Source organism: Clarias gariepinus, chromosome 15 (genome assembly GCF_024256425.1).
Source record: "Clarias gariepinus isolate MV-2021 ecotype Netherlands chromosome 15, CGAR_prim_01v2, whole genome shotgun sequence".
NCBI lineage: Eukaryota > Metazoa > Chordata > Actinopteri > Siluriformes > Clariidae > Clarias > Clarias gariepinus.
In genome coordinates this window covers 20,762,744-20,884,639 of record NC_071114.1, presented here as the reverse complement: position 1 = coordinate 20,884,639, position 121,896 = coordinate 20,762,744, and the positions used below count along the sequence as shown (strand labels likewise).

The 121,896-nt window shown below is 37.0% G+C and overlaps 3 protein-coding genes across 4 annotated transcripts; 1 reads left to right on the top strand and 2 right to left on the bottom strand.

Annotated features, from left to right (window-relative positions):
• Nucleotides 1-7,738: 7,738 nt before the first annotated feature.
• On the top strand, nt 7,739-39,839 carry il16 (interleukin 16). Of its 2 annotated transcripts, none has more exons than XM_053513338.1 (22): nt 7,739-7,801; nt 16,125-16,507; nt 18,666-18,796; nt 18,971-19,097; nt 20,720-20,821; nt 21,748-21,841; nt 21,942-22,090; nt 25,009-25,119; nt 25,417-25,531; nt 25,732-25,805; nt 26,841-27,054; nt 27,161-27,278; nt 27,427-27,559; nt 28,876-28,963; nt 29,218-29,714; nt 30,921-31,020; nt 31,338-32,673; nt 33,122-33,296; nt 34,619-34,717; nt 35,209-35,449; nt 35,601-35,726; nt 37,037-39,839. In XM_053513338.1, exons 1-22 carry the CDS (start codon nt 7,771-7,773, stop codon nt 37,201-37,203), a joined length of 4,611 nt encoding a protein of 1,536 aa, XP_053369313.1. In that variant the 5' UTR covers nt 7,739-7,770; the 3' UTR covers nt 37,204-39,839. The 2 variants fall into 2 exon arrangements, with proteins under 2 accessions (XP_053369313.1, XP_053369312.1); XM_053513337.1 differs by having other exon boundaries at nt 7,743-7,801; nt 35,598-35,726.
• Nucleotides 39,840-49,506: 9,667 nt separating this feature from the next.
• On the bottom strand, nt 49,507-54,099 carry stard5 (StAR-related lipid transfer (START) domain containing 5). The gene is made up of 6 exons (XM_053513729.1): nt 53,768-54,099; nt 53,600-53,649; nt 51,921-52,053; nt 51,512-51,629; nt 50,797-50,890; nt 49,507-49,699 (listed from the first exon to the last, which is right to left on the bottom strand). The coding sequence occupies exons 1-6, from the start codon at nt 53,855-53,857 to the stop codon at nt 49,555-49,557; spliced, it is 630 nt and encodes a 209-aa protein (XP_053369704.1). The 5' UTR covers nt 53,858-54,099; the 3' UTR covers nt 49,507-49,554.
• A 2,377-nt stretch (nt 54,100-56,476) lies between these two features.
• LOC128543151 (transmembrane channel-like protein 3) lies at nt 56,477-82,215 on the bottom strand. Its single transcript, XM_053513498.1, has 23 exons — nt 82,100-82,215; nt 81,508-81,654; nt 79,037-79,112; nt 77,069-77,150; nt 76,713-76,819; nt 76,154-76,252; nt 75,889-76,031; nt 75,218-75,365; nt 74,046-74,089; nt 72,005-72,152; nt 70,260-70,369; nt 70,088-70,166; nt 69,350-69,625; nt 68,308-68,436; nt 68,088-68,155; nt 67,666-67,794; nt 62,440-62,550; nt 60,231-60,356; nt 60,010-60,088; nt 59,838-59,880; nt 58,407-58,632; nt 58,238-58,309; nt 56,477-57,404 (listed from the first exon to the last, which is right to left on the bottom strand). The coding sequence occupies exons 1-23, from the start codon at nt 82,213-82,215 to the stop codon at nt 56,564-56,566; spliced, it is 3,399 nt and encodes a 1,132-aa protein (XP_053369473.1). The 3' UTR covers nt 56,477-56,563.
• Between the last annotated feature and the right edge of the window lie 39,681 nt (nt 82,216-121,896).

The following is a 121,896-nucleotide window of genomic DNA, read 5'->3' as shown; positions in this document are numbered from 1 at the left end:
ATTTGGCACAGGTTCTTGCCAAACATAATCTAAATACCTAATAAAGTGTAATATTATCTGTAGCCAGCAGGCGGAGCCATGTGATAGTGTTTTTGCCAGCAACATCACCCTCACTAAATGGATTAGCTTCTGTGGGCACTTATTTAAAGGGGCAGTTCGGCCAAAAGATGAAAAGACCATGTACATAAATAGTGTCAAATGACAGAATTATTTTGATTTCAAAAATATGAATCTAGTAGGATTTAAATACAATCTAAGCACCTAGCTAGGGGCTGATCAAACCTATGTTGCTAACATACTGCAAGGCGTGTGTACATGGTTCAGTCCTGCCTGTGTACTGCGTTTGTTTAGGCATTCCTGTCCACCATGTGATTCATGTGAGCTGTTCACACTGGCTGCATTCAGGGCAGCAGTGTGTATGCGTGTGTGTGTGTGTGTGTGTGTGTGTCTGGGGGCAATCAGAGGAGAAATTCCCTTTCAAACCATTTAAAAATCCAGAGTTGGGTCCAGCATGCGCTCACTTTAATACAAACACTCACACACCGCATCACTACAGAGTCAGTGAACAGAGGGCCCTTTATGCACACTCCCACAGTGAAATGCTCAAACATTAGCAGAAGGCACTAGGTCAACTAGGAAAAACCCAGTAAGAATAAAAATTACATTTGACAAGTTCAGATTTTATGGATTGTGAAACTACTTTAATGTACTAGAGAAGGTGACAGATGTCTTGCAGACTTTAATTTAAGCTTAGAGTTTAAAGGTTGAGGTTTACAAGATTCCAACAGAGCGTTTCTAGCACTCCTGAGATTTAGGCTCACAACACAACTCTTTCTGTGCTATAACTGTAAGAAAAAAAAATAAAAAAAATAAATATATATATATATATATATCTTATTTGTTAGCTACATGAATCTTTTAGCTCCAGTACAAATCCAAAGAAGCAAACATCAACTGAACACATTAATGATGGACAACAATTACAAACTATAATAGTGAGTGCTGTTATAGGAAAAAAAAACGCACACACACACACACACACACACACACACACACGCACGCACACACACACACACACACACTGAAGTTACTCTTATGAATCCTGGAGCTAAATATTTTCCACCTTTTTTTAATAATTATTTTTTTTATAACTATTTAATAACACATTTTTTTAAACTATGAGCTATAGATTTAATGTTATGGAATGTCTAAAAACTAATTATTTCTTATTATGACTTATTTATTATTTATATAGCATAATCATCATGCTGTCAAAGTTCACAGCTTGTCATGATTAGAGAAACCAGAAAGTGCAAACTCCTCTCAAATTCAAATTTTGTCACATACACAGTCATACACAGTACGAAATGTAGTGAAATGCTTATACGACCGCCAGTGAACTCTAATAAGAGAATTAAAGCTTATAATAAGAAATAAATATGAATAAAAGAAATACGATAGGAAAATTAAATTAAAAATATAAAAATAAAATTGAACTAGGAAAAATAGAACTAAAAATAGAAATATGCTGTACGAAAATAGAAATATACTGTACGAATAAAAATATACTGTACTGTACAAGAACATTTAAAAAATTGTGAAATTTTGATATTTTTGGGAGAAAGATGGTGTGTAAATATGCATAGAAAAAAAGTGTCTTTGTGCAATGGTTATTAAAGTGTCTTTGTGCAATGGTCCAGAATGTTAACGTAAACATGTAGTGTAGATGTGAAGGTAGATGTGCGTGGAATTGTCCATAGTGTCCATGGATGTAAAAAGATTGATTGATTGATTGTGAAAAGATCTGAAAAGGTCACGAACTAACCGGGATGATCGGAAGACTTTAGCACTTAGCAGTTATCCCTTTGTAGCGTGGATGGTAAACCCAAACGCACGAGTAAGCGAGTAGGCAGGATAACCACGCGATTTTATCTAAGGACTCTCACACAAGGGGAGCAAGGGAAAAACACAAATTTAACCCGCGTCCTATAAACACACACTCGAATCAGAAGGCAAACCCAAGAAAATGAGTACTCATGATTTGGCAGATGGACAATCTGGACCAACATGGGCGAAACTCAATGACTGAGCGAGTGTGAAGCGCCATCTTGTCTCCTATTATGCTTCCTATTTCGCGACCGTACTACTAGGTCGCGAATCAAGGATCTGGCGCACGTTGTAAGCAGGGTCACTGTCAATGATTCGGGGAGGAGGAGCAGGGGGGAGGGTGGAATCATAGGTGAAGTGGTGAAGGGTCTCAGTTGTGAGGTGTGAAAAACTGGATGGATTCGAAGCGCCGCAGGCAGCTGGAGCCGGTAGGTGACAGGATTAATCCGGAGGGTGATTGTTCGGGGTGAATCGGGGTGAAAGTTTCCGTGCATCTGTATGGAGATGAAGATTTCTTGTCGATAACCATACCTTGTCACCTACATTGTACAATCGTCCCGGAGGGTGTCGACGGCGATGTTGAATGGTGTAGCGAGCGTTGGCCTGTTGGATGGCGTGGTTGGCTTGGCGCCACAGCCGTCGACACCGGCGGACCAACTGTTGGGCCGACGGTACATCAACCTCCAGTTCCTGGTGTTCAAACATGGAAGGTTGGAAACCGTGGCATACCTCAAATGGACTTAGGTTAGTAGCTGACGAGATATGGAGGTTGCGCGACAGCTCTGCCCAAATAAGATAGTGGGCGCAGGAGCGCTGGCGATCGGCTACGAAGCATCTCAGGTAGCGCTCCAGTTGTTGGTTGGTCCGCTCCGTCTGACCGTTAGTCTGAGGGTGGTATCCAGAAGATAGACTGCAGGTTGAATCGGTCAGACGGCAGAAGGCCTTCCAGAACCGGGCAGTGAACTGGGGCCCCCTGTCCCAGACAATGTCCTTCGGGAACCCATGCAGACGGACTACATGTTCTAGTATCAGCTCGGCTGTTTTTTTGGCTGATGGGAGGCCGGCGAGAGCCACCAGGTGCACAGCCTTGGAGAATCGATCCACGATTGTCATGACGGTGTCCTTCCCCTCAGAGACCGGCAGGCCCGTGATGAAATCGACGGCTATGCGATGTGGGACAGGTAGTTCCCCGCCTTTTTTCTTCTTTGTGAAGAAAAGGCGAGCAGCAGGCAGCAGGCGAGGAGGAGGGTCGCCTGTGTCTCTGTGGAAGATAGGGAGTAAAGATGGCCTCGGGGGGGAACGGCACCCGGCTGAAGGTCTATGGCGAGGTCGTAGGAGCAATGAGGAGGTAGGTGTGTGGCGCGCTTCTTACAGAACACTTCAGCCAGCTCCTGGTAGGCGGTGGGGATGGCGTTGGTGTCGACGTCGGGGGCCTCGGGCTCCCTAGAGCATGTCCCAGCCGGTGCCTGTAGGCAGAGTTCGGTGCAGGTCGGCTCCCATTGTAAGATCCGGTTCTGTGTCCAGGAGATGAGGGGGTCGTGCTGTAGTAACCAAGGGTGCCCGAGAATGAGGGGAGGTAATGAGATGGAGGTGAGGTGAAAATGGACTTGCTCTTGGTGCCGGTTGATGATTAGGGTGATGGGTTGAGTTTGAGTGGTGATGGGACTGGATGAGAAGGGGCGACCGTCTACAGAGGTAACCCGAATGGGCTGGGATAATGCCTCGGTCTTTACCCCCATTTCTTTGGCATAGGTAGAGTCAATGAAGTTATCTGCGGCACCAGAATCGATGAATGCGGTACTTCTGACCCGTTTGTGTCCAAATTAGAGGGTTACCTGAACCGTAAGACGAGGGATGGTGTCGGTGGTTGTAGAGGAGAGTTGGAGGGAGCCTGGTGAGTCTTTCTCCCTCCTCACCAGGCCTGAGCGTTTCCCGGACGAAGGGGGCAGATTGCTCGGTGGTGCGCCGCAGACCCACAATAGGCGCACAGCCCCTCCCGGAAATGGCGTTCATGCTCGGCCACGGTTAGGAAGGCGTGGCCGTCGCGACGGGAGGTCGGTTAGCCGCGCTAGCAATCACCTCGGGATGGGCCGCGTTCTCCTGCCGAAGCTCCGCCACCTCGCGGCGCAAAGCCGCCGTCTTGGACGCTTCAGCGCAGAGTAGCGAGCTCTCTGTCGCCTCTGTAATCTCCATAGAATGTACTGTAACAGAAACAATGTTGTATTGTTGTTCTGTTAGAAATAATGCATTAATACATTATTTGGACAAAAGTATTTAGCCAAACCTGACAATTATTAAATTCAGGTGTTTCAATTAGGCTCTGAAGTCCCAGTGAGGATCAGTCTTAATGCTTCAGCATATCAAGACATCTTGGACAATGCTATGCTTTCAACATTGTGGCAACAGTTTGGGAAAGGCCCTTTTATTTTTCAACATGACTGTGCCCCAGTGCCTGGTTTGACGAGTTTGGTGGGGAAGAACTTGACTAACCTGCACAGAGTCCTTCTCGTCCAACTGACCTCATAAATGCTCTACAGAATGGATAGGCATGAATTCCCACAGAAACACCCCAAGAAAAGTGGAAGCTGTTATAGCTGCAAAAGTAGGACCAACTCCATATTGAAGTCTATGTATTTGAATACAATGTCATTGCAGGTTTGGCCAAATACTTTCGTCCATATATGGTATGTACCTGCAATTTGAATTATAGCTGGCATCATTGGAAAATCAGCTTTTAGTAAAAATCTATCAAAACCATCTGACCAATAAGATTTAAGAAGAATTGTGGTGGAAATAATAATTGCTAATCAGATGTATCATCTGCCAGATGCCACTGGAGATGCAACTTTAGTATCTGTGGCAGTTACTTACAGGTCCAGGTTGCCAGCTTGACAACTGAATGTATCTGAGTACTTAGGGGTGAATAGACCTTGCTTAACGGTCCAACAGAGAGAGTCCAACACCTTAACCAATGGGCTACCCTGCCCCCATGGCTCACTTTACATATTAAAAACTATAATTTTATATAATTCAGACATATACTCATGTTACTCTTGCCACTGTTTTTAAAATAGCTAATGGTTTATCAGTTATAGCATTAAAATGTGAAAACAAATTACATTTATTATCTCATTACAGTACTGCCTGTTAAGAGAGTGGATATATTAGGCAGCAACAACTTTGACAAGGGGCCAAATTGTGGCTAGACTGGTGAACCCCTGATGGAGTCTTGGGCACCCTCCCTTTTCCAGTCCCACAAATAAGCTACTATACCCCAAATTGCTAAATAAATGTATTGCTGGCTATGAGACTCCTTATTTGACATGGTCGCTGGAGCTGATCGCTGTCACTCTACTCAATGCTTGTGATTCTAGGTTCTTCCAGCTAAAAATGTATAAATGTATATGCTTTTACTGAAATTTGCTTCTGAAAGCAATTCAGCATACCAATCATGATGCACTTTCCTCCTGATTATTCATACTACAGTAGGTAAAAAGTCAAGTCAAGCTGCTCCACTTCTGAACTGCTCCCCATGGAGTTAAGAAGCCGGCCAGAGGATGAAACAAATATGAGACACAGACGCGACATTATAGATCTGCTCCTGGTCGAAATTCAGGGTCAGACGGGTCAGATCCTTATGACAACCTCTGTCCACCAATAAAAGTACATACTGTATAATGGATACTGTATGTGAGGTTCAGAACTGGACCATATACCACAGGGAGATAGTGGAATACTCTAAATTATGTTATCTTTACCATCATGATTGACGATCAGGTTGCATGCATGTCAATAATCTGGAGAATAGGCGGTATCAGGATACACTATGGAAACAAGTTAAGTTAGCTGAGGCAGTGTGATGCTCTGGGAAACTTTCAATATTCTGTTGGCGAGGATCTGCTTCCCACCTTTAGAGTTCTTTTGTCCATGCCTTGACAGGTCAAAGCTGTTTTGGCAGCTTTAGGAGGCAGGAGATTTTAATGTCATGAATATCAGGTGTACTGTAGCAAGTAAGTTATAAATACATAAATTTTTAAAATAATCTCCTTGCTTTGCTTCGTCTATCTGTCAACAAACTTTTGTATTCGCTCATTGAAAAATGTTTTAGTATGAGCTCCAAGCCACAAATGCACTGCTGTCTTAACTTCATCAGAAGTGAATCTTCATCATCATAGGGCTGCTTTCAGGGGACCAAACAGGTGAAACCCTGATCAGGACTCTGGGGAGGATGCTTTGTTGACAGTATGGGAAGAAGTGTGTAGAGCATTACAACACCCTTGAATAGTAGTCCTGTGCATTTAATCCAAACTTTAGGCTTCAGCTCTTCAATAAGCATCTCAATATAACTCGCTGTTATCAAACCTTTTTTCTAATACTGGCTCTTGGGAATCCCAGAAAACTCTAAGCTTCAATTTTACAGCTGATGGTTGACTTTTGAACTTTTTCTCGGTCAACGATTGAGGATGTTTCCGTTCCATACCCTGCCATACTCAGGCTTGTAGTGAGGAATCCATGTCTCGTCATAAGGTATAGATTCTCTTAAAAAAAACTTTATCTTTCTTAGAATATCTGCCTAAATAATGTTTGCAGATATCCAAATACTTCTGTTTATGTTCCTTCGTCAGTTGTTTTGGGACCAGATGCACCATTAGTCCATGCTGCTCTTTTTCCATGTAAATCACAAGCGAGTAATTAGTTTTTGCTGAAACCGCAGTTACAAATTGACTCATGTAACACGTTCACACCTGCACAGCAGTGACAAGAGAGACTGTTTGATTGAACGGAAACTGCTGATAAGATCAGCAGCCGAGATGAAGTTTTAATATAACTGGATAGTTATATTAAATAACAATTTAATATAAAAGCAATAATTTATCCCTAGGTTTTGAGGCCGGTTTTGTCTGTGAAACGGAATGGGACACTGGTTTCTGGTTCAACATCTGGGGATACTATGCAAACACTAGTGGCAAATTAGCATAGCCAATGGGCATAACAGAATGGTATGGGAAGATGTAAGGAAACTAGTAAACCCGAAAGAAACTTACAAAAACATGAGGACATGGGGAACTTGGTCTGGACAGTAACCAGTATTGAACCAGGGATTCTGGAGCTGTGATCTACCGACACTACATGCTACGTGTAAACACATGGCATAGTTAAGTTAAGCTTAATGCACTAACACAAGTCAATATTTTTTGTTACATTGTATTAAAATATGCAGTTACTATATGGGAAAAATCTTGACTGCACCCCTAACAAAGCATAGTGATCATACATATCATGCATTTCAGTGGGTGTGGTTGGGTAGCTCAGCTGTTCAGATGTTTGATGCTGCAGTAGTTAAAACTAGCCTTTTGCTTATAACCTTGTTTTAACCTCTGATCTATAAAGTTGCTGTTCTGTGAAGCCACACAGATGTGGAGTGGAGAAAGTTCATATAATTGCTGTCAGAGACTGCTCTGTGTGTGTGTGTGTGTGTGTGTGTGTGTGTGTGTGTGTTCGTGTGTTCAGGAGGAAAGACTGAAGCAGTGTGCAGCAGAGTAGGTGTGAGGTCAGCGTCCATGAAGGAAACTCTCTCTCTCTCTCTCCCCCTCTCTCTCTCTCTCTCTCTCACTTTGTATGTGCGTTTTGATGGCCACGCTGCTTCTTGAGAGGACTCTTGTTTTCAGCTGGCTGCTTCATTGGGTGGGAGGGTTGATGGGTGTGTAGCTGTGCCCAGTTCCATTTGAGGTAGGGAGTCGAGAGAGAGGAAAGGGAAAACTTATTTCACAGTGCACCTTTTTATCACCCAGCACGAAGAAATGCACACTGTCTTCTTGACTTTTCTGGATGGATGAACTCTATGAGTGCCTTTTAATGAGCAGATGATTCTCCTCCACCTGGATGTTCGCATATGAGCAGATGATCAGTGTCGGTGAGTATTTCTTTAGCTCTTTCCTTCGTTCTTTTTTATAACAAAATATAAAACCGAAAGAAAAAGAAAATGTTAATTAAATGCTACCTCAAAGCAGATGGTACTCTGGGAACAGGCTGAGGTTGGACTGAAACTAGATTACTACTGGTGATACTGGTATTCTTGTGATGGTTCATATGCTAGTTAAGGTTTTTTTTTCTTTTTAAAGGGACAGATCTCACAGTGGAATGTAATTTAGTTAAACCAGTCATTTATACATCTTTTATTCTTTATGTTGGGTTAAAATAGAAATCTGTGATGATGACCTTGTAATAAACTGTGATTTCATAGTTATTCATTGGATGTCTGAAGTACATGCATCTGTAATACTACACAGTAATTCTGTCTACATTGAAATCATTCATATCTAGTAATCATAGTTACTATAGATAGAACTAACAAACAGACCATTTATATAACAAATTTGATCAGTTTGTAATTTGGGATTTTCTCTTCTGCCTATCTAACCTCTCTGTTAAAACTGTGTACACTTGGGAGCTGTCTTTTAAAGAAATGGGCGGAGCCAATTTAAGGGTCGTAAATGTATCAGCCAGTGAGGTCCACTAAGCTGTTTTTTAAATTATGAAATCATGACAGATCTCTAAGCACTTTAAAACATTACCAGCAGCACATTTACTGTAATTAATAACTATCCACTAAAACCATTGAGCATTTAATATACTGTAAATTAAGTCTATCTCCATTTGTATAAATGGGCATTGTTGTGCAACAATGGTAGGGAAACGGGGTCTGGTAGGGAAACGAGTGAAATGAGTACACAGAGGAAATAAAACACTATGAACTATAATATATAGTTACATTTTATATTTTTTAAATATACTTGCACTTGACATGCTGTTCCACTTCAAAAGCTAATCATAAAAAATTATCTACCAGCATTCCTCTTGGTTTTCTGTTTCCTCAAGGAAAAAAAGGTGGTCATGACACCTGCCCCTTCACATCATGGTTGCACTGGTTTGTGTTTAAAGTCCTGCCTCCACCCCATTTTATCCTAGCCTCCCAGTGTGCCCATTAGTTTCTTTCTACCCATAGTTCGAGTATTTAAACCATTTTTGTGTCTTTTTCAAGTGGCACAGTGGTACAGCGAGACAACCAACAGCTACAACCAACAGTGGTATAGCTCTGGAACCAACTGTGCATAGTTTACATGGATAATTTCCCCATGCTTCTTCAAGTTTTTCAGTTTCTCTTCAATCTCACAAGAACACGCTGAAATTCAGTCAGTGAGTTTATCTCTTTAGTCTTATACTCAAAGGCAACTATAGAGTGTGCTGCAGGGGGTCTCTCCAACCAGTCTTAATCTCTATTATTTTATGAATAATAAATAAGTTTATCTGCCCTCAGGGGCCCCCCACTGAACTGGGATCCCTAGCAGTTGTTGACAAGCAGCATCTCTGCACATCCTGATAGTTTTATTTTCCCCAACAGCATGTATACATACTTGGATAATTTATCTCACACTTTATGGCAGTAACTAGCTAGCTAATGAAAGCAATAATAGAACTCAACTCATCATGGATGAATGTTGCTTACTGGTGATTTCTATTAGTATCTATCTAATCTTAGGTAGCTGTCCATGCTCATGAAAAAAAAAAGTTTACAGTTAGCTATTTAAATTGAATGTAACCTCCAACCATCTTGACAAAGAAATGCTGTTCAATGTTCCAAAACAGGATGTAAATGTAGCAACACATCTGAGTGTGTTTATGTTTGTGAAGCAGGTTATACTCCAGATCCTGTTTTTATCTAACTAGGATGAAGTGAAGACAGATTTTTGCTCTGCCGGGTAAAAGTAAACACTCCCCCTGCTCCATTAACAAATACATTAGTCTTTCAAAACCACAAAGACAATACTATATTTAGAAAATAGATGTGACGAAAAACCATGCCTTGTAATGGATGTTATTTATGCAAAAAGTACTATATACTGTACATTTCACACATAAAGGCTTTTTTCTCTGAGTGAGATGACAATAAATTTGGGTTTCTATACAGAACTTTTCAATGCATTGAAAACTGTCCCATTAAGTGTGAAGAGCATTGCAGATAACGGTAATTACACATTGGAAATACTAACTGTAAAGTAACATATATATACACAAATTCACTTATTTGACTGTCAACTAAAATAATTATTTCTGGAAAACCATTCGCATAAACTGAGGTATTTACCCATCTGGCTAACTGTCTGTGGAAAATGAGAAGTAAAAATGTCTTTTCTAATAACTAGCAGATGGTTTGGAATGCCATTAAAACATATTGTCTTACATAATTTTAACATTTCAAAATGAAAACAAAAGAAATCTTATTTTATGGGCTTTGCATAATGCAATAAATATTCATAGAATTATATTGACACATATAATATGCAAACCAAAAGCATAACCTTCCATATGCCATTATTTCATGAGCTCTTTCTAAAGATCTGGTTACAAATCAGGGTTTAATAATGAAATACCATGTTAAGTACTCTATACCTGTTGTAAAATAGCTTTCTTGTAACTCAAACTGTGTCAATAAACATGCATGTTGGTTGAGTCATGTTTAATAATTTAACTATTTATAAGTCACAGGCACTGGGAAAATATATGGAAAAAATCATTTTCCAGTTGAGTCTGGTAAATCACATCGGATAGAAAAGAAACATTAATGCCATTATGCATATATAGCTTAGCTCACAAAATGCTGGGTCAGCTTTACATTTACACATTTGGCAGATGCTTTTAGGAAAAGAGTATTTCAAGTGAGGAGGCTGTAAGTGAGTAGGCAAATTGATTTGTTATTAGCCTGTCTAAGTGAAGCCACTGTATGTAATATAGTATGCTTGGTTATAAAAGTTGCACACTCTAAAATTTCATTTAGTCACCTTTAGCTTTGATTGGTGGCCAGTTCATGTACAATTTGAGTTCTGGATTATGCCTGAAATCTGACCATTTGGTGAATTGAGGTCATCAGCTGACTTTATTGTCTAGACCTGACCAAGCAAATTCAGTTCATAACACTGCCTTTTAGAGGCGTGTACAGTTTCCACTGGGTGAATAAGATCAATCTGAACATCTGAACTCATCAGAACATGGGCTTTATCTATTGCTCTAAGGTCCAATCCTTTTGCTTCAGACCAATGAAAGCCTTTTTTTCTAATTATTCTCAAGTGGTTGTCTTATGGCCACACAGCTGTTTAGTCCCAAACCTTGTGAGTTCTCAACAAATTGTGTACATATGGAAACACTCTAACTTAAACTAATAAACATATTTTTAATATAGACTTTTTTTAAAAAGCTTCACCAAGTGATCTGCATTTATAATTTTATTCTTCCACAAAGTTGACAGTTCAGCATTATCTTTCCGGGTTTTGATAATGCACTGATGGGTTCTTAAACCAATTTCAATAATTTAATCTCCTGTTGTTTTCATTTATTTGAAATACGTTTTTTTCTTTCATTTTTTTTCATTTCATTTTCAAGTTTTTAAGCTTTCACTTTCCATCCAGTCCTTAAGCCATGCACTGTATAACTATTTAATACTAAATTTACTTTGCTATAATATTGTATGATTATACATAATATAAAGTGTGTATACTGTAAATTCTTTTTGGCTTACTCCATGTGTGTGTGTGTGTGTGTGTGTGTGTGTGTGTGTTTCTTTCTACATTTGTTACTGTATGTCTAGACCTCTGTCTTACTCTTAGTCATCTCTCTCTTCATCTATTTCTTCTCTCTCTTTCTTTTTCTCTCTCTCCATCCCTTTGTCTCACAATGTTTTACTGTCTGACTCAGCTTGTATTACAGCTATGTGCCATTACATCAACATTATAGAGAATTTCAAAAGAATCAGAGTCAACCTGGTACTGCAATAAAGAAAGGCAAGGAAAAGCAAATAAATAAAGACAAAATAGATAATATACAGGCTCAAATTGTATTATGGAATTATATTATATGAAGCTGCTAATGCAGAAATTACATGTGTGTACTTATGTGTGTATGGCTTATATATGTACTGGTAGGTACTTGCTTTTTACTTGCTAGCTACATTAGTCTATTAGTCTTGCAACTTCGGGAGCAAAACAAACAAACGAACAACAACAACAACAACAACAACAAAAAAGCTCATTTCAGACACCAAAATTCAGCCTGAAAGTCAAATTACTAGCTGAATTTTTCCTAAAAGATCACTCAATTACTGTCACCCAATTACACACAGATTACCACACAGCTTTTGAAGGGGAACTTAAGGGGGGGTGTACAGTATTTGTTGAGTTTAAATATCAGTATCACTGACTCCTCTTTCAAATATAACTTTTACTGTAATGTGATGTAGACCAACACACTATTCAGAAAAATATATAAATTAATTAAAAAACTAAAAAAAAAATGATATGCATAAAAAGAGCATTGAAATATTTATCATTCTGAAAATAATTAAAACCACAGTGAGAGCCATTTGTAACCATTTGTTAAATGTTAAATCTTCTCAGAAGTGAAAGCACGACCAAAATAACTCATACTGGAAGTCGTGAAAGAACCCTAATGAAGATCTAAGAAACTGCAGGTCATGCTCTTTTCAGATAATGCCAGCATTTACGATTAGAAACAGACTGGGCAAAATAGTTTTTTACGGTACAGCTGCAAGCCAAAAACTTCTGCCAACTGAAAGAACATAAAGATTTGTCATGCACTCCTTGATACCCCCTAAGCCATAGGGTAACATTCTGCAGACTGATGAGCCAACAGTGCAAAATATATGGTTCTTGTTACATCTGGTGTAATGTTACTAACTGAAGCTTTCCACAGTAAGAACATCATACTAAGGATATTTACTGATGGTGTAGGGACGATAATGCTTTTGGCAGCAGTTGTTGCTGTTTAAGGTGGAAATCTTAGGCACAAATAGATTTTAACGAAGGACAGGTGTTGCATAACCTTATTCCCTCAATAATGTGTGCTTACTGTTAAGGGGGGGGGGGATTGTATGTGGAAATAATTATTGATATCACTCAATATTTGACCATGAATAAGCTGAATGGTAAAGGATGTAATAATCGATAAGGTTCAATGATGCACATCTTAACTTATGGCCTTATCTCAGGGCAATTGTGATATATACGTAGCAGACAGTAGAATACATTTAGGGGTTATATGATAATTTTTCTAGTCAAACAGTAATTCAAAATATGATTTACCTAGCTAATAATTGGTCTTAACTAGGTGCTATTTTTAAGCTATTTTTAACCACATTTCAATTATGAATGAGTTTTGAATTCATTCCATTGCCTTTGCTTCATCGATTTCTTTCCCAGTATTGTAAATACTTTAAAGCTTTAAACTTTCAATCTTTCCAGCACATTTCTTAGTGGTCAAAAGTGATATTCAACTTTTACTCTGGTTGCTCAGTTCTAACGTAAGTAAAGTGTTGCTTCCATACAGGCCTCATATACAGTGTTCACCACCATCAATGTATTAGTCTCATATACTGAAGAACGCCAAATGCACATACAGAATCATTTATAATGCATGACCCAGAGAAGGCTTTGATCAGGAGGCAGTGAAATAAAAATTAAAGGTATATTGTTATTGGGTTTTTTATACATACTCTATAGTACATTCATTCAAGTGATGTTTGGTTGGAATTATAGTCATTTAAGAATGACTCAGAGCTCTCCATCTCCTCGGATATTACTATTGCAGAATAGACAAAGCAACAATCTATACCCTAAACACTATGTCTGCTAGGAGCTCACCTTTTACTTGTTTGCTTTAAGACTAATTTATGGAAAGAAATTTCAGGAAAAAAGGTTTAAGTTAGCTCTGTTAGCCAAAGATATCGTGAAAAAAAACAACTTTTTTTTCTAAGAGTGTATGAAATTTTAAAAATTCTGATAAGCCCAAATAAATAGAAATATATGATTTATTTCTAATTATGTTCATGTATGACAATTGCTCAGTAAAATTATAAATAACTTGTGACATTATAACCTTTTCCTGTACATAGACTAGACTCTCTTTGTGTGTGAATGTAATATTGGTCAAAGCTTGCATACATGTTTCCTTCACCAAACACAAGGCAGATGTTGTGGAGGGGAAACAGGCCATAATATTCTGTAACTAGACACTTTTTTAAGCTCTCGCATATTGACAGTTAAAAATCAGAGGCAGTTTAAAAAAAGAAAACAATTTTTGGTCTATATTTTGGAATTACAGTAGTATTAGAAATAATTTTCTTTCTTCAATGTTTTTAATATAAGAATATAGAATCAATTATTGAATATAGAGCACAATAGTGATGGTATTTCTTACTCTTTTCAGTCAGACTTTTCCCCCTTAGACTAGGCAAACTTTGCCAGGTTTTGACCACTGGTCTATTTTGGTTGACACAAAATAACATTACTTTGAACTCAATAAAAAAAGACTTTAAGCAGTTGTCTTCCCTAATGCACTTTACTATTATACAGTGCCTTGCAGAAGTATTCATACCTCTTGATCTTTTCCACATTTTGTCATGTAACAACCACAAACGTAAATATATTTTACTGGGATTTTTTCTAAGTTTTTTTACATATAAGAATCTGAAAAGTGTCGTATGTATTTGTATTCAGAACATTTATTCTGATGTATGAATACTTTTGAAAGGCACTGTACACCTGTACAGATAAAGAAGAGGAATGCATAGGATTCTTAATGTCATGCTGCTTTATACACAAGGATAGAGTCTTTATCAGTCATACTTACAAACATTTGATTAAACGGAACTGCACGAGTTTGCGAGCATTGCCTCCGTCTCCAAAAATAAAAAAATAAAAGAGGAGCAAACCTCAAGTGAGTCACTTCTCATTGTTTACATAAAGGATACTATTCATGAAGCCAATTTTTCTGAAAATGAACAAAGCTCAGTACATGAGCTTACAAGAAAAAAAGGTGTCCCTAAACCAAATAAAACCATAAACATCACCACTGCCTGATGCTTTATTTGCCACTGTTTTTTTTTTAGCAAGGTACAGTAACAGCTGGAAGTTGACTTCAGTTGAATGTCAATCAAGAATCCTTATTAAAATACTAGATTATAATTAGACATTCAGACATTGCTGGCAACACTTATTCTTAAATAAACTTTTATTAATTGCTTCATCCAGGTCTGATTGCAGTGGATCTGGTGACAGTGATTAAAACACTGGGTTTAGAGCAGGAACAAACTCTTGATGGGACACCAGGGTGGTATCAATAAAAAAATAAAAATAAAATAAAATACTGGAAAAAAGTGATACTAAATGTTATGTTTTATGTGCAATTTTGGATGATGCTTCAGTCTTTGGATAATCTTTTATTATGTTTTGTAGTATGATATCATATACTGCAAAACTTCCAAATAGTAGTTGCATGTTTAGCAAAAACAAATTTTTGAATAACCACATGACACACGGGTATAAAAACTAAACATTTCCTAAATTGGTTCATGTCTTGTGTTCCTATCATTTAGGAACTGAGAGTATTAAAAGGAAAGGAAAGAAAAAAGTGGTTATGCAATGGCAAAAGTAAGGAAAGGGGCCCTATACTGGTTTCTGTTGTGGACAAACACTTTAAGTTTAAGTTTTCATTCTTTTTCTGTGATATGCACAGTAATTCGACTCAAGATATACAGTATATCATGATACAGTTTTAATCACTAAAACACAACTTGTGGTTATTTTTTTTTTTTATTCTTAAAGAATAGTATAAAACATGGGGTGATGTATATTTATATTTATTAAAATATACAGTAAGCTCTGGTTTAGCCTTTTGAGTCTCCATTCTCTAAACAATGTTATGTCCTAGCTTCTAGTGCACAGTAAATGTAAGTTCAAGTCACAGTCATGAGATAACACACACTTTCACACTTTTCCTTTTTTATTTCCCTGAACATGGTGGAGAAAAGGAAAGTGCTTTCATCTTGGCCTGTAGCCTTCTTGCTTTCAGAGAACACTCTGGCTAGAGGAGGACAGGGCTTCTAACTCATTCTCACTTACTCACTTATCTTCTATACTGCTTTATCCTGTATTCATGTTCGCGGGGACCAGGAGCCTATCCCAGGAGGCTTAGGGCATGAGACAGGGTACACCTTGGACAGGATGCCAATCCATCGCAGGGCACACACACATACACACACTTACACACTCATTCACACACTACGGGCAATTTGGGGGGCTCCTAACTGAATTTTCTAATTGCTTTCTCTCTCCTGCTCACTACCTCTCTCTCTCTCTTTTCCTCTCTCTCTCTCTCTCTCTTTGTAGAGCAGCCCCCTCCATTAGCAGCTGTTTGGAGTGCGAGAGAGCCTCCCTTAGCGGCCATCATGTCTCTGAGAGCCACTCAGACGCAGCAGCAGCTAAATGGGAGAAGAACCAGGAGGATGGAAAGAGCCGACACTGGACAGCGCTCTAAAAAGCTTGCCATCATTTCCCGATCTCTCCTTATCTGTAGCTCCAGGAGCACAGATGACGCCTCTAACCCTGAAGAGAGGTACAAATATGAGAACTGGAAAGAACGGTACCAAGGAGACCCTTTGGAGGCGAAGGCTGGACATCTAGAAATGAATTTCTGCAGAAGTGTTAGCCTACAGGGATCAAAATGGAACGACGAACCCAAGAGGAACTTAAGGAGATCATTTTCCATCAAGGTAGGACCATGGATTAATTGTGCTACAGCACTTAAAGTTCAGCTCATAAAATGAGCCAAGCTTTTTTTTATTATTAATTTTACTGGTTTACTGAAAAATTACTTTCAAACACATCAACACTCACAGCTTGCATGAACGATTACAGGGATGTTGTGCCAGTTCATTGCCAGAACTAAACATACAGTAGTAGAGCTTTAAAAATGCTTGTAACTCATTACACACCAGAAAGTCAATTTAAAACTCAATCAAGCTCTAAACAATTCTAATCAAATGGAAATCTGATTAATTTCATTAAGGCCAAATGGATATAATAAAATATCTCTTAATTCTAACAATTAGTCTCTAGTAACTTGGACTGTGTGGAAGAATTGTTTTGCTAACTTCACATACTGTAACTTCTAGAAACAGGAACCTCACACTCACACATTAACTAATACACTTTATACAAAATGAACAGACATGTGCAGGCCTCATAAGATATTAAGGTGATGTCATTAAGGAAAAAAGGCAAAGTCCCATCGTGCTGGCTGGTTGACATACATTTAAAACACCTACCTAACCTTTGGCTGAGCCTAAATCAACATTAAAGTCAAAATTCTAAGGCACATATAGAAGGTGATATCAAAAGTTTTGAGTCAAATTTTGGCAGCACAAGACTACAGACGCACGCACAGTCACAGGGGGCACTGACCTTCATAAGTCAGTGTGCCAAAAAACATTGTCTTGTGTACATCAGGAGAGGTGCAACTGGTGCTAATCTGGCCACATGTGTTAATATTTCTGCAATTTTCATCATATACAGCAAGTTAAAACAAAGAGCGAATATGAAATTCTGTGTGAAACTGGGCAAAACGGCAACAGAGATGTTTTACAGGATTCTGCAAGTTTTACGGCAATGCTCAACCCCAAAATGTCGAAACCATTTATCGATATGAGCATGATGATGTTTGGAGACCAATTGATGACATTGCTGCCATTGTCGGAGTGTCACACGGAACAGTGCAGGCAATACTCACGTGTGATTTAAACATGCACAGTGTTGCCGGCAAGTTTGTCCCTAGGTTGCTGACCCAGGAGCAGAAGGAACATCATGTCAAAGTCTGCTAAGAACTTCGTCGGGATGACCCGTCCATCATGGTTGAGGATCATTACCGGTGATGAAGCAACAGTCTTCACAGTGGAAGAGCCCATCATCTCCATGGCCGTAAAAGTTGACCAAGTTCATGTAGTTTGACCAAGTGCATTCTCATCGTCTTTTTCAACATTTGCAGCATTGTGCATTGAGATTTCGCTCTTAGGGGCTGGACCATCAATAATGATTTCTAATGACGGGTTTTAAGGAAGGACATACCAGATATAAGAGAGGGAGGACATTCAAGCTAATTTCAATTTTTTTTTATCGACTTTGTTTTCCAAAAACAAGAACTTTTCCAAAATAAATTAATTTTTTACTTGTCAAACCATTTCATTTAGCAAGTCCATATTGGGTACAAAAAAAAAAAACAATAAACAAAGGTTTTTGGTTAGTGTTAAAATATAAAGTATTTAACTGCTAAACAATGCATTTTTATATACAGTATAAACAAGGATATATAGTATGTAAAAATAATACAAATGATTATTAATATTTCACAGTTACTTTAAAGGCACAGTCATCCTAAGCCAAAATAATGAACAAGCATTCTTTAAAATACTTTCTAAAATACATTTGGTACTGGACCAGTGGCTTATGAAAAAAAAGTGTTTTTTTTATGGTAATGAAAAGTCCAGTATGTTGTACAATGGCCAGTTCAAAAGCTATATGACTTATTTAACAAGAAGAATCCCACCTACGTTTGGCCTAAATGCATAGAAAGCGGTTTTACTGTGGGCTTTTTATGGGACCCGAATGAAGGAGTCAACAATTGTAGTCAATTTTATGCAACCACAGCAATAATGTGACCCTCCATTCAGCTTTCCTCTGTGCAAAGTTCATTATCATGTGGCCTCATTGTAAGTACTCTAATAAATGCTAAGACTTGTGGTTCATGGTGTAATAAAGCAAATCTATTACAGCTGCATTTCATACATGTCAAAGTGTTAGGGGGGAGAACATGGTCTCTGTTTGACAGAACATAGTAGCACCCTTGTTTGAGTTTTCAGGTTTGTATTGCGGCAGGAAAGCAGTTTCTGGAGAATGTGCATTGCCACCGGGGAGGAGTGCGGGCCGCTTGGACCTCAAGTGGCTGATAACGACCTTCAGGGTGGTGACAATATAGTCTCTGTGCGAAACGGAGGCCAATTACACAGGTAATAAAAAAACCTAATATAATCTGACCATCAACCTAACATTCTTTTCTATTATGTATATTTGTGGATTGCTGTTTAATGGTTTGTGTAAATACACACTCACATACACACACAAATGCTCACATAAATACAAGAGGACTAATGGATATTATGCACGCATTTCTCATTCTCTAGGGACACTTACATCCACTATGGCGAGAGGCTGGCCCCATTTAATGGGCAGGTTTTAAATGGCCATACAAAACTCGAGTCAGAGAAACAGTCAGCCATGAGAAATGATCCCAGAATGGCTAGTGCTGAGGTAAGCCACTGGAGTCAACACTTTTTTCATGTTAGCACAACAACTATATCAATCTATGCCCCTTTTTCAAGAGTATAGATTAAAAAAAAGCTAGGCCCTTATCAGTATGACAGAACTAAAGGCATTACTCCCACAGAAAATGTATAACTTTGCTACAGAGAATTTTGCTTTATTGCTAAGCTAATGGCTAATGTCCAAGCGATTCTTTTACTAACAAAACTGTTTGTTGTCATTATACTGTATATTTAAAAAAAATTACTGACCTGCTTATTCGACTACAAAAAGGAGTCAGATGGGTTAGATAAAAACTTTGCAGACAAGCATCAGCATTTACTTTACTTGAATAAAAGCAGTGTGTGAAGGGAATTTGTTAGCTGGCTAACAAACACATCTTTGTTGAAACTGGGCTAGCTAAACAGGCGGAACTTTGACCTCAAATCCTGACGTTATAATAAATAAATTTAAATATAAATAACAGTTAGAGTAGTCCAGCTCTATTGAGATGAAGTCTTGGCTTAAACATTTTTTTTTTTTGTGATACAATTCCTGATCTGGTGGCTTCGTGGTTAGCGTTGTGACCTCATGCCTCCAGGGTTGGGGTTCGATTCCTGCCTCAGAGCTGTGTGCCTGGAGTTGGCATGTTTTCCCCAACTTAGTGGGTTTCTTTTGGATACTCTGGTGTCCTCCCATAGTACAGGCCCCCCACAACCCTGTACAGGATAAGCTATATGGAAAATGAAAGAATGAAAAAATTTTCCTGTACATTTTTACAAAGTGTAAAATTGTTTTATGAGATTGTGTGAATTTTTCTGTGCCTCTATCTTTTACAAGTCTCTTTGTCCTTTGACATACTGTATGAATATAAAACAACCACTCGCTGCACTTCCTCATTTTTTATATGGTAATACTTCCTATGGTTCACCAGAACATGTTTGTTTTTCTCCAGAACATGTGAATGTGTACTGTATGTCCTGTATGTGACACAGGGTTTCTGGCCAATAGCTTAAATATGCTCTTTTTGCTGTTAGTAAACTTAGATCATGAGAAACTGTCAGCATGCATGCTGTATGGTATCTCTTCCGGATGGTAATGTAAGAATACCGAGGCATGGTGGACACTTACTCACTCACTCATCTTCTATACCGCTTTATCCTGTTTACAGGGTCGTGGGGGGCCTGGAGCCTATCCCAGGAGACTTATGGTATGAGGTGGGGTACACCATGGACAGGATGCCAATCCATTGCAGGGCACACACATACACACATGCTCATTTACATACTACGGGCAATTTGGGAACGCCAAATAGGCTAATCTGCATAACTTTGGACTGTGGGAGGAAACCGGAGTACCCAGAGAAAAGTCACAAGAAAGGGAAACATGCAAATTCCATGCGTACAGACCCCGAAATCGAACCCACAACCTGGAGGTGTGGGCAACAGTGCCACAAACCACAAAGCCAGAACGACGGACACAACCAACAATAATAAAAAAAATTTCAGTATCAAAATTTATAAAACCAGTATGTTTATGGAATCACTAGAGATGTACTTGTGTCTAGGTCTGCCCAATATATATGATATATTTATATATGTATTCATTATACTCATTGCTTTTCCCTAAAGGTTTTCAGTTCATGTGAAAACAGCAGGCCACTGCTTAATAGTAATTCGGCTGACTCTGTGATCTACAGGAAAGATGTAGTTGGAAACAATAGTAATTTTAAAGTAAGTAACACCTTCTCTCTTCCACAATATATACTATTGACTCACAGTATATGTTTTATGTAATAAATATTGTATACACGGTTGTACGTACAGTCACTCAATTTATACATTAATAAAGGTTGCTCTGTTATGCTGTATGTATGTTTATGGAATCAAATTCTTCCCTTATAGTGAAGTATCTCTGCAAACCAATAGAAAGTTTGACTGATCAAAATTACCCCCCATCACTGATCTAAATGATGTGCTCTGACATCAACTCAAATAAACATCTTTGGAAGATATTAAAATGCCAGCTCTATTTATCACAATCATCAAAAACCTATTCAGTAAATTTAAATAGGAATAACAGTATTATTTGTTTCTGGGTCAAGGCTTATAAACCTACACTGATGTCTTTGTCATCATTTCCCTTTGTCATACATTTATTTGCTCATTTACAGTACTGTTGTTATTACAGCTCCTTTTCTTCTGGGAAGGGGTTCTACTTGGCTAACAAGCATGGTTGAGGGAATTTTCTCATTAGGCCACAAGAGCAGAGGGGGATTGAGATTGGGCTTGAGCCACTTGACTGGTTCCACACCAATCTTGGCAAATCATATCTTTGGTCCTTGATTAGTGCACAGGGCCATTGCCATGCAGGGACAGAATCGGATACTTATGTTCTGCTGAAGGAAAATCACAAAGCTGCAGCATTCAAAGACATTCTATATACAGTACTTATGTGCTTTTAACTTGGAGACAACAGTTTGGGGAAGGACCGCATATGGGTTAATAGTGTATTGTTGGCATATTTAATAAGAATCTTTTTATAAATGTGTTTTAATTGTAGCTGGTGTAAAAAAAATATGATAAAACTATCTCTCTCTCTGTGTGTGTGTGTGTGTGTGTGTGTGTGTGTGTGTGTGTGTGTGTGTGTGTGACTTTAGAAGCCCATTATAGAAGTAACGGAGGAAGATAAAAGCTGTGAGACTGAAGATCCCGAAGATTTAGTATGCAAGAGAAATCGTTCAAACTCTACAAGTAATAATTTCACACACGCACGCACACACACACACACATTTGTAGCATTACCTCTGTATTTCTTCTCCATCAAGTAATTGCTCTCTTATTCATCTGTCAGGTGTTCATCCATACTGGATCGGAGATTTGGATGACATTATTATGAAAACACCGGATCTGTTTCCCTGTCATGTTCCCACTGCTACTGGCATTTACGGAAACAGGAAGTCTCTTTCTCAACAACTCGAGTTTCCTGCCAGTGTTCCACAGGTGTGACAGTGAGGTTATACACACATTAATGTCAAACCCCCTATATATTAAAATTTAAGGAACTTTATTAATCCCAGAGGGAAATTGCTTCAGCTGTCATTCAGGTAGAAATGATCCGTGAAGGAGTACTACAGTAATTTCTATCAATATGGGGAGAATATGCAAACCTCAACACAGACAGTGTTGCCAAGTAAAACAGACTCTGGAGTTGTGAGGAAGTTATGCTACCCACGCTGGTCTTTATGTGAGTCCGAGGAGTGTTTCCTTGCAACTATTGTCTCTTGCGCATTAGTCAAAAACATCACACACTCCAAGATTTCATTCAATTATCTTTAGTTTTGTTTACGGTATATCACACAATGTGGGTGACAATTTATGTGTGAAAATGATTCCTTATGCTCCCAGAACCACTTCCACCATTTGAGTCCTTTAATATACCTGTGCCAACAGGGTAAAAAAAAACTCGAGTGATTTAGTACATTTAGGTCATCAGCTGACTTCATTTTATGGCCATATAATGTTGTTGAGTATTGACCTAAGCAACTGAAGCAACCTAAGATCATAACTCTGCCTCCAGAGGGGTGTATAGTGACCACTATGCATGATGGGTGCATCAGTTTATGGTCTTCCCTTCTTACCCTGATGCACCATTCTCTCTGGATCAATTTAAACTCCAGGTCAGTCTGAACTCATCAGATCACATGACATTTTGTCATTGCTCCAAAGTTCAATCATTATGCTCCTTAGTAATTATAAGCCTTTTTTTCTGGTGAACCGGACTAACAAGTAGTTTTCTTACGGCCACACAACTGTTTAGTCTCAATCCTGTGAATTCTTGTCACATTGTGCACATATGGAAATGCTCTTACTTTCACTATTAATCAAATATATGATTTTTGCTCAGATTTTTACCATGCAACAAAGTGTTTAAGTCATCTCCATTAATGGTTGTTTTCCCACCTCATTTCTTCCACAAAGTTGATGGTTCAGCAATATCTGACCAGATTTGTTCAAGGGTTCCAGTAATTTCAAAAGTCATTAGTTGCTTTATTTGCTTAATGCAGCTCAATAATTTGACCAATCTAAAATGGTGACTTAATTTGATCAGTGTACATCCAGATTTGTTTTCTGTAAAGCTGCTTTGTGATAATGTTCACTGTTAACAAGGCTTTACAAATAAAACTGAATGTCACTATCTGATCCAGATAATTCCTCTCAAATTTATCAGCAGTACCATGGAAAATCAATACTGCAAAATTGTGTTTACAGTAAAATATCTGATGCAGATATGACTTGTAGTCCAACAGACAGCTTGGCGAAATGTGATTCTAATACAGGAAATCCAACCATTTCAGCAGCTAGCAGGCTGGACCCTGATTTTCTGGTAAAAAAAAAGGACTATTTAGTTCACACATTTGCTTTTCGAAGAGCGACGAACATAACATGCCAAACGACACATCTAACTACAATAAGAATTTTGCACCCTTTAGCTATAGCTAGCTTGTAACTCAATATTACATTATTTAATTATATGAATAATTATCTTTATACAATTGTTGGAATATGATGTTTTAAACAATACCATCTTAATTTTGGTAATGCACAGGCAGCTGCAATTTTTGAGTTCTGCAGGCCAACTTTTTTCTTTTTCTTTTTTGTTGCATGAACAAGATCCGACTACACTGTTTACAAAACTGTATTTTGCAATGTTGTGCTCCGCTTGTGTTTTGAATTACGCCAGAATGAATTGTTTACTGAAGATCTTTCAGAGCCTTTCAGATACCCCTGGCACACAGTTGATAACAAAGTTCTTCTACTAGTTCTGTTTTCCTACTTTATGTGTTTATCGGTTCCTGTTGTTTTCTAACTGCAAGCCATTGTCATATTTTTGCATTCCAACAAGAAAACAACCACCTCTGATCACTGTGGGAGGTCTGCAATAATGTCTACCATTTGTGATGGGTGTTCACATCGAACCGGGACTTGTCATGTAGTTTCTCCTGAATGAAGATGTAAAACGTTTAAATTTAAGCATGATACAATGATGACACTCTTAGCCAAAGTAAAACATTTGTATGGTAAAACATTTGAAAGGAAGGCAGTAGGTCCTTGAATGATGATCCTGATGAGGTGGTTTGGAGCCCACTGCAGACATTCCTGTAAACATCTAGAAAATGAAAGGCCTGATCATTAAAAATCGACAAATACCTTCTTGCCAACTTGCATAAGAGACCCATCTGCCTGTAGGAGTTGTACACGGAATTGTTCACAACCACTTGTACATTACAGTAACTTGGCTGGCAGTTATTGCCACATCCCCGTAAAATCCTGTCCTTGCTCCACGTTATTTTGCACATGCTTAAAATGGTCCCTGGGAGGCAAGTATTTCAATTGTAAAGCATGCTGTCTGATCATGGCTCTGGCCTAATGAAAAAAACTTTCTACTTTGATGGTATCGAAGCCCTAGTGAAACTCTGGGATAAGTGCATTAATGTAACAGGGAATTAACTAGAGAAATAAACATAGTTTTTACTCTCACAACTGTGTTCTTTTATTTTGTACAATAAAATGTCCCGGTTTGATTTGATCACCCCACTTATTTACTATTGCATATTTTGTGTTCACACCAGCAACACTGAGTTGTTATATTATGGTATATACTGTAGATGACTCACACAGTAAGTGATAAGTAAAATAGGAAAATATTTCATGTTTGTATAATAGGTTTTGTCCTCCAGTCTATGAGACATTTACAGTAACATCTGGATAAACAAATATACAATTCCAGTCATTAGTCACCGAATTTACACGTGTGTCAGATATATAACATGTTTCACTTTTTTATTGTGGAAAGTTAATGCATTGTTGTCATGCTTGTTTAGTTGGATTTTGAACTATTTATTTATGATTTTTTACAGGCTGTGCCAAGACCTTCTCGCTCACTCAGTTCAGCACATCTGGTCCATTCCAGCAGCAGTGTCCAGGCTTTCATTATCTGTAATATAGTCTTAATGAAGGCACCTGGCAAGGTAATCTTTGTTGCATATACACAATATAAAGAAAAAAGGTCTAATGCACATGGTTATTTGCAAGCATACTAAGTAATATGTACAATTTTGTCAGTGTAGCTTTTGATACCTAAAGATTCTCTTACTTTCTATAGATATGGATGTTTGTTCATAATAATTGCCTCCTATAATAACTATTAATCCATTCTTTTATATTGTTTTGTGATCGAATAATTATTGTGTTGTGAATTTATTTTCCAGAATATGATCAAAAACAGAACCCAAATGTTTGCTTGAAAAATGCACTGTTTCTTAAAGGGTCTAGGTTTCAGTATAGTGGGAGGAAGGGACAGCATGTATGGCCCAATGGGAATCTATGTAAAGACGATTTTTCCCAGTGGAGCAGCTGCAGCAGATGGACGTCTACAGGAAGGTACAGATCAACTAAAACACTCAAAAGCTTCATTTGCCAGTGCTTTAGCTATATTTGATTTGATTAAGCATACATCTAATATGTCCATAAATCTTATCAATAGATGAACACTGTTGGGAGGAATTATAGACTGCTACTGAAGGAATGATGTAAGCCATGTAATTGCTAGATGTTTTTTTTTTTTTTTTTTTTTTTTGCAGGAGATGAGATTCTGGAGCTAAATGGAGAGTCCCTTCATGGTCTTACTCATGAGGATGCTTTGCAAAAGTTTAAAGTGAGCTTTTTTTCAGGCCATATTCCTGTGTTATATAATAGTAAATATATTCTTGAATTCTGTTTGGAATAGTTTGATATTACTAAGATTTATCACTCTTCTTGATGAAGAATTTTGGAACTTTGGTATTTACACTAATCCATCCATCCATCCATTCATCCATCCATCCATCCATCCATCCTGCCCTTTTGGAAATTCCAACACTGCTAGAATCCTCATGAAATAAGAAATCATTTGTTATTTTTTCATCCATCCATCCATCCGTCCATCCATCCATACATACATACATACATCCATCCATACATACATACATACATTCATTTCTCCATCCACTTACATACTCATTCATGTACTCATGTCCATCCATCCATTTATATTCAAAAATCAGTAGGAATTAAATTCATCAATCCATTCATCTATCCAGATATATGACATAACTCCAAGTTTGCCTCATAAAATTGCTCCAAGGGCAGCACATGACATATTGGATAGCATTCCAGTTTTGTATGGAATTTCATATACCTGTGTCTGTGTGGATTAACTCATGATTTTCTGTTGCTCTTCCACCTTCCAAAAACCTGCCTGTGTGTAAATATGAGTTAACTGCTAATCTCATCCTTCCCTGCATTTTTTTATTCAAGCCAATCAGCAACCATACCTGAGTCCATTAGTAAATTGATTTCAATCATTGGACCTCCTATTTGGCTGAATTGAATACATACTGCCACATTTGCCCTTTAAGGATATAATGGAAGACCCAGCATATATTAGGATAATGCATAAAATATCATAATTCACATCTATCTGTAGTTCTATCCATCCACTGTACCTAAGCATGCGTCAATCTATCTTCATATCATTTATTGGTTAATCAATCTATGCTTTTTACCAGGATACTCTACATTTTCCTTACCAAGCATGTTGCAACACCATCAATCAGACCACATTTCACATGGATCCATCTATCCATTTGCCCATGTTTCCATCATTGTTCAAATCCATTTTCCTTCCTTTTTCCTTCTGTGGTTTTTGAAGCAAGTGAAGAAAGGTCTGCTGACACTGGTGGTAAGGACCAGGTTGGGAGCTGTAGTTGGCAGTCAGACTCAGGTGGCCCAATTGTGCCGCTCCAAGTCTCTGAGTTCCACTGCAGGTATCAGCAGAACCAATGATGAGCTGGCTGATTTCCCCAACTTGGGTACGCATGCAAAGCCCAGAGACCGCATCATGATGGAAATCACATTGCAGAAGGGTCAGTATGGATGTGTTAGAGCAGCATACATTAACAAACATTAATGAAAATAGTAACGATGACAACAGGATGACTCTGTGTGTGTGTGTTTTTGTGTGTGGTATAGAGGTTGGTGTGGGCCTTGGTATTGGATTGTGCTGTGTTCCATCTGCTGAAGGTGGTCCTGGAATTTACATTCACACGCTGTCACCAGGTTCGATGGCACACATGGATGGTCGCTTAAGGTACAGAGACTAATTTATACTGTCTGGGCTAAACAGATACTACATTTATAGTTAATAAGTGCAAAATAATATACATCTAATAAGACACCTGCAACTTTCTTTATTTTTTCATTGTCAGTCTTCTGGTCTCATATAATGTGTTTTTCAGATGTGGGGATGAGATTGTGGAGATTAATGACACTGTGGTTTGCAACATGACACTCAATGATGTGTACACGGTTCTGAGTCAGTGCAGCCCAGGGCCGATTCAGCTTATCATCAGTCGACATCCTGACCCTAAAGTAGGTTTTGGCAGCAGATTAGTAACCTATACCTGTAAAGCTTTTTTTCACTCTAAGTTATAAATGGTATGTGCTTTATGTACAGTACTTATCTACTTTAATGATCTGTATGAAAGAATTTAATTATAATTATAATTTTATGCTTACTGTTTGTGAATCCAGCACCTATTGATAGAGCCAGTGCTGTATCATCAATACTTAGTCTAACTTGAATTAGCCAATGATTATACCTATAGTACTCTGTGCATCCAAAAACAAAAAAATAAATTATTTTTGAAGGGTCAAATTATAGACCTGCATTAAGCACAGACATCAACAAAATGGATCTGAAAATTGTGGAATTGTCCACTATTTCGTTAAAATTTAAGAGTTAACATAAAAAAAAATTGGTTAAAACAAGACAAACACCAAAGACTTGTTGTTAAGGCAAATCAGGAAAAACTACTGAGAGCATAAAGATTGGACATGTGGTCTAATGAGTTCAGACTGACCCTAGTCCAGAAAAAAATGGGTGAGAAAAGAAATTACGTGATGCATGCATCATGCATAGTGTAGGCTGTAAAATCATCTGAAGGCAGTGTATGATCCAGTATGAGGTTGAGTCAGTGGGTCAGGTCTAGACTAGCAACGTTATGTGGGAATAACATGAAGTCAGCTGTCTACCTGAATATACTGATTGACCAGGTTTTCCCATCAATGGATTTTTCCTCCCCTGATGGCACGGCCATATTCCAGGACTCAAGCTGTGAAAGCGTGGTTCTGAGAGTATGACGATTTTTTTTTCACACATACACTGACCACTAGATTGAGCACTATAATTAAAACTAAAAATGATCAAAATGTACGTGACATTTTATGACCAGACAGTATATATTAATAAGCTTTATCAACCTACATATCTAAACAGTTGCAGTGTGAACTTGCATATCTTTACCCTTACCATACATTATTTACAATGATATGACTGGACTCTCATTGGATCTTTAACTTTATTTTTTGCATTATGTTATTTTATTGTTGTGATTGTCTTTTATAGATGGAAATTATGACGTCTGGACTGCTGTTATTCAATCACTTAGTTTTATGTTCTGTATTCCCGTAAATGATTACATGCTTTGCGAGTTGCTCTGCTGTATTTAATTGTATTTAAACCTGCTCAGGGACTACATATGGGATCATTAGTGGAACTCTGGATCATCTATTGTAATGTTGATTGATGTCAACATTCCTGCTGATGCACTGATTGATTTTTCCATGTCAAATAAAATACAGCAAATTTAATTTTAAAGTCATTTTGTATGTTTGTCGGTGACCAGGTTTCTGAACAGCAGCTGAATGAGGCCATTGCCCAGGCAGTAGAGAACAGCAAACTAAAAAGAGACAAGAGTCATTGGAGTATGGAGGGTACGTGTGATTTAGCACTGTGATTATAAGCAGTTTTAGATAAAAATGCATCATTGTAAAAAAAAATCTCACTAATGAAATACATAAGAAACACCATAAATCAATGTGGATGCATAATTTGTTCAGCAGCACTTAAAAGTGACTTAATGCAGCCTGAACACAAACATACAGTACATATAACCTCAGGTCTAACTGTCTAGTTAAACTAGTGGGTCATGATGCATTTTGAAATCTAATCTTAATCCTTACCTCAGGTTTAAGAAGGATGGAGCCATGTTCACACAACAAGACAAAGTGTGAAAACTGTATGGATCAAAGCCATTGCCAGATGAGCTGCACACGAGGCCATCAACCCATGATCCGTTCCTGTAGTGAGGGTGCATATAACCAGCGCAACACCTTGACCAGTGTCAACATGCTGGCCATCCCCAAACACCAGAACGTCAACCGTGTTCATAGCATGGATGCCGCCATAACAGGCAGCTCTGAGGTTCAGGCTAGAAGCAGGCCGTCCCAAACCTCAAATGTCAACGATGACTACAACGTGCCCTACAACTCTGAGAGGAACATTGTCACTTATGATGCAGGTTTTGGAAGGACAAGAGGTTTTAAGGGTAGGCCTCGTTCTCTACCACGAAGGTACTGTAGACGGCAGGGTATCACCAATGAAGAGCCACTTTCCGACTCTAGTGGGTCTAGTGGAAGTTCACCAGTGAAAGAAGAAGATACACTGCCTTCACAAAGCTGCCAAGTAAGACTTTTAATTGGTATCTCTTGTATTGCATACATGGAAGGGTCAAACTATTTATTCTTTGATCATTAACCTGTCATTCTTTGAACTTTAACATTTTTTAACCTATTACTCTTTGAACTTCTGCTTGCACACAATCTCATTATGCTGTTCTTATTGGGGGAAAAGACAGAAAGTTTTAATTTCTAAAAAAATATTTAGCTTTTCCAGCAATTCCAACACCATCCAATTCTTAGTTTAATGCTTTCACAGACTGTTAACTGCATCTGTTTTGTAGTGCAGTTCTGCTTTAGGCCTAACGCCACCAATGAGGAAGATGTGGCAAACTGGGACAAGTGAATTGTCCATAAATGGTAGTTGAGTGAGAGTAGGTGTGATCAAAATGACTTGCAAGTGTCTTTCAGAGTGTAAAAGCGTAAAAGCACTGCAAAGTTTAACAAATGAATTTTTAGCTTGAAATGTAATGCATAAAAAGTCAGTAAGTTACCATTATTTATTTACATTTGTGTGACCTACTGCATATTGTTTTCTTATATCAAACAAACCACCAAAAAAAAAAAAAAAAAACAGGCAAAAAAAAAAAAAAATCAAACAAAATGTATCAATACATACAGTATTTGATGTGGCCAAAAGTGATTGTCTAGATTCGCTAATTTACATTTTAGCGTTTCAGTCTATATATGATTCACACTTAAACAACACACTTCCTGGTGCATGAAAACCACAACTAGCAGTGAATCTCCAGAGAGGTCTGGTTTGCATGATGGGATTAACAAGTTGCGTTTCGGGTATCATTCGCAAACTAGTGACTTAATTCATCTTTAAACCAACTAGTGATTGTTCTGTTTTCCCTCTCTCCACATGCTGCTAGTTGTTCTGCAGTATATACAAGGCTTTGAGAAAGGTCTCAAGGCTTTTGTTTAAGAAAGTATGTGGCATTTTACTACTTCCGCTTTCTGCTCTGGTGAATACGGTGCACGAGGATGACACTAAATTGCAAAGAGTATTATTTTGTAAAAAATTGCTCTGTTGTCCCTTGTCTCACTGCTTGCTACTGTATTAGGCATGCTTTTGCAGTGTGTTTGGGTTGTCCATGTCTGCATCAGTAGTGCATGTTGAAATAACTACCGGATGTGTTTCTACACCTTTTTAGAGGATATGAAAAAAGTGTCAAGATAACCCAACCATTTCCTGTTTGTGTGACAGGAAGCGGATGAGTGTTCAGAAGAAGCTAAAGCAGCACACTCTGAACCTGTCGCTGCTCACACAGCTGAAAGCGTATACGGGGACGGCAGACGACATCGAGGTATGCTGTCAGTTTGATTAAATCACCTTTTTAAAGACTTGATCTACATAGATAACAAATATATAGATGTGCCTACTGCCAGTAAGACTTTGAAGATAAAATTCATTATTGCACACATCTGTTAGTAAACTTGTTTAGTGTTCCTGTTAGTTTTTATTTTGAATCATTCATCAAAGGGAAACGCCATTTTTTTATGTGTCGTTTCACACACTCAAACTTTGTGCAGTTAAGCTTTGTGCTAACTGTACAGTATGTTTTTTTATACACAGTTATTTTGTTGATAAAAACTAATAATATTTTTGCTGTATACATTTTAGGTTCTCTGACACCCAACCACCTGTGTAGTCCAACTAGGAGAACTTGCTTGAGACATCAGGACTGTGTGGAATTGAACCCTGTTCTGCCAGTTGACCCTTGGGTGAGGCTAACAGACAGTCTTGAGAAGCGCTTGAATCATCGAAAAATCATGAGTGATTATAATGGGAATAATGAGATAAATGGCACAGAAACCACAGACGCTAAAAAGGCGCCTCCAGTGGCTCCAAAACCTGCTTGGGTACGGCAAAGTCTTAGAAGCATTAAGTCTGGGAGGTCTCCAGCAGAGGCCTTTAAAAAAACTGAGATTCGAAGTCAAGATACTGGAAGGACCTTTGGAGTTAGTTCAAGATCCACTTCATCCACATCAAATCTATCTTTCAAACAAAAGCTCAGCTCATTTGAAACCTTTTCCAATGCTGATGGAGCAGACAGGACAAGCAGAAGAACGGCTCCATCCTCATCACTTTCTCAGATGGAAAAAAGTCCTGCCAGGTTTGAGAAAGCGCAGCCTGTAGAAACCAGCAACACATGGAAAAGTAGGACCACTCAAATTGACAAACACGACAGTGACAAACCTTCTTCAGTGGGAAATTTAGATTCTAAAACCAAACCATTTTCTGAAGAAGAGGAAGCTGCATCTAAATTAACAGATTTCCAAAATGAGAGCCCAAAGGCAGAAGATACAACTGTTGCCACAAAGCCAAGTGCTAGCCCACCAGGAGAGATTTCTTTATTGGAGGAAGTGAAGGAAACAAGTCTCTCTCAAAAAGATGAGGAAGAAATGACTCTTGCTCAGAAAGATGAGGAGGAAATAAGCCCTGCTCAGAAAGATGAGGAGGAAACAAGTCTTGCTAAAAAAGATGAGGAGGAAACAAGTCTTGCTCAGAAAGATGATGAGGAAGCAAGTCTTGCTCAAAAAGATGAGGAGGAAACAAGTCTTGCTCCGGAAGGCTCACCCCCTCTTGATCACTGCCCTAGGAGGTCCAGCAGTTCAAAAGATCCTTCTACCCAAACGATATCTTCATTGGAGGGCCATAGCAGTCACACTGCAAGTTTAAGAACCAGGAGTCTACCCCTAAACACCTCTGATGCTCACGGCCAATGTGGTCTGGAAGGGGAAGCCCTTGAGATTATCCTGTCGTTTAGCAACCAGGTGTCCAACGCCTTAATGCGTTCCATGCAATCCCTTCCCAACTCTCCATGCTTAAAACTTGGTAATCCATGGAGTGTGTCATCTGAATCCAGTGAGCATAACCCCACAGAGGAGGACATTACTTTATCTGACACATCACGCTCAGCAGCACCAGACAGCACTGAGAAAGGCTTCTCTGTGAGGTATGGTTTGCTTTCAAGTTTTTCCAAACATAGTCAAGTGTAGTTGTTGTCTGTTTAAGCCAAGCTATCTTTGATTGCACATTTGGCTTTGAAAATTTCTTCCATCCTGTGCACAAGAGGCATGATTAAGGAACTGTCTGATGTAAACCTAGAAAAGGAAATGATTCTTGGCCACCTTAGGCTGCAGTGCTGTGGTCAGTTTTATCTAAAGTTCTAGTTCTACGAAACGATAACGACATGCAAGCACTTACCAATTGCTCCAATAAAGAAATACAGCTTTATCTTAAAGCAGACAATTGAAATCTGTAGAAGAATGCTTAGAAGTATACAACTCAAACGTAAAATTAGTTGAAAGTCCTGACAAAAGCAGGCAAGTCATCAAAAGAAAGTATCAGATAAGCAGCTCAGGGCAACTTCTTACTAAATCTGTTTTTGATTTGGCTCGCAGCCTGGCTGAGCTGAGAGAGCGCACTATCGAGAGAGGAGAAGAGAGTGAGAAGACTGAGCGACCTCTTACCACACCCTCTGCAGTATGTGCCCAGTCTGTGATCTCAGCACTTCCACCTCAGGAGATACAAAGGATGATCCAGGAGGTCAAGGATCTTGATGAAGATACCCTAAAGGTGAATTTTTTAATGATGAGGATGATGGAATACAGTATTGCTTACACAAGCTGCAAGCTGTTGTGTGATCTAGATTTCATCCAACTCTGTAAGCCTCATGCATATGCATCATAACCTTAGTTTTACATGCTGTTTTATAGTGGTGGACAAATATATTTTAAAAACTCACACCATAACAGGCTTTTCCATTGAGTACAGTTCAAATGTTTGAGCCTATTTGTGTACCAACTGATTTACTTGCTAAATGTATTTAAGTTGTTTTGCTGGAATGGTAAACAAACACTGTAGGGTGTATTGTGAAATGCGTATAATACTAAATAGAACTTCCAACTGCAAGGGTTACTGTGTATTAATGTGCTTGTTCTAATACATTATGGCTTCTAAATATTTTATAGCCAGTACTGGCTTATATGCCGACACTTTATATTTTTATTTATTTTTTTATTTCCACTCATATCACCCATCTTTAATCTCGTTCAGAAATATTCTATAAGATAAGAAGTATTGCTGAAGTGAATTGCAGGAAGTGGATTAGCACTGGCATTAATACTTGGGAGCGCATCCAGTTCCAATATAATTATCAGCACACTGAGATCTATAGCAAAGTCAGCCCTTATCTGTAAAAAGCCTGCCTTAGTGCAGGAGGCTGCAGAGACAGAAACACATTAGCAGCTGAAGAAAGAAATGGTGGATGGTTAATTGCTATCGCAAAGCACATAAAATACTCGTCATTATATAAAGATCCCTTAGTAGCAGAGGAGACATTCTCCTCAAGCTTTCAAGCTTCTCTTAGGGTATTATTTCTCCACCTTCCCTTTGGTAAAGTACAGCTTCTACAATTTGACAGTGATCCATGTTTTCCCAGCGGAGTTCTTGGCTATGCTGAATGTCTGCAGGCATTTCCGTTTGTTGAGGCTATAAATCTGTACTCTTTTTTAGAGGAGCTACCTGTGTATCGCTATGGTGATTGATACCGTACTGAATTTAATGTGCCACAAGGAAATGTTTTGGATGAAAATCATTAAGCAAGCTCTTGATATACAGTAGCAATGGTATGTTAGAGGAGAGAAAGGTGATCTTAAGCCTTGCAACCTTTTAAGAAAGTTAAGAAACCTAATAATCTTTTTTATGAAGTATCTCTAAATCTTCATGGACACAGCTGTTATTGATACGTCGATAAAAGTTGCATCATTTCCTAAATGCTAATCATTCTCTAACACACCAAATACAACCACAGTATCCATGTTGTAGCACAGCACCACATTTAGTCATTGTGAACCTCATGTTTGAGTAAAGACAGATTTTCCTTTACTCTCATGCAGCAACTGGAAGACATCCATGTGGTGATTCTGCACAAGGAGGAGGGAACTGGCTTGGGTTTCAGTATTGCTGGTGGTATCGATCAGAACAAATCAACTACAGTGAGTAAGACCTTTACACCCGTGTTAGCATCCACTACAGCACTGCCAATCATGCACACCCATCCACATGGTTCACTGTAATTAACGTTAACTGACAGCTAATTGGAGTCCTATAAAAACAAACTACTTAGCATTGACTTACTGAACACCAGTTTTTTAGGAAAAAAAAAAAAAAGAAAAAGCCATGTCTGGATTCTGGATTGGATTGGATTTCCAGATCTATCTTGCAGGCTACATCAGGCCTGTAATCCAATCTCAGAACATCTAATCAGATAAGTTTTGGGGAACTGACCCACCCAGTTCACTTTTAGCTCCATTAATCCCTGGAAGATAAGTACATTTAAAAAGTAGCACATATTTGTCATCAGCACTGCTTGAAATATATAGCTTAATGCTTTATTATTCAATAATTTGTTATTCTACAGTGGTTAATAATTCATTCCAATAGTTTGTGACAGCTCTGTTGCTGAAATGTTTCATTTATTTTACAGGTTCACAAAATCTTTCCCCAAGGCTTAGCTGCTCTGGAGGGCACCATTGAGAAAGGAGACGAGGTGCTGTCCATCAATGGACAGACGCTGAAGAACGTGAAGCACAGCGATGCTACAGCAGCACTCAGGCAGGCGCGTGAACTGAAGCAGGCAGTGGTGGTGGTGTGCAAGAATAAAGATGCCGAGAGCAGCATAACTGCTGAGGCCAGCTGCAGTACTGGCACAGAGCAAAGCATCACAGGTACCACACATATACACATCATTAACTGCAATGTATGGTGGCAGTTTTTCAGATAATTATACTATGTCAATGACTCTATATTATATTTAGTATAATTGCTAATAAACTGTATGACATTAAGTCCAGGTCATATAATTTTTTCCTTCAGAAGATGAAAGTGGAGACGTCCTCACTCTGGAGTTGGATAAAAATGCAGGTGGAGTGGGTTTTGGATTGGAGGGAGGAAAAGGATCTATTCATGGAGACAAACCTTTGGTTATCAATAGAATCTACACAGGTACAGCCATGCATTAATGAAAATTTAACTTTAACACGTAAATAATCTGTCAGCATATTAAACATATTTAAACATATTATTTATAGAATGTGATTTTTTTCCCGGAAAAAGAGCAGCCAACAGTGCATTCAAGTAAATAATATCTATTAAGTGACAACATTAACAACACAGAAGAAGGTTTTTTTTAATATATATATATATATACAGTACCACCTCTTACTTCTTTACATTTTGCTTCCATTGAGCCAGACATTCTTGTATTTTTTATGTAGTCTTGTAGAATAGTTTTCCAGGTTTCCTGAAGGACTTTTTGGCTCTCATTCTTGGCAAGTTTTTGGCTCTCCTTTTCAGTTCAGTTTCTGTATCTGACTAGATCCAGAAGAATGATTTTTGTTTGTTAAGCTAAACAGTGACCTGAGAAACAGAAACAGATAAGGAGCAGATAAGGAGAGATGATCAGATCAGTGATTAGTATACTAGAGATGCTGAAGGCTTAGTGGTTGGAAAAGACAAAAGGGGAAATGAGGTTGCTGCTGTGGTTGTTAACCACTTTTGAGGCACTTTGCAGTCTGTCACAGTAAAACACATGTTCTAATTCAAACTTTAATTTAAAATGAAGAACAGAGCGGGACACAGAGACGTTTGCACTGAACTGTCCAATGATTTCCATAGATAAAAAAAACATATAAAATAAATTCACACAGGTTTAGATCACACATCAACCTTTTGTTTTTGTCACTGAAACACACTAAAAGACACATGACCGGAAATGTTTGCAAATTGTTTTCAGTTTCAACACAGCAGGCGCAGAAGATAGGTGTTGATTTAGCAGTGTGCGTGCAAAATGCTATGCTGTAGAGCTGGTGTGAATTCTCATTATTACTAGTGTAGAATAAAAATTCTGAGCAGAACATTTTAGTATTATATAAAATATAGCATAAAAAAATATGTTTTGCAAGTTTGCATGTGTTGGATGAAACTATAGGTAGTGTGTCACTTTTGGCTGGTGAGCCTGGAACCCTAGTCAAGCTACCAACCCCAGTCAGTGAGCAATTTAATATCAATCCTATATTATCTTTGATAAATCATTACATACTCATATTGTAAATTTCACTGTGCCAAACATTTTGTTATAAGCTTTCCCTTCTTGCTGGCCATATCAACCTTACTGCTAAGGAAGCAAACTTTGGATTCCAAATATGAACAAGGGAAAAAATTCTTAGAAGTAATTTTTTTTATTGGCAAAAACTATCCTTGAACACTAACACTATCTGTCCTGTAACTTTTTGCATGTTTATGTGTGTTGGTAGGTAGTACAGCAGAGCAAAAGGGCCTACAGGTTGGTGATGAGCTGCTGCAAGTCCAGGATTCCACAATGCAAGGTCTTTCACGCCTGGAGGCTTTGACCACCCTCAAAAGCCTTCCTGATGGATCATTCACAGTCATTGTAAGAAGAAAGAAGGCTGAAGAAAGCTAAATTTTGAAACAATACCCAGATAGTGTGAAAAGTGTGATAAGACTTAACTTTAGAAAATGGAAATATATATATATATATATATAATCCTGATATCAAATTTTGATATCAGGATTATATTTAGGGAAATAGAGATTAATATTGAAAATTTCTTAAATATAGTAAATTATTTAATATTTTCTTAAGATTACAGCAACCCCATTATACCCCAGAGGGCTTCTGCATCTGGGGCACTTCTAGCAAATATCTTGCTCTGTTGGCCCATTTGTGGCATGGTAAATAATAATAATAATAATAATAATAATAATGATAAAAATATTTATAATAATAGCATTTTAAAGAACATGGTTTCTAGACAGGTTTAAAAAAAGACTTGTTCTTAGATGTTCTTTTTCCCACAAATGTTCAGAGGCCTAGGTAATAAAATGTTTGATATACGTGCGAAATACAGTGTTGTTTAAAAGTTGTACACTCTAAGACAATGCAATAATTGTTCAGGTATGCCTTTTACAACTGGGAGTGGGCCAAATGCCCAATATGGGCCATATTTCCATATGGTCTGTGGGCCAGATCATTGTGGTAGAGGTAGGCCAGGACTGGGCTTTCATAATTTTACTATATGGAAAGAATACTAAACTGATCCCTAGAAATATAGGATTTAAAGCTAGTGATCTTTTAATAACGATAATTTAGCTAACTTGAAGCACTTATTGTTAAAGATGCACAATTATTTTCCAATACAGTATACTGTAAGAACGATTATAGCTTAAAATGAGTAAAATGTCTACAGATAGGTCTCATGATCTCATATTCGTCTTACCGTAATCTTATAAAAGGAAATACTGATTAATTTCTCTATATTCAAGATATTTTCATCTGCTAAGATGCCTTTAAGCAAATAGCATGCAGAGTTGTGATTTTGATGCGGCAACCATGCCTTGCATGAAACAACAGAAACTACAAACGGTACAGGAAATTGGTGGTCATGAGTAATGAGATAATTTTCATATTCAGTTTGTCCCACTGTTCTATTTCCAGAGAAGCATTTGACTATACGTGTGAAAGCACACGATTCATGAAAATCTTATCAGTATTCTATTAGTATGCTTTTTCCAAACATGGCCTATTTTACTTAGTATACATATAACAATGATAGATATTCATTTTGATTGACTGTGATTAGATCATTTTTTAAGGTTGCTAAATCTGTACCCTTAAATTTGCACAGACTCTGAGTAAGTATAAGTTTGATCAAAAAAATAATTAGAATTTAATTAAAATTGGTAAATAAGTTTTACAATCACATTTTGACGGAACACAATGTAGATGCATTGTAGATTGTGTTTTCTAATATATATATATATATTGTATGTTTCTGCCAGGTTTGTTGTGTTAGGCTACACTTACTGTTTTTCCATCAGCCACTCAGATCTAGACACTGAGAACAATGCCAAAACTGGGCTGATGGACAATGGCTACTCTGGCATAATCAGTTAGACAATAACAGACAGTCTTTTATCAATTTTAGACATGCCTACAATAAACCAGCAAAGCCAATCAATGCTTTATTGATAAAAAATATATTCATGTGAACAAATAATATAGAACTATGCTCACTGAACTACAATGAAATCTACATAGAAAATGTTCTATCATTAATTGGCCTAATCCTAGACAATCCTAGCAAATGGTCAATAGAGAAATGGCACTTCCACATGAATTAGTCTAAAAATGACATTACTATGTGTCTTAACATGGCCAGTTTTGTTATTTAGACATCATCTGCTTTCTCTATTCAAATGATTCACAAGATTAGACTGGTTATTTAAAAAAAAATTAAATGTAAGTTAAGATTCAGAAGTTTATCCACATAAAAGATTTGTTTGCTGATGCATAGAAATATTGCCTTTGTACAATTGTACTAACTTTGTCAGGGATTCTAGGGAACTTGACTTTATTCAAGTTTGCCTGTTTTGTTACATTTGCACAAACACTGTAGAGTACGATATTTACAAAAATACTTCAGTGCAAACCAAAAAAAAAGTATTTGACCAGATTCATAATGGAATAGATTTTGAGTTTACAATAATGTAATGTTTTCAAATATGCGTGCGAGAACCAAAGATACAATCTTTTTTTTTTTATGGCCTGCCTTTGCATTTAATATTTTTGGAACAAACAGGATTTGTGCCTGATTACAATAATTATCATTATTTTATTTATTTTAGTTTTTAAAAGAAACAGAACATCCAATTTGAATATGATTGAAAATAAGTTCACATTAAATATCAGTGGATGTTGATTTACATGTACATAATAAGCTACTAATATATCAGAAAGACCTGTTTACTTTGTTTAAAAGGTTGATGTATTACCCCCTCCAAATAATTATAATAAAAAAAATAATACAATCATTAACACTGGCTTGGTCATTTAAAATTGTTTAAATTATTACTGGGTGATGTGTATTGTGACGTGATTATGTCTTTAATTTTTGTTTTGTGAAGAAAAGTTGATCTATTACAATGCTAAAAATGTCTTTGTTTACAGTTTATAATGTATAGCCTACTTATACACATTCAGGTACTGTAATTAAAAACAAAGTCATAAAGTGCAAATAAAGGTGTCACAAAAATGCATTGAATGCCTACATATCAAACTTTCACTTTTAAACTCAAAAATGTATTTGGCCTTTAAATACTTCAGTCTACAGAGACTTTTTAGCTTTTTAAGAACATCTCTGTTACCATTCTACTAAACTACATGTCTGATTATTTTAACTTGTAAAATATATTAACTTGTTGAGTTTGTTTCATAAGCATTATTAATGCAAACATATATTGTGAGAAAGACTTGCACAAAAAGTGAGCTGCATTTAATATGTCTAAAAAGAGCTAAGATTATTTTCTACTTACATTTAGTCATTTGGCAGACGCTCTTATCCAGAGCGACTTACATTTTTATCTCATTACACATCTGAGCAGTTGAGGGTTAAGGGCCTTGCTCAAGGGCCCAACAGTGGCAACTTGATGGCTGTGGGGTTTGAACCTGAGATCTTCCGAACCGTAGTCCAATGCCTTAACCACTAAGCTACCCCTGGCCCATACTTAGCAGTCTTATTCAATTTGCAATGTACAATTGTTATTCATAGTATACACCTGACAGCCATAACATTACAATGCAAAACATTATGCCAATTCCCCTTGTGCTGCCAGGACAGTTCTCGCCCCCTGGGGCATGACTCCACAAGACCTCTGGGGGTGTGCTTGGGTGCTGTGGATTGCAGTACCTGTGGATCAGACATGTTTGTCAAATATAATCCAAGGATGCTTGATAGGATGGAAATCTGGGGAGTTTGGAGGGCAATCAACAACCTTAACCCTTTGCCTGCCAGGCCTGGTGCGCGGCATGCTGTAGTGCACTGGGTGCCTTTCTATCATAGCCAGCATTGACCTTTTGCATTAGTTGGTGCATTGGCTTCTCTTTGGGATTGGACCAGGCAGGTTAGCTTTTGCTCCCCACAGGCCTAGATGAATCTTGGCTGCACTTGATCCTGTCACCAGTTTACTGGTATATAGTTGGTGATCACATCTGTTGTTTTGTTTTAACCAAACCTGCTGCTAGATTAATTTAATTTAATACACTAAAACATCTATGGCAGAAGTCTAAGATGCCTTGATGTGCCATAGTGGGTGTAATAAATATGCATGACATCAAATTAAATAAATTTAGCATTTTTTTTTTCAAAATACCTTCAAAGGAAACACTAGAGATTCATATAATTAATACACATTGTGCATTTCGCTGTTTGTTTTATTTTTTATATATTTTTATTATTTGGTTTTGAGACTGAGAATGGTTTCCACACATCACTTGTCTTAATGTTGTCATGAACGCAGGTACAATTTTACTTTTACTATCTTGGTCATGACCTACAATCAGATGTAGTGCCAAAAATTAATTTTGCTGGTGCCATGGGGCACTTTTTTGGCAATGGTGCTGTCTCAATATTCCCATATCAATATGCCCATTGTCTTAGTTTGCAACACTGACACATGTACACATGAGTATAGACACACAGGTTGATATACACTGTACTCACTCCGAAACAATTAATGTGCCATCCTAGAATCATAAGGCAGTCTACATGAACACACGTGAATATAAAATGTCATAAATCTATCCCAAGGCCAGGGCTTACGCACAAGCAGAAGTCAGTATAAATGAAGTCACTATAGCAAAAAGGCTACAACATTTTGTATAAACATTAAAATAATTGAACACAGACCAGACTGATCCTGTGTAGATGCTCACCTTTGGCAGATGCTAATGAATATTAATAAGTACGGAAATGCAAAATGTCAAAACAAACATAATGACGGAAACCCGAACAAGCGAAGATTCTTCTTGGCAGAAGCTTGCCCTTTTTTTCCCTGCAAATTGGCTCTGAGTCCGGCTTGATGGCTGTTTTGAATAAAATTATAATAAGGTCTCAGGTCATGTGATCTCAGAGCAACAGAAGGGAGGTTGGGCCTAATTAGCATGCTAGAAGTACAGGCTGCACAAATCAGTTTCCATTTTTTTTTCTTTTATCTGTGCAAGGCCAAGTCAATAATGACATTATTCATCATTTTATGAATATTCTTCTTAATTATTGTGTAATTATGTGTTGTACAGTATAGTCAACCTTTAAAGGGATTTATTATGCAACCTTCACTTTTAGTCATTTAAGATATTTTATATATCCAATGTGCTAATACAAGCAAAAAGAAGAAAGAAAAAACTTTTCCTGCTTTTTCTCTCTCTTCTATTTCTATATTGGCCTTAGCTTAAACAAGTCAATTGCATTTCCCCCCATAATGTGACCTTTGCTTTGATGATGAGGTCTGCTGCTCTCTGACAGGATGTGGTGCGTTAGTATATCATTTACATAGGCACTGAATGAGTGTGAAAAAGTGAAAGTCTGAGGTATAAAAAGCATTATCTAAAGTTGTTTCAGCCGGAGCATTTACAGACACCTCTGAAGGTACTCTGAGACCTATGTTAATTTGTTAAATAAAATTAAAAAAAAAAAAAACTAATAATTGGCCTCAGCTAAAAGTAATCTTAAACCCAACACTACAAATTACACCAAGGAACAAACACAGAGTGGTGATAGCAAAAAGTGAAGTTTTTCTATTTACCATATTTACTAAAAAGTAAATGGTATTATTAATGGTATATAGACTGCAAGTTTTTCACTCTGTTAGTAATATGAAAGCACAAATGGTGTCGCCTTTCTGGTTTTCAGTGTATTGCTATAATAAATATTATCATTCATGCATTCTGCCAGATTATTAAAAGTAATAGTGCACACATTTGGGAGAATCTGGAGTGTCTCATGAATTGGCTCCTTCATGACACTTTTAAGAAGTGCTTTTTGACCTTTGTCTTTACTGTACAAATCCTTTAAGGTTCCTTGTCATAATCATCATTTTAAAATGGACCACACCGACCTTTCTTGCTGACAAAGAAGTAAACAGATGCCAAACGTCTAGAAGGTCATCATTTATTTATTGGAAGCTGGTGGAATACATTGTGTACGATTATATAAAGGGCTCTCTTTTGTATTTTAGGCAAACAGTACAGTAAGGGCATTCTGTCTCATACCAACATATATTCAACAATGACTGTAGCAAATACTGAAAAAAAGAATAAATCTGAAATAATAATAATAAAAACCCAGTTAATAATAGTAAATTTCCAGTGCAATCCAAAGGATAATTTGAATGTAAAGTTGTATAGGAATGATAGCTTTACAGTGCATTTTAGACAGTCCAGGGATTAGAATTACAGTTTTAATGGGGCAGTTAAGTGAAGAATTAAATGTGCAAAAAAAATCCTTCAACCCAAATTACAATGATTTTATACATTTTATAAAAGCAAAAAAGTACTCAAATCATCCGAAGCGAATGAGTATAAGGGTGTGGGAATTTATTGTATAAAGATAAAGCTGATGAATAGCATTTAGAGTGGAAAAAAGTTCAAATGCCTTTATTAGCTGCATAGTTACAGGTAATGAAGTTAGTCATCATACATAACAAATATTAGACATAAGACATGTTTGGCTTTTCATGCACATTTGGGAAAAGAGAAAAATTGGGCAAACCTGATTTTTCACTGAGCTATTCTTTTACTTGCTGAGCTACATACGAAATAATCATCATCATCATCATCATCATGAGACACTGATTGCAGGAGTAGTTAAATTGTAAATTGTAGTTAAATGTTAAAAGTTGGAACAGGTGAACTAAATGTAATTATATTCATTTATATAATAAAAAAAATCCACATGTGTTAAGTTAAAAAACAAAACCAAACATATTTTAAGCAAATGACAAATGTTTATTTAATTCTAAATAATGAAGAAAATGCCTCATTAAAATGAACACAAAAAGCATTTCTAGCCATTGCACATGCATTCAGGATAATTCACCTCATTGAGTAACACATAGTCATGCTATTAAAACAGTAAATACACAAGACAGGAAAACAGACACGCCATTTGCAGCAGATTACACATACACAGCATTTTGGCCTTGCACAGACTGCATGCAAATACAATTTGTTTCACAAATCTGCTCTTTAGCACTGACTCTTTGCACTGTTATTTGCAAATCATCAGAGCAGATTTGGCTCTGTTCAGACTGCCAGCCCAAATCTGACACATTTTCGACCTATCTGCATTGGTTGCTGTGGTAATGATGCTGGATATCATCCTCTAGTTTTGCCTCTACTGATGCATCCTCTCAAAGTGCTATCAGAGATTTCACTTGGTTCTCTGTCCAGGGTCTATTGTTCTTTTTTTCCTAAATGTGGTTAAGCTCTTCCTAAAAACATATTTAATTTAGCTACACCGACAATTGAAGGGCACAGCTTTTACATACTTAGAAGTAACAAAATCTTCAATAAATAATTTGTTTATTTCCATCTCCCATACCACTTGATCATGTGGACTTGTACTTCAGAATTTCAGAGGTGGCAAGTGATGTAATGGACAGTTTAAAATTCGATTTGAGTAGGTAGAGCATTCAGACTGAGACACATCTTTGGGAATTCAATCTGAGTCTGATTTTAAACTCTAGAACTGGTTCAGATAAGATTTGCAAAAATTAAATTAAATGGGTTTTTACTGTTCAGATTACATGAAAGCAATTTGATTCCAAACTGGTTTCAATCTGGATATGCCAAAAATCTGATTTGTGCTGGCAGTCTGAACAAAGCCCCTTTTTCTTTGTGCAACTTTGAACAAATCAAGTTATCAATTAGTATGTAAACATCACAGTGAAAATCTTAACTATGTCAAATCTTTCTTTAAATCTTTACAGTTTAATGTTTGGGAATCGTGCTAGCACACCCTTCAAACTATCTCAGTATAAACTTTTCAATTCTTATTTTGAAAAGTGTGATCAACATGTTTTTATTTTTCTTGGAGCTACTGTAAAATACCCAGCACCTAGCAGTAAAGAAAGAAAAATAAAGCCAGTAATACCTACATATATAATTTGATCTTCCAATATGACTTGGCATGCAGACATGAAAAAAGACAGCAGGCACATATACGGGTACAACAAGCATTAAAGCCAGGGAACAGGAATGTGACACTGATTGAAAACTGAGGTAATCATTTTAGAAGTAATATAAAAGTAACATAAAAGCTTAATTTTACTAGTACTAAAGTCAATTGTGAGCTTCTAAAGTACAGTGTATAGAGTTCCTATGTTTGTCTGTGTGACTGTACGCTCAAAGTCAAGTACAGTTTGGTGTTCTCTACCTTTTCAGACATATGGAATAAATGTGTGTTACTGTAAACCAAACTATGCTGGACTTCAGACATTGGGTGGATTCAAATTTTATGCCATCAGCCATTATAGATTTGTCTGAACATTATAGGAACACAGGAGATTTCCAATAAAAATAACCTATGTTCCTTTAGAAATAATATGTACATAAAGTTGAGTGCAAATCAAATTTTCATTTTCACAAGAAATATTTAAACTTTCTAATGAATAAATAATTAAAAATGTATTCAGTATAAATGTAATCTCTGGATTCTTTATTATTTATACCTAAAGTTAAAAAAGAGGGGGAAAATCCGGATTTCTGGTCTTGTACATACATACTAAAATATTTGAACATGTTTTCCTGTAAGTTTTGGGTATTTGTCCACAAGAAAACTCTTGTAAAAATACCCTTTTACCGTGTTTTAACTGTGTAGATATGCAACAGCCGCAAAAGTCAAGTGCCTGCCTTAAACAAAGGAGATTTGAAATGACTGAATCCGGGTTAAGAGCCCTCTAACACGGTGTTAAAACGTGGAAGAATCGTGCTGAACCATGAACTTCATGGAAAAATGTGGTCAGAAAAATATTATGAATGGAAATCTTACATGCTTGGCAAACACTGCATTGTAAATTGTCAGTAAAAATCACAGTTATGATTAATACTGAATATAAGAGTATTTCTGCACTCATAATGCAGTAAGAACTTGCAGGATTGGGACTAAACAGCTGTGTGGCCATAAGAAAACCACTTTTTAGTGATGCTAATCCAAAAAAAGCTTTATTTTTTAGGAGGCATAAAGATGTGAAGCAATAAAAAAATGTCACATGTTCTGACGAGGTCCAGATTGACCCTATTCTAGAGCGATGGGTACATCAAAGTAATACGGGAAGTGCATAAAACAATGCATCCATCACGCACAGTGTCCATAGTTCAAGCCTCAGGAGGCAGTGTTATAATCTCGGGTTGCATTAGTTGGTCAGGTCTAGACTCAACAATATTATGTGGCAATTAAATGAACTCAGCTGATGACCTGAACGTATTGAATGACCAGGTTATCACATCAATAGAGTTTTTTCCCCTGATGGCACAGGAATATTCCAGAACTCAAACTATGAAAAAGTGTTTCTAGGAACATAAGTAAACATTTTCACACATGCAGTAAATTGACCACCACATTGAGCACCATAAATGTAAAGGTTGTCCGATAAAAATATTAGTGAGTGCGACTTTTTTGACCAAGCAAAGAATTTTATTTTTTTACAATACTGATAACATATTGGTAACAATAAAGCCTAATATATGACATAATTATTTAATATATTTTTTTGAGCATTATCTAAAATGTTTCTTTGGAATATTAGATAATTTGTCCATATTTAATTTAAATTAGTTAATTAAAATTACAGTTACGCTCCCAAGTGATTTGAGGTTATTACCACTTGACACATTTTCAAAATAAAGTCCTAAATGACTGTCCATCAGTGTTGAACCAGAGAGTTCATCTGTGAAATTACTCAGATAATTCCTTTGTTATCAAGTAACAAATTGTGTTAAAATAGTTTACAAAAAAAATAATAATTTTAAATGGCAATAAAATAATTTTTACTACCTATAACTCACTCATTTAGTCACTCACTCTCTGTACCACTTATCCTATTCAATGTCATGGGAGGCCTGGAGCCTATCTGATAATCTCATAATACTTGAATCCACCCTACAGAACACACTTGGAGTTTAGTAGTTGCATAAAAATTGTCATATTGCACTAAAGTATAAAATGTTTTTTCATTTTTGTTTTCTGTTTTTTTTTTTTTAATAGGGATTCACACATCCCATTTTTTAAACACAATGTCATTATCAGAGATGTTTATACACAGTACTGCTCTGATATTGACTATGTACATAGTAAAAGGTGTACCTATGCAGACACCCTGTTAGCTTCAAGTTCCCCCAGCTAACGTTGACAAAAATTGTCATATTCACAGTACTCAAACTGACTCTGTAAGCTTCTGTTGGTAAGCGATGCAAAATATCATAGGCACGTTCTTGTGCAAGATTTGACATTATATCAGCAAGGTCACACATTTACAGTATGGAATGTTTCAAATCTCAGCAGATCCTAATGTCTTCAGATTGTAAAATGTAAAAATGGGTCTGGTACCAGCCAACTTATTCAGCATAACTATGGTCTTATAACCATACTTGGTTTCAAAATGTGGTGCATCCTTGGTGCATCCTTATTTTAATTCAAGGCTTAGGTAGCAAAAAAGGCATGGCATATTTTTGCACCAAATCTTATTTTCATTAATGTCTTTAAAAATACTATTTTCTAAAGTGCAGAACAGAAAATATAATCCCTATAAAGGATCAGGCGTCCTTTCTCACAAATTAATACCTGACATTACGTGATATACTGTTATAGGAAAATTATTAGCAAATTGGAGTTGTGACAGCACCTGATGTATGGCAGAGCTGGATATTTTTCTCTATAACAGCACTTCACAAATTGTTAATTCCTCTTCTACCACAAATAAAAAAAATCACTTAAAAATTAATAATGAAATCTCATACTATTTTTACAGTAGATAAATGTTGAGGAATGTGTGCGAAACAAGTTTGTTCCTGTCATCATTTATGTTGTAGAGGCTCCTGTATTAACAACTGATCCCACAGTTGATAACAATAAAAACAGAATCTCGTCCCCAAAATGTAAACTTAATAAACATTATGTTTACACAGATGTACTTTTTCCCTTGTTAAACACAGCACAGTTTTAAATCCCTTCAAGTCTATTAGGCTTACATTAAGTGCAGTGTTGAATATTAAGAGATTAATTCATAAAGAAAAATGATAGTAAACAACTACGATAGTTAACAACCAACTGTGACCCTGTGTCTGAAACCAAGCTAAGGTAATTTTTTTGTGATTCACTGTTTGCTATGCAAAAATCATATGTACAATGATTTTATGTATAAAACAGCGATTCACAAAATACATTTAAAAAATACTAGCTGGGTTTTCACAGACAGGGTCCCAATTATGTAACAACATTTTAAAAGTGTTTATAATACTGTTATTTAATAATGGCTTAGAAGCACCATGTGTTATTACTGATGCACTACAAAACATTAAGATAAAACCCTTGACCAAGAATAGGGAATAAAATGTTAAAATTCATTTTGTGTGTGTTCAAGAGCAGATAAATTTTCATTAATTTGAATTCTCAATACTTTCCAATATCTTGTTCAGCTTAGCACAATGACTTTAACTCGGTCTCAGCCATGAAGCACTTTAGACGTGGATAAAATGCTGTCTTAGAAACGTGAATATTTATGTACTATTGATGCTTATAGTATTTCTGTAGACTAGCATTCTGGTGAGATCCTGATAATCTGCTATTTGTGCTATTACCTGGCCATGTCACATTTGTGCTATTATGTATAGGTGACATTTAATTTGATCAAATTTGTTGTTGTGATTTTTTTTTCTCAGTAATGTTTTTATAATGTGATATGATGTTAAGTCAGTTAGGGGCAGTGAACCTCACTGTGCAGCTCCTTTGGTTCATATCATGTGAGTAATCCTATTATTACCCACAACCTCAGTTTGCATATAAAGTGAGTTTAAAAGAAAAAAAAAACATTGATTCTCAAGTTGGTATTTTTTCATTTCCTTCAAGACAGCTGTCATACTCAGCCTAAATATATATAAAAAAAAAACACGCCTAGGGCTGCTCTGGTCTTTCGAACAAGGGACTTATAAAAATGTTTCTCATGCAATGCATGGGCCTTGCAAGAAAGTTGGGGAAAAGTGACCACAAAGAATTGAGTCTTATCAAGATCATAATCAAGACAAATTTTTGCAAATTTTGTAAAACAGCTTATACACATAGAATTTTGTTTCCGAGAAAGTCCACAATGCGTATTGCTGAGTGCCGCTGAATCTTGCAAACACCATTTTAAAATTTCATTAAATGTGTTGTGCTTCACAGAATATCCGACAGGTGGCGCATGGAAGGACTAAAAGCCAGACCAAATTGCTCCTTCACTGCTTTCAATTCGGATTGTTAAATATGCTTATAGATATATTTAATGGTATTTTACACCAGTGAATGTTATTTTTTTTTCATGTGTTTTTGCTATAGTAGGATTAACGTTTTTCAAACACCCCTTTTCATCCAATATTCAGGGACATTACTTTTCTGTTCTGCACCTTATTATATACAGTAATATTCCTAATTATATAAGCCAAAAAATAACTCATGAAAAATAAATAGAAACTCTCTAAGCACAATAAGGTCAGAAAAAAGGTAAAATCTCAACTAAAATATACAGTTGTTTTAGAAAAGACAGCTGTTTTGGTCACTTACAAGAGGTCAAACTTACATTGGACTTAAAAAGAAATCACTTTTAAAGATCAGATTAAGGCCCAGGCCAGGCAAGAATGAACCAAATAATTAGTGCTCACTGTGTGTGTGTGTGTGTGTGTGTGTGTGTGTGTGTGTGTGTGTGTATAAAAGTGCTTTTAGTGCTATTTGAGAGATTTAACAGCTTTAGTGAGGTTTGTGTAAAACTCAGTCATATTGCCAGGGAAGAATGAATCCACGACAGAACGAGGAAGCAAACCTCCAAGATCAGTCTGGAAGAAGCTGATGAGCTGGGTTTTACCAGCTTCCCTGTAAGCCACAGATGAATAAAAAAAAATCACAATAATAATAATAATAAAATAGATCATTACAACATACAGTATATCTTAAGTAAATTTAAGTATCTAGGATTTTTCTTAAATTTTTCTTGAATTATTTAAATTCAATAATTTATTCTGATACAGCCTATGATCATGGATTACTCTAAAAATATGTTTGCTTTACCATAATCATTGGCAATTAATCTTCATTATTGTGGCACTTATCATTTGACTAACTGCTTAGTCATGGGCTTGTGTCACAAAGAAACAGGAAGATGTGTATATCCTGTAGAAGAGCACACTGTTTATCTGTATAAATTATGTGGTTGCCTAGACACTGCCAACTAGCTGAAAGTGGGCTGGAAGTGAACCCATTAAATAATTTTAGCAGACCAAACCATGTTCTTGAAATGTACTGTAGCTAAGGGGAGGTCATTGGACCAAACTACAAAGCTACAGAACTAGAGATATTAGTTTAGAAAGAGAAGACTTTTCACAGCTTTAGAGATTTTTATCAAATGGAGATGGCTTGTTAAAAAACTATCTCACTGTAAATTGTTTCAGACAGGAACAAACCCCTAGAGGGCGCTCTGCTTTCATGGACCTCTTTTGCTGAACTATTTCTGAACCAGTATTTTGACTTGGGTTGGCTCTTTTCTGTTTCACAATTTAGTCTAATTCCCCAGATGTTGGTAATCTTTAGTTAATCTTCAGTATCATTTAGGTTATCTTTAACATTATTTAAACTGCATTTCGGGCAATAAGTTGGAGTCTTGCACTGTTGGGATTTATTTATGATATGTTTCCTGTTCCATTATCCTGTTTAGTTTTTTTTCTTTTTTGTTAAATAAATGTAATCATTTGTATTTACGCATTGCTTGCGACCATCCTTAACCTGATAGTCAGTGGATCAATAAACCTAAGGTCAGTATTACTGAAACTCAGCTTAGATTTGTAATGGACAGTTTAAATGCTGACTGTAAAAACAATAATACCTCTTTGCTGCCATCTTTCTCCTCTTACTACAAATTAATTTTGCCATTTACAGCTGAAAAATAAGTTTTCTGAAATTCATTTATATCTTACCCTGGTACTGGCACACAGATGCAGCCGCAAGCATGATTATAGCCACGCACATAGCCAGGCTGGAGAGGACAAGCTGGATGGCTCACATGAGTTGCTTTAAAGATGTAAAAACACAACACAGTAGGATTTTTTTATATATATATTTTTTCTAATAGAATTGACAGATGTTATTGCAAACCAAAAAGTAAGTACTGATTCAGAATAAAGACTAGAAGATAACTAGATGAGGACATCGACATGGAAATAAAAGTGTAATTCTGCATCATTCAGTCATAGTACAGGAAGCGTGGTCTCTATATTCGTCAGTCATGGTAAAGGAGATTTTGACTTTGTGCCTTTAATCTTAACCAAAGGACATGTGCCATCTTTATTTGTCCATCCTAGTATAGGCAGAATTTTTTCTGTCACTGTCAGTTTTACTGATAGACATGTGATATCTTTATGTGTCAGACTGATTGAGCAATGTGAAGGAAGCTTGGGTTTGTGCAAGGTTTGACTTAGTGTCTGTAAGCCTCAATGAAGGAGGTGTGGCCTTCAATATCTGAACGCTAACTGATAGAAACAGCCATAAAGTATATTGTATTAAATCTATACTTGCTTAAATGTATATGAACTCATCCTTCATACATAGCAATGGAAACATAGCTTCATACATATAAATGGATCAGAAAAACACGACTGAAAAAAGTAAAAAAAAAAAAAAAGATTAAAATACCATTTGATGTAATCGTGCCATCTTCATATTGCTTGACTAAAATAACATCTACAAAGTCTCGTGGCGATATAACACCCATAGCAGCAGAAGATGTGACAGTTCTGCATACTGTGACGTCCTGAGAGAAAAATTTCAGAAACATCAGTTACACACTGACAAAAGAAAAGGTAACATAATTGTACGGTACATTTATTTGTGCCTTTATAAATGTGAACCTTAGGTGAAGGTGCAGAATCTATTAAACCACTAGTATACTTACACCACAGCTGCAGCAATACCCTTATATATGTGTTTAATTAATTTGTGTTATGATATGGTGGATAATTTTGGAGTGAAGGACAATTGGAATTACATTTTAAATTAAACACTGAGAGATGAGTGTGAAGTCAACAGCTGGCAAGAAACCTACTGCAGAAACTTGTTCAAGGAGCTCAAACTTCTTTACGTTGTTATCCCATTTGAGACGAAGCCCATTTGGAACTGGTTTCAAACACTCCCAGACTTTCTGTGGACTGCCATTGACTATCCCCTCCCCCTTATATCTGCAAAACAGGTTATTCGTATTGATGTAACTAAACAAATATAATATACAAATATAAAAACATAATAAAGGTTTAAATGCTCTTAATAAAAGCTCCAATTCTCCCATTTAGTCTGAGAGCCCCAGTTTGTGTATTGACTCCTGGCGTCTGAGAAATGCCCAACATATTATAAACGCAAACATATATCTAAAAATAGGAAATGTTTAAATCTACAGATGGAAAATTATTTGCTCAGTATTTTGAGTATGTCCATCGTACAACACGATGAGGTGTAATGTAAGCAAACCCTATCTTATTTAAAATCATTGCACCAACAATCTTAGGGTGTGTTATATCCTTCATACCCTTCTAGAAAGTTTGCATGTACAAATTTGAAGGTCATGACTAGTTAACACAACCAACAGTTGGCACCCTGTTGGCTAGTCGGTAATTATATTATCTAGGTACACATTTTCACCTTTAAGAGAGGCTGAGATAAAACTATAATGCATTCTGTAGTGGTATGATTATAATTAGGGTTATAGGTTGACGTTTTAAGAAATTATAGCATAATTGATCCTGATATTAATATTATACTACCCATACTGCGCGGACTTACTCACTGTGATACACTGCCCAGGCATTTAAAAAAACAAAAAAAAAACAACACTCACCACTTTAGAAGGGTCAAACTACTGGCTTACATCAAGTACAGAAAACATTTCAGCATATCTGGAATTACTGGAATTGCACCCTTTATGCCCAGTGGCCACACACTGTGGGCAATTTGTGAACGCCAATTAACCTAAACTTGTGGACTGTAGGAGGAAACTGACCCACCAATCACAGGGAGAACATGGCAAACTTCATGTACACAGACTTGACTCCATGTACTTGACTCTCGACCCTGGAGGCATGAGGCCACAGTACTTACACCATGCCACTGTGCCACTCAGAAAAATCATCATCGAGTAACTCAAAGCAAAAAAAAGTTTTCTACTTTAGAAATGTTGACTGATGTAAACTTTTTTTTTTTTTCTTTCTTTAGCTCGCTCATAATCTGTACTAGTTTATCCTGTATACAGGGTGGCAGGAGGCCTGGAGCCTATCCCAGGAGGCTTGGGGTACGAGGCAGGGTACACCCTGAATGGTGTGCCACTCCATCGCAAGGCACACACTCACATGCTCATTTACATAACACGGGCAATTTGTGAACGCCTATTAGCCTGTCTTTGGACTGTGGGAGAAAACTGAAGTGACCGAAGGAAACCAACCAAGCATGGGGAGAACATGCAAACAGACCCGAGGCGGGACTCAAACCTGGACCCTGGAGGTACAAGGCCACAGTGCTAACCTCTACGTCACTCATGTCACTTTCATAATCAACTTTTTTCTTTCTTCCTTAACTACCTAATCATCTAATCATCTTCTCTTTCTGTAGATGCTGTATATAGACAATGTCATGCTGATAAACACATTGGACAGCCGAGGCAGAGACAGCAATCATTACAGTTCCAGTGTAATGTCATGTTACAACGTTTTATAACATGAAATGTCTTTTACTTACAAATTTCCAGGGAATTCAGATGAAGGTCGCCAAGAAACAACGACATCATTCTACACGGAAAACACACAGAGATGTAACACAACTTGACTGTCTTTTAAACTAAAGATGCTTTTTTTTACAACTGTAATGTAAATAAATCAGGAAGGGGAAAAAACAAACAGTACTAACCGATTTCTTACATATTTTCCATCCGGACTCGTCTCTCCTGTAGCTTAAAAGACGATCCGCCACAGAACTGGCCTTTTCCTCATAGTCCATACCGAGGTGTTTGTTAAATGCCTTAAATCTGTACAAATGAGCCGTGGCTTTTTTTCATTGGCTAAGCGAGCCAATAACAACACATACAATTATAATTATACCGTCGTCTCGCTAAACCTAGCCATAAAAGTCTAAAATGATACTAAAACCACTTATAAAAACCCGTAAATCACTCAAGAAATAAAGAAAATCGTGACATTTCATTCATTTCATTCGTTTCTGTCTATTGAAATGGGAATATGTTCTGACACGTACGGCGCATGCGTTGAAATGACGCGCATGCGCCGTGCTAAAGCGGCTGGGACTGAATGACATGCTTACTGTACGTACCTACTACAGGAAATGCTGAATCTTGATATTCCGTCAAAGGGGAAACTTTTTGTGTTAAAATGTTGCTAAGGTGATATTAAGCATTAAACATATCTTCATGTCCGACATACACTAAGGCCAAAAATAATAAGTATTAAATTCACCATTCCAACAGGGTCAAATTATTAGCCTGCATCAAGAAAAGAAAACCACTAAGCAGATCTGATACTCAACATATGATCAACTCTTCAACATACAGTATAATCAAAACCCAGTTGGTGCTGAACCATCAACTTGGTGAAAGTAAGTGGTCAGATAAAAATCATGAATGGAGATCACGTAAACACTTACATGTAGTTGCATGGTAAAAAAAAAAAAAAAATCAACAGTAAAAACCTTAGCTATTTTTAATAGTGAAAGTAAGAGCATTTCCATATTTACACAGTGTGATGAGAATTCACAGGATTGGGGCATAAGAAAACTACTCATTGGTGAGACCAAGCAAATATAAAAGACTTTACTAGGGAGCATAAATATTGGACTTTGGAGCGATTGAAAAGGGTCACGTAATCCGATGAGTTCAGATCATCCCTACTTCAAAGTGATCATGCATAGTTTGCTTAGTAACCTGAATGTCAGGTTCAGAAACATTATGTGGCAATAAAATAAAGTCAGCTGATGACCTGAATGTCCTGGAAGCACGAGGACTAGAAATAGTTCTGTAATTAAAGATAAACAAGACTTTGCTTTTTTATTTCTATTTTTTTGCGCCAGACATTGTATCCATAAGGTTTTTTAACAAAAATGCAGATTTTAATGTAGGCTTGTTTTATAGAAGCAATCTATAGGAATACTGTATATAAAACCATATTCAATTGCAAAGTGGCACAGTGTCATAGTGGCATTGCACCTCCAGGGTCGAGGGTTTGGTTTGCGCCTCAGGCCTGTGTGTGTGGAGTTTGCATGTTCTTCCCGTGTTTGGTGGGTTTCCTCCCACAGTCCAAAAGACTTGCAGATTAGGCCCTGTTGTGTGCATATACATATTAATTAAACAAGCTAGCCTTTGGCATCCACAAACATAAATGATGCTCAGTGCCCATAAGCCTGTCACCAGTTTACTGTTAATTAATACTCAATATTCTTAAATTTAATTGGCAGTGATGTTAATGTCAGCATATAGAGTATCTGAACATGGTTAAATATGTTATGGTCTGACCCTATTTTGTTTATTCTCACTTTATCATTTCTGAATATAGCTATTCCTTTCAGAACCCTAAGATTCTGTAAAGACAGGTATTCATCTGCCAGAATCTCTAATGCTGTAAATTTATATAGAGTGATATTTGGTCTTTAGCCCAATGAGACATTATTAAATAAAACTAAATAAGGGCCTCAAACTTTTTCCACCCCACTGCACATATGTTATATATATATATATAATAAAAAATTGTAGTATATAATATAGTATATAATAAAAAACTATAGTATATAGTAACAACAATTTGAAAACCCAACAAGATGTTCTACATCTTCACTTGCAAAATTTCTTACAGAACTAAATCCACTGACTCATTGTTAGAATTCATGTGAAGCTCTCATTTAATCAGGTTTCATAGTTTCACGGGTCGCCGACATGCACCTGCATTGTTCTGACTGAGTAATGAAGCATCAAGTTTGTGACCACATTGTGTCTCACTGTTCAGGTTCTATACTCATGCACCATTAAGGACTACTGCATCGTAGATCCCTACTTTGTTCCTGTCAACAAAGTGCTAATTTGAAGGAAGATCATAGCGCTGTTTGGGTTACAGATGAAACAATACCTTGATGCCATACAATATATGTCAAAATTGTGTTTTTCATTAGGGCTGGTGTAGAAAAAAAGACACAACAAACCTCTAACTCAAAAAATGTGACCAAAAAGTTGCTCTACTTGAAAATAATCCAGAAAAGCATATCTCAAAGTGTGGTAAATGAGCATACACAATAGTATGTGTGAGTAGTTAAGGTATCAATTTCAGATCAAGTTTTTTAATCCCTCTACTTTACCAAATGTGTAGTCTTTCTATCATATGAATTATCAAAATCTGCCTTTATAACAATTATAGCTCAATAATTGAAAAAGAATTTGTGTCTATTATAGTGATTTGCACATTTTTGCAATGGGCAGATTCAACTGCTATCAGTCGTTATATCACATAGTGTATATAGGACTTGATATTACCTTATAATATTATATACAGAATAAATTGCATTTTACATTTACAAAACATGTACTGTAGGTCCTACATTTTGGTTGTTGGAGTCCTGCCTACAATATGTGCTTTAAAACATGTGAAGACAACATAACAACTACTGGAAACTTCAGTGTTGGTTTAATATATGCTGTAAGTTTAGTCAAACATTTGAGCACACTAGATCTTTTGGTCCGGTTGTCTTTAGTTCAGCACTGGTTTTGGACTTCTTTTTAGTCATCTTAGTGCTGTGTTTTAGGTATTTCTCTTTGTTATGGATGACCTGGATGTACTGGTCAGTGCTGCTGTTTTGCTGGTCACTGCTGGACTCCAATGACGCCGAATCAGACTCAGTCAGTGATGGCTCTCCTTTGCGTTTGTTCTTGGACTTGACATGAGGTTCTCCATGTCTGTGTGGTGTTTCCGTGATCTTAATATTTGTTCGGGATCGGCTACGAGGGCCTTCCTCTTCCCAGTCCAGATAATCTTCTTCTTCTTCCGCTCCATACACTCTACGTGCTAGGCGACTGTCCAGAGTTTCACCAATGTAAAAGCGTGCCGGTGATCTCTGATGGAGATCTGAGAGTGACTTTGGCCGGTGTGAGTGCCCTAAAGATCCTCTCTTTCCACTTTCATTAGCTTCCTCTTCTTCCTCTTCCTCACTAAGGTGGGGCTGCTGACCTCGTGGAATGTAGCACTTCACATTGCGGGGGTAAAGCTCTACAATCTCAGCTGCCTCATCCACCACCCGGTAGTGCCTGGGCAGACGCATGGTAGAACGCATAACCTTTTTGCGTGGTTCATGTTCATTTAGGATGACATATCTGGTGGTGTGAGCACGCCGACCCAGGTAGTTTTGTGCAGTAACAATACCAGGCTCTGGGTGCATGGGCCTGATGCCTTTCCTGAACACCGGGTCTGAGTGGACACTCTCAGAGAAACGCACAGATGGATTGTAGGCCATGTGATGGTATGATTTGGAACGGCCTGAATAGACTTGATGCCTGAAAAAGCAACAAAATTGTGGAGTATAAATCTGAATCTGATATAAAGGTTTGGCTATTATCTTCTCTTCAAGACCCTTATGGCTTCTACATAGAGCTTACATGCCTAATAAACAAACAGACAAACAGCAATAACTTGGCAAAAAAAAAAACAAGCTTAAGAATTTCCTATTTGTCACAAGACATGTTTTGTGTCCATCACTTCCATCTTTATTATGACATAAAGTTTATATAAATTGTATGTACTGTACATACTGTAGCTAACAAGAAATGTCAGTCTAGTCTCCAAAATTTTCCATAAGGCTAGCATAAGAGCTAAGAGCTGGCATGCTCACCAGTTATTCTTCTTATGCAGGATGTAGCTGTAGCAATCAGCTTTATGTTAGAGGTTTTTGCTCTGAATTACATATTTACAGAGAAGACTTTGGTGAGCTACACCACCTTTCATACCTTGTTTAATACATTATCTAAGTAGTTTATACTAGTAAATGTCAGAGATTAAATATATCTTTGGTACTTTGTAATGTTTAGGCAGGAACAATGGATTAGTCCTTTTGCCAAAATATTAATTTACAATATACACTTGTAAGCTCCATTTTTATTTGTTTATTTTTAAACACTTAGGTGAATGAAAATGAAATTGCAATTTCAAGCTTTTGGGCTACAAAGCAGTCAGCAGGATGGAAGATGACTAACAGCTTTAAATTATGACAGAATGAATGCAAATGAAGCATTCTAACGAGTACTGATTTCTCTCTCTTATAGAGATGTTTTTAAGCAAAACACATTTTTAAAAGGACTGCATTTTGGTAACCTTTAAAAGAAGACCAAACCTGATAGGGATGTATTCCACCCTGTGAATCTCTCTCTGGGGAACGGAGGGGTTGGCGATTACTCTGTAAGCACTGCACAAGCAGAGATGGAAATGGAAGGTTTATGGAAAATGTATAGCAATGTCATGAGGGTTGAAGGGCTAGACAAAGGAACGCCATTATGACAGACCTGCTAGGTTTGGGTCTCACAAGGATGGAGGGACTCCTGTCATCAAGCCGGGAGGCTGACTGGGCAATCGTGCGGATGCTGTTGCTGCAACGGGCTGGCGAAAGAATTTTGTTGACACTGCCATTGCGACGTGGAGGAGAAGCAGACCGGGCTGGGGACTCCATGCTGGTGATGTCACTCTCCTGCTCAGGTTTTTGCTCACCACCCTCAGTTGGCTGTAAACGTGCTGCATTGAATAGATACAGGATAATTTCAAAGGATGACAATACTAATTACCCAATACATTTCGTATTTGTGATTCCAAATAACATGTTATTAATAAACCTTGTGTGGAACATTTGTTTTCATGGCTTTTCAATGGACCTACAAGGCTAAAAATCTAAATCTAAATTAAGGAAGTTAATGTTCTAAAAATGTCTGCATTTTCTCTCCATGACCAAGTTGCTGTCACTACCAATACAAACTCTGACAAATTTAAAAATATATTAGTAATGAGAAGCACCCTAATGAAAATCACATTTAAACACAATTTCCATGCTTTATGGATGGTAATATCATTCTGTAAGGGTAATGATTCACTTATGGACTGTGGCAGTTTCTGTATAGGATTACAAACCATTAATCATGCATCTGATCATAATGAAAAAATTACATGTAAACTCAATAATACACAAAAGCATATTAGGAAATAATACTTATATCATCATTATTTTACCCTGGACAGGACCACAGCTGATCACAGCTTATTCTGGAAACACTGCAAGAAACAGCACAGTACATCCTGGATGGGAACCCAGCCAAGTGCAGGGCATCAATAAACTAATGCACTTATCCCAGTGTTTCATTAGTGCCTGGATAACATCAAGGTAGAAAGATCTCTCAATACACCAGAGACATGGACTGTCTGATTCATGTGTGAAATGCAGGCCTCCCAGGAATTTCTTTAATGGCCCTAACATTTTGGAACTGGATTGGAGTGAGGTCAGGACTTTATGGAGATGTGGCAATAACTCCCGCTGAGTTCCTGTAATATGCTATTGGTGTTGGTAAACGATTGTTTGTATACTGTAGTTCCCACTGACAGATGCATCTCTTCCACAAGCTGGCTGGAATTTATCAGTCAATTTTAAAGGATCAGACATTCCAGTTGCTGAATGTTAACAGGAACGACTGCAGTGGGCGCCAAGCCGCCTTTGCCAGACACGTCATTCACAAACATACAGGATAAGAGCCTCATCACCATACTGTGCTTTACGTCTTCCATGAATGGAAAACTCAATGTGGTTTGAGATCATGATTTTGGCATGTTTGCTAATTCCTAAATTGGTGGCTAAATATTTCCATTATGTGTTAGCCACCTTAATAGCCCCAGTGCAATACAGAAACACACAAAAAATCTCTCTTTTAAATGATATCACTTTTATGTTTTACCTGCAGCCAACTGAAAAACTTTTTTCTTGTCATCTGTGCGTTCCTGCAGCAACAAAATATTAAAATAAAATTTCATACATTCTGAAAGTAACTGAACATGCAGTGATTATTTTTCTTTGTTTAAATTTCTTTAAATGTTAACCTCAACTTTTTTTGTCGCTGAATGACTTACGGTCTGAAGTTGCATCCGCAACTGGTTGTTGGTGAATTTAAGAGACCTGGCGATGGACTGCAGGTAGTAGATCAGCATGCTGAAAACAACAATAAAGAACCACACTGATAACAGCAGCCTCAGAGCACTAAATGATAAGCAAAGCAAGAGATTTTATCTTCTGTTGAGTAAATTTATTTTCCTGAGGTAATTGAGACTGGATAAGTAAAAGGATGACTTACAAGAGGAGCAACAGGGCTGGCAGGACCACCACAGGACTTGTGATATAACCCATCACCTTACTAAACCATGCAGGGAAGTCCTTTTCTATTGTTTCAGATATGATGTCATAGATCTTCTCTTGACCACTACAGAGGCAACAGATCAAACAAAAGCAAAGTGCGCATGATTTCACTTTTGCATTTCTCATACTTAATTGTTCATATGAATATAGCATGAAAAGGGGTGTGTTATCATAATTAAGCTTATGGCATTGATTTGATACAGCGAGTGCCATAAATCGCTACAGCCATGGTGTTATTCACCATACCTTATGAGCTTGAATGTTTTATTGCTTTAATAAACTGTTTACAAACTTAAAACATAAAGCTCACTCGTCATCTATACCGCTTTATCCTGTATATAAGGGTACCAGGGCGCCTGGAGCCTATCCCAGGAGACTTAGGGCATGAGACAGGGTACACCCTGAACAAGGTGCCAATTCATCAAGGGCACACACACGCACACACTATGGGGAATTTGGGAATATCAATTAGCTTAATCTGCAGGTCTTTGGACTGTGGGAGGAAACGGAGTACCCAGAGGAAACCCACCAAGCACGGGGAGAACATGCAAACCCCATGAACACAGATATGGTAATCGAACTCAGACCCTGAAGGTGCAAGGCGACAGTGCTAAACACTACATCACCGTGCTGCTTCTAAATGTATATCAAGCTCTTACATCATAAAAATGTTTTTTTAAAAAGGACTAGTGCCATGCAAAAGTATTTATACCTCTTGAACTTTTTCACTTTTTATCACTTTACAACCACAAGTGTAAAAAAATATTTCATTGGGATTTATGTAAAAGACCAACAAAGAGTGACATTACTGGAAATAAAATGATAAATAGTTTTCAAAATTTTTTACAAATACATATCTGAAATGTGTAGTGTGCATTTGTTTTCCACCCCCTAAGTCAAATTGTAGAACCACCTTTTGCTGCAATTACAGCTGCAAGTCAGGATGATGTGCAGTATTAGTTTTCTGCCACAATAGCATTTTTGTCTTTAGGCCAGAGCACATCTGTCTTCCACATGTTTGCTGTCTTCCTCATATGGCCTGTAACAAACTGCAAATGCAACTTCTTGGCTTTCTTTCAAAAATTGCATTTCTTCTCGTCACTCTTCCATGCAGTTGTGCCATACTTTTTCCATTTTCGGATGATGGATTGATGTTCGAATCTTGGGATATTTATTTATTACCTAACCCTACTTTAAACCTCTCCATACATTAAACCTGACCTGTCTAGTGTGTTCCTTGGGCTTTATGATGCATAAGTTTATTTACTTATGTTCTCTAACAAACCTCTGATGGCTTCATAGAACAGCTGTATGTATAATGAGGTTAAATTACACACAGGTAGATTCTATTTAGTAATTATGTGACTTCTAAAGGTAATTGGTTCCACTGGATTTTAGTTAGGGGTAGTAGACGGGGCTAAATACAAATGCATATCACACATTTCATATATATGAACACATAACATATAACACTGAAGAGAAGCTTGCTGCAGACACCAAACAAGTCTTGGTTAAATGGGGAAAATGACAACAGTGCAAGTTTTATTTTGGGGTAAAATATTTTTAGAACCATGGAACTGTAGCACTATTTCAGTACAGTGAACACTGCAGGGAACTTTAAATTTAAATTGTATTTGTCACATACATAGTCATACACAGTATGATATGCAGTGAAATGCTTAGACAACTGCTTATGACCTTAAAATAAAAGACTATTAATAAGAAATATATATGAAAAATAAAATAAGACAGGTAATTTTAACTAGGCAGAATAAAATATAATATTAAATTAAAGTTAAAATTAAATAACTATGCAACAAAATACACAATATAGAAAATATATGAAGAAATATAGAACAAAAAGAAAATAACTGTACTTAACCTGCTCTGAAATATTTTCTCTTGAATAAACATTACTCTGGATATGGTTATTGTTATGTTGCTGCTGCTGGCAAGGGTTTAGCACGGAGGCTTAATGAAAATGGTTCAAATAGACACGCACACACACACACACACACACACACACACGCACACACACACACACACACACACACACACACACGCACGCACACACACACACACACACACACACACACACACGCACACATTTTGCTTCAGATGGAGGATTATAAGTCTGACTCATTTACCTGAAAGGGCCACAGTGCTGTGATGGCCTGTACCTCACAATCGCGAAGATGGTTGGTAGCATACAGAGGAAGAGCATGAAGAGAAGCATGGCCAGGTAGAAATTATTAGATCTGGGAATGGGGAAAAAAAGATCATATATGAAACAGGCTGCCAGAAAATATATTATGCAATGACTCCAATTTGGTTTAGACTGTTATTATGGAATAGCTTGTTTCTCCTTTAATTTCTATTGGCTTAATATACTAAGGTGTGCAAATTCACAGCCAGCTATAAGGTCACATAAACTTAGCGCAAAGCAAAACAACAACAATCAGGTTTTCATACAGTATTACATGCCCTTTCCATTTCACTGGGTTGGTATAATTCTGCTAGGAGAATTGTATTTTTATTTGTAATTGCATTATTCTTTATTTCGTCTGACCACTGCTTTAGCTGGAGGAAAAATAAGCAATTTTTTTATTTGTAGGTGGGTTCTACATTGCTGTAAATTATTTGATAGTTAGGAATTTAGGAGTTTATGATTGTGAGTATCAATTTCTATAACTACAATAACTTAAATTATCTTTCTAAGACTTTCTTGAGTATCATAAACATGTACATTTATGAACCGCTAAAATGGATTCAATAGACTGTTTTTACTCTCCAATTGTTTTATCGCCTGATGAGCTGCACTCATTTCACTGCATTCAGGGTTTCACTGCTTTTAAAGACTCAGTGTCAGAAGATGGATGGTGCGTGACAAAAATGACAGTCTCACTCACATCTGTGACTGACTGATAAGCCTATAACAGTCTATGACAACACAGCCATTAAATAAATCAGATCAAGTAAGCAAAAGAGCAGGTTGGAGGAACACATAGCTCAGCAGTACTTTAGAGCCGATAGAGAGAAAGAGAGACAACAGAAGAAAGAAAGGGAGTAGTAAGCTAAACTGGACCATTGAGACTTACTGGTCTTTGATCTAAATGGCACCCAATAAAGTCATGTTTCACGCTAAATTACTTTCATGTAGTGAGAGACCCCAGCTAAAATATAGAAAATGCGTTCGCTGACTCACACAATGGCTGAAGGTTCACTGCTTCACAGATTTATATGGCCAGTAAAAAGGAAATTCAGCAAGAGCAAATAATAATGCAATTCATCCTACCAGCCTTCCATCTTAAATTTAAACGCACACTTCTCTGTTTTAAAAACGCATATTGCTGCTACAAGGCATACTTTAAACTCCCCCATTTTTCACATAACGTGAAGTATTCTTTGTCTGTCCTCATATTATTTCCCTGTGTTTTTTGACTAGTGCAGCTTTTGACACCATTGATTAAATTAAGGGATCGGCACTCTCCTGGCTCAGATCTTATTTTGACTGATCATTATCAGTTTCTAGATTAAATTATTGACTATTCTGCATGTTCTAAAAGTAGTCCACTGGGTTCAATTTTAGGCCCACAGCTATTTTCTCTATCTATGCTTCCACAGGGCAACGTAATTTGTAAGCATGGTATTTGTTTCCACTGTGATGCTGATGACAAAGTTATATGTCTGTGCAAAGCCAGATAAGAAACACCAGCCAAATAAAGTTGAGCAATGTGAGAAGGACGTAAGACACTAGATGCTTATTAACTTCATTCTGTTTAATCCTGATTAGGACCACATGCAGCTAGAAGTAAGCTTTCTGATCACAAAGTAACTCTGGACGGCCTTTCTATTTTATCATGTGCAGCAATAAAAGACCTTGATGTGATTAGTGGTTCCAATGTTTTATATATTTATAGCTTACAGAATGTAGATAATATTACCAGGATAGCATGCTTTCATCTCAGAAATATTGCCAAAGTAAGAAATGTATTGTCACTACACAATGCTGAAAAATGAGTGAAAAATTATGCTTTTATTAACTCTAGGTTGTATTATTGTAATGTCTTACTGTCTGGTTCAACTAGGTGCATAAACAAGTTCCAGTAAGTCCAGAATGCAGCAGCGAGAGTACTCAGTAGAACCAGAAGATATGAGCACATCACCCCTATCTTATCCAGACTGTATTAGCTCCCAGTGAAATTTGGCATACATTTAAAAATACTGACCTATAAGGCACTAAATGGTTTCGTGCCACAGTACCTGAGTGAACAGCTAGTGACTTACAATCCGCCACGCCTACTTTGATCAAAGGGTGCAGGCTGCTTGTCAGTACCACATATTATCAAAAACAGGGGGCAAAGCTTTTTCTTACAAAGCCCCTAAGTTATGGAATACCCTTATTAAGTTATAGCTGAAAACCCTTATTTAGCCAAGCAGAATAGATTTGCATTAGAGGATCAGATCTTGGGGACTCATTGACGTAGAGTATTATAGTGAACTGGTTTGTTTGGATGCTGTCTTCCCCACTCTCAATGATCACTCAGGTTGGTTGATGTTGGAGTGACTGGTGGCTTTACATCCTAGGGAGCCTTCATGTCTGTGTTTTCTTCTGGCTCTCCATTTTAGTTATGCTGTCATAGTTAGTCCTATGTGAGTTCCTTCTCTTCTCTTCCCCTCTCACTGTCTCTTTTTCAATTGGACTACACATGAACCACCTGAGCTGCTAGTGATCCAGACCCCCCTTGCCCTTCAGATTTGTCTGACTCATTATGGTGAAGAGATAGAGATCTGCACAGAGGCTCTGTGTTGTCTGGAATGTGTGTGGTGACTTAGGAATATTGAGCCTCCAATAACAAATTGGATCCATATTAACTTAAACACAACTCCTGCTATATTGAACTTCCAGCTGCTTAAGGCACAGTATGTAGTAGTATTCACAACTACACTACATTTTCACAACTACACTACATTTTACAGTTTTACGTTTACATCCTGGACCAGTGCACAAAGACACTTTAATAACCTCTGCACTAAGACACTTTGCTCTATGCATATTTGCACACACCGTACAGTATATTTCAATTTGCACAGTATATTTCTATTTTGTACATCATATTTCTATTTTTATTTCTAGTTCTATTTTTTTCCTAGCACATTTCTATTTTTATTTTTAGTTCTATTCTTCCTAGTTTAATTTAATTTTTTAATTTAATTTCTATCGTATTTCTTTTATTCATATTTATTTCTTATTTGTAAAATTTAACTCTCTTTTAGGGTCAATGGCAGTCGTATAATGCATTTCACTACATTTCGTACTGTGTATGTTTGTGTATGTGACAAATAAAATTTGAATTTGAATTTGAATTTATGACAGCGGAACAATTTCTGGTTCAAAAAAGATGGTTCCTTCTCAAGATTTCTTCCTATTGCCATCTCATTAAGTTTTTCCTTGCCACTGTCCCCCTCGACTTGCTCATCAAGGACAATCTGATCATTTTGGTTCATACACATTTCATACTTATTTCTCAAATTTACTTTTAATCCTGTAAAGCTGTTTAGTCATTGAGACCATTGTTAAAAGCGCTATGCAAACAAAAGTGAATTGAATTGAACTGAAAATTTCAGGGAATAACAAGTTAAAAGGTAAATAAACATGTTTTTAAAAAAGTTTCACTTTTATATGATTATTCTCGATTATTCACAAATGAGAAATGCATGATCAATGTTAAATGTATTTTTAAAACGTAATAATGTTAACCTGAGAGTGAACATGTTTAGATGTATGAGCAATTACTTATAAGGTATCTCACATACAATAGCAGTCCTGAGTTTTTGGGAATAGGTTGCTTGGATAACATTGTACGGTATGTGAGGTTACTTACAGTAGGGCTTAATGATATGATAAAAAATAGTGTTATTTAACTATTAAATATAGGCTAGATTAAATATTATGTTGGCTGGTAATATAAGGCATTCATGAAAGCAATTTATGTCTCCAGTCAAGTGTATTTATTACTTTGTGAAATTCCTCTTTGCTAACTGCATACATGGACACATGTCTATGCACTTTTAGCTTTCACATCTTTCAGAATACCTCCATCTGAGCAGTGTTTCTACTTTTTAAAGAGGATTTTAAAGAGTTGTCTATAAAAATGTTATACTTAGCGAGTTAGTTTTTGTTAATTTATGTTGTAAGTTATGTTAGGTCTCTCTGTCCTGTCTCTGCTAGCCAGCTAACTAGGCCTCTTGGTTAGCTAGTTTAGTGTCTCTGTTAATTTATGTTGTAAATTTATGTTGCATGTAGCACCTTGGTCCTGGAGGAACGTTGTTTCGTTTCACTGTGTACTAACTGTCTATGGTTGTAATGACAATAAAGCCTACTTGAGAAACTTGATAAAGCTTAAACTTGAGAATTTTTCCCACACTAACAGACACTTCACACAATCTTCACTGTATTCATATTGGAATCAAAAGGCACAAGATTAGCCATTTGTAGTCTCAAAATCAAAAATATGTCTGTAATTTAAATTGAACAATACTCTGATGAATTAGGCTTCTGATCAGTATGTGCCTCACACATGCATACACTAGGCCATGTTTAGTATAAATCATGGAATACTCCACATTCAGTTCTGACTACTCATATATTACCTGTAAGGGTCCCGTCACACTCAGACGAAGACCATGAAGTTCCCACTGCATCCTAAAAATATCAAAGAATGCAGTGGGAATGGCGTCAAAATGGAAAAATGTGCATTTATCAAGTTCATACTAATTCCTTGTTACTTCCCTGTCAGGTTCTATCATGTTGTAACTGACTTCCTATCACATGATCATCTGCTCAATGATGGGGCAAAAACAACTCAGTGAGAACACCATCCAATCTTTCCCATCTAAGCCATGCTTGTAGTTCTTCAATAAAGTCAATAAGAGGTTAGTTACGCCGTTAACTGATCAATGGCATCAGTACTACTGTATAGTATGTTCCTTAATCTTCCTGCATTTCGCTTCAACCATGTCCACACCAGGCTTTTTTGAACATGTCCAAAAACGTGTTGGAGCTACACAAAAAGTTAGACAATACTGTTCCGAGTTTCCACTGTGCTTCTGCTCTAAGTTTACTGCATTCACGCATTTAGTTATTTATTTTTTGTGGACATACCTGTAGTGGGAAAGTGGCTCGGTGTGACGGTGCTGGTTGGGGGGGTTGGGGTGTAATAAATTGCAGCCTTTTGCAGTAAGAAAATTGCACAGGTCCATATTGCCATTTAAATGTTTATGTGATTAATCATGCAGCGCTACCTTATAGGTAAATCTCTTTCCCCTAAACCGCACATGCCAAATATTAATATTGTGAGCAAATTTCTGACCTGGAAGCCCGGAAGACCTGCTGATGTGGAACGTTGCAGGTGAGCACAGCCCAGCTTCTCAGATACATGAGCCCGATTAACTTCAACACATTGAAGGCAGGAAGGCAGGGAGAGAAGAAGGCCCCCATCCTACAGGGCAAGGAATATAACATTAAGATTTATATCTGCTCTCTCATTATCAAAACTGCTGATACTGATCCCAGCTAAAGGCAAGTCATTATTAACAGATTCCAAAAACATGGGCCAATGGAGCACCATGCATCCTTGTGAGGACTGTGAAATGAAACCAAACAAGGTAAAATTTAGGAGCAGGGAATAAGGAGTAAAAACATACAGCAATCAAAGCGAAGAGGTTATTACCAGAGAAATTATTACAATGGCTTTCCATAACAAATGCCAAGATCATTATTACTTTTACATACCATATCATTCCCTGGTTGTATATGAGATGAAGGACATTTTCAGCTATCTTGAATTCACCATATTCAGGCTGTAAGAAGAGTGTGCATCAAGTTTATTTGGTGTGTAACAAACATAAAAAAAACTGTATCTTGTAAAATCTAAATTGTTTAGATTTTACAAGATACATGGCATCAGTAAACAATTTATAGGAAGTAAGGTATTAAATAAAATCATGCTTACAAATTTGCTCTCCAGATCCCAGCAGCAACAGTCACTCAGGTATCGAACCACCAGGCCCCGGATAAAATCGATCAACAAAATGCTAGCCACGGTGAAGATCATGTCAATGATTGAGAGCTTTAACATTTCCTTTGAATGAAATAAGCAGGAAACATATTTACTCTACCTAGTTGGTCCTTCTCTTCTGTAAAACTACTCCTCCACAAGAGGGTTAGAAATGCGTCCTAGGAAGAACCCATTAAATCAGCTCTATGGATTACATCATGGAGAATTGATGTGCACTGTCTCTGCCTACTGATAGTTTCATTAAGTAACTGTCTGGCTGGACAATTCAATGCATGCATCCATGTATTCAATCCATAGTCATTTCATTGCCATCAAGAGCAAAATAATTACCACAGGACATTACATTTGCATTTTTCTTCCTCTGTCAGCATTAATGCCATATTTATGATTGCATTTGAGCAAATTGATGATATTGGTTAGCTTAAAGACTGATCAACTACAAGAGCTAAGTGCTTGTTATTAGCTGGTTAATAGAGTAGAGCATGTAAACAAATGTGGTGTCGTACAATGTAAATCTACAGTAATCAACGTTGATATAGTGGTGACCCTGCTAGCAAACAGAAGTTGCATCAGAATCTATTTTGGGTGTTCATGCTGCCCCTCCTCATACAACATTTTATATCAAACTGCAAATGTTACAGTACTTATGCTACAAATGTCCCAAATTGGCCAAGAAGCACTTCTAAAAACAACCCTACCATTAGTGAGCCAATATTATCATATTAGTGGGTCAATACAGCTGTTGTAAAGGGACATTTTCAAATTCAAATCAAAATTAATTTATCACACACACCATCAGGCTCAGTGGCTGTTCCGATCAGTTACACAGTACGATATAAAAAGTAAGAATAAAGTACACATGCATGCGGTTGTATTTGCAACTAAGCTAAGCTTCTATAACTTATTTACAGTTATAGAGCTTTCTATATTAGTCTTCAAACCTGTGTGCACACATTTGTTATTTGTTAAATCTCACCTGCCCAACATAGGTCTCCCAGCACTGATCCTGCTGGGATTTGCCATTGTATTCATATATAATGGACTGGTTAATTGCAGGTAGGACTGGTGCTGATGGTCCAGACACAATGCTGTGCTTAACAGTGATGGTCGTTTGGTTTACATCTGTTACAGCCATGGTGAAAGTGCTATTCCTTCCCTCAGTGATCTCTGGGACAACAGTAGACAGGTTGGTTTCTGCAGGCTGGGAAATGGTGGCCAGGTAAGATGTGGAGTCAGACCAGTTACCTGGAATCTAAAACAAAGATAAATAGGGAATTAAATAAAGCTATCTTGGGAATTTGGTAGAAGCTGAAAAGATCGGCTATGAAAACATTGAAATAATATGTAGTACCCTTCATATTAGATATCTTTCATCAAAATTGTTTTGCAAGATTTTTTATCTATTTCACAATCACACACTTTATCGTCCAATTTATGACTGCTTCTGTTTTCGCTACAGTGCCTTGCTTGCTTTTTTATTAACAAGAGCCTGTGTGATTATGCTTTTTGTCTGCTGATTCGCATTCCCTTAATAAAACGTCCAACTTGTACATTTAGACCTAATGTTACCAAATTGTACATTTCCTTTGTTGTCAGGGTGATACCATAAGGAAATCCTTTTACCTTTATTCATTTTTTTCTGTATTTGTTGGATGTATGTTATGCTTTTGTCTGTTAAAGAATTAGAAAATAAATTAAAATAAAAATCGCTTACCTCAGAGCTCATGCTGTTTACTTTGTCCAACAGGGCAATTATCAGACTATAGAGGTTTCCAAGATACAACACCAGCACCCTGATCAAAACAAACCCGAAAAAGAAAATTAGATAAGATGAGCAACAACCTTAAAATTTTGATTTACTTTTGCTCGTCTTAGTAATATCAAACCTGGCAAGTTGGAATCGAAGGCTTGTTCTTGGGTGATACATCTCCAACTGGGCCACCAGCTCAAAGGCAGATGGAGCAATCATAGTAATGAGGGACACCACTACACTCACCTAACACACAAAAAGAACAATATACAATACCATATATAAGAAGATTCTTTTTGCGTCACTGATAACAATAAAATTCTTAATTACAACTTACATATAAAAAGTGATAAATTATTTTTATTAGTTTTCACCTCTGCTCTTTATCCCGTATTAAGAAAGTGAGAGAGGATAAAAGGGGCTTAACCATGTGTTTATGCTGCTGTTGTGGTAAACAATGTTCCACCTCAATCACCTCAGTATTTTTCACTGCTTATTTCACACTGAGCAGAATGTTCTACCAAATCCCTAGAGAAGATGGATGCTCTGAGTGCACCATTCCAATACTTCAATGAGTCGGAAATGACGCCTCATTGACCTATCCTGGAACCACCAGCACCACTGGCAGGCCATTTATGAGAAAGTGGCCAAAATGCTACAGAGACAGGCCCATTGTTGTAGTACGACAATGTCCAACAGCATAGAGAGCCAATGCTCAACAGCAGGAAAGGATAGCCAGGATGTGTAAAAAAAAAGAAAAAAAAAAAAGAGAGAAATTCTTGATAAGTTCCCCATAGCCATAAAATCCAGATTTTGAGCAGCCGTTCACTGCTCACATGGAGACCTCAGAAACAGATCTGGGTGCTGCATCCAGCACATGTAGAAAACCCTGTCCTATACTGTATGTAAGTAGGAAGCTTTCCTCCATAAAAAGAAACCATGCAGCAGTGGAACAAGAAAGGAAAGCAGGTATTATCATGCAGTTTGACATTTCACTCTGGTGACAGACCAAGAGCCCCTCAAGTGGTGGGCTAAGTCTAATAATGACATGATAAAAAAAATCACATGCTGGGTTCTCTCTTTCTAGGACTTTTGTTTCAGGTGCAGCTCTAAGCAAATGTACACCATGAGAATGCACGCATGGACTGTCGTAGAGATGTAGGACCCAGATAGCACTGCCAACTTGCTTGCCTTTTTTTGTTCTATTGTCTCAAGATGCATTTAGAAAATGATTTATATTATTTTTTTCTAATTATTCTAGTATTCACAATAACTAGTATATAATAAGTAGTATACTTATCATATAAGTATAGATTATTGACAGTTGATTTTATACATATTTTGGTAATTTTCTAATATTCAGTCTAGCATTTTTCAGAGAAAACCAACACATGACAGTGCATACTATATGATTAAGCATAATGCAAAGTTGGGTTAAGTTTAATATAATATATTACAAACCTGGGTTATAAAGCATATTTGAATTCATGATGCATACTCCTATTGAGTATTATCATAATTATTACACATATCAGTGGTTACAATGCATTATGACAGCATTATAACCAAGTATAAATGTTTTTATAGTTCATTATACTGTATACATTGCCTATTTTTAGCAAATAATTTTCTGTGCTTTTTGAGAAGTCCTTGCTGTAAACTGGTATATATTATATAGTATATATTATATATATGTATATATGTATATTACACATTTGCGCTATTGCATGCTAAATTTCTTAATATTAACAACCATCCAAATGCAAAATGTGAGAAAGGGGTTGGCACTTATGGTTAACTGCATTAATTTATCCTTTCACTTTGAAACACCAACTTTCCATAAAAGAAAAATAATCAAAGACCATCAGATTTCAGTAAGACCTCATTCTTTTCCCACAGAGTAAGCTCTGCTTTCTGCTGCTCCAGCTTTTGTGAGCGATCAACAACAAAGTAGATGATGTAGATGCTTCCTGCCAGTGAGAGCAGGACCAGGATGTTGGCCAGAATCCGCAAGCTGATCAAAACCGCTCTGCATAAAAAGAGAGAGAGAAAAAAATCTCATTTATACGCATACTGTAGATAAAATTTCACTGATACAGACAGTTGAATTTAAATTAGATTACAAGTAAATAATCCGTATAACAGGCTTATGTAAGAAGAGGACTTGATTAAATAGTTTCTTCTTGACTAGATACCAACCCTCATTAATCCCAGAATGAGGATGTTGGTAGCAAAATCTAAATTAATTGCATGCTAAAATGTATAATGGGTACAAATATACAGAGACTGATTGATGACAAAGTTCAGTACTGATACACTGATAAAATCAAACTCATCCAAGTGACTTTATTAATAGCATCATTATTGCATAATAGGTTCCCACAATTATATGACAATTGCTTAGGTTTTCGTTTTTTTGTCAATGCCTTGACTAACATAATGAGGAAAGGTTTTAATAACAAGTCCAAGCAAGATTTAGTGGAAGTCATTGTACAACTATTAATCTCAGAAACATTTTTTGTAACAAGCTGATTCAACCTTAGTGCATCAAACAATGCTGCTAAATTGTAGAAATTAATTTACTTTTATTCTTGACTTCTAGGTAATATCACCTAATCTTTTAATGCATTACTATTTTATAGTTGCAGTACTTATGTTTTCAGTATATTTATCTACTAGGGATGTAAAACAATGCCACTACTTGAATCTGTAATTGTTTAGTGCTCCAAATCAAAAGTGGGATTTATTAACCTTAGCCATTTTAGCAATAAGTGTTCAGAAATGTTAACTTATTTTCACTTTATAAAAGTATATAAAGAGTTTTTTTTTTTTTTTAAGTTTTTAGGTTTTACATTTTTGAATATTCTTCAAAGTAAAGATGCAATCTTGTTTAACTCTAAATAGATCTAAATAGGGGGCTTTAACTTATTATACAAGTATGACTTTCTTTTATTAATCTTTTAATATTGCAGCAGCATCATATGTTACTACATGCACAGTGTGCATCAACACTGAAAAAAAAAATTAATGTATCATCATATTTAAAGAGTAAGATTTCCCCTTAAGTAAAATGTGTATGGTAAAAATAACTACAGTAATAATAACAATGAACAAGTTAATGCAGATTTACAAACTCAATTTATTGTATACTACCAATATGTATATGTGACACAAGGGTAAAATTTTGAAATTCCACCCATCGACCTAACCATTATTAGGCACCCCTTCTATTCACTCTTTCATCTTATTCACCCAGCCAAAATTCCCCCAATACATCTATCCATGTGTTTCATTCTCTTAGTTTCCCAAAATCTCAATTTGATGGCTTTAAAACATAACTTTATATGATTTTTTGACATAATTCATTAACATAAAACTATTTTAACAAAATAGTAGTTTCTAGACAGAAAGGAACGTAGGAAACTACAAAACTATGTGTCAGTTTTGGTGTGTATTAATTTGCATGCTTTTTAGACAAACACACATATTCCTATATGGTTACAAGTTTTTCTGTTAGGGTGTGTAAATGTGTACCCATACACACAGCTGAGTTACCCAGTTTAATATATAAGCAGCTCTGATTGTGATTTAGGAGTAGTCATCCTCTGCAGTAAAAGCGATGCGTATGAAATATAGTGGGAGGTTTTGTGCTGCGATTGCAGTCGATGTGGACAGAGAGAGTAAATCAGAACTCTACTCTATGCTATGAACAACACTATCACCCTAATTCATCCACTGATACTGATCATTTCCCTTCCTTGAAAGCAAACGTTAACAAACACTCGAGTGACCGTCACTGAAAAGAAAAGAGCCAGATTTGCTAAAGTCAGCATAGGCTGAGAAAATGGGTTTAAGGAGCAATCTGATGCACTAAATGATAAAAGTGCTTAAAAAGGCTTAAAAAGTTAGTAAAAGCACTTACAGGCTGGTTTCTTTTTTCTTCTCTTGCTCTTCTACGATAGCCTCCTTTAAAATAAGAAATTAAAGAACAAATCAGTACCAGCTGACATGGACTGTTGACAACACAACAAACAGATCTACATGTAAGATCACATTTTGTGTACGAACAATGGGGTGAGCTGCTGCAAGTTATCACTGAAAAAAGAAGTAAAAAGAGCAAATCTCCTTTTTTTTCCTTAAAGAAAACAGCAATTGAGTCAATTAACATGTAAAACTAAAACAATTGGCAGAGTTTTGAACTCTGCAAAACTGACACCCTGGAAGCCCCAGTCACATCCTTCTGTTTCACATAAGTGATAATTTTTTCCCACCTGTAAGATGTGCATACACATTGTTTTGTTTATCTGTAAAAGTGAATTTAAGTTCATTGGTAAGGAATAAAAGCTGTGACTTTATGTTTGACTTCTGTGAATTTATGTCTGAGCTAACATTAGACATTTATACAATTAACGTAATTTAATTACATTTATTAAAAATGCTACTGAAATTCACACCAGGTATAGTCCAAAAATTACACTTTTTTTTGTTTGAAACAGAAAATGAAATAGGCCTACAACTAAGTGGGCTATGTAACACTTTTAATGTTATTATTTTAATGTTATTAATGTTAGTATTAAAAATACTGCTTGATTTTGTCTGGGTCAGGGTAGCCATGTTTATACAGAAAGGTCATGACCACTACTTTATGCGAGGACCGTCTACAGCTCCTGCTACGCCGTCTATCTTTGCATATTTCATACACAATTAGATTATTGCCATTAAACAAATCACTGGAAGTGACAGGCACAATGGCCATATACGCAACATACAGTAAATGATCATACAGTCCTAAACAAAAAAAGAAAAAAAAAGCATGGTTGCTTTTTAACTTTTGGCCCCGACATCCACTGCTTTACAGGTATATTATAAATATTGATTAATTTATATACAATATAAATTATGGGCGTAAAGCAGTCCACCACTTTACACCCATAATAATTAATACTGACGGGCTCTCCATATTAAAATTATCAACGGTAAGAGACACCATAAAATTCTCTAGTAGATTATGCTGTAATAAAAGCTCAATGGATCATTGGAAACCAAATCATGTAGATCAAGATGTCTATGTCATGGGTTATGGCACACACTCACCCTGATGTTATTGACTATTGCTGCTCCTTTGCTTTCAGCAGCCTCAGGATTGCCAATCAAGTAGTCCCAGGCACAGAAGATTCGCCAGCAGAATGTGTAGTTCTCACTGGAAGCACTGGATAGACTCAATCGTGAGTTCTTTGCCATTCTGGAGGGGAAAAAATATAATATATAACATTTATAACATAATATTACAACATGTGATTAATGTATTAATACTGAAAACATTTATGTTGTCAGATGGAAATCTTAATACTGATTTTAACCCCATGTTTTACATACTGTAGGAGACCTTAAAGTAAAATGTTTATTGAATCTCTTTATTCTTTATTAATCTTTTTTCTGGCCTACGTAGTTTGTAAACAACTCTTCTAGCATGGTTTGCATTGCAAGTTGACTCTAGAACATTTAATAATATACAAAGCAAACAAAAGAATAAATAAATAAATCACTTCTATAATATAATTGTTGTCAAATTATTGTGATATAGGAGTAATGAAATGCTTCATCTTATACTGTACTTTATTAAGATACAATGATATCTCTGCTTTTTGTCAGGCCACATCGCACCATATTCATTATTTTGTAATAACACTGCACCTCATAATGTTTTTTACCCCTTACTTACTATTGAACCTGTCACTGATTTGAAGCAAATCTGTAATGATTACTTTCTTAAGAGAGTGATGAAACTGTAGGCAAAAACAGCCATCCCAACAAGAAAGTAGGCCAGGGGCAGACGATAACCAGCACTGCCAATCTTACGCACGTTTCCATAATATCCATAGAAAAGCACAGAATACTGCAGGTAACCCTAAAAATGGAAAGGAAAAATGACAAAATCGTAGTCCAAAGTTAAACACTTAACTTGCAAAAAAAGGAAAAGAAAAAAAAAAAACAGACAATCTACGAAAGGTAAATATGTGAAAGTCTTGCCCCAAGTGACCAGATGGTGTCAAGGTCCTGAGCTGATGCGATTTGGTCCCTTGGGATGGTTTTGCTGCGTGTGGTGCCAAAAGGAGCGCCAGCGAGGAGCTAATGGAAAGACCACATACAGTATAAGGATGGAGAGGGGGGGAAGGATGAGTGATGGAGCATGATACCTGAGCAGGGAAATTGCTTTGTGTCCCTGTGTCAGGGAGCGATATAAATCTGGCCCCATTTTACTGACAAAACATAGCATGAAGACATGGGAGGTCATATTAAGAGCCAAATCAAGGGCACTTTGAGGCAATATATACAACATTTTGGTTATATTGATGTCATAAATTTAATACTAAAAAAAGTGAAAATATAATGGATATCAAACTTTAATGAACAAAGAAATCATTAAATAAAGTTCCGGTATATAAAAAAATCTAAGAATAATAATCGTTCAAACCAGAACTATCATATACACTAATACACAGTGTATACAGTATTATTGTAAACATAGGTTAGAAAAATACAAGGCTAAATTGTCACTGCTTTTTTTTTTTTTTAAAACATGACAAACCTCAGGAAGAACAATAAAGGCTCCAGTCATAATTGTGAGGACGATGTTAATCCCAAATAACCATCTGAGGAAAATAAAATATGAGGCCACACCAGATCCAAAGTGACCTGTAAAATACAAATTACCCTCAATATTACTGAGTTCAGATCGAAGGTTTTTTTGTGCTATGAAGAAAAGTAAAAGTCCTAGTCTTAAATTAAATGGAGAGAAGCCCAAACAATAATGTACTGTATGGTCTAAGTTCACTAGAAGTTCTGAAATACATATCACAAGCATCAGTCATTTCTAAAAACATGGAATTTCTGATTATATAATATAATTTATATGTTAAAATTGAGCAAAATATATTTTCTTACTTTCAATCTTTTTAATCCTCATTTCCCATGGGATAAATAAAACAAGGATGTTGTAGAGGACTCTTGAAATCTTCTTTAACAACTGCAAAATTAACAAGAACAGTTGAGTTCCACTTATAATTAGCCTAGACATTTTTGTTGATTTGCAACCCCAAGCAGGGATAACCACTAAACACTTTGTCACCAAATGGGATCGGAAGGAAAAAAAAAAAGGTTTACATGGTGCCATTAAGATTTTTGGATCTCCCTTTATAAAAGTTCCTCACAGTCACCAGGAAATTTAAAAGCCAGCTAAAAGGTGTAGCAATAATAAAATAATAAGAAAAATAAGAAAATAAATAAATCACATATCATGGATTAGAGGAAATAAAAGTAAAGTAATTACATTGTAATTACATCTTTTGTAGTGTTCACTAGAAATAAAAAGGATAGCAAATGTTATTTATTTTTTATTTTTTATCTTATCTTTCAATTTGAAACAAAGTAAATAAAATGAATTGTCATGTTGAGGGTCACTTGCCTTCCTGTAGTCTTGTTTATCAATCAAACTAATGTCTTGTTATGCATGTCGTGTATGGCCTTACAGTCTTCAAAAAAAAAAGCATGATTTGATGAAGGCTTAAACCTAAAATATTGTGTTAATCACTGGACTAAACAAAATGTGTGTGGACATTCTAAGGGGAATCTTTAGGAACAAATTATATTTAATAATTCAAGGGTTAAGATCTACTGTATATGTACAGTAGACTGCCTAGAGATGTGATAGAAACTATCAACAAAAAAATCCTGCAGACACTGCAGTGTTACACCTCAGCCAAATATAGGACATTATGAGAGGCCACTTTTATTAGTAACTCTGCGATTCCTGGCTATAAAAGTGGTAGCTGTAACTTACATTAAGGGTTAGTTACATTAGAGTTGTAGCTTGAGTAAAACTGTACATTTTAAATTCGGGGGTAAACCATTCACCATTTACTATGGTTTGCTTAATTATGGATTTCATGATGCTTTCAGTGAGACATGTTTTAAATCCATGATCACATTAACATGAGATGAGCCAAAGCAAACATTTCTTAAATAAATGTGCAATATTTCTGATTTCAATGTTTAATCAAGCCATTTCCATAATTAGTCATTTGTCATCAGATCCACTTGCTAAAAAGTCAATTAATTTTAATGCCGCTCAGGCAGCCTTGCTGAATGCCACTGGAGCATTTTAATTAAATCGAGCCATAACAACAAGCTATAAATCTGAACACGGCATCACGAGGAGAGTTAGAGAACAAGAAAGCAGTGCAAGTAGAGAGACTGACAGGAAAAGGTGCAGGAGCTCAACATAGACATCCTATAAGAAACATAAGAACAATATCTACATTTAACCATTTGCTAGATGAAGTCAAGCTAAAGTGACGTCCGAGCAAGACTGAATCTCACAGCAATCCAGAGGAAAGGGTTTGCACTGACTTGCTCTTTGACATTAGTGGAATTTTGAATCCAATTATAAAGCGCAGAATGACTAAAATCTGAAAGTTTTGTTGAGGTGCTTTTTTTTTTGTATTTTAGACCTTACTACAATTTTTTTTTTTATTATTTATGACTACACTAAAATGTTAGTTTCAGCTGAAGGTAAGGTGGGAGCACCTGCAACTTTATTATTTAGACAGTACTGTGACAGTATATCAGACTGTACTGTGAGCTCAGGATCAACTCATGAACCCTAGAGCTGTGAGATAACAGGCTTTAACACACTTCAGCCAAATATATAAATAAGTGTAACCGAACCAAAAAAGCAAGGAAACCACACATCAGACACCAAACATGTCTTGGGAGATTGGGGTTATATGAGGAAAGTGTAAAGAATCTCTTCAGACATAAGGTCACTAAACATTGGGATAATGTAATCTCGTTAAGAATAATTAGGGCTAATGTAATAAATTAATGTTATGCTTTTAAAAAGAAAAAACATACATCTGCACCTGCAGCCTGGTATCCCCGCGTCCTGGTCAGCCTACCTTCATACTTCAGCACGATCTCTCTGGCCTGCCTGAAACACACACACACACACACACACACACACACACACACACACACACACACACACACACACACACACACACGCATGCAGATAGCCAGAATCAGCAGTCTGGCCCATAACACATTATTCCTCCCTGTGATCGTAGCAGTGATTTACTGCCATGCTCGCCTCTGATGAAGCCATTAATACTGAGCTTTAATGCTTCACAGGACATTTCACTGCTGTAGGCATTCCTCTAGGATATGAACCATGCTTTTAGCTGTGTTTTCACCTAAATTGAAGTTTTACGGACTAAAACCTGTAAAAACCACATCTTTGCTCTTTTTTTAATAACAGATAATGTTACTGTGTTACACGTCTGTGAAAGGTTTTGCCAACAAACAGTAAAGGGTCAAGGCTAAGAATGGTTTATGGATACATTTATAGCATCTTATTGGATGTGTTACTGATGTGATCCACAAAAACACCCATTTTCTTACGAACGGCTATAAACTCTTGATCGCACAGATGAGTCGCAGTGTAAGCTGTGCAGTCAGGGACTTTATGCATTGCTGCTGACTCTCAATAGCATGGACCTTGAAAGGAAATAAAGCTGCAGATACCTTATCAGGAAAATTTACAAAGGAGACATCAAACAACGCTGAGGACAAAGTGGTCATCACAGAATAAACAACATGCGCGCAACATGAACTCAGTTTAAAACTGGAGTTAACAGCATTGCTGAATTCGTTGTTAGCATGTCTATGTATATATACTGTATAGAGTAAGTTACGTGTCTGAAAGGTAAGTGTCCCTGACCCTAGAGAGACCTCACTTAGTCAAATCCAGTTAAGCATAAGATGATGTCTTTTACTGAACATGTGACCTCGGTACAATGAAAAAAACAGAGAGGGGATAATTAAATAATTACTCAAGTTAGGTTGCTTGCTGGGTGCCATGTCATTAAAAAGCCTAGAGCTCCCATGAGCTCAGTGTTAATTGTTATTTACCTTACGTTAATGCATTTCCTCTCCATTACCATCAGATCTGCAGCACGTAAACGCACTCATGATTTTACATGTTATAAATTTAGGTGCCTCCTTGCCATTATGTCCTCCTGTTGTAACTGCTGGTTATTTTCTTAAGTAATAGGACCATGAATAATTTATCCTATAAGTGTAATATAATCTTAATTACCCAACGTCCATTACAGTGGCAATACTTGGCAAGATGGGCTTATTATATTATAAACAAAATTGTGACTTTATTATATACACATTATTAGCTTATTTGATTTATTTACAATTTATAAATACCTTGCAATGCAAAGAAAACCTTTAAGGGGTCTTTGGATATTTTGTCTCTTTGTCTGTCTGTCTGTCTATCTACAGTATGGCTCTGTATAATATTAAGATAATAGAAATTACACATGACATTATAGGATTTGTTTTTTATAAGCTAAATATTTCAGTTATACTTAAATATACTTAAATACACATTTTATTAAAAATAATATCATATAGTCTCATATAAAGACTGCTGGGTGTAAATTAAATACTCTACAGTACGTGCTATTTAAACACTGGGGTATCTGCAGTGTAGATTGATTTGAGGGTTCCCCCACCCCCAAAACATGCTGGTAGGCAAATTGTCTATATCAAATTGAGTGGTTGTGTGTGTTTGGTGCCCTGTGATGAATTGGTTTCTTAACTACAGTGTATTCCTTCCACTATCCAGTGTTCCTGGACAGGCTCAGGATCTACGATAACACAATGACACAATAGAAAGCGTGTGCTAAAGATGAATAAATGAATAAATTAATGATATATTTAGAAGATACAGTATATTGAAACACTGTATATTTAATATTTTACAAAAACATAGCAGATTAATGTAACCCATTAAACTTTCAAACTCAATTGGTCCTTTTGAACCGTATATTCTAGTAACTTTTCTTATGAATTATTTATTAAAGGCATTGCAACTAACAAGAAATGTTTGTATGGCGCTTCGCAAAAGCCTTCAGCAAAAAACAATTTCAACAGCAACCTCATTTCCCCTCTCGTCTGTTCCAACCATTTAGCATTCAGTATTACCAGTATACTAATCATCTGCCTGATCATCTGCCTGATCATCTGTCATCATCTGGACCTGTTTCTCACAAGTTACTTTGTGGCCTAAAAAAACAAAAATATTCCTCTGAAACCAGTCAGGTACCGGGACTAGACTGAAAATAAGAGCCAAAAAGTCCTTCAGAAAGCCTGGAAAACTATTCCACAAGCCTACATTTAAAAAAGCTAAATATGAAGAATTCAGTGGTGGCTCAAGACTTTTACACAGTATTGTAGATACATGTGGAATAAGGAAATCTGGACCTGCTGAAAGATTGTTGGGATTTAAAAAGTTAATATCCGTAGGGACTCACTTTAAGACTTTGAGCTTGCGTCTCATTGGCCAGGGTCTTGTTCGGATGTTGGCAATGATTTCCTTCTGGTACTGAATATTCTGGAACATTTCCTCAGGATCATTACTGTCCATGCGCTCTGCATCCTTGTCTTCATCATCAGAGGACCTGGTGGACAATGGTTTATATTAAAAGGTATCCAATAAAGTGGAATAAGTCTATACATTTCTTGTTTACTGTATAGTCCTTAATGTAAAATAATTGGCTTAAACACATCTCATAGAAATAATCATGACACTTTAATGGCACTATAGACTCTTCAGAATAACAGAGAACATATTTATGGCTAAAGATATTTATTATTTCAAGTCATCAAATAAAAATGAAGATAGACAGTAAATGCTCAAGGCAATTGATTCTTAATGTTAGATACATTATATACATACAAAAGAAGTACAAACAAAAACAAAGAATAACCTTTTATACTGATAGTAAAAAAGATCAAATCATCTCTCTCTCTCTCTCTCTCTCTCTCTCAAATCCCCCCTCTATAAAAAAAAAAAACAATTATAAGACAATTATACAGAATAAAAATAAAAAAAATCACACTTACACTGGATTGTCCTGGTAAGGTGTGTAGATCTTCCTGGAGCTTTTTCTCACACTCTTGTGCCGTTTGGAGGATGTCAGTGGTTGGGTCAGTGATGATGTTTGTCTTACCACACTCATGGCTCCAGAGTGAAACTTTCCATCTGCGTGAGTGTTGATTTATGGCTAAGGTCTTTAAATGTGTGCTGTGTCTATCTAAATGAGAGTGCATGAATGTGTAAGTGTGGAACATCTGCACAGTGCAGGTGCAACCTGTCTAATTGGTTCCAGTACTGAATGGCTGCTCTGAGCCCCTCGCTCTTTTTAACTTCACACAGCTGCTCCAATCACAGCCAGCTCAGGCTCTTAAAGGGACACTGATGCTGAATTCACTTCAATAAGAAATGTACAGTAGGTTTTTGTTATAAAATATACTTATACAGTATAAAAAATTAACAGAAGAGCTATTCTTAAGCAAACCATCGAGGTACAATATGATTTAAGAGGGTTTCAAAAAATGTAAGGACCTTTAGAGTTCTCTCTCTCTCTCTCTCTCTCTCTCTCTCTCTCTCTCTTTTTTTAATGCTATAGAATGGAAAGGAAAGGTTTGATGGCAGTAAACAATTTCTTAAGAAAAAAAGTCTAGTTTATTTTTCTGAACATGCACATATACTGGTCCTCTTTCTCCATAAGTAGAATAGTATGTCTTTTAATATATTTTGATATTATAGTTTGAACCACAAAATAATCTAAATAACACTTATTGCTTTTTTAATCATGTCCATATAAGGTCTGCAGTCATATGTACTACATTTTAACTAGCTATAGAACAACCCAAGGAAAGCAGCATCAAACAATAATTAAATCCAATTAAATTTCTATCATGTCAGAAATTCATTTCCACCAACAGCTTGCTGGGATGCATATTTTTAGGCATTCTAATTTCTACATTATTGTTTAAATTTGAGGTGGTAGTGGGAAACTATGAATTATGTGACCAAAGTAAGGTCATACCGGAAAAAAAAAAAAAAAGATACAGTATGAGGAGTATTTCTTGGAAATTAATGAAAATGAATTTCATTGTTAAACCCCAGCATGAAAGTTTGTTCAGCTGAACACTGAACATCAGATAACATTCAAAGACCTGAACGATCCATCAGGAATTTCAATAAAAAACATTTTACCTCCTACTACCCAAATTACTTGCCGTACATTATCACTTACATACCAAACATTAATGATGTTAGTAACCTACCTTGACAAGACAAGATATTAAATGACAAAATCACTAACTGATTACTCACCACATAATCTTAGGATAACTAACCCAATAGCACCTTGCTGTGTTCTTTCCTGTTGTATTACTGTATTACTTTTACTGTTCCCTACAGTGTTTGTGATTGGAATTTTAAAGAAGCACACATGGCTGGTTATAATTGATCTTTATAAATGTGCCAGAGGGTGCACTAAAATATCAGATATTACTATGCTTATTGTACAAAGAAATGAGAGTTGATACCTCCCTTTTGGAAAAGAAAGGGCAAGTGCTCGGAATAATATGGTAATCTGCCATATGTGATCCACAGAGCAAAAGTGTGCAACAATCGAGCAAAGCTCAATGGTTAGAGTCTTTGGAGATACAAATTCCAAAATTTTGGACAAACATGTTGTTGTGAGTGTGGAAGAACTGAGTTGAAAAGCCGTGAGTAATCCTTTCTGATATGCACTGCATAATTTAGAGTGTCCCTATAATAGTTTATGAAATAGTGTTCCTGCAGGTTGTAAAGAAGCTTCATAAAAAAACTATGCAAATTTTTTTATGAGGAGACTGGAGGTGGGAAAATCAGTTTTATGCAATTCTGGCACTCTGTTTAGTTCAGCACAGTTTAGTGATTTTAATTTTGCATTGTAGTTGGTTTAAAGATATCTTCTTACAGTTGTCATAATTTCTGTAGTCTAACATTTCTGATGTCAGAGCTCATGAGTTTTGATGGTAAGATGCCTAATATGGCAGAACCCCATGGAAATGTTGCTTGTACGTAGTTAAGGGTAATTACAGCTGCATGCATTCTAGAATTTTTTTTTTTAATAGTTTAGCTCGTGTTATTTACAATATTTCACATAAAAATAGTTGCAGTGTGTTGTAGGTGTTTTTCACAATAGTGAAGCATTAATTAGTATAACTGCAGTGTAAATACATCTGACAGAAATATTTTTGTCCATTTTGTCTCATTTACACAGCCATCTTATAATTGGTTATATAAAATACTTACTAACTAAAGTGTTAAACCTAGTCACTTGCTTTAATAAACAATTTGCAAAATGTAAAACCTTAGTGGCCTCTGATGAATCTGCCTTTTCTGCAACTCACCCGAGGCAGAAACAAACCTGCACTCTGGAGGTTTATAACATAAATGTGTGTGTGTATACTTTGTATACACTGTGTATATATATATATATATATATATATATATATATATATATATATATATATATATATATATATATATATATACACACACACACACACACACACACACACAGGTTATACACCTTGGATTAGAGCCATTATGAAGGCTTTACAGATCATGGATTCAAAGGAGGTTATTGCATATTTTGGACACTTTCAGCATTGCTTTACAATGTAGAAAGAAATATAAAATCACAAATGACCTTGATATTGATCCCAAACTTTTGAGCGGTTTTGTGTATATATAATCCGCTTATCAAATTGGGAAAACACTTACAGGTATGGACAGTCCACACACACACACTCACACGTACATAAACAAATGTAAGTGCCATTTACTGACAATCTAAAAGTGGCCTCTAAAATGTACCTTTTATCATATCAAATTTACATCTATTGGGCCATTTTGCTGTCTCACCTATAATCTAGTGTCACTTGATGTCAAAAAACATATCAGATATCAGGTCACAGGGTAGAAGATAATTTAATAATAATAATTAAATGAATAAAAATCAATGAAACCTGTGTAGTATAATAGATAAATATGCAGTTATGTTGGACCAACTGCTCTCAAAGATTTTTTTAGTCTAATGTTACAGTATCTCTGTGGATAGTAAATGTCATTGCATCCCCCTCAAATCCCCCGAACCTTTTGGCATGCACTCTTTTTAATTTAATATTTTATTCTTGCTACGTATTTTTTAAACAATATTCCTCCAACTGCCTGACCAACCACCCTGAATTGGATTGTGATGCCAGACTGCCCCCATGCCCAGCTACTGGGTGAGGTGTCCGATGTGACTATTTCGTAGTGACAAGGAACACAGTCCATCTTTGCCGCTTCCCTTAGAAACACTGGCCTCCTCTGGGGTTAGATTATTAAAGATAGCTGGCTGGTCACTCTGATTTTTGCTGATCCCACATTCCATACATGTTTGATACTACTGTACCTTTTCCCAATATGAATGTGTGTGACAGAGGGGCGACTAATAGGAAAATGGAAACTGCGCTCAGGGGGTAATCCTTTTGTGGCAGCGAGGACATGGTCGAGTGCCAGGCTGTGAAGGGAGTGGAGGTGAGTGGGCAGGAACATCTAATCAGTGTTTTGTCTGTTTACACTGAACCAGGGAGGTGATAAATGGGTGAGCAGAACATGTGGAAGAGAGGGAGTGTCTACTCATTCCTAACACCCTGAAATGTGTCTGTGGGATTAGATTATGCTGAAAAGCAGTAAAATTGATTTATATGGGCAGACAGTAAAGAAGAATGGCATCCTGTAGCAAGTTTGGCAGACAGTGAAACTTGAAGTAACATATTGAAGAAAGTAACTGTTATACAAATTGGTATCTTTATAGAAAAATCACAGCCAATTATGGCAAATCATTAGAATCTAATCGAATAATCAACAAGCAAATAATACCACATAACATTAGTACAATAACTTGATTAATAATTATATATCAGTAAACTGGTGACATGATCATGGGTACTCAAAGGCTCACCCATGCCCACGGAAACCTAAGGTCAGTCCATCCAGTCTGATCTCACAGAAAAGCCAATTCAACAAAAATCACTGAAAAAATACAATGCTTGCGACAATAGAAAGGCACTAGAACACCCAGTACACCACAGCGTGCCGCATATGGGGCCAAGCAGGCAAAGAGAACAATGCCGCCAACACGGCCTCCGAATTCCCCAGATCCCAATCTAACTGAGCACCCATAGCATACAGTGAAAAAAGGTTCAGAAAACGTCCTGGTGTTAGACATTACAGCACACTCCAGAGGTCTTGTAGTGTCAGAATTGCCCAGGTGGCACAAGGGAAACCTACACAACACTGAGTATAATACAGATACATACAAAAATATATGGCAAAGAAATAATCAGCAAATTACTCAATAATAAAAGTACTCATCAGGATGTCATTTTTGGACAGATATTTAATAAAGCTATGTGCAGTGGAGGGTTAAAAAAAGAGGCTGTTCTAATAAATTTCCAGGCATGCCTCTTTTTCCATATTTTTCAAGAAAAACAAACAAACATATTTAGGCTAGGGATATGAACTTTAGTGCCAAACAACTGGGAAGTAGTCAGTCATTCTTAATTAAAAAAGTAAAAAAAAAATACAAAATTATTGTTTACCTATAACATCACTATAAGTATAATTATATAATCTAGTTTACATATATAATCACTTATAACAAGGCTGAAGGGAAATGGAGTAAGAAAACACAGCTTTTTACCAGCTTCTGAGATTCACACTGCATAGAGCGAGAAGGAAATGAGGAAGTTGGTATGTTCTACTCACACTATTATAAGTACATGGCCATGGCAATTGTTGGCACAATATTCTTACCATTAGGAGTCCTAAGGAATATCATAATGGTTAAAGGAATTAAATAAAACTACTTTAACCTGGTCAGGGTTACAGTATGCTGGTCTTTCCCAAGCATGCCAAAAAAACAGACATTCACAGACACATTTCCGCCTTTTAAATAAGCAAAATGTAAAATAAATAAGGTCCCACATGTGACAGTTCATGTCAGAGCAAAAAAACAAGGATGAAGTCAAAGAAATCGTCTGTAGATCTCCAGGAAAGGATTGTATTGAGGCACAAATCTGAGGAAGGTTACAGAATCCACCAATCAGGCCTTTATGGTAGAGTGGACAGAGACTGGTCTCATCAGACCTGATGGTTTTGTTTCTCATTTTGTCGCCTTTTGGCAAATTTCAGGAGGCTGCCATATGCCTTTCACTAAGGAGTGGCTTCTGTTTGGCCACTCTACCATATAGGCCTGATTGGTGGATTGCTGCAGAGATGGTTGTCCTTCTGGAAGTTTCTTCTTTCTCCACAGAGGACCTCTGGAGCTCTGACGGAGTGACCATCGGGTTCTTGGCCACCTCACTGACTAAGGCCCTTCTCCCCAGATTGCTTAGTATAGATGGGCGGCCAGCTCTAGGAAGAGTCCTGGTGGTTTCGAACTTCTTTAACTTATGGATGATGGAGGCCACTGTGCTCATTGGGACCTTCAAAGCGGGCAGGAAATTTTTCTGTAACCTTCTCCAAATTTGTGCCTCGAGACAATCCTGTCTCGGAGGTCTACAGACAATTCCTTTGACTTCATGCTTGGTTTGTGCTTTGCCATGAACTGTCAATTGTGGGACCTTATATAGACAGGTGTGTGCTTTTTCAAATCATGTCCAATCAACCACAAGTGGACTCCAATTAAGCAGCAGAAACATTTCAAGGATGATCAGGGGAAACAGGATGCGCCTGAGCTCAATTTTGCAAAGGCTGTGAATACTTATGTACATGCGCTTTCTCAATTTTTTTATTTTTAATAAATTTGCAAAAATCTCAAGTAAACTTTTTTTATGTTGTCATTATGGGGTATTGTGTGTAGAATTGTGAGAAAATTTTTTTTTAATCCATTTTAGAATAAGGCTGTGACATAACAAAATGTGGAAAAAGTGATGCACTGTGAATACTTTCCAGATGCACTGTATATATATAACATTTTTTTTTGATAAACAACACTTTTGTGCAATTTTTGTAGATTTTAAGAACATGTAAAATGCATGTATTGTTTAGTAGGACTTCATTGCTAAATCCCCAATGGAGACCAAAACATACAACAATGGTATTTCGAACTGTCTAAATAGTGATGAGTATTTAAACAAATTATTACAATGATTTAATAATTGACAGGGATTTCTTTAAATCAGAAAATTAAAGGAACCTCTCCTTTTGAACGAAAGTCACACCTAATGATCCTTTAGTCCCTGTTAGTAGTGCAATAGAGAATATCATCATAATCTTTATGGTTACTCTGGGAGCCCTGACTCAAGAGTGGAGATCAGAACCTGCACTATAACTCTGAGACACAATCAAGCCGAGCCAAATTGAATCACAAAGCTGTGAAAGACCCAGTGGCCGAGCACTAGGCAATTGTTCACCCCTGTGTAAATCCAATAGCATGGTTTTATCTACTTTGCAATAAAGTGGATTCGCAGCTAAAGGACAAGACAAAGACGTTTAAGCCTGTGAGAATAAGGAGCATATAGTAGGGTTTTACTCCACATTGACAGCTATTAAGAGGACCTCCAGAAAGGGGTTCTAATGAAACCATTAATGACATAATCAAAATGGTATATTGCATTATCAATGTTAAAAGGCACACAATTTTTTTTTTTTTAAATCAGAGACAAAACTGAGCTTCTATGGTGGAGGCTGCTTCCCAAAATGACCTTCCAAAGCAAAGACAAGTTACAGTATACATATTCAGAAAGCCCAAAATAAGGAAGTTATTCTCACACAACATGTGGGGATGGGGCCACGTGTGCATTTTGTGCCCTTAATTTAAGATTAGTTGTGGGTTTTGTTTACACAGAATATCTACTTTGAGAAATTAATTTCCAATCCATGTCTCTGTGCTGATGTAAGTTTTTTTGCAGCAGTTTTTTAAAGAAACCTTAGGTTTCTTTGAGTAAGAAAGAAATAATGTGATCCAAAAGCTATGAACAGAGGTGCGATCAAGAAGGTACTTTTTTAGAAAAAAGAAGATGATATCAGTCCTGTTCTACATTTGAGAAGGTTGTCTTGGCACATAAAATTACCCTGCTTCCTACTGAATAATATTCCTGTCCTGCAGCCTCAGAATTGTTTCATGTACAGGTAGGTGGACCCGCATAAGGGCCATTTCCATGTTCCCAGACCACTGAGACCCAAGAATGTTTACAGGATGTTTGAAGATGATATGTTGTCGAAAAAAAGGCGCCTACTTCACAAAAAAAAAAAAAACCTCTTGAGGAATCTAATGAAAAAAGGGTGCTCAATGTGTAAATCCATTTCATGTCTGATTGAGAGATTACATACTATTTTCCAAAAAGGAAAAAAAGCAGTTTAAAAGTTAAGTGGGCAATTTATGAGTGATTTCATTTGTGAGCTCAGAACTATTATTCTATAGTGTGGTAGACATTTGCATGAGATTGCCCCCAAACCAGCTTTTTGTAATACACAGTACATTTTCAGTCCATTTTAATTATTCATTCGGCAGATGCTCACACCAACTGACCAAAAACAAGTGCATGAGAGATACAAAAACTGAATAATAAGAAAAGGTTTGTGCACCTTTTAAAGGGAAAAACCAAAAAAATGGTTTTAAATTAAAGAGAGTGTGCCCTCTGGTGGTTTGGCTGAGAAGTATCCAAAATAGGCATTGATGTCCCCATGCATTTGGAAGGGGTGAGTGCCTTGTTACCAAGTTTCAGATCTCAGTTATGCAAACTTAGGACAATATCAAGGCATCGAGAAGCAACACTGGTTGTATGATACAAGTATGATACTTCTCAATGGAGAAGCAAGTAACATGATAGCATCTGTAATCACCTGCAAAATATTTGCCAGTATAAAAAAAATGCACTTGTGCACAATAATTGAGGGGCAAAAATGTGTAAAATTTGTTTTGTTTTTGCAGCAGCTGCAGTTATTTTTAAAGCCAAAAGCTTGGGCTCACTGAATCAATAATAAGCCACAAATTCTTCAAGATTCAAAAAGTAGCATAGTAGGATCATAAAACAAGTTATAATAATACATTCTAATTATGCATATTTTAGATCACTATTTGTTATATTAGTTTGTATATGTTCTGAGAATTTAACTATGGGGTAAAACAACATGAACATTAATTCTTTACCAGTCAATTTTATTATATTTTTTATTTTTTTAAATATTTTTATTTATATAACAGCTTTTCTCCATAATTGTCTATTTGGGATGTTCTGACCATTACTATTTAAAAAGTTGTATTACATTGTAAGCAAAACCTTTATCCAGATAAACAGAATTTATCACACTTCATCAAAGTCTTTAAAGGCCTAAATTACTAGGAATAAATATCATATATTTTTTTTATTCCACTGCAGACACCACTAATGAAATAAGTTTATGTCTCCATTTGATTATTTAGCCTTGTAATCACATTGGCTGTAATAAAATGTGATTAAATTATATGTGAATAGACAGCTTATACAGGAACACAGAGTTGTAGTCTAGCTGCTAGGTATTTGTTTGCTTTTTAGCTTTGAACCGTTCAATTAAACTTTTGATGCCTCAGATCATGCTGACTCACATCTGAAATTACTTGTCAGCAACTGGTGCATCTGGGGGTGAGGTGTTTAAAAGAATAAGAAGTGGTTGATGTTCACTGAAACAAAGGTGGGTAGTAATGAGATACAGGGAGTGCAGAATTATTGGGCAAATGAGTATTTTGTCCACATCATCCTCTTTATGCATGTTGTCTTACTCCAAGCTGTATAGGCTCGAAAGCCTACTACCAATTAAGCATATTAGGTGATGTGCATCTGGGCTGGCAAGAAAGGGTATAAAAAAAAAAAGAAAAACTAATGACATGGCCTCCTTGTTCACCTGATCTGAACCCCATTGAGAACCTGTGGTCCATCATCAAATGTGAGATTTACAAGGAGGGAAAACAGTACACCTCTCTGAACAGTGTCTGGGAGGCTGTGGTTGCTGCTGCACGCAATGTTGATGGTGAACGGATCAAAACACTGACAGAATCCATGGATGGCAGGCTTTTGAGTGTCCTTGCAAAGAAAGGTGGCTATATTGGTCACTGATTTGTTTTGTTTTTGAATGTCAGAAATGTATATTTGTGAATGTGGAGATGTTATATTGGTTTCACTGGTAAAAATAAATAATTGAAATGGGTATATATTTGTTTTTTGTTAAGTTGCCTAATAATTATGCACAGTAATAGTCACCTGCGCACACAGATATCCCCCTAAAATAGCTAAAACAAACTAAAAACTACTTCCAAAAATATTCAGCTTTGATATTAATGAGTTTTTTGGGTTCACTGAGAATATGGGTGTTGTTCAATAATAAAATTATTCCTCAAAAATACAACTTGCCTAATAATTCTGCACTCCCTGTACATTTACTCTGTAACATTTACTTAATTTATCTCTATGAGTAGTTTACCTGCACCATACTTTTTACTTTTACTTGAGTGAATTTGTGAAGAAGAACCACTACTCTTTCTCTGCTACATTTGTCTACACCCAATTCGTTACTTTTTTAACCGTGTATTCAACATACAGTATTAGATATTCTATATTTTTGCAAGGGAAATGCAGCTGGTGAATCTACCACATGACTGTGTTTCACCAATCAGACGTAGCAATGATAATCACATAACCCTGTTTGACCAGTAACAATAACCACATGTAGTCACATGACCACACACAAACTGGCTGCGAGAAAAATCGTTGACAATAGCGGGGAAAAAATTTTCAGCTGTGGTAGACAGCGAATAAAAACAGACAAATGGCAGAGGCATCTGTCTCCAATGCTACAGCAGAAGAGTTGAATTTATCCCCTGGCCTCATATACAAAGCATGTTTCACTGACACACAGTGCTAAAGAACAGTTTAATAATGAGGTGTCTTCTCTGTCTGCCAAAACAGAGAGATTTCAGCATATAAAAACTCAACTTCTAACTTGAGGAAACATGTCGCAGTTAGTTAAGCTGTTTCATTGAATGTTGCAATATTAGCATATATAGTTAGCAAATAAGCCAGAGGCCAAAAATATGTTTCTTACATTACATCTGCTGGACACAGTTTATGGTAAAGTGAGACTTCTGGAACACGTTATTTTCTATCTCCATTCTATAAGTCATTTGGAGGGCAACTGATTATACTGTACATTATAACTTACACTGGAAATAGTTTATCCTGTTCAAACATACATATCTTATTTACAGTAACATATGTATTTGTTTCAAAAGATTTATGTTGTGGAAAAAAGTGAGCTTTGGAAATCTGTATTACTTGTTCCTTAATTTGCTATTTTGTAAAAATATTTATTTTTATTCATTAATTTTATTATTTGGAGATGGCAGAATTTGTACATTATTTTATCATTTTGTCTGGCTGCTTACATAAATTCTAAAAAAAAAAAAAAAAAAAGGAAAAAAAAGGACATTACGATGAAAGTCTTTTTACCAAATACTTTAGTTTACTCTTACTTAAGTAATTTTTTTTGATGACTACTTTTTACTTTTACTTAAGCAATATTATTTTGAAGTACAGCTACTGTACTCTTACTTGAGTCTAATTTTTGGCTACTTTACCCACCTCTGCACTGCAGTGATGTGAGCTGGGTGCTTAAATGGTTGGAAAGAGTTGGACCATGACAGTAATTTCAAATGGTTTAAGTGAAACTGAATAGAGCGTCACATAGCATTAAACAACTATTCACTCTTAGGAAAGACAAGTCAGTAATCATGTCCCTCTGACAGAATGCACTGATGAGTACAGACTCGCACCATAAACTTTCAGGTGGTAATGTCTGAAAGACTATTGTGTACTCAGCTGCAAATTGTGATCTTCGATTTAGGGAAATGAGATCCATCCATTATCTATACTGCTTATCCTAGGGAGCTTGAAACACAAGGCAGGAGACACCAGGGTGCCAACCCACTGCAGGGCATAAGCACACATACTCACAAGCCCAATAAAAGACTGACACCCTACATCATATGACTTTAGAGGGGAGGGAGGTGGGGGGGAATACCACAAAAACTGAATTACCTGGAGGAAACCCCCTTGAGGTTGGTGCTACTCACTAAACCACTGGGCCAAATATTCAGGATTCCCTGGTAAATGTAGATGCTTTCAGGGTAGTCAAGTCATGTTTAGCCATTCATGTAGTTATCTACTGTTCTTGTATTCCTGTAAATATATTAAAGAAAATTTATTAAACTGAAGAGACTTTAAAATGGGGCGGCACAGTGGTGTACATAATGCGTAGCACTGTCTCCTTGTACCTTCAGGGTCTGGGTTCGATTACTGGCCAGGCTCAATTTCTGTCTCAATGTGCACCTCAACTCTCCTGTTTCCACAGGGTACAATGTACAAACTCGTACTTTAGTCACTCGTGCCAATGCCAAATGTTGGTTTCAATGGTGCCAGCATTGAAAATCTTGGGCTGGGGACAATGTGAAACATGTATTGTTCTCTAATGAGTCCACCTTCACTGTCTTTACCACATCTGGGAGAGTTACAGTGTGGAGAAGCCCCAAAAAAGCATACCACCCAGACTGTTGCATGCCCAGAGTGAAGCATGGCGATTGATCAGTGATGGTTTGGGCTGCCATACTTGTGCTAGATAGGCGCATCACTGCCAAGCACTACTGAACTATTCTGGAGGACCATGTGCACTCAATGGTTCAAACATTGTATCCTAAAGGCGGTGCTGTGTATCAAGATGATAATGCTCCAATATACACAGCAAGACTGGCGAGTGGTTTAATCAATATAAAAGTGAAGTTGAACATCTCCCATGGCCTGGACAGTCACCAGAATTAAATATTATTGAGCCACTTTGGGGTGTTTTGGAGAAGCAAGTCAGGAAACGTTTTCCTCTGCCAGCATCACATAGTGACCTGGCCACTATTCTGCAAGAAGAATGGCTCAAAATCCCTCGGGCCACTGTTCAGGACTTGTATCTGTCAGTACCAAGATGAACTGATGCTGTATTGGCTGCAAAAGGAGGCCCTACACCATACTAATTAATTAGTGTGGTCTAAAACCAGGGGTTTTTAAGTTTCATTGTCCAACCCCTATATGTGTCCCCTGCGATGGATTTGTACCCTGTCCAGGGTGTACCCCGCCTCGTGCCCTAAGCCTCCTGGGATGGGCTCCAGACCCCCATGACCCTGAATACAGGATGAAGAGGTATAGACAATGAGTGAGTGAGACTTAAAAATGGATTCAAATCAAAAGGTATGAACCTTAGTTCTTAACCATAGTTACATATTTTATTAAAGTTTCTAATATGCAGCTCATTGCTGGCTAAAAGGATAACTCCCAGCAATCTGATACTAGCATAGCAAAGCTGGCTAGCATGTTACCTACTGTAAATCCTTAGGCTAGACAGATACCTTATATCAGATGTTTAAAATCAGTGTAAAAAAAACTAGCTTTTTATTTATTTATTTATTTATTTATTTATTTATTATACAAAAATATAATATGGAGACATGTCCAAGAAAGGACTTCATATATATGACAACTGAGCTAAAGTCTTTCTTTTTGATTCACTGTTTTCTACATAAAAACTGGGTGACATACTGTATATTATATATAGTCTATATATCACATTTTTGAATGGATACTTTTCTCTCATGGATTTGAAAATGCTATCAAAATATGTGTTTGGAAATTTATATTTGTAAATATGTTTAGTAAATATGTAAAAATGTTGAATTCTACATCTTGAAAGGAGAAGGTGTATCCAAGATGACTCTTACTTGAATTAAGTGGTTACTGAAGATGAATTAAATACACGTCTTCAAACGAAAACCTCACCCCTAGTAAGATTAAAAGAAATATATAAAAATATCCACAGGTAAAATGTAAAGGTATTATACTACTGTAAATGTATTAAATTATGTGATGTTCATCATTAAATTATAGAAAATTCATATTTAAATACTTTTTTCACTATTCAGATTTTTTAACTTCTCTGTTCTGTTCAAATAAATTATTAAATCATTGTGTCATTTTAAACATTATTTTGTATTTGGTATATTGAATTGATTTGGTATTTGTGCACATGTCCTACTGATAACACACAGAATAAACTTAATCCTAAACTATTAAAGAGTTTCAGTGCTCCATCTCTGCTAAGGTGCTATTTAATCTGGAATTAAATTATGTCAATACATCTGGCAATGTGATTTACAGCAAAAAGATGGCACTTGAATAGTGTCCATAAATCAGTAAACTGAGATTGTTCAGCTTTTGTCTGCATTAGTGCGGTGCAATACTGCCATCTAGTAGAATTTACAAATGCAGATAATCGAGGCAAATATATACAAATTAGGAATTTTACCATTTTTAATGTGATGGTAATGGATAAATATTACCAGCAAAACATCAGCAATCTTAGATATAATTGAAATTTTAAAACTGGTTCTACTAATATAGAGGGCCAACAGGTGCCAGGTAATATTGTTCACAAGATTGTGCAAAAGGTCAGTTCAAGAGACTAGTCTGTCTATACTATGCAGTCTGCACAAACTACAGTTCTAATAATACAGTATGTATATAAAATATGTATCCCGTAAAGGTTTACAGGATAACCTTCCAATGTTACAGGAAAGTGCAGTGAAACAATAGATGGTACTGCTCCATAGCAAGGATGTGACCCTAAACGCAAGTACCTGCCCATGTTAATAATCCTTCTTTGTTCGAGACGGCATTTGCCAGGTAATAATGTCCAAGTTCTGCTTACTTTTCAAAAACATAGCCATAAGCAGAGGTGGATTGTCGGGTGCTGAAAGTGTGTGTGAGTTATGTGTGTGTGAGTGTGTGTGTGTGTTTTTACTGATCCACGGCCTTGGCAAGACTCTCACTGAATTGTGCTTTTAACAGCAGACACAAAGTGGCTGTGCAGAAGTCTGGCTTAATCAGTAGATCCAGAGCAAGCAGGCCAGAAGTGTTGCTGGCAAAAAAAAAACACTCTAAGGTAACATGAGGAAAAAACTGAGAGTAACCAGACTCAAAGGGAACATCCGTGAGTTCCCAATATCCTCCCATTTCTATTTCGATTTCTGCAACCATGGGTTTTCAAGCTGCCTCAGCTGAACCAGAAGAGCTTTTAATAAGAAGGTGTTTTATTTTATTTTATTTGATTTTTTTGTGTGGTTGGAGCTGGTGAGTTTCTTTTAGGTACCCTGGTTTCCTCCTAAAGACCAAGTACATGCAGACTGGGCATATCTAAATTGCCCATTAAGGGAGGTTTGATTGGCATGGTTTGTACAACAGTATACTGTATATCGCCTAGTGCCTAGCGCCAAGTCCCTAGGGATATTCTCTATCACCCTCATAGAGAATGAGTATTTGAGGGAGTGTCTCTACTTAAAAGGGTTTTTCCTCAGGCCTGGTGTGCAGTGGGTTACAGTCATGACAGCCATAGATGCAACCCCATTTGTCCACTGCAAAAACCTCAAAATACAAGGTGTTCAACCTGAGACTGGTAAGCATCCCCACACCTGGGTGAATGTTATCTGCTGTAGGAACAGGATGTACAAATGTGGAATCACATTTTTTAAATGTATATAATTTAATGTGGCAGTACAGCAGAACAGTTTAAGGTGACAAACTTGCATAGCTTCTCATTTATTAATGCATCTTAATGACACTCAGTAATGCTATACACTATTCTGATGCTATACTTTGGCATGTGCATGAGCTGAGATGAACTCAGACATAATGATCACCGTGTTGAGTGCTGATTAGTGTCCGTATTGCTCTAGACTTGGAAGAGAGCGCATTTGCAGCAGGCAGACACGAAAGAGGTGAACTTCCTCTGAACCCGTCTCGTTTGCTTGCACGTTATGTCCTCTGTGAGTTGCTGCTGCCCCAGACGTTTGCTCCCTGTATGTTGTCTGGTTCTGATTTAGTACAGATGGCACAGATTTTCTTCAGTTGACATAAGGTCTATGGAATTAGAGTATATTGTTCAGTTTCAGCATCATTGCTGCTAGCCTGAGTTACCTTATCTTTGATATTATTTCCCTGGTAACACACACACACATGCACACATGAAGAACACTTCCCATGGCCTAATTTCTTTAAAGGCAAGTAAATAATTTGGTGTCATTCCATTAAATGAGATCGAAGCTGAGTGTAAACCAAGCTTAAAATCATACAAGCCGGAATATATTTATGCTAGTGAAGACTTCAACCCTTAACAAGGCTAGTCGTTGGATAACAGGAAATATGTGACTAGAGTTAGCTAATCATCTTAAGCACTGTGCTTGGATTGTGAATGAATTTTATTACAATCCAGCAGGTTTTTAAAAAACATTAGTGTATTTTGGCTGTAATTTGAACCTTCCTGTCCACTACAGATGACGTACTGAACCTGGCACTGTATACTGTATGTTTTCCTAAGCATCTTATTTTATTCTTCTACAACCCAACATTATTCTTCATCCCCCCCGCCCCTTTCTTGTCCCTTCTAACTTCTACGACCAAGTTTTTATTGTTAATGTGATAGTATTATTATTATTATTTTGATTACATTCTCATCATCATTAGTAGTAGTAGTACTGCTATGATTTGTTTTTGTTATCATTATACTAGTTACACATTTCAAATGGTTTTTATTTACACACTCAAACACACACACAGACACACACAATTAATCATTGCATTCTTTCATTTCTTACCCTTTTTTCTCTTTCCGGTCAATTTAAATTTGTTGTTTTTTTTTTTTTTTTTGTGTGTTTTTGTTGTTTGTCTGTTGTTATTCCCATGTGATGTCTAAGTCTCTGTTGACATTTTAAAAAATGCATTGGATCAAGAAAAAAAAACACAGAACCAGCAGGCAAACAGCCCAAGGACACCAACCTGGCATCGAAACTTGCCAGAGCCCAATTTTATTGAACACTCATTGAACGCACCAGTGAAACAAATCTGATCCACAGTTGCCCCACCCCTCAACCCACAGCATCCAAAGGATCCGTGCCAATATCCAGGTGCCAGACACCACAGCACTGGAGGTCTTGAGGGGCCAGAGCTGCCTCAGTGGCACAAGGGGAACCTACACAATATTGGGGGAAAATACACAATGTTTTGTGTTGTAATGTTATGGCTGATCAGTGTATTTTGTATCTCCCTTTGACCTCATTGACCTCCCTCCCCCTGATTCTCATGCACATGCTGTATGCATCTATTATCTGTACTGGAAAATAACTACTGCATTTTAATTTACTAATACTTCATTTTATGCACTTAACTTAGTCTGATGTACAGTAATTATGTTATTCATTATAATAGTCAACGTGCCAAGGTAAAAACATAATGGTTTTATTTTATTTTATCTGATTGAATGTACATTTTCGTAAACAGTGGTGAGATGGCATGTGGGTGTGCCAGAAGAGTTCAAGGTGGAGGTGGGTCTGCATCAAGGATAATGGATAATGAGTTCGTCAGAGGGACAACCCATGTGAAATGTTTTGGAGATAAAGTCAGAGAGGCCAGATTGAGGTGGTTTGGACATGTTCAGAGGAGAGATTGTGAGTATATCGGTAGAAGGATGCTGAGGTTGGAACTGCCAGGCAGGAGGTCTAGAGGAAGACCAAAGAGGAGATTTATGGATGCAGTGAGAGAGGACATGAAGTTAGTTGGTGTGAGAGAAGAGGATGCAGAGGATAGGGTTAGATGGAGGCAAATGATTTGCTATGGCGACCCCTGAAAGGGAACAGCCGAAAGACAAAGAAGAAGAATGTATGTTATGCTAAACACCATCAGATTTAAAAGGAAGTGCCAAAACAAGGGCAAACCTTATTTTAAAATAATGTATACTAAATACATTAAATATATGAAATTATGAAAAGTTTCATGACGGTTCTATATAATACCCATTTATTAACTCTCCGGAAAAAAGGTATAATGTATTTTGGGGGGAACAAATGCTTATCCCTGGAGTGTGGCCCTTAAAGGTGTACATTTACAGTATGTATAGGAGTGATAGGAGGTAGAATGGGTTTAATACTCTTATATTTAATCATGCATTTGTTTGTAATTTGTTTGTACTTTGGGAAAAACAAACATTTACTGTATTGTTTTTTTAAGACAAACCCCGGCCACTGGATGTACTGCTGGTCCCAAGCCCGGATAAAATGGGAGGGTTGCGTCAGAAAGGGCACCCAGCATAAAACCTGTGCCAAGTTGTTGTGTGAACCAAATGGTCCGCTGTGAAGACCCCAGGAGCTACTGAAAGAGTAAGAACATTTGTCCAAACAAGTGCTGAATAGCGTGATGTAATCTGGCACAAAACTGCTCATAACATACATTCTACTTAACATTTTCATTTCATTTATGGCGCAGATTTAACTTCAGAAAAAACTTAGGGCAGAGGACACACATTGGATCCAGTGCTAACCAGTCACAGGGCACAGGAATTCCCCTCTATCTTTACCCAAAAATACACTGCGAACTATTTTAAATCACCAAACAGCCTACAACGCATGTCTCTTGATAATGGAAAGAAACTAGATAATGCAGAGGAAATCCATGAAGCACAGGGAGAACATGCAAACTCTATGCACACAGACCAGAAATGATATATAAACCCCCAACCTTGTTGGAGCAAGGCATAAGTGCTTTTGAGTCAATCATGCCCCCATATAAAAAAAAACCAAATTATTTAAATAGACTGAGCTTGACAGCAGGCAGATAACACTGGTAAAACAATGACTACTGTTCAGAAATCAGTATTACACCATTATTAATATATGTAGATCTGAGTTAGGAAAATTAATAACCCTCAAGTGATATTAATGTCATTCAAGTGTTTAATTTGTAAAGACACTGTTGCCAGGAAGTTGATTTGTTATCTAGTGACTGAGAAAGGCTCATGATTTAGCAAGACATCTATGTGAATGTGATAAAATAGAGACAGAGGAGAACACATTCTGTAAACAAAAGCAAAATTCACACTATTGGATTTGCTTATATGTTATTCAAACAAGACTCTATACATCTGCTATAACGCATAGCCTGACCTTTAAATCAAACGTTGTATAAAAAGACTTACCATTACTTTATGTCACAATCTGTGAAATCACCTCAACAGGGAGCCATTCATATGAAGTCTTCTCATAAACATAGCGAGAAAGACCCCATTACAACATACTGTAGCCTTCAACACAGTCTAAGCATAAAGCAAGTCTTCTGAGGCGCTAGGCCTTATGACCAAGGGCTTGACCTATTCAGCGCTCTAGTCAATCTAAAACAAGTACTTCCTTTGCACAGTGTTTAGGCTTTCACATAGCCACTTTACTTCAGCTGCAAAAACCCACTTCTGTGCGCTGACCTTGTCTGGATAATAAAACATAAAAAATGAGTCATTCTCTATAACAGGGAGCTTCAGAATAGAGATGCTGCTATTTCAGGTATTTTTCAATTCCAGTAAATGACTTGCCTAAGTTCATTTCCATAAAATGAAAGTGCACCCGCATAGTTTTTTTTTTTTTTTATATAAAGCAGAGCTACTTTAAATCTACTCTGGTGGGTATTATTTTTTTAATTACCAACAAGTGACAAAAACAAAAGAACATACTGTATGCAGAAGAGATAGGAAGAGATAGAAAATTTTGAAATGACAGTATACATATATAACATTTAAGCCACCTGTCTAATGTTTTGTGGGTCCCACTGTGCAATCAAAACAGCTTTGACCCATCATGGCACGGCACTCCCCAAGCACCTGGCTTCAGGACATTAGTTCAAGTTCAAGTTCAAGTAGGCTTTATTGTCACTTTAACCATATACAGTTAGTACACAGTGAAATGAAAGAACGGTTCTTCAGAACCAAGGTGCTACATGCAACATAAATTTACAACATAAATTAACAGAAGAGCTAAAACTAGCTAACTAAGAGGCCTAGTTAGCTGCAACGGATGTCTCTAAGAGGCCTAGATGTCTCTAAGAGGCCTAGTTAGCTGCAAAGGGATGTCACCCTAACTAAGAGGCCTAGTTAGCTGGCTAGTGGAGACAAGACAGATCGACCTAACATAAATTACAACATAAATTAACTAAAAACTAATTAGCTAACCCAGAGAGGAAGACTATATTTTTTATTTATTTATTTTTACAGACAACAGACAACATAAAGTGCACATGCAAATGTGCAAACAATAACAATAAAGTGACGGTGTGACAAACACAACATGACATAATACTTTGTGGTGTCGAGGTGGTGAGCTGAGGTAGTGCAGAACCAGTAAACCTTCCTTAAAGTAGCAGCAAGAATTAAGAAGTTTGTGTAAAAAGTAATCCAGTAATGAATACTGTGCAAAAAAAGAGCATTTACATGTTGGTGTGTACAATAGTTTGGTGGTGTAGGACAGTGTGTTTGCGCTTGTGTTGATTAGTCAGTCCAGTCTCAATGTTTTGAGGTAGTTGAGTTAAGCTGAGTGATAATGTTTGTGTGTGTGTGTGTGTGTGTGTGTGTGTGTGTGTGTGTGTGTGTGTGTGTGTGTGTGTTTATCAGTCCAGCCCCTTTTTGTTGAGAAGACGGATGGCTTGTGGGAAAAAAGCTGTTGCACAGTCTGGATGTGTGCGCCCGAATGCTTCGGTACCTTTTTCCAGATAGCAGGAGTGTGAAGTGTGTGTGAAAAGGGTGTGTCCGATTAGCCACAATGCTGGTGGCTTTGGATGCAGTGTGTGGTGTAGATGTCCTAAATAGAGGGGAGAGAGATGATGATCTTCTCTGCTGTCCTCACCCTCCGCTGTAAGGTCTTGCGGTCGGATATGGCACAATTCCCAAACCAGACAGTGATACATCTGCTCAGGATGCTCTCGATAGTCCCTCTATAGAACGTGGTCAGGATCGGTGGTGAAAGCTGGGCCTTCCTCAGTCTTCTTAGAAAGAAGAGGCGTTGTTGGGTTTTCTTGTGCAGGGAGCTGGTGTTGAGGTCCTTCTCCAGGTGGACGCCCAGGAATTTGGTGCTTTCGACGATCTCCACAGAGGAGCCGTTGATGCTCAGCGGAGAATGGTCTCCTCGTGTCCTTTGTCTTGTCAACATTCAGGGACGGATTGTTGTCTTTACACCAGTCCGTTAGCCTCTGCACTTCCTTTTTGTACGCTAACTCAACATTCTTGCTAATGAGATACTGTAGGCCCCAGTGCTCAGTGTGGTGGTGCTGGAGGTGCAGTTCCCGATCCGTACTGACTGAGGCCTTCCGGTCAGAAAGTCCAGGATCCAGTTGCAGAGGGAGGTGTTTAGGCCCAACAGGTTCAGCTTCCCAATCAGTTGTTGGGTAATGATAAATGCTGAGCTGAAATCTATGTACAGCATTCAAACGTATGTGTCCTTATTGTCCAAGTGTGTGAGGGCAAGATGGAGTGTAGTGGAGACGGCATCATCCGTTGAGCGGTTAGGATGGTACGCAAATTGCAGTGAGGGGGGCAGCAGGGTCTTGATGTGTCTGACGACGATGACAAGCCGCTCGAAGCACTTCATGATGGTGGGTGTGAGTGCAACGGGACGGTAGTCATTGGGACAGGACACAGAAGACTTCTTGGGCACGGGAACGATGGTGTTGGCCTAGAAGCACGTGGGAACAACTGCGCTGCTCAAAAAGATGTTGAAGATGTCGGTAAGAACATCTGCCAGCTGTTCCGCACTTTCTCTGAGCACTCTGCCTGGGATGTTGTCTGGACCATCAGCTTTCATTAGCATTAGCATCAGACATTAGCATTCTTTATGTCCTGTAAGTTGCGAGGTGGGACCTCTATGGAACAGACTTGTTGGTCCAGCACATTCTACTAATTTGGAAGTCTTTCTCATTGGTTTCAAAACATTCCTTAACCATTTTTGCAGTGTGATAAGTCACATCATTTCCCTGAAATAGGTCACTGCCATTAAGGAACACTGTTAATTTGATTAATCTGACCAGACCATTTTTCTCCATTGCTCCATGTAACAGTTCTAAAGTGCCCATCACCCTGTTGCCAGTTCACCACCTGTCCTTCTTTGGACCACTTTTAGTAGATATTAGCCAATACATACTGGAAATACCACACAAGGCATGGTGTTTTGGAGATGCTCTGACCCATAAGTTGACTTTTCATAAACTGGCTCTTGTCAAAAGAATTAAACTTTCTCCAGTCAGTGGTTTTAAATGTATAGCTGACTAGTGAACATATATACATCCAAAAACTAAATGTAAAAAATATTTTTTTGGAAATGTATTTGCATCCCAAATCTCTCACTGGTTTAGAACAATATGTTACAGCCTATATGTGATGTGTGATGAATTAATGCAAGTTGGAACTATCTGTTAATTGTAAATGCTAGTAAGTGGTTTCTAAGTGCTAAAAAAGAGTAAGAAAAATGAAACAATTTCTGCCACATGCATGCTATAATTGTCCAATTTGCACATCCCATATCTGCATACAGGATAAAACATGAGCAGAGACCATACTGAAAATCCAGCCACCCACAAATGGGGGTGAGGTGAGAAGCTTTCTTGTTATGTTCTATCAGCTAGGGAGTTAATTAATTAGATTTTTTTGTCCAAGTTATGACATTAGGGTCTCCGCAGATGCCTATTCATTTTACTTTTTTAAGAAATCTGCAGAACACTGGAAACTTGTGGCATATGACACACTTTCACACCCACGCAGCAGCACTATGCTTAGGTTGAATAGGAGGTACAGTACAGTACTAAGTTTGACTTGGGCATGCCAGAGACTGTGAGACTTTCTGATCACAAATCTTTCCTTACTATCATGGTTGTAAAACTTTGGACACTCTACCCCCCAGAATTCAGCATTTTTGTGTGAGGCTAATGAGGTACTGCAATTCAGTGAACATGTTCAGGATAAGACTTGCAGACTGCCATAGTAACCAGTCAAACACAGAATATTATTGCAGACATGAAGCTGATGGAAACACCAATATTTATGTAGACAAACGTATGAATAACCTACTTGCATGTACCTTATATTGTTACAACCTAAAAGGGCATTTTAGGCAGCTACACTGCTCAAGTTACAGTATGGACAGCCCTAAGGTGGATTATTGCAGTGCCTTACTATCTGGATGTCCTGTTTGGTGCATAAACAAGCTTCAGTTCGACCATTTTTTTTTTTTTTTAGTCATTTGGCAGACGCTCTTATCCAGAGCGACTTACATTTTTATCTCAGTACACATCTGAGCAGTTGAGAGTTAAGGGCCTTGCTCAAGGGCCCAACAGTGGCAACTTAGTGGTTGTGGGGTTTGAAACTGGGATCTTCCGAACCGTAGTCCAATGCCTTAACCACTGAGCTACCCCTGCCCCTGGACCAGAATGCAGCATCCTTACTAGAACCAGAAGATGTCAGCACATGGCCCATATCTTACCCACACTGCACCCAAAGAAATTTCTCATTGACTTAAAAATACTACTTTTGATCTGTAAGGCACTAAATGATCTTATGCCGTGGTCTCTGATTGAACTGCTAGCATTTTATGAACCATTAAGCCTACTCCGCTCAAAGGGTGTATGCTGCTTGTTGGTACCTCGTATTGTGAGAACTACAGTGGGGCAAAGCTTTTCTTACATGCACTAAAGTTATAAATTTATGTTCAAGACAAACTCACAATGTTTAAGTCTAGGCTTAAAACTTATTTATGAATACTGTCTGTTAAGCTACACAAGGCACACTGGTTCACAATGATCCTGACCCCTCCTGCCCTCTGGACTTGTCTGACTCATCCTGGTGCCCCATTTCTGGTTGGACTTCTTGTTAAATAGAAGTCTCTGGCTCAGTCTTGAGGATGGCCCCATATGGTCTGCTTGGGTTGCATGCTTTGACTATGGAGAGTTACATTTGATTATCATGAATATGGTTTTGAACTCAGCTGATGTTTTTCTGTGATAGGTTGTTATTGCAGTCAATCAATAGTTTAAGACAGAAATGCCTATAAACAGTTTTTTACCCATCTCCAACAACAAAAGTGGACTCTATATTACCTAAAACACATGTCCTATTATATTGAACATTTAACCTCATAGCACACATACCAGTGACTAATTTATGGTCATACTATTTGATATCACCCAAATGAGGATGGGTTTCCTGTTAAGTCTTGTTTCTCTCAAGGTTTCTTCGTATTGTAAAAAAGGAAGTTTTTCCTTGCTTGCTTTTCCCTCGGCTTACTCATCAGAGACAACCTAATAGTTATATACTTTTTTCCATACATGTTCGTTTTTATTTCTATATATTTTTTATTCTGCATAGCTGCTTCGTGACAGTTGCCATTGTTGAAAGCACCATACATTTTGTAGAAGATAAGGGGGTGTGAGGTAATCTGTGCCATAGACTTTTGTGAGAACATTAAATCCACATTTAATTGCATAGTGTGTCCAAAATTTGAAGGATTTACTTCATGTTCAAGCAAATTCAAAGGCAAAACAATATCACAGTTTAAAATAAGTAAAAAAAAAAATTCAGATAATGATATTGTTTGATATTGTTTACATTTCATTTTGTACATGCTAAAATGCATAAGTACGTTATCTTACAAGTATATCAACTCAATTGTGCATATTAATATGTTGTTTTTGTAAACAAATACCTAGTTACCCCACAAGGTGTCAGTGTATATCAACAGTGGCTTATTTTACCACCTTTGCTGGATCACAAAGGCTTAACATGACTTGCCTCATGCTTAAAGTCACAAACTCATCACATTAATTCAGTTTCCCAGTGATTGTTATCAGGGCTGTAACATGTGTCTTATATTCCCCAGTGGTCCAAGTATGCTGAAAATTTAGCCTAACTGCTATTGCAGACGTGTTTTGTTGTACAACAAAAATTCTAATATGATCCAGGGTTTAGTAGCTCATCCCTTTGAATAGTCCTGTTGTAGTTTGTATAGTTTTTTGTCACACAAATTCTACACTCTTGGTTTATACCATATAATACCAATCTGTATATTTTCCAGCCAACAAATTATAAATAGCTGGTATGCATTATGCAACAGGAAAGCAACAAGACCCTCCAAAAACAGGACACTTTTTGAAGCACCACATAACTCAAGCACTTGATTGGCTGTTGGAACAAGTTCAGATTATGCATATTGAGAAAACATAAATTGGACTTGCTACGTAGCTGTCAGTCTAAACATTTTTGAGTAAAGAAAAATGTAATGTCTGAGGTAAAGTCTTGCTAAAAAGGATCTGCGCAACGCAATTGAATATGTGTTTACTGACTCTTTAGGGAAGCAGGCAGTGTTTCCTTCCTCTAAGGAAAGAGGCTAAAGGTGAAGTTAGCAATGGAAATTTGACCCTGTAACATAAAAGGCCATCAGTGATGGCGGTTCCTTTCTGAGACTGGAAAAATACATATTCTTTTTAGCAGATTATACCACCAAAGAAAGGCTAAACTAGCTATTAATTAGGGAACCGTGATATTACAGACCTAATCTCATTCAGTTTCTCATACCTGAAGTATTAGCATTGTTTGTGAACAGATCTTTTAAATACAAATCACAACAAATCAAGCTGTGATACCATATAAATACAACTACAGTATATAGAGTTTATAGAAAATAAAAGAAAAGCGGGCCATCTCATCTGCACACAACATGGCACAGGTTTTGCCCCGGATGCCCTTCCTGCGCAACCCTTCCATTTTATCATGGCTTGGGACTGGCTGGGTAGTATGGGGTGTGGCAACTATGTATACAGAGAATGGCGCTATATAGCTAACAAATATATAGATAATAACAATTACTGTATACACTAATGCTTGTTTGAATGACATAAAACTAAAAGAGACAACCCCACCCCTAACCCCTAACCCTACGAAACACATAAAATTTTGGGGCTATTTCATGAGCTGGTGCTGTATTTTTATAATTTCTATAAGAAGTTAAAAGTCTGATCTGATGTCAAGCACAAACATTGTTAGTTCAGTTACTGTGGTGCTTAATAGGGAGAAAAAAAAAACCCTTAAACATATTGGATAACGGTCCTATTACGTCCTTAATAAAAACAGAGAAACAGCTCCCATTCAACATGTTTCACTGAGATTCAATATGATATAAATGAGAAATCCAACTGAGAAGTGGGGAGAGCAGCAAAAACTCCATGTTCCCAAATAAAACTCTGGCATATGATTTAGTTGCACTGAGTTATGGTAGAGATGAGATGTGAGATGGTGGCAGTATTAGAATGAAAGATTTGGAAGGTTTGGAGTGCACCGAAGATGAAGTGAGAAAGCTGAACAGACTACAGGACTAAAGTAAAACTGCATCATATTTAAATAAACATGAAGCAATAGTTAATTCACACTAGTGCCACAGTCGAACAGAGCTGTAAGTAATTTACACCAAAATTCCCAGAGCTTATTGAGCAACAAATTGCTTTTTCCTCAGACAATTTTGACATTAAATACAATGTTTCAAGATGCCAGTTTTATGGGGAGCTTAAGATTAATTCAAGTTTACTTAATTGTTTTATTAAGTTGTGTGTGTGCATTTCTTCCTACTAGAGACATACAATCAGTTTAAAAAAAGTTCTCCATATTGAATTAATGAGATTATAGATTAAGTTGAAGAAATGGGAAATATGCTTTACTGTGACAGGCTGCAAAGTGCCTTAAGATTTTGAATTAGGTTGTTTATGTAATGAACTTAGCAGCAGCCTCATTTCCACCCTTGTCTGCTCCAACCACTCAGCATTCAGCATCACCAGTATACTAAGGACCGACTCGATCATCTGTTATCATCTGCTTCCCTGATTTAAGGCTTAAGTTAATTTTTTTTTATGTTTAAATGATTCCTAGGTCACCGTATGGCTTAGGAAGGAAAATATTTCTTTGAAAGTTTCCATTCACATATTCAAGTATCAGAATTCACACACTCTGAAACTGATCAGGTACAGGGTCTGAACTGAAAATGAGAGCCAAAAAGGCTTTCAGGAAGCCTGGAGAACTATTCCTGAAGACTACATTAAAAACACAAGAAAGTCTGGCTCTTTGTAAGCAAAATATAGAAAAATGAATGTTGGCGCAATACTTTTTTGCACAGTACTATACATCACCTTGTCTCACATCTCAGGGTTTTTGGACTTGCCAATGCTTTTTTCCCCTGCACACTTTCATCTTGCCCTTTGATTAAAAAGAAAATATGCAGGAAATGAAATCAAGGTCTGTGTAACTTTGTAGTGAGGTGACAAAAGATTTCCTGTCAATGATATGTTTCTGTTTTCTGTAATAGGCCAGGAACATTTGGAATTAATTTTGTGTTCAAAAGCAAAATCTGTCTGAATAAGCAGCTCAGACTGTGTCAGACAAGACAGTAGGGTGCGTGTCTGTGTGCGTGTGTGTGTGTGCGTCTGTGTGTGTGTGTGTGTATCTTGATTCCATGCTTCTGGTTAAAAAACAACTAGATTTGATGGGATGGCAATACACCAGTCATTGTTTATGGCAAACCCCCTGATCCTGGAACACCCAGGCCGTGGCAGCATCGTCATGCAGTGTAATCAGTTCGAATGATTCTTGAGTGTGTGAATGGCTTTCTGTTCTGTACGTGCACACAGTAGGTGGTAGCTGTTTGTAATTCTTCTCGGCTTGAGAGGAGAGAATCATTGCAGACAGAAAGCATTAATAAGCACAGACAGATAGCTCTCATGCAGCATTCATACTCATACTGCTGCCAATGTTCTGCACTCCTTCTCTCTCTTTCTCTCTCTCGACTGAACAAAATAAGTGCAGACAAAAGAAGCATTTCAGCAAACATGTTTAACTCACATAAACACCCTGAAAAGCAAGTGTCTTTACACGCTGGACATAAGAAACAGATTAAAGTGGAGTTTAGGATAACTTAGCTGAGGTTTGATCTCATGGTTACTCTTCAGTGCCGACTGCTCGATGTCATCTTAACATCTGCCTCTCACAGTGACCCTGCTGATCAATCTGAATTCTTAATATTGACAGGGCAAATGTAAAAAGATTCATCTTAGAATAACAAATTAAAGGTTGTAGGTGGTATGTCACATATTCGATATGACATACTGTAAGGGCACAAAAAGGTAAAGTTTTGTTCCATGTGGGCCTCAGAGTGTCTGATTACTCACTCACTCACTAATCATCTATAACGCTTTATCCTGTATTCAGGGTCAAGGGGACCTGGAGCGTATTCCAGAACGCTTAGGGCACGAGGGAGGGTACACCCTGGACAGGGTGCCAATCCATCGCAGGGCACACACTCATACATACACACACTTACAGTACACACCCATTCATACACTACGGGCAATTCGAGAACGCCAATTAGCCTAACCTGCATATCTTTCGACTGTGGGAAGAAACTGGAGTACTCGGAGGAAACCCACCAACGGGGGTGTGCACAGGGAGAACATGCAAATTCCATGCACACAGTGATGGGAATCGAACCTGGCCGGGAATAAAACCTGGACCCTGGAGGTGCAAGGCGATAGTGCTAACCACTTTACCACCGTGCCGCCGGTGACTGATTAGTTAAAATTATATGCAGCAGATTCTTGGCTCCCCTTTCAGCCCAGTTCATAGTGATGTAGTAAGCAATGGTGCAAACCTTATGGAAACAGTTCGTATGTTATCTAGTTAAAGATTAGTTGTTTACTTGTTTTTTTTATCCTTACCTTTTGGCAGGATTAGAATGAGTGTTATGTGATCTAAAATTCATAAAAACTATCTAAAACAAATAAAATATTTGACAAATCATAAAACCTAGGAAAAGAGCAATCACAAAGTACATACTGTACAGTATATAGAATACATTGTACGTTTTATTGCTTTACAGGGTTTAACACATAACATACTGTATGGCTTTATGTTGATTTATAAAATAACATTTGACAAGCAACATGGGTGATATTTGAACAGACAAGCTCTGTAAGATGCTTTATCTGTTGACCTGGAATGGCCTTCCTGGCTCTCTCTTTCCCTCGAACCACAGCAAATCAGGTCTTCTGGTGCTCCATCTAATAACATTCAATTATCCCTCCAATTATTCATAGACTGCACTCGCTGCCTCAGGGACTGCGATGCGATTGGATGTCAGCTCGAACAGAACCTTATTTTCCCCTCTGCAGAGTGGCAGAATGCAGTAGCTTTTAGGAGAATTGCAGGAGAAACAGGGAAGCTGTGGACGGCTATCTGATTGGGGTAGTGCATTCAGAATGTCATGTATGAAATCACTGTGTCCCCTGCTAGAAAATAACAGTGAAGCCCGAAGCTGGAGCTGGCGCTCGATCAAACAGGATTGGAGAAATGGGGAGAGGAGAAATTATAGGGGACACAGTAGGCGTCTAACCCCCTGCTGCCTCTCATCCCTTCTCGGAAACTCATTTACATCCCTTCACCCTATTTTCAAATCCCTCGAAATCATCTGAGAGGATGCCTCAATGAATCCCCCTCCTCTATACCCATCACTATTAGAATAAATGCATTTAATGCCATGCTGGTTATATGCATCATAACACTTGTTAACTAGTATTGCCCTTCAGGTAGGAATTTGGTCCCATGCAACCTAAGGAAAAAGAAGTCACAAAGTTGACCTGAAAGGTTTAAACAGAAGCGATAAAAAGAGAGGTTCAATTTGGCTCAAATTAATTTTCAAAAATGCGAATAAAAGGGAGGCTTGTTGACAAACGAATGCAGATTGCTGAAGTACTGCTTAATAAAGCACAGTGAGATGGGTAACGATAAGTCGTCTCAATTGCTCAATATGGACAGACTCTGAAGACAGGTTGGAAATGAACTGAGGCACCTGGTCGACAGAAACATCTCTATGGGGACAGGCAAAGAAAGATTCATAAAAGAGCTAAAAGAACAAGATCCTACCCTGACAGGATTCTGACCTGACAGTGACTGCTCTCTCTCATAGGGCATGGATATACTGTACATCAACAAGTAATTTAACATGAGCAAATAATTTAACAACTTAAGCTACAAATTTGGAATGTATTCAAAATGTGGAATAAATGATATACAAAACATATATGTACCATAAATAACATATGGTATTGCTAATGCCTATTTTGATGTATTATATTATGTATTTCTGTTTAAATGTAAAAAAAGTATATACTGTATGTAGGACCTGTATAGAAGATTCCCAATAGACACTGATTATGGTAAATTTCTTCCTAAATCTCAAATATTCTCTTGCCCCTTTTGTGTATAAGGTACTACATGGGTTTTACAACACAGCTATGCTATAATGTGTGTAGAAAACCATTTAAGACTTGGCTAAACTTATTGAAGTTAACTTATTGAGCTTGAAACTATTATATTACCGCTCAAGATGGCAGATTTTTTTTCTTAGGCCCCAGGTCGCCACAGAAAAAATCTTTATCTTGCTCACTTTGAAAAAATTTGCTTTTTACTGACAGATATTACAGGAAAAAGGTTGGAGTAAGATGTGCATATGATAACACAAACTGTTCACCTATGTTAAAACAGAAAAAAAACAGTTGTCATATATACTCCCAGGTTTAGTTTCACTTTGGTACATGAGACAGCTCCCTATCATGGTACACGTATGAACTGTATAATGTCTGTATAATGTCTGTTTAACCCTAAAATAGGGTTTATAAATTAAGCAATTTCAACCTTGTGTAGCAGAGAAAAAATAATTTGCCAAAATGACTAAAAGTGAAAAAAAAAATGGCACAAGTCTATATGTTGAAATGTCACAAATAAAGTACAGTAATAGTGTGTGTCTGTGTGTCCGTGCGTGTGTGCGTGTGTGTGTGTGTGTGTGTATACATTGTGCTTTGTGTCTGTGTCTGATGAAATAAAGTGAAACTGGCCGTTATAAATAATGAGAAGCAGTAAAAGTCTTAATGAACAGTCTCCTGAGGTGTTGATTATAAGTCACAAAATTCCATTCCATAAAAGTTTAACTGTGCAGCTAAACATCCATACAAACCAGCAGAAGGTAATATTCCAACACCTGGACAATGGCTTGTTACTTCATCTGTTGGAAAAGGTAGATGCTTTTACATTCTTTGGCACCATTTTGACATCCAGACAGGTAATTTAGCTGATATTATGTCATTTTGTGTTATAGATGGTATCAGAGTTTCATTTGGTAGACAGCTGCCTCACTATTTATGTATTTTAAAGATACCTGACAAATCAGGCAGCATCTTTACCTAAAAGAAATCTTGGAATTTGAGTCATTATAATGTCTAATACTTTTTCAGCTTTCCAGAGGCTGGATTCTATATGAATTACTATTTATATGGTGCTGGCCCGATCTATAGTAGACTTATTAAAGAAAACATTTTTACCATAATGGTATGGAAATGTTTTTATTTAAGCTACTTTCCGCTGTCTCAGTTGGCTGTTTGCCTGCAGAGATCACATCAGAGAAAAATCCAATGTAACAAATGCAGTAGTAAATGCAGTCAGTCTGCCTGAAAATGCTACCCAGCCGAGAGTGCTTTTCTCACAATTCAAGGAAATCATGATGTCTGCCTAATTTTAAGCTAATTACATGCAACGGCAAAAAAGGACAAGAGCCCAATCAATCCTGTTTGTAATCAGAAAAAGTCAGCACTGATCCTGCACCATCACATCATCATCATCATCAAAACAGAGAGATGATGAGACAATGATGAGACTGTTTAAACATAGCCAGTGAATTCCTCAGGCGACAGTAGACAGACTGATGGGAAGACTCATTTCCACAGATAAGTGTATTTAAAATTCTTTCAATTCTTTAAAATATTGGCAGCAATGCTGTTTTAGTAGATTAAGTTATTAATGTAAAGATTGTAAGTTGGATGTCATTCAGTCATTCTAAAATGAAATATTTACATGCAGTTTGTTTTTTTTTGCCTTTTCTCTTTTGAGGGTAAACAAGGTTTAAAATGACATCATTTCCTTTCCATTACGTGATTGAATACATGTAAAAGAAAAATGTTTAAATTTCACTGTGTGGTTTTCCTAGGTCACCACACACATTTCAACTATGAATGGTCATAAATAATGTTTTGAGTACTTACGGTCTGATGAACAAAACTGGGGTTGTCTATGTAATGCAACACATTTACACTATTATGCTTGAATTCATCCCACAATGAAGTGTGATGTAGGCCAGCTGTTGTGCAGTATATGAATGGAATATTAATGAAAAAAACAAGGGTGCCAGAAAGTTCAAAGAATTAGAGCATACAAAATGTCTTTCAAAGAATGAAGGAGCATTTGGATATATGTTGATCGTGAACATTTTGTCCAGATTATTTTTATTTAAAACAGAAACCATGTCTTTGTCCATCAAATGGATGTTTCTTTAGTGAATTAATGCAAACAGGAAACGCCCGCTCACATCCTCGGTACCTGGTTCTAATCCAGCTCGGCTCTTTTTTCTTTCTTTTATTTTTTAACGTCATCTGTTTTTAGTTCAACAACTGCAGGAGAGACATGCTGTGCCTAAGTGCCCTTTTGCCAATAAATACTTTTCCTATTCAGTTGACTTCCTTGGGCAAATATAAAGGACTTTATGTTTAGAAAGAGAAGGAGTAGAGGAAAGGAGAAGGTGAGGTGGGATAGAGGGATAAGAGCTCAGTTTAGAGAAGAGACAATTCAGAGCACTGGTTGTGCAAAGCTCACTTCTTCTCTCCCTGTGGCTATGGAGGTGATGTTAGACCACTGGTCTGGTTTAGATTAGGGCCGCGTGTCATCGGCTGCGGGAACTCCAGAAAGTATTAGATTCCGCAGAAACAAATTAAAGGCCCGCCTTTACTTTGCTCTCACTTACTTACTCTTGCTTTTTCCCAGAGAGAATTGTGCTTTCCACTGAGAGACATTACAGGAGGAAAAGGCTTGCCAGGAAAAGCACAACTGCAGGCCATTTCAGAGTGTCGGAAAATGAGAAGGCTGCCAGCGAACAAAGAGTGGTAGTCAGTTTGTGGACGGGATGGTCGACATTCCCATTTCAAAAAGGGGCATGAACTGTTTAGCGTAACCTCCATGCAAGCAGGAAACCATGCTTGAGGTGGAACTGTGGTTGAAGTGAAAGATATTTTCAGAAAGGAGGTAAAGAATGTCTTGTAACGTATCATGTGCATTTATGAAATTAATATATGAGGTGAGAAATTCTGGTCTGCCCTCTGGTATGAGTGACTAATAATAATAATAATAATAATAACTTTCATAAACTATATACTATTAACAGTAGATCTAAATGCGCTTACGTCTGTAGCCCAATTGTTGCAAATTCTATTTGTAGTGAGAACTATCCTTAACATACCCCTTCCACTTACATGTAATTATTATTACGTGCCACCTTAATAGATGTTAAAGCGGTGTAAGTGTATCAAAGCACTGAACCCAAGAGCCTCCAGGGCAACATCCAAAAATATCATGCTGACTGGCTTTTAAATTCATGCTGGACCACTATAAGTTCAGCATGACATCCTTGCATTATTACATTTTAAGGGGTATCTTTTTTCACTTTCCTCAATTTTTTAAAAATGCTTAAAATACGACATTTATTTGTTTATTCAGTCATTCATTTATCTTCAGTGAGTGCCAGAATCATGGGCAGGGGTGAATCCAAACTTTGATAAATTGATGCAAACTCATAATTACACTTCTTATGTATGGGTCGTTATTGAAGAAGAACCCTATTAAATGTAGCAAGGCCCCTGTATAAAGAACTCTAGATTTGATTGAAGGTGGACGAAAATAATTGTGTTAGGATGCCGGCTTATTACAATTCAACTGAGAAACTTTGTTAATATCTGCCTTAATTGGCTGCTGTCGGCTGAAAGGTTTATGAGGCAGTTTAAATATCTGCTTAGTCCATTTAACATCTGTGAGGCTCAAAGCATGAAAAAGTCTTTGTAAAGGTTCTAGCACAAATATCTAGCATCTGTTACTATCAACATGATTATTTCATAGTAATATTTCATGTCAGTATTTATAGTAAGTCATTAGCGCTTTCATTATGATGCCATCATTTTTAAAACAATAACTTAATAACCCATATGCAAAATGAATTTAATTAAGAAAACTAACAACAGGCAGGAATGTAATACAGGTTTTCTATATGGATTTGCTTCGACAAATAACCTACAGTAGCACTGCCAGGACTGTATTGTTATGTGCAGAATTTTCAGCCATTTTTTAGTGCAATCAATAAGGCTCGGTAGGAAATGGCCTACACGCAGTACAATTTGTACTTCTCTCCAGCAGCCACTGTAGTATCCATGCAAAACATTTGAAACACAATTGCCCCTGAAATGGCTGTCCATTTTGAGAAAAATTGAATAAAGTGAGGCATTTGGCAGAACAAGGTAATGATACGAGTGAGCAGCTGCAATAAGGCTTTGTAGTGGTACAATCCAACTGTCATATGAATCTGACTTTCACATACCATAACAAATGGTCATATTTTGAAACCATCCAACGAACTGTTTGAATTAAATCATGTAAATCATGGTATCTGCTTACAACCGCACATTTTCAAAAAAGAGAATATTAAATGGCATATAACACTGCAGTGGCAGGACAGTGGTTCAATTATCAGGTTAAGGAAACACCTAGAGTATTTTAAAATGGTTTAAAGTTTTTAGGTTTTATGAGTACTGTTATATAGCAGCAATATTGAACAAGACACTTCAGGTGAATATGGTATTTTTAAACCAATTATATCAAAATCAATTTCTGCAAGTAGATTGCTATCAATTTTATGTTACTAAGAAAGTCACATTCATTTATGAAAATAAGTCTTCATCTAATTCAAAATACATAACTTTGCACAATTTATCTTAGTAAAATCTAGCCTTTGTATGATATAAACAATAAACTGTTCATTTTAATGTTGAATATGTTTTTAGGGAAAGACATTTACAGGACAGTTGGGTGGAATGTCTTGCAATTTGAAATTATTTTGAGAAAAAAAAAAGTAAAATATAGATGATTTGGCAGCACTGTGGTTATGAACACTCACAACCACACAATATGGGCAACTTGGAACCACCAATCAGTTTACAACACATGCCTTTGAACTGTGGGAGTTAAATGGAGCACTTGGATGAAACTTGGATGAACAAAGCACAGGGAGAACTTGCAAACTTCACCACATACACACCAGTGGTGAGATTTGAACCCCCTATTCTAGAGGTGTGATGTGACATGGCCAACCACCAAGCCTCTGCAATGCTAAGTGATGTGATGAGTAGCTTCTCATTAAACAACCATGTCAGAAAAACTATTCCATGGTCATGGAAAAGATGTTACTGTGTTTTAAAAGGGTCGATTTATTGGCCTGCATCAAGCAAAGAAAACCACTTAGGAGATGAAATTATTGGAATTGGGTTAAGAATTGCTTGGTGGGTTTCCTCCGGCTACTCCATTTTAACCCCACAGTCCAAACACATGCAGATGAGGGTAACTGGCTTTTCCTAATGACCTATAGTGTGTGAATGAGTGTGTGCGTGTGTGTGTGTGTGTATCCTGCCCGGGTTGTACCTTGCCTTGTGCCCTAAGTCTCCTGATAGCTCAGTGACCCCTGTATACAGGATAAAGTGGTATAGACAATGATGAGAACAATGACACAAACACAACGTGATGACAAAACAGCTTTGTGGCCACTGGATAGTGAAAATAATTAGAACAAAATGGCTTCAACTAGGGGAAAAAAATTATCCAGACTTATTCTATTCCAGTGTCATATCTGTTAACATTTAACTTACAAGAAAAAAAGACATAAGTAATAAACACACCAACCATTTTCCCACAAACATAGAATACGATGCAATTGCTATAATATTTGTGGGAAAATTGTTGGTGTATGTTGGAATATTACATTAAAATCTGCAGATTTGTATTGTGTCTGTGGGCTGGTTATATGTTCGGGGTGTTAGAGCACCCATCCTTCATACCCAACATAAACAAGCCTCAATTGCTGAGGTTGCTTCAATTGGTCACATCTAGGCTCAGCAAGGTTGTGTGGCAAAAAAGTGAAGTCAGCTGACTACATGAATTTGTTAACTGACCAGGGTATCCCATTAAGGCATTTAATAATTTAATGATGGCATAGGCAAATTACAGGACAACAATGCCATGATAAATCAGGCTCAAATTGTGAAAGAGTGGTTCTGCCTAAGGATGTTTTCTTTCCAACATGCATTGGATCCCACAGAGTTCTGACCTTAAGCCCACTGAAGGTCTGTGGGATCTGTTGGAGTGGTTTAACACTACCATCATCAATTCAAGATTTCTCAATGGAAAAAAAAAGACCTATGTCCTAGGATGTCATGCAAAACAAAAAAACAAAAAAAAACATATAAGATATAAAGATATAAACTCCAGTGTACTCATAACTAGTTATAGCCATGAGTTTAGAAATCAGCTGAACATTTTTGCATCAGCTTATAGCCATAACATACTATATATATTTAGTTTTGTCCAGAATGTTACATCTGAATCTTTATACAAGTTTCCAGGTTTATTCAATACAATTGGTCACACTTCAAATAATCTTATTTTACTGAGCACACTCGGCATATGAGTATAAAAAAAAAAAAATAAGTACCACATAAATGTATGAGACATAACAGAGCGGAAAGTAATAAAGTGTATTTATTAGTGCCCATGTATTGAATTGTGCTAGTCCTGTGTGAAAGCCAGAAAAAGGAGCATTTAATAAAGAATGGCCCTAATTGCAGCTGCTGCAAGGAAACAAGAGAATACGCTTCAGATTCAGCCAGCTAATACAGTAACTGCCAATCTCTACCAATAAGACCACTCAAGTTAGCGTTCAGGTGTTAGCAGAAAGGCCCAAAAGAATTTTTAAGAGACCACCAGACCCAGTTTACAATCTGTGACACCAACTCACACCTGACATGAATGCTGAAGAGAAGTTGCAGACCTAATAATACTTTTTTCAGATGAAAAAGCAGAGTAGAATGGGAATGATATAAGCAGAGTTGGCTGTGAATACTAAATCATTTACATGACAGCAGATGCTGTTACTTCATCTGCTGTATTCCTTACCTGCCAAGTGTTGTTTGGAGCTTGTTGCACTAAAAAAAAAAAAAAAGTCTTTCAGTTTCAGACACACACACACACACACACACACACACACACACACACACACACACAGTTCAGTAGAACGTGAGTACGTGCACTGAAAGTAATTTATGGAAGCAACATTCAACTGTGGTTAATCAAGACTGATTGCATTTACAGTTTGTCTGCATAAAATTTGACATACAACAGGAAAATAAAAATAGAACCTGTCAGACACTTTTTATATTGGGATACAGCATTTAGGTTTGGAAACAGCATTGTGGGGCAGCCTAAGGCTTTATTAGCTTTAAGGCTAATAAAGTACAATCTGGAGCCTTAAAAGACTTTCTGTTGTAAATCTTTTTCAGTGAACAAAAAAAATTCTTAACATTTGGAATGGCTGTTCAAGCTGTTCAGGGCATAAGCTAACTTAATAATTCCTTAGGCATCCAAACCATATAATCGTAACCATGTGTTTCAATATATCTATATAGTATAGAGTTTAAACTAAGCCTGTTATCAATAGTTTGCTTTATTGGATGAATAATGTACTTTTTCAAGTGGATATTTGTCAAACAAATTCTTAAACAGTGTGGTTGCTTTTTTACTAAGAGCAGTAGAGAAAAAATTTAATCATTATGTGGTGACAAATACAGTATTGAAGCAAGGCAGAACTCACAAAACTCCAAACTCACTGACAACATGGGTGTCACTAGACCCCTTACAGGCCAAGTGGTTCATGTTAATTGTTTTTTAGAAAGGGGAAAAAAATTGCTTTGAGCAACGTGGCGTAGCTTGGAGGCGATCAGTCTGTGCCATTGCTGAGGTGGTATAAAGCCCAGCTTGCTCTGATAGCAGCCTTCAGCTCTTTTGCATTGTTGGGTCTGGTGACTTACACCATTCTCTATGGGGTTTAGGTCGGGTGTGTTTGCTGGCCAATGAAGCACAGGGATACCATGCTCCTTTAATTAGGTATTAGTGCTTTTGGCAGTGTGGGTTCCAAGTCCTTCTGGAAAATAAATTTCTCCATAAAACTGGTAAAACTGGCGCTCTAAAACTTCCTGGTAGATGGCAGCGCTGACCTTGGACCTGATAAAACACAATGGACCAACACCAGCAGATCACATGGCTCCCCAAACCAGCACTGACTGTGCAAACCTTACACTGGACCTCCTGCAACTTGGATTCTGTGTCTCTCTTTTCTTCCTCCAGACTCTGGGACATTGATTTTCAAATAAAATTAAAAATTTACTTTTATCTGAAAAGAGGACCCACTGAGCAACAGTCCAATCATTTTTGTCCTTAGCTCAGGTAAGACATCTCTGACGTTGTCTATGGTTCAAGAGTGGCTTGGCACAAGGAATTCAACGGTTATAGCCCATGTCCTTGTGCACCTTTTTCTGTGCAGGGTGTCAACTGTCAAGTCAGGGATCATCCCCATGATTGTGTCCCAGACTGAAAGACCATTTAAAGGTTCAGGAAACCTGTGCAGGTGTTTTAAGTTAATTAGCTGATTAGGGTATGACATCATTATTTTCCAATATTGAACTTTTTCACAATTTTAATTTTGGGTATTCATTATCTGTAAGCCATATTAACCAAATTTGAGAAATAAACACTTGAAATTGATCAGTCTGTGAGTAATGAATCTACTATATAATATATTAATTTAACTTTTATTTATGCAGCTGCCAGGGTTCTCACTAGATCCAGAAAATATGATCATATAACACCTATATTATCATCCCTGCACTGGCTACCTGTTCAATTTAGAATTAATTACAAAATAGTACTACTTACATACAAGGCTTTAAATGGTTTAGCTCCCTCATACCTAACCAGTCTTCTGATACGCTATAATCCACCACGTCCCTTAAGATCACAAAACTCCGGACTTCTGGTAATTCCCAGAATTTTAAAATCTACAAAAGGGGGCAGGGCATTTTCATATTTGGCTCCAAAGCTTTGGAATAGCCTTCCAGACACTGTTCGGGGAGCAGACACGGTTTCCCAATTCAAAAGTAGGCTCAAGACGCATCTCTTTAATCTGGCATACGCGTAACTCATCCCATAACCTCATACTCCAGTACACCTATCCTAAATGGCAACTACGTTAATTCTCTCCATCTTTTCTGTATTTTTCTACCCATCCTGAGACATCTGGAGATTGTGCCAGCTTCAGTAGACAAAGGCCAACCCTGCGAGGTTTCTAAGGCATCTTGAGAAGGACCTGCTCCAGCTAGATTCTGCTTTATGATGGCTGGAGCTACACATCCTGCTCCTGTGCTTCCAGTGATCTGACCCCATCTGCCCTCTGCACCTACTGCTGAACTGAATCTACACAACTTCTGATATATTGAACTTTCACCTGCACAACACACTTGATGTTATTTCTATCTGTTATCACCCAGATGAGGATGGGTTCCCTGTTGAGTCTGGTTCCTCTCAAGGTTTCTTCCCATTGCCATCTCAGGGAGTTTTTCCTTGCCACTGTCGCCGTCACCCTTGGCTTGCTCATCAGAGACATTTCATTCAACATTCATTCATTTCATTATTATCTAGACACATTTTTCTCACACATACACACTTCCAAATATTTTCTTTTCTTTTATTCTAAAAAAAAAAAAAAAATCTTTAATTTTTTTTTGTGAAGCTGCTTTGGGACAATGACTATTGTTAAAAGAGCTATATAAATAAAATTGAATTGAATTGAATTGAAACTTTTTTAATTGAATTACTGACATAAATCAACTTTTCAATAATACAACAGTCTCTAGAGTTTAAGTGAGTGGGTGTATACTTTATTTTAAATTTCCAACTCAGTTCATGAAATACACTAAAACTTATACTGCATGTTCCACTCTATTTTAGTATATTATGTGATCTCATGATAAATCTTACTAAGAATATACAGTATTGTGTGCAATAAATATTAAGCAGACCCAAAATATCTCCTATGGTTAATAATTTACAGTCATTACTAGGTGTATAGCCTTTGTCCAAACAAATTGTCTTTAGAAGTATATAAGTATAATATTTATATTTTTATTCTATATTAACGGAGAAAAAATATTGACATCCATGTGTACTTTTGGTATTTTACAATCTAGGATGCTTATAATAGTAACGTATGCTATAGTTTTGTTAGGGGTCAACAGAGAAGCCTCAGGCCCCTTTCATGCTAAATAAAAAAAGACACCAAACATTGTGTGATGAATTACAGAAAAGATAACATGGTATATTTCAATTATTGCTAAAAATATTTCTTTACCCATTCTATCACCACCTGATCCTTCTAATCATTGTGCTGGTTTATAACAATGACCGCTCAGCCAACTGAATCATTTGTGTACAACTTATCAATGGATACTCATTGCTCTGTTGTTAATTTTTCAACAATAATACATGCACACTGAGTCCATAAATGGCAGACATTTACGCAGCCTTAACTACAGTAGGATCCGTAAATGAGCTGTGTCATTTAGTGTTGTGTGGAAATGTGTTTGGTTAAAGCCCTCAGCTTGGCACCAGTTAAAGCACTGGATTTAAATTCAAATGTTACAGAAGGGCTTACAAAAGCCTGTCTCGGTATAGTGAACAATAGGCTGAATTTTGAAAGGTGCTAACCAAGAACTTAGATGGTTGTTTCTGAAAGGCATAATCATTCTTAAATGGATATTTAATACCTGACCTATCTGCAGAGCATTTTTTTCATACCATGTATGCAGCATGGTCACACAGG

Excerpts from the sequence above, each read along its gene's own strand:
- il16 (XM_053513337.1), top strand. The coding sequence starts at position 7,771 with ATGTTCGCATATGAGCAGATGATCAGTGTCG. Across the intron at positions 27,055-27,160 it reads GGAAATCACATTGCAGAAGG|AGGTTGGTGTGGGCCTTGGT; the intron begins GTCAGTATGGAT and ends TGTGTGGTATAG. Across the intron at positions 28,964-29,217 it reads GAGTCATTGGAGTATGGAGG|GTTTAAGAAGGATGGAGCCA; the intron begins GTACGTGTGATT and ends TCCTTACCTCAG.
- stard5 (XM_053513729.1), bottom strand. The coding sequence starts at position 53,857 with ATGGACTATGAGGAAAAGGCCAGTTCTGTGGCGGATCGTCTTTTAAGC. Across the intron at positions 53,650-53,767 it reads GGAAAATATGTAAGAAATCG|AATGATGTCGTTGTTTCTTG; the intron begins GTTAGTACTGTT and ends TTTTCCGTGTAG. Across the intron at positions 50,891-51,511 it reads TGGCACGATTACATCAAATG|CAACTCATGTGAGCCATCCA; the intron begins GTATTTTAATCT and ends ACATCTTTAAAG.
- LOC128543151 (XM_053513498.1), bottom strand. The coding sequence starts at position 82,215 with ATGAGTGTGGTAAGACAAACATCATCACTGACCCAACCACTGACATCC. Across the intron at positions 81,655-82,099 it reads CCTTACCAGGACAATCCAGT|GTCCTCTGATGATGAAGACA; the intron begins GTAAGTGTGATT and ends ATTGTCCACCAG. Across the intron at positions 74,090-75,217 it reads CAATAGTCAATAACATCAGG|GAGGCTATCGTAGAAGAGCA; the intron begins GTGAGTGTGTGC and ends CTTATTTTAAAG.